The sequence below is a fragment of the Pinus tabuliformis genome, chromosome 3_2 (assembly GCF_031772625.1).
Source record: "Pinus tabuliformis cultivar Carrire ecotype Pingquan chromosome 3_2, CPIR1, whole genome shotgun sequence".
In the NCBI taxonomy this organism is placed as follows: domain Eukaryota; kingdom Viridiplantae; phylum Streptophyta; class Pinopsida; order Pinales; family Pinaceae; genus Pinus; species Pinus tabuliformis.
The window spans coordinates 606,257,059-606,401,237 of NC_142302.1; positions in this window are offsets into that span (position 1 = coordinate 606,257,059).

Here is a 144,179-nt window from a genome sequence, read left to right on the forward strand (position 1 = left end):
AAAAACAAAATCTTCATTTTTGATTCCTAATAAGTTTATTTGGGTGTCATCCTCTCCTTCATGGCTCTGTGAACCCTCAGCATAGTTTTCCTGGAATGGTGGCCTAATTTTCTGATCTGGTATAGCATTCTTTCTAGTATTAGAATTCTTCTTGAAGTTGGGGTTTCTTATTGGGGGTGGCTGTTGATTCTCCCACTGAGTTTTTCTTTCCATGTTTTCTAGTCTATCCATTATTCTCTCTACACTCTTTGCCAAAATATCTAATTTACCATCAGAAGTGGAAGTTTCCTCTTTAATGAAAACTCTCATTTCATTTCTCTTTCTAGCTTTCTTGGTTAATATGTTGGCCTCTACACTAACATCATTACTTTGCATTTGTTCCAATGTTTCAAGCTTTCTTTCCCTTAATTGGTATGACATGTCAGTGTCAAAACCATCATGGAATTTGATTAATGCTAGGTCAGGTGGAGGCTTAATATTAGGAAGGATTTCATTATAGATGCTATTGAACCTAGTACAATAATCCTGAACTGACTCATTAGGAGCTATTCTAATGTTATCATATTCAAAAAGTATTTGCAGAGGGCTTTTCTTTCTCTCCCATCTATCAATGAATAATCTATAAAAAGTAGCTAAATATGCAATATGATTAGCTAGTAAAGCTTTGAACCATTTCCTAACATCCCCAGTTAATGTTTGAGCAAACAACCTCATTTGGACATCAGATTCATCTATCTCATGCAATTCAAAATAGTCAGTCATTTTGTTCACATGTTGTTGGGCAATTTACTGACCAGTAGCATCAACAAAAGTATTTTTCTTTGATAATATTGCGACATATCATGGAGTTGTGTAGGTAAAACTAGAGGTGCATATCGGTTTTCCATGGTTGAGATTCTAGTTTGAATAGGAGGTAAAGTAGTGGTGCTTGAGGAAGGGCTTGAAAAGGATGGAGATGAACAAGATGAGGATGAGGTGTTTGGCTGATGAATAACTGGTTTAGGGGAATGGACTGTGGTGGATAGAAAGGGGGAGGTGGTGGTAAATGAAGGTGTATTTATAGTGTTTGAAGATTGTGCAAAAACTTCAGAGGCAGCAGCAGTAAGGGCAGCTAGTTCAACTGATTGTTGAAGGTAAGCATCATCTATATGGCTTATCAATGTAGAGGTTAAAGCTTCTAACTTGTGAAAAATATGCAACACAAATTTATCTAAATTTGGATGTGTAGGCACCTTTTTTGACTCAATGAATTGAATAAAATTAGGGTCTAACACATTTTAATGAATTGAATTCTCTTTATTAGTTTTAAATAGTGAGAGATAAAATGACAAATCAAATGGAATTTCCTCTAAAGTTGATAATTCTTCGGGGAGTGAATTTGCTTTAACTAACTGGCTACTACTTGCTTGAGTTTCTACCTTTTTTGGTTTTCTTAAAATCTTGTCTGCGTCATCAACTATATTAGCAGGGTTTGGATTTGGATTTTCCCTGGTATAGTTAGTCTTTTTGGGAGCCAAAATTTTAAATTTTAAATTTCTTTTATGAAACTTTTTAAGAAAAACTTATAAAAATGACTTTAAGGGGCTCAAGATGAAATTTTAAGGTTTCCTTAAAGTTTTATTTGACTGAGGATCAAAGTTCCCCGATATGGTTGCCAATTATGTTATCACTCCAAAATTTCTTCTAAGTTGTCAGAAAAAGAAATGATAGAGGTAACCACAAACCAACTTTGGAGATCAGGATCTAGCCTTCCTAATCTTAGAGAGGACTCTCTCTTTTTTATTTAACTTTGTTTAGCTATTTAATTTTAGGCTAGTTATGATTGCGCTTGGGTTTTTTATTTGGATTTTGGTGGTGGGATCACTTACTTAGATGAACAGAGGGTTGCTTTTACCATTGGGTTATGGGGTCAAAATGCCAGACAAACAAGATTGGATCAAGTTCTAAAAACAGTGTCTACAGGGCAAGATAAAGGAGTTACTACAAATCTCAAAGGCTTGATGGTGAAATGGTTTCCAATCAGATCCAGAGAGAAACTAAGGGTTCCTTAGGCCGGATTATGAAGAGAAATGAAAGAGTTCAAATGAGATGGGAGAACAATTAAGGGTTCTCAAATTCGGATATCAGAGGAAAACATATAAATGTTTAACTGTGAAAAACAGAGTGTACTTAAACAAATTCTAAGTTAAATTTACAGTTAATTCGTTCAAATTTAGATAACATTTAAGTTTATGAAACACATAAGAAAGTAACAAAATCAGACAAAGAAGATACTTCGCTGCAATAGCTCATCTCATGAATCTTGTAATGAAATATTTTTATTACTTGCTCCAGTCTGTTGACTTGAAAATTGGTACAATAACCCTTAGGTTTAAGATTAAAATAACTCTACAAATATATAGCAATCCATAGTCACTACTTCGAATTATGAAGTATTTATAGAAAAAGAATTTACAAAATATCCGAAACTGTCTTGGGAACTAATCTAGGAGAAATAAATATCTTCATGCAAGAAGATAGAGATAGCTATTGAACTGCTACTTGTTGTCCCCGTTATTTAGGTTCTATTGGCTTTGATATTTTGCCCTTTAATCTGGTTTGTTGTTTGGTCTTCACGCTGGATGTTCTATTTACTTTGACCTTTCATTAGATACACTTTGATCTGGCTAACATGTCAATATCCTTTACTGTGCCATTTTACTTTTACTATACATTTTACATTTTTACTGTGTATTTCTACAGTAAATCATTTAGTTTTTCCCATGTCTCAACATCTGGTAATTGGATATTGAGCATCTTCCTGTAGATCTCATTTGCCTCTGTATATTTGGCAAAAGTAGGCTTATTGACAAAAAGGTGTTTTACCTCATGCTGGAGGTAAAACAAATTCTCAAAAGTTTGATATAATACTTTGCCAGTAGGTATGCCCTTCATGGATGAAGTATTCACTTGATCTCTAGCTACTTCCCTAATCTTTTTATTATAGTCCTCCTATGTCATCAACTTGTCATTTATAACCAAGGGATTTGGTAAACCCTTTTGCCTCAAAATTTCGAACTTCACCATGAATCTGTCAATGGCCAATTGCATGGTTTGGCACTTATCCTCCAGGTTCAACATCAAATTCCTCTTGGTGAGGACCCTTTTAACATCCAAAATTGTACATGTTCTGTCAGGTATCTCTAATTCCTGCAGCTCATACTTGTTCTTGGAGTTGAGGAAGTGAATGATCCTTGCAGCTTCCTCTGGCATGTCTCCAAGTTTTTCTTTGACTCTTTGTATGGCTTCTGTAGTCTGCTTTATTAAATCAACCTGTTCAAAAATAACCTGGATGGATGGAAAAATATCATTGACTAAGTCAATGATATTGGCCCATAGTTTCTCCTTAGCCTAACCTAAAGGTTCATTCAGTGTCAGTTCCTTCTCCAGGCTTTTGATTCTTTCGGTCATCCTTGTAGACTTCTATTGTTCTTCTTTGTGCATGATTTGGGCAAGTTTGTAATCTGTTTCTAGGCTAGTCACTTTCTCCTTAAGCCTGTTCATCTCAGTGGTCTGAATGGACATTTCTTCCATTGCTTTGACCAACATGTTTGCCTCATCACCTGTAGACCCTGTTGCTGATGTAGTTGGTGTAGATGTTGGTAGTGTTGTGGCCATTGGATCTATGTCAGCCAAGGATGCTCCCAAAGTAAAAGTTACAGCAGCGGTAACTATTGGGATAACAGTTACAGGGGTATCATCAAGACTAACTTTCTTTAGCTGAATGAAGCTATTGAATTCTTTCTCCATCTCCTTTAACGGATCATTCAATTGTAGCACTAGGTCCATCATCTCTTCATGATTGGTTTGGCTCTCTAGGACCTCCTTTTTTTGTTGGTGTTGTAAATGAGGCAGCTTAACTTGTTTCTTATGAGCTTCTATATCCTCATTTTTCTTTGTGATCAAATTTTTAGTTGCCTTAATGTCACTTGGATCATGGCCCAGCTCAATGACCAATTCCTCCAATGACTTGATCCTGTTGTCTTTGGCCTGTGAAGAGGCCTTCTCCAATTTATACCGGGTTGTTACATTATCTAGTGAATCCGACAACCTATGTGTAGCCATGGCTTTTTCTGTAAGGGTGGAGTAAATCATTTCTCCAGCCTTCTTGTGGAACTCTATCTGGTCAATGGGCTGAACATCCCTAGCCAACATCTCAAAATCAATCTTCTTATAGTCAGCCGAGGTCTTTGGTTGTTGAACAATGGGCTGCAAAAATGATACCTTCATCTTTCCTGCGTTGATGTCAAAGGCTGACATCAACCTACTTTGGTTGGCTAGTGTATGTTTGAAGTATTGGGCATATGTCTCTACCTTCAACTTCTCATTCCTCATCTTTATTTATTTGTACTTGTCTTTGATGTCCTTTTCTCTGTCAGCTGGCCTGACAAAGGAAGAAACCTCAACACTTTGTTGTCTCTCAATCATTTGAGTGTTGGAGGTTGATAGCTACTGTGTTTCACCTGATGCAGCTATGTCTTTGCTTCTCTGCCCCATTGTTTCGATGTCAGTTATTTCCACTGATTCAATGTTCTCCTCTTGTTCAGACACATGATTCAATTTGGGCCTTTTTCTAAGTTCAAACAACTCATATATAGTTTCCATGGTAGAATTGGATGCCTCTTCCATATTCCTCTTTGGATTCTTCTGCTCATTGGCTGGGGTCTGTAACACAGGAGGATTACTCGTTGGTTCCCCTAAATCTGGAACCTGCAGGAAAGAACTCTGGTCAAATTGCTTTTCTAGATTAATGAGTGTGTTCTCTACATCCACAACTGTGCTATCCATATCAATCAATGTATTTTCCAACCACTCAGATTGGTTGGAAAACTGTTCAATGTCAAGTCTTGGGTGGTGGATGTAAGGTCCCAATTTGACCCTGAGTCTTAGCTTGTTTATGACCCCATGAGGGTCATACTGCCACATGAAGCTTTTGCTGAATTTCATCTGTTTTAGTATCTTGTCAGCCTCTGGTCCGGCCTCCCTGTTATTACAATTGAATGGGCCCAATTGGTTTTTCATATTAAACTGGGTCTTATTCTTATTAGAGTTGATGATTTGTGTAAAATACTCAAGTGCAAATATCCTCAAAGGGAGGTATTTGGGGAACTTGTAAGGGGCTAATTGGTAGCCATAAACCCTGATTTCAGTGTGATTCTGGTACACGTACCAGTCTCCCACCTTGTTGTTTTTAGCCAACTATAGCACCCTCTTGATTTCTTCGCCGATTCTAGATTGAGTGTTATAGGTTAGAATGTTCATGACTGGGTATACAAATGAATCTATGAAATCTTTATATGCAAATGCTATGGAGTATTTTTGGATCAAGGGTGTCCAGTAGAGTACTGATCCTTCTTTCCCTTGGTATCCAACTTCTGGATTCTTACAGGGAACTTATCTACTTGGTAATACAAAAACATGTGAAATAACACTAAAGAGTATTTGAAAACTCTTTCATTGGGTAGTCTTGTGAATTGTTCATGCATCCTGTCTGTAATGAACTGAGCATAATTATACATGATAGCAGGAGGTTTTCCTGGGGTAAAAATGGACAGGAAGGCCAGGATGACCTCATCCACATGCTCATCTATGGTGTATCCTAGGATGCAAGAGAGCATGGTGATTATATGTCTACCTGTTTCTGAAAAAATAGTGGCAACATAAGGTGGAGTATTTGTGGGAGTATGTTAGTCTTCAATGATGAAAGTCTGTAAGATTTTCCTTATCTTAACTAGGTCTAGGGTGATATACAGGTCCAATAGGTCTCCAATGGATAGAGGGGTCTGATTAGGGCTAGGTTGGACTTGAAGCATTTGGTTGATGGACTCTGGTGTAATGGTGAATAAGAGCTGCTGGTTTGGGGCAACAATAGCTCTTTGGCTAGGGATATAGCAGGCATGACCAAAATGTATGATATGAGTGAATAGGTGAACTTCTGGGAATAGATATTTAGGTAAATTATATTCCCAAAGGTGGATGTCATCGGCATGGTTTAGGAATCTATCCTTACTCCAGCAGTGGAGCTTCAGGAGGTAAGCTGCAATAGCAGTGTCCTTTATTTGGAAATCCTTGTCTGCTAGTGCCAAATGGTCGATGTCCAGGTGAGGGGTTGGCACAGGTCTCACATCTAGAGATGTTTGGGAAGCCATTTTTAGGTGGAAAGGTGTGAATTAGGCTTGTATAGGCTGTAGTAGTGAGGCTTTGAAAACTATGGTGCGGTGAGAGGGTAATTTGTACTTTGCAAAAGAGTGGTTTGGGTATTCAAGTGGAAACACTCTTCAATTTATGGAAAAATTAATTAAATTAAATTAATTAATATTTGAATTAACTATACGGTTTCAAATTGAGAGGGCCGTTTTGGTTTTTCTTCAAAATACTTGGAAATTGGTGGTTCAGGCTGCAAACAAGTTTTAATGGTGACTGTAGATGGTACAGTGGCTTTAGATGTGCACTGGATGCTTGAATTGGGCGTCTGGATCTTGTTTGGAAGGTAAACGATGGTCAATTTCAATTGCAAAGGCTCGAGGTTGTGCAAGAATGCTTGAGCAGTGTTCACAGTGCAAACGAGCAAAAAGAGGCAAAATGGGCTTCTCCAGCCTTTTAACCAGCAACAATTAGAATTGGCGCAAAATTCATAAATGAACAATGGATCATTTTGTCTTTTGGCGGGTAGGCGGTTTCAGGGGCCATCGCACTGCTTTTGGCAGGTAGGTGGTAGTTCCTTGAGAGCACGTGATTTCACTTGGAGTTGCCCCATAGCAAAATAGGGCCCCGAAAAAACCACGAATCTCGCGTGTTCTCGGGCTGGTAAAGGTCAGAGAGGGAATGAGCACGGTATGGATGCGTGATATTAGATCTAGGGGTGGCAGATCTAACAACTGTCCCATAGTCAAGATGCACAGAGGGGAATCGGGGTCAGGATTTGCAGGGCTTGGGGGGTTAATTATAATTAATTGTAATTAATTAACGAATAATATGGGGATTAAAAATATAATGAGAGGGTTAATGGAGTGGGACCAATGTTTAATGTGGCGGAGTTTTCTTAACCGCACCAAAGTTGGTGGGTTAAAAAATTTACTTTGGGGAAATATAAATCGAGGAGTTAATTAAAAAATGTGGGGGGGGGGATTCAACTTGGGATAAGGGGGTTTTATGGGTTTTTGAGGTGAAATAAGGAAATTAATTAGGGAGAAGGTGATTTTTGCAATGAAGAATGCGTTTCATACTGGGGAAAAGGGGTTTTGGGTAGGGGGATGACCTTTGAAGGGTAATTTACTAGGGAAATGTATGAAACCAAGGGGTAAGGGTCAAAATGAAGGGAAAAGGGTATTTTTATAAGAAATGGTGGGATAATTGGGAAATTAGTAAGTATGTAGTGGGGGTGAAATGAAATGAGGGGAAGTTAACCAAATAAGCTTGTGAACATCCTTTCACTCTCATAAATGCTCTTGCACACTGAAGCATAGGATTAAGCATGATAAATGTGCTTATGATTTAACAACCTTGTACATCTGCAACCTTTCTTCGACCTACCCTTTACTTATCCTAACATTTTTTCTTCATTTTATTGGGTTCATTTAAGCTAGCAGACCCTTTCTTTCCTTTTCTTTTGAAAAGAAAACTATCTAATTCTAACCTTATAACTTCCAATGGCTTAGATTAAGCTGATGACAACATTTTTATTTCTCTACCTAACTACTGATCTGCCAAGGTTAAACAGTTTGGCTAGATCTTTATTTTCTATCTATAAACATGAAATTTAAAGCATGAATTAGTCAAGGTTAAGCTATTTGACTACCATGGGCTGTGACATTTATGACAAGCTGCACACAACCATTATTTTGCACATAAAAGTAAAAGTAGTGGCATTTGAATTTGCACACTTCCATGATCTATTTTTGTTTGGGGTTCATATTTGTTCACTTTTTTTATCTTTTCTTTTTCTTTTTGTCCTTTGATATTTCTTTAGGACGTACCCTTTTTTGCTTTTTTAATTTTTAATATGGAAAACATTTTTTAGAAAGAAAAAGTATGTACAATATTACAAGACTAACCATAGCCAATTCAAAATTATGAATCCTATTATTATAGGACCCTAACAGGAGGATCAGAGGATTGGGATATCGAAGAATTTTGAGTGATGCTTATATGAAAAGTTATGATTTTTAGAGCATCCGATAATTCTACATGGAAATCTTGTGGTGTTAGGCCTTTTATTATTATATTCGCAAAGAAGCACTTTATTACTTTTAAACTTAAAATATTTGAAAAATTTAATCGGGGAGTAATTTATCGCAACTTATCCTATGGGATATTTTACAATATTTAAAATATTCTGATAAATTTCTTCCGACAATACAATTTAAACAAAAGCTTATGGGTACTTTATTTATGAATATGCCTTATGGACCTAAGCTCTGAAATGAAAGTGCCGATAAGGGAATTTCTCATACAGTCAAGTTTTTTGGTGATAAAAACTAATATTGTCTTATTTTATTAAAACTAAGGGATTTTATCATTAATTTAAAGGGTTCCCATTATTTATTATTTATACTATTACAACACCAAACCAACAACCATGAAGATGAAGTGGAAGAGTATCGTGTTCAAGAGAAACTCGCCGCCATTAACAAATGGAGTACCCTATTTTCCCAATTTCCCAAGCCATATTGGTCAGTACCTCTTTATTGTTTAACAAGCTTGAGGAGGATAACATATGCTTGACTTCTAATTCCATCCTTCAGATGAATCCCTCTGTTTATATTTAATAAACTCTAAAAAGGAGTGGTTTGACCCCATCATGATCGATGAGTCCATCATCATTTGATGGTTTAACGAGTGCAACAAAGGTAAAAATCAACTTCCTTTTCATGTTTAAAGAGTTTGAAAAATAGGCGAAAAAGAAAACTCCTGTGTCCCTTTTCGTAGGTAGTCCCTTAGATCCGAAAAGGTAGAAAATAATACCCTAGAGAACCTCTTAGCCATGTTCGACTAAGGTATTCCTTTTTCATAGTTAGTCTATCGCAGTTTGAAAAAGGGTTAAACTTATATTGAGTAGACATATTTTAGTTTACTTTTACGAGTTTGAAAAGACAAGTACGTAGAAATCTTTTGTCCCAAAAGAGCTGAAAGAGGACTCCAAGGGGTTCATTGTTTGTAGGTTCAAAGAGCCTAAAAAAGAGATAAAAGTGTACTCTTTGGTCAAAATAACTTGTTTAAAGCACAAAAAAGTCTGTTAACAGCCATTGACATGCTCAGAACAAAACAGAAAGGATTAAACATACCTATTTCATAATAAAAATGAATCATCACTAGGTCAAAACATTAGGTATGAATAAAATAATGAAACATATGACCATATATACTCAAAATGACTGTTCATCTTTACCATTTCACATTTACCTCTAACAATGAGAGTTATGAGTACTTTCATCTTCGATCTTCTGCAACTGATTATGGTAATCCAGCGGACAATTTCAAGTACTATCACTTCCAGGTAGGAGCTAAAACCCTTCTGTTTATTTCAGTGGTTCCATTTTGTGATTTCAAGCAAAATTTTGTAGTTTTTGAGGGCCTTCAGTTTCCAAAATTTTTTCCCTAGGACGAACACAAATCCAGAGGGTCAGAAAGTGCGTTACATCTAAGGAGTCATACACTACATATAGAGGTGCAATGATCTAGTTTTCTCTTATGGGGTGCATTGGGCACAAATATAAAACCTTTTTTTTTTTTTTTTTTTTCAGTTTTCCCTCAAAATTTAACAAGTGTTTTGTGTGAAAAAAATCATAATGAATCTCTTGTTGATGTTTCACAGGTTCATCAACACAAATGGCTTTCGTATGGAGAGAAAGAGAACATGAGGAACAAGATTTAAATGCAGCAAATGATCCTACTACCATCCAAGCATTAAATAACTGTGAATTACTAAAGTTCTTCTGGCTTCCTAGTGTGAGGCAATAGATGGAGTTGTTGAAATACCTTATTCTTTCAGGGATGTCCAAGCACAAGCGTTTAGTTTTGGGGAACATCTGTTCGAGATAAAGGTAGAGAATATATACTTTCTGAAAGGTTTGTTTATAAGGGGTGGTGGGAGAAGTGGTGGGGAGACAGTGAAAGATTATATCACCACCTATTGTAGACCTTGAGCCCAACCAACAAAGGATGGAAATATCAATATAAAAGATGTGACCCATTTACCTTTGAGAATGATTTTTTTCATTATCACAAGATTTGCAGGTAGCTCCACATTGCCACTAGAAAGAATATCAAATATGTAATATGGATTGGAGTTTCTAGAGCCAACACTCTTCAACTGGAGTGAGGGAGTTCTAGTCAATATGAAAGAACAATTGACTACAGAAAAAGAAAGAAAACTAAATAAATTTGGATATAGTGCAATCTTAGTTTCCTTTGCATTAAAGTAAGTTCCATTACTTCATCCTCAACATATTATACTCGAGCCTATCGATTTGAGGGTGCCATGGATGAGGAGGTGGATAGGTTACATGTCTTGACATGTAGGGCCATTGATAATCAACTTCTCACCAGCCTTCTTTGGATGGCTATACAAATAATTTATCATGATCAATGATTATCCTTACGTAGGCATGGATTTCCGTGATGACCCAGATCTCGTGCTTCTTGAGGGTGAGGAATGGGGTGCTTCAAGTAAGAAGTTTAAACCTCTTAAGTTTTGAAAGTATTACGTTTTTTGTGGTTTTTTATGTTTCTGAGACTAAACTATTGATGTGTCAAGCAGATGTGGGACCATTTCGACCTATTGGTGCTTCATATCTCTATCGTTCAGAGCAATGACAATAGGAGGAGGCAGTAGAACCAACATGGGTCACTACGGTGAGATAATATATGCTACGGGATCCAGATGTAGCAGAGGTCCTATCAGAGATAGAGTGCCACATGGAAGGGTTGACACACAAAATTGATGATATCGAGGTCGAACAGCTTCCATTGCGACTTCCTAGATATGCCATAGGAGTGCCTAGTGGTATCGATCGACTAATGCACAAGATGGCTCATGCAGTGTCATTCTATCATGGGAACCTTTGATTTGTCTACTTAGATCTTTGCATGTAGTTTTTTATATGGGTGATGTAAGCCATATGTGTCTCAAGAATAAATTTAGTAAAACCAAACTTATATATATATATATATATATATATATATATATATATATATATAGATATATATAGATATATTCAGTTTTTTTGGGTTTCTATTGTATTTTCAATATCATGTGATGTGAATTGAAAATTAATTACATTTGTTGCAAATGTCTATCTAAAAAATGATTATCTAGGGCATTTGTCAATGTTTAGATTTATAGAAATGTGTTCATATTGTACGAAATTAAAATGTATTTCTAGAAGACATACTCTTAAAACCATGCATAAGGTGGTGGGACTTCTAACTGAATAAACAACGGAAAGTTGTAGTACTACAAGTTGTGACTCAAGTCTAACAACTAAATGATGGATACCATGTGAAATAGCATCAGATAGTAGCTCAACCACTACGCCATACTCAACTATGTTCTTGGTGGAGTGACCAATACAAATACCTTTCATACTCACTAACTTGGAATTTGGAGCAAATATAACCCAAGCTATGGAAGATAGGTTTTGATTACTACGACTGGCACCATCAGCATAACTGATAAAACTTTCAAGAGATATCGACATCGGCAAACCAAAGGTAAAAGGGAATCAATAGAAACCATGTAAGACTATGAAAAGACACACTACAACTACACTCAACACTTATAGATAGTATTTACACAATGAAAACTACACTTGAGATCAAGCATAGTATTTTTTGAGGTACAACCCATTTCTAGGTTGCGCCAGGGGAATTCCATCAAAATATACTAACTTGTGGACCCATTTTGCAAGGACACGCTTGAAAAAGTATGGACCTAACCACATAGGTCGAAACTTCCCTAGACCTAACTTATCAAACTCCTAGTCATATAACAAGACACGGTCTCCTTTTGAGAAGACACGAGGCTTGACATGCTTGTCATATTTCACCTTGATGTGTCTTTTATGAGCTTCATTAGTTATAACAACATCACGTTGGGTTTCATCTAAACAAGTCAGATGTAAAAGATGCTCCTTCTCTATGGAAGTGGTAGGAAGAATTTCGATGGCTAGTTTCAATGATGGAATTTCACATTCAATTGGGAGGATAGCTTCTAGACCATACACCAACTGAAAGGGTGTGAATCTGGTAGCCGTCCTAACTGAGTTTCGGTATGCCCACAAAATAACATAAATGAGAAAATTCTAGTCCGATTTGTGGAACCCTACCATGCGTTGAAGCATCACCTTAAGAACTTTGTTGAAGGCCTCAACCTGTCCATTAGCCTGAGGATAGTAGGGAGTGGAATTTTCATGGGAAAGTCCCAACTTAGTAGTTATTTCAGTCATCATATGATTCTAGAAATATTTTCCGTGATCCGTAATTATTGCTTGTGGAAAAACAAACCTGCAATGACGTGATTGAAAATTAAGTATGCAGTCATTTCGCTAGTGTTGTTAAATGTAGGAACCATCTCGACCCACTTAGTAAAGAAGTCAACTGCAACAATAATATAACCATGCCCTTCAGCCGAATGAGGGTTACATGTCATGATGTCGATACCCCATTTCACAAAGGGAACAACATCGATAACGGGATGTAATGAAGCAGTCAGAGCATGGGTCTTATGATCATATATCTAGCACACATGACAATTCTAGATGATGAGGATGTAGCCTCGAAAGATTGTAGGAAAAAAGTAACCAACACATAAAATTTTCTGGGCGGTAGCACAACCAGATAAATGTCTTCCACATTCCCCTGAGTGTCATTCATTTAAGAATTTCTCGGCCTCCTCAAGTGTGAGGCACCTTCATAAGATCATATCGATGCCACGATGGTAAAGGGTGTCACTGATAATATCGTAATTTCGGGTTTGGTAACGAATATGTTGCTACTCCAAGTGAGAGGCATTAGAAAAAAAAAGTCTTGGTTTGGAGATAAATCAGGAAATATCCATACCACAGGCTAGATGATGAGATCAGAAACAATGTCTTGTCAGGAATAGAATCTTTAGATGTAGATTCTAAATCAGGGGAATGGATATCGCATATCAGTTCTGCGAAAACTAAGGATTTCTTCGACTTGGATTTGATTAACTCCAGGTCAAATTATTGTAATATGACAATCCATTTTGAGTGCTTTCCCCCAAAATTTGATGTGAAAAAATGTATGTCATAAGGTTTCAATTCGAAATGACCATAGTTTTTTGAAGCAAGATATAATGGCATAATCTTTGGACGACTTGAACAACCACCAAAGCCAAATTTTCTATGTGGGAATATCTAATTTTGGTATCGTTAATAATCTGACTTGTATAGTAAATGGGATGTTTAGTCCCTAAATCATCTTCTTAGATAATTACCATTGATATAGTAGAAGTGGCAACAACAATATACAAGAAGTTATCATGCTGATAGTCAAGGGGGTATAGAAAAGATTCTCGAACCAGTACATCTTTTAGGGAATCAAAAGCTTTATGAGTTGCATCATCCCAATGAAAGTGAATCCATTTTTTTAGGAAGTAAGTGAATCCTTTGGTCAATTCAGCGTAATTAGGGATGAATCTTCGTAGGAAGTTATATTTCCCTTGAAGTCATTGAATTTGAACCAGTGAAGAAGGTGTAAGCAAATCAAAAATTGCTTGTAATTTCAATGGATCGATATGTATTCCTTGTTTTGATATGAAAAAACCTAGAAGTCAACCTAAACTGACATAAAAAACACATTTTTTTGGGTTAAGTTGAATATTATAATGTCTAAAACAAAGGAAAATAGCCTGAAGATGCATCAAGTGATCAGTCCGATGTTTTGAGTGAGCAGGGAAGTCACCCAAATATGGTTGAACAATGTGTTTGATATCATGAAAAGCATAATCTATGGCACATTGAAACATGGCCCAATCATTCTTTAAACCAAACATGAGTTTCCTATAGGAAAAAGTGCCCCAGGGATAGATAAAAGCAATTTTAGTTGGTCTTCCGAGAGAATTTTAATTTGATTATAGCTCGAAAATCCATCCATGAACGAATACATTTCACAACCAGCAAAATCATCAACAATATGGTCAATCAACAGGGTAGAATAATTTTCCTTCGAACATGTACAATTCACATCTTGATAATCGATGCACACTCGAATGGTGCCCTATTTCTTCATGATAGGAACTACATTCGACACCCAATCAATTAAAGGAACTGAGTATATCAAACCATCTCAAAGAAGATTTTCAACTTCAACCTTAATACCAGTAGCCTTCTTGGGATGGCCCGAACGGAGGCAATGTCAGACTGGTTTAGCATTAAGATCCATCTTAATTTCATGTACAACTATGTTTAGATCGATACCTCGAATCTTCTCATAGGTCTAGGAAAAGACATTTCAGAACTCATGTAAAAGGGCTCGACAAGTCTCAATCTTAGATGGAGAATAAGATGCTCCGATGTGTATATTTTTAACAACACCTGCTTTGTTGGAAATGTAAAGAGGTATCATATCTTTGATATTCAAAAGCTTATTTTCCGAATCGTCCTCATGAATGGAAAAAAATTTCATAAAAAATTCAACAAAATTGGGCGAGTATACATCACTGAGATTATCCTTAATGGAATCAGGTAAGAAGGAACGATGGTGATGTTTGTCCCATGATGCATCGTATGAAATCACGATTTCCATGATGCTTTCATCATTAGGGAATACACATGAGAAAGTATCAGAAGACGAAACATAATCCAACAATTTGTCTACTCAATTAAGCAAAACAAAAGAGGAAATTGCACAATCTGAATAAATTGCTTCATAATCTAGCTCAATGGGGCTTAGCAGCATTTGGTTGCCAAAAATTTGGATGTCAGTTCCATTCATCACAATCCATGGATCAGTCGGGATAGTAGAATATGATATCATGTTGATATAGGCTACCGAAGATGAGTTGTCGGGAAGGAGAGGAGGAGAGAGTGAAAAGGTCCCCATGAGTGAAGAATCCTTCAACAATCCAACTTCGGCATGTTGATATGACTATAGGGTTTCCCCCACAATAGGGATACTTCCAGTAACATGTGAATCAGAGGTGAAAAAGGTAAGTTGGTCTATGGCTACAATCCTTCCTTTATGAGGAAAGACGACCATATGGAAGTAAGTTGAGACGATTGCAACCATGGAATAAAACCATGTACATCCTAATAGAAGATTGTAAATGAGAGGTCCATTAATAACTTTGAATTCCATGGACACAACTTTTCCCCCTAATTCAACTTGTAGGGAGTTAAAAATCCCACAAGGTTTTATGTTCTCCCATCAAAGGATTTTAATGTAGTAGGTGACTGACTCAGTTGAGGAGAACCAATCACCTTCCAACAAGACATGGACATAATGCAATCTGAGGCTGCCTCATCCATGATAGGACAATTAATATTCTTACCACAAACGACGACTTGAATTATAAAAGCTAATTGAGCTGGAATTTGAGGGGTATAATTTTCATGAGAGAAAACAACAAGGTTAGAATTCAATGGATTCACACATCCAATCGCTGGTAGTAAAGCCCTCATTTGGGTAGGGTTGTTTGGAAATAGTTGAAGAGTTGACATAGCCGATGGAGAATAAGCCAAGTCTTCAACAACATTATAATTCTGAGTGGCTCTTGTATGAGGGACTTATGAATAACGCCCTTTGGAGTTTTAATAGTGAATTCAGTAGGAATAAAAGGTCGAGTGGGATATAACAAGAATGGTGTCGAACTGGTAGGTTGATCAGTAACATGACCATTCAGTAGATTTACATTACCATAATCCTTGTTTCGAGTAGTTACCAACACATCATATCTCGGCTTTGAAGAGGAAATAATCGAAACCATGTTAGAGGAAGATGTGTCCTGAGCAACCATATGAATCTCTTGATTAGGAAACAGGTTGGTCAACACTACTGATGACATGGAGGACTTAAGAAATTGATTCACTTCAGCGCAATGAGGAAAATCACGTGTAAAGTGCTCCTCATTACAAATCAAGAAAAGATATCGAGGCTTTCATTTCTCATCAGAAGACTAATTTGTTTGTTTATCCTGTGGAGAGGGATATTTCTTATTACTAACTTTTCCTTTCTTATTGATTCCAGGTTTCTAGTTAGACTTGCCTTTATGAGATGAAATGACATTTATTTCAGAAGTAGAAACCTTAGGAGGGTGGGATTAAGGGTTTTGAGCAGATGTGGGTGGAGTAATACTATATGGTTTACTCATCGTTTGCATGCTGGTAGAACCAATAGTGTCATCAATAGAATGAGATTCTTTACCAATCATAGGAGGAGGAAAAATATTTGAAGGTCTTGCAGCATTTGGTATCTTATCGTAGAGCGCATCAGATTGGGTATAAACCAAATCCAAATATTGCGCATGAGTAATTACTTTCTCTTCAGTCACGACTCCACCTTTATCCACATCTTCTGTTATGTGTGCCAGCAGATATTTGGTAAACCATTTCGTGAGAAATTTATCAGGAACATAAGTTTTGTCTAACCAGCAACAACGCCTCCACTCATGAATGTGATCCGAAATGTGAGTGGAATCTGACTATTTGAAGTTGGTTAATAGTTTCGTTCCAATTTTGTATCTAATGGGAAATTGGAAATGCATGAGGAAGGTTATGGCTAAGGTACTGAAATATTGGAATGAAGCTTTAGGTAACTCAATATACCATTTAGCTGCGGTACTCATAAGCGTTCTTTAGAAAAGACAAAGTTGAATAGAATCATCATTAAGATAGTCTGATGAAAATCTTAGATGATATGTCATGATATGCATCGACGAGTATTCTCCTAGATTCCCATTGAATTTAGGGATATCAAAAGGAAATTTAGTAGGAATAATTGGCCACTAAGGAAAATGAGTGATGGCGTCATTGGTGAGCTGAGTTAAATTTGGAAACTCGAGAGTGGCTACAAAATGAAACTACGGATTAAAATTTGGTGGAGGATTACTTGGATATGAAGGAATAGCCTAGGAAATAGGACATTTCATTCCTGGATAAGGAGGGTTCTGGTAATCAGGAACCTAGGCACCAGAATAAGGAGTATCCTGATAACCAGTATACAAGTGGCCTTGTTGACCATCCCCAGGGTAACTGTGAATTTGTTGTTCTTGAAAAGGCACCTAAGTAATACCCTGATAAGGTCTATATTGGTGCCTGATGGGATTTTTCATCATCCCATGATAAATAGAGTTCAATTTATGTTGTGTCATGTTGTACACAGTCTGTCCTACTAGAATTTGAAGAACACCTTGTGCAAGTGATTAATATTGTAAAGGAAATTGTAAAGGATGAGTAAGTGGGACCTGGGAGGTATAAGATATTGAAGGAATGGATTGAGATGTGATCGCAGCTTGTACAGATTGAGTTACATGGCTTTGAGATTTTTGAGGTACAAATTTTGAAGTGGAAACTTGAGATGATGGCACAGGTTGGGAAACAAAAAATGAACCCAACATTGAACTAGGTTGAATGGGAAAAGTAGGCTGCCAAACACTAGCATCCATCCTAGGATATGGAGGATTATAATAAGGCTAGTTATTAATTTTAGGTATACCAACAAGAGGTTCCTCCCTACCAGAGGAGGAGGGGATGATGGAGGCAACTGCCCCCCTTGCGGAGGGTACCCAACAAAAGGATAGTTAGGTTATTGAAGAGGACCTTTCCCACTAACATCGAGGCCAACTTATTGTTCAACTATCAATGTCGAAGGAGGTTAAGGAGTAGGCTTAGCATCACTCATAAGAGCAACACTAGATGTAATTCCCAAAGTGGAAGACATGGGGGATGTTCATAAACTAGAAGATGCACTAGAGAAGGTAACAGATAAGGATTGATAACCGGGTGGGATGGACGGGCTGCATACATATGTGCCTCTGGCGATGTCAAAAACATAGATGTGAAAGTGACATTTGGTGTCTCAACCATAGTGGTAGACACGGTCTAGGAAGCCATATCATTTCCAGTCATGGTTAATAATACCAATGTGGATTTCGACGTGAAATTCGCGAGTAATTCAAAAGAATCAGGAAAAGGAGTTTGTAGAGGAGGTGGATGAGGAAGAGGAGGATGAGTTTGATAAAGGAAAAGTCCCTCCAAGTGAGTAAAGTATGAGCCCTTCTTGTGGGATATACTCAATACTCACAAGTTTGGGTGGAAGCGGTTCATTGTCGGGGTTGAGATATATAGTAGGCAGATATGTCTAAGACAAAATAAGAGAATATGGAATACCTAAAGTAACATCCAAGGATGACTAAGGCTCCTCAAGCTCAATGACCTCAAGAAATAAAGTTTTTGACTTAGGAAGGTCAAATTGTATAACCTCATGTAACAAAGTCTGAGGTAATTCAATATTGGTTGTGTCAGTTTAAATGACAAGAGTAGATGTAACCTTGGGTTCAATACTCAAGGGGACAGATGATTCTGGTTGATCAGATTCAGGAGGAGGACTAGACGTACTTCTTGAGTTTCCTGATTCGGTAGTTTGCATTCTTTTATGGTGCTAATGATGACCATGAGTAGCCTCTGGTGGAAGAGGAGGATTATTTTTCATTCTACACAAACGAAAGAGTGGAGGATCTTGTTTTCCCATTTTGGATAGTAAATTTTATTAACAAAAAAGAAATAAATAAAAAAGAGGGTAAGCTAGGCATAAAGGATTACCAAGCAACTGTGAACTGCAATATACACCTTGGTGAACAAAGGACTTAACATATGACAACCAATCTCCCTGAATGTTCTATTTGGTGTATCACAATTTACAATGCAGAAGAATCAGTTAGCTATGGATGGATAACAACCTATTGGGGACTCCCAAAATATACACAACGGTACGTGGGAGTGTAGTTTGTAGTAGTGTTGTCTAATGCATAACCATTCGATGAGAGCATTCCCATATACTTGACGTGCGTGGAGTGCCACCAATATATATGAAGGTATGTGGAGTATGATCCTATACACTCACATATATGGAATGGGATTTCACCTCCAGGATGAAATGTTGGAAAACAATGATAGAGCCTATGTTTAATGACATTGAAACATGTCTCTAGCCTAGACCTATATGCGTTTGTGTTAATGTTACAAATGCTCCTTAGGTTGATTCAATAAATTTTAAGTTGATCTTGATTTAAGTTTCAATTTTGTGGCTCACAATGAATTCACATAAATTACCTAAAATGAAAATATGGCATGAGAAAATGGAATCTTTCTCTTCAATAAAAATCTAGCTAAGGAAGGGAAGAAACAAATAATATGCAGCATAGAAAATGCAGCAAACAAGATACTCAATATAATTCCCTTTTCATGCAATTGTTCCTAAATCAATATAGGTGCAAAATCATAAATGCCAATGCAAAATATTTTCTTTTCACCACACTTAATTTTCTAAATGAGGAAAAATAAGATGTGAAGTCTAATCACTGATTCAAATGCACTTTTTAAAATGAGAACTAAAATAATAATTCACCCAAGAGATCAACGATCAAACAAAACAAGTTTGCAAGCGACCTAATAATAAGAATAAAGAAAAATCGAAATCAATTCTTTTGAAAGGAAATAAAACAAAAATGAAAACCAAATGGAGGCTTCAGAGAGACCACAAGACACTCAAGACTCATGGAACGTTAGCTGGAAGTAGGCTGATCAAATCAGCACTGAGCAAACAAGGCAAATTTTGTGCAAAAAAAGGGTTCAACGTAGGTGCAGAAGAGGCATTAGTGCTTTGCAACACAGTCACATAGAGGGCCCAGGTGGGGTGAAACATAGGCATAGAGAGGGCCTAGGTGGGGTGCAACACCATGTCAACAGACTAGAGGGTGCGTTGGTCGTGGTAAAGAGGATTCCAACACAAAAATTGCAAACACGACTTAATGCAATCACTTCCTAGGTTTGTTCTTGGTTGGTTAAAGAAACAAAGGCCAATGATAGAGGTAAATCAAACACAATGGATAAAGAAACCACCAAGGGAATACACCATTCCCTAGTATGGTCACCAATTTGTTATGCAAGATTTATGATTGCGGACAAAAATATCTCCCCTAGGTTTGGTGGCTAACTAAAAAAAAATGACAAAAGACCCAATGTTTTCCTTAAAGTAAGTAGATGAGGGGGAGAAAACTACTTGGAATCTGTCTTATGTTTCACTCCTTATTTGGCTTAAATGCTCCAATCCTAGCTCTAGCTACACAACGAGACAATTTAAGCCAAGAAACTACGAGATCTATGTAGCATCATCTATCTACTTCATTTAATAGATTGACATGGTATTGAAATATATGAAATAACGACATCAAATATAGAAAAATAAAAGAACTCTCTGTATTGATATAAATGGACTGATTGGCAGCCATAAATAAGTGTCAAAATTATAGAAGAGCTCCTCCAAGTTGTTGACTTGTCCTTCCTTTGTCACAAAGTGTAACTCCAATCACCCTACATGCATGAAAGGAAAACTCTCACAACAGCAACCTAAGGTAGAATCACTCTCCAAAATCCAACCCGTTGCATATGGAAGGTTGTAAATATATATATGGGTGAGGTAAGTTGATAATTCTTATCCTTTTACCAATCATAGGATTGAGATCCACTCTTGATGGGATGATGAGATCTAAGGATAATGGATGGAAAATTCAATGTAGGATAAGATAAGATTTGAAAGTTTTATCTGAGGTAAATGGTTACAAAATATCTTGGAAGTTTCTGGAAATGGAGGCTTCAGGATTCTCTCTCTTTTTCCTGAATTTCTAGAACCAATGCAGGTGCAAGAAGAGAAACCTGTAGGTGATCAACACAGACCACAATGGAGCAACCTGTAGGTGATCATTGTCCATCAAGAGGCTAGGGTGTGTTGGTCCTAAAAATGGCTCAGATGATGTAGTTCAGGGAAATAACTGTGGGGAATGAGAGAGTCATGCATAGAGATGTGTGCAATGATAATGTAAAGGGGGAATATGATGTGAATGATCCCATTAGGAGGCTCATTAATTAGATGAGACAAAAAAGCCTATAACATTCATGTTTTATGTTTTGGTAATTTTATGATGAAGAGAATATAATAAAAGAAGTAATACGCTATGAATATTCACAAGAAATTATCAAGTAAGATAATTCAACTCTAATTTGCTAGCCTATTGGTTTCTCAACTTTGACTATGGGATAGATTTGCAATGGTCATGTTTGGAAAGAATTGATACTCTACACAAATAGGACAAATTTTTTATACAATACTAAGGATATTTAGACAAATATTTTTTCATAATCACCATTGTCGTATTTATGCTTTGGAATTATTTCAAAATATCTAATAAAAACACTAACATTTGCAATAAGTTTTGCCTCATGTTATTCGATAAATTATGTCGACACAAGAAATGTTATTGTCATTTCATATTTCTTATATGTTAAATCTACATAGAGTATTAATTCTTTCTTATTTTCTTTGTCCAAAAAAGTTTGATATGTAACTAAGACAATGCCATGAAAAATGTTCCTTGTTATATTGTTACTAATATATTTGATCAATAATGGATTACGATCAATCTCTTTTTTTCTACTCATGACCATTGGATTGAAATTAATTCAAAAAAGAAAAAAGAAATTTGATATATAGTTAACTAAACCTGGACAGAACTACCTATTTTCTTTTCTTTCTTCGTTGTTTTTTGTTGCTTTTGTTTTTCATTTTGTCGCTATTTGTTTTTTGTGATAGTGCTCATTATTATATCTACTCTCTCATTCATCTTTACTGTCACATCATTCGAATCAGATATCTTTTGTCTATTTACAAATAATACATTGAAATTAATTCTTAAAAGGATATTCTAATAGCAGGTTCATAGTTACAAGATAGAATCTGATTTCTATGCACATAGGAAAAATTATAAACGAACTTTAGTTTCAATAGATAAAAATATTTTATAGAAATGTTCAAAGTGATTTTTTCCTTTTAATTTTTATCCTCAATCCAAATTTCTAAGTGTTATATGTTTCCTAGAAATTGAAAAGGCCTTATTTTTAATTATAGTACATAAAATATATAGCCAAACAAAAGAAAGAAAGAGGAAAACAAATGATTGTATAATGTAAAACTAATAAAATGACAATAAATAGAACATAAACACACTTCTTAGCAAAGATATCATTCTCTTTAATGGTATCTATTATTCTTGTGTTCATTTTCCCTGTTTCAACGATATGAATTAGACCAAATATATAGAAATAAGAAAAATAAGAAGTTCTAATTCCATAGCACAAAATTAATTCAGATGTAACAACTATACAAAAAGATCATATTTTGTAAAAATGTGTTTAGCACTATCACATTATCCACTTTTTTGAACTTCGCACCTCATTGCTACAAGACTATAACGTATATTGTATAAACATTCTAAGTACTCACATATAGAACAAAGAATGTAGTGTTTACAACCTTCACAAGAAATATACTTGTAACTAGCTCCCCTGAGAAGTGATCGAACATGCATTTGTAATGTGTATGCTGAAAAAACTACACGATGAACACCTGTTGAATACTCTTACATAAAACATAACTAAAATAAGTGGTCACAATTGTCATGCTACCTTATAAATATTCAACATACATACTAGATACTAGGTAAAGAGAATCCTCGTTTGGAAAATGCAAAATTAGAAATAATATTTCCAGAAATTAGAAAATTATTTTTGAATATACAAAAGAATAATGATAATTAGCATTTTTCTGAAACTATTGTTAACATGTGGATATAAATAATCAATAATCAACAGAATTTGATGTGCATATAGAAAAAATTGTAGTAAAAAATAATCAATGGCCATCGAGCTTTGACCATGAGGTGAGTGTTATAGCCCCTAGCAATATAGAGAATGATAGTGAGGAAATGATTAAAAATAATAATAAATAGCAAGGAAGGGACTAATAATAATAATAATAATAAAACTACACAAAATAATGAACAGTGAACATATTTCGTTCATGAAGCAAGTGATGCTAATAAAAAATTATCATTAAATAAATTTGATTTTCTCATAAAGTTAAAGTTAAATTTGATTTTTCCATAGTCAATATTTCATTGTATAGGCTAAAAATACACTTATTCCAAACTATTATTGTCATATACAAAAAAAAATTATAAATGATCTTATGGGATTTGATTATCATAACTTTTGTTTTGTCAGTGTCATATCCATACTAAAGAGAAAGTGCTTGAGGATTTTTTGATAATTATTAAGGTCATAGGAATTGCTTTCTATAAGAACAAATCATTAGCACAAATAAAGAAAAGGATGATGAAAGTTCTGCACAAGGAAATTCTTGCATAATGAAAGCTCTGCATAATAAAAACTTCGCACAATGAAAACTCTTCAGAATGAAAGCTTTGAACAGGGGATGCTTTGGAAAATGAATAGGTCACTATAATTAGGATTTGGTTATTTATTGGGAAAGTTGTAAGAACATTAGTTGAAAGTATACGTTAAAAGTGACTAAGAAGCTGATGGTTATTTCTAAAGAGATTACATTGTGTGGAATGCTTAAAGATAATATGGAGCATTAATACTTGTGTAACATGAAAAAATTAGAGTTACTAATGTTACATTTCTATTTTGTTTAATTAGGCTAGTTTTATGATATAGAAACAAAAGATAAATGTTGTGGGAAAACTAGGCTAGAAAGGAATTACAAGAAAAATTGGGAATAAGTATGCAAAAGTATCCTTGAAATTTTAATTTAATATGAAATATGGAAAAATGAAGAGGAGTTTCAAAAATATAGTTAGAAACAATATTAGACAATTATAACTTTTGGTAATCAGACTTTCAGTTTGCACTTTTCATTTAGAATCTAAAATATAATCAAACACATGATTTTAATATTAATTGGGTCCTCAATTTTAACTTTGTGTATCAAATGCATTGAGATATAAAAAATTTCACACGATTTATTGGGTAAAACTATATTATCCTATTAGCGTCATTTTGCATTTATAATCTTTTAATATAAATTTACAATTGCTTCCCTGCATGCATTCATAAATGAGACTGGATTTGCTTTCATAATAATATTAATTATTTTTAGCAATTGATAAAAATTATTTATTAAATAAATTTGATTTAGCCATAAGTTAAATTAAATTAATTTATATTTATGATTTTTAGGCTTATGGTTTTTAAATGAAAATTTTCATTATGCAGAGAAATCTTCCTGCGCATAATGAACATAGTCAAATTTAAACAAAGATAAGCTTCCCCTACCCAATGAAACATGTTTCTACAATAAAACTCATAGTTTAATGTATTATGACATAGCTTCCTACGCACAACGAAAGTTTTGATTGTAAGCTCCGAACATAGCTCCCCACATAGTGAAAGTCATCCACACAAAGTTCTCTGTAGAAGCATTTGTTAATAACAAATACAAGTGTGCTGCAACGTTCTACACTTTTGTATTCCTCCTTTCTTCGCACAATTCTTCCACATCATTATTATTATATATTATTGGTAATACTTGAATACTAAATAATCCATATCTTTGTATTTTGAATACTACTAATTAATTGACTAAAGGTTTTGTGGAGTGTGGATAAAAGTCTGCACAATTTTATCTCTCTACACAATGAAATCTCTCTAGACAAGAATTTTTTAATAACAAATACAAGTGTGTCGCAATGTTTCACACTTCTGCATGCATTTTCTCTCTGCATAGTTCTTCTGCATCATTATTATTATATATTATTAGTAATATTTTAATAATAAATAATTCATATCTCTGTATTTCAAATACTGCTAATTAATTGATTAAAGTTTGTGCAGAGTGTGGAGAAAACTCTGCACAGTGTAATCACTTTGCACAAAAATTTCTGCATTATGAAAGATCTCCATGCTGTTGGGTGTGGAACTTGAGTATCTTCTGTATTCAAACGTATCGCCACATTGGACCCCAGTTTGAAATGGGGTGGCAACGCCACCCAAAAAATATTCGCTGTAGGGGGGGTCCAGGGGGGCAGTTGTGACCTTTGGGGAGCCCCCCCTTGGCAGGGGGTTTCAGGGGCAGTGCCCCCGAAGCTAAGAATAGATGTAAAATTGCCTTGTAAAAGCATAGTAATTTCTAGTCAATTTGGGCCATTCATTAGGCAGAGATCTAACGGTAGAAGTTATGTTTAATTTAGCGTTTTTTGCCCTAGAAGGCAACCCCTCACTATATATGATGGAATTGTATTGCGTCTATGTAGATTTGTATTCTGAGTGAGAAAGAGAGAGGAGATTGAGAGCAAAGAGGGTGTTATAGCGGATCTTACGTAGGTTGTATCTCTTCAGTTTGCTGGATAATACAAAAGGAAGGACTGATTGTTTCTCCGTGGACGTATCCCAAACTGGGTGAACCACGTATATCTGTGTCTCTCTTGTTTTATGCGTTTTCTGTGTTTATATTTCTACAATATTTTATGTGTTCCATTGCTCCGTAATATATAATTTTCTAACAACTGGTATCAGAGTCGAAGGTCTTCTTGGCTGACAAACTCGCAGGAGAGAATAATTTCTGGTTCGAGTGGGAGAAATGGCGGAAGATGGTAAGTTTAGGGTTGAAAAATTTAACGGCCAAAACTTGTCACTGTGGAAGATTATCTGTATCAGAAAGTTCTGTACCTACCATTGGGCGGAAAAACAAAGATGCCAACAGCTATGACAGATGAAGAATGGAACCTTCTTGATAGAAAGGCACTCGGAATAGTACGGTTGTGCCTCGTAGCGTCGGTCACCTTCAACATTTCGAAGGAAAAAATGACGGAGGGTTTGATTAAGGCGTTGGCAAAAATATATGAAAAACCCTCGGCCTCAAATAAGGTATTTATTATGAAGCATTTATTTAATATGAAGATGTCAGAAGGTGGATCTGTTGCAGACCATTTAAATGATTTTAATATTGTTACAAGTCAATTAAGTTCTGTAGGGGTAAACTTCGATGATGAAGTTAGAGCTCTGTTATTCTTGTGCTCATTGCTAGAAAGTTGGAATGGTTTAGTAATGACCATTAGTAACTCTGTTTCTGGATCTAGTACTTTAAAGTTTGATGATGTTGTCGATGCAATCCTTAGCGAGGAAATGCGACGGAAAAGCTCCGATGAGACATCGGGTAATGCTTTGAGTGCATAGTCTAGGGGAAGAAAAATGGAAAGAGGAAAGATCTCAGGATATTGCAGTAAATCAAGGAAAGGCAGATCCAAGTCCAGATTTGGGATAGTGTTGTGGGGAAAAGTATCCAACACGGAATGACCCTATCCCACTCTAAGGGTGATAGTTCCTTAGCAACAGCTGAAGCAAAGCTATCTAAAGTTACTTCTTTATGACATGCAAGAGATGAAAGGAAGAGATCCACTTACCGATGTCTTGCGCAAATGGTCGATCCAATCTCCTCTATTTGCCGCTCGCTCCCAGCTCCAAGTCTTCTCACGGGCCCAGCTACACGAGATCCTGCGAACAAGACAAGAAAAGGAGACTACAAGAAGCATGCATTCATAATTGATTCAAGGATTAGCATAAATCAAATACGCAAGTAAAACAATACACCATTGAAACACATGCGGATAGAATAACCTCAAATTCTTTATTAATATAAGGAAGTAAGGTTCAGGCGGTGATACAACCGTGAGAGGTCCAATCCAGCATCACCTTCCCGACGGAAAGAAATCTCCTCTTCACCTCCCTCGAGCAATCACCCAATACTCTCAACTGTAAACCAACAGCAATTCTTTGCACCAAATTCCGGCCTCCTCGATCCCATGGGATGAGATCCTTATATAGAGTTTTGGAGTGAAGATAAGTCAGCTCGATGTGTGACTTGTTGTCCTCTTCAACTCTAGTTGTTCTTCAGTCCTTGAGTCCACTCGGAGTTTTAGAAGCTCTTAACTCATCATTAGGCGAATCTTTTGATCCAAGTGTCATTTTGGAAGCTTCCTGGGTACTGGCACATTGAGAAAAGATTCCTCCACATGTCAAAGTACGCCCAGCGCAGGTAGCCTTTGTTGCACTTGCTATGCAGCGTAGGTACACCATAGAGCTTTTGACATTCAGCGCAGATGCTTAGTGGAGCAGCTGCTTTGATCCAAAATTGACCTGTTTTTGAGTGTTTTTCAGTGGAGAACTGATCTGAAGTGATGTGGTTTGCTGACCTTGTTCCTCTAGGGGTAGGAACAACATGTTTAGGGACTTTGGATCCCTTAGATTATTGACATTTCATGCTCTATGCTGTAAGGCACAAAAATGTCTATAACAGTTTCCCCCTAAAGTATGAGGTCGTTTATCGGGTGAAATGCTTTATTAGGAGGATCCGAAGTTCATTCAATCGTCGGGAGGTGACCTGTAACAAAATACAATACAATACATTATCTTTTCATACTTTCTTTTCATGATCTAGATGATGCGGGCATTTCCCATGCTCAGCTTTATAAATACATTTGATGTACATAAACAGATGATCGTCTGATAATAGACTGATAATTCTCTGCTTTTAACTATCATCCTTTTAGTAGGATGATCATCTGCTGCACATGTCTATGTTTTTATCTCCTGAATATATATCGCAGCCCGGATGGATGAAACTAGATCCGGGGTCTTCAAACTTGTCCGATCTTCACTCTAGTACAAGTCGATCCATGTGAGAATTTCTTGAAGTCAAACATGGAAAGACATCGCTTGATTACCAGTCAATAATGTAAACTGTTAACAAGCGCGAGAGGAATCACCGATAATGATGATGACCCTCAAGGTACTGCAGCACAATTCACGTGGTGTGAATATAGGATCTGACGTCGAACACCACGCAAAGTCTCCTGGTCGAAGGTCATTAATGTATACCTATCGCCGGAAGTGAGAAACTTGCCATTGAGGCATGCAAGCTTCAAAGTAATGAGGGGGTGTTCCTAGATCAACTTCTTGGATAATGAGCTGATGTCGACAAGAAGTGATCCGTCAAAGGAGGGCCTTAATGAATCCCACATCAGTGACACGGAACGGAGCTAGTGATGATGGTGAAAACGATCTGTGAAATATGATTCAGGGTGGCGGTCATGGAAGGATGAAAGATGATGTATGGTAGTGGATGGGACCCGGTTGACACTTTCTGAATGACATCTCTTGAACATATAACGACACTGATGTGATGGATTGGTAGCATTACCCCATGTATGGATGGTATGGCGAGACCATGGTGAAGGGACCGGTGAAGGATAATAACCCAACCCGATATTTACGGAGGCAAAAGTGTCATGTTCAAGAGCGACTTGCTACCATTAAGCTTTGAGGTTCTCCCAATTTTTCCCCAGTCATTTCTGACCAGTACCTCTTTATTTTTTTCAAGCTTGAGGAGGATAACATATGCTTGTTCTATAACCTGCCCTTCGGGCAAGCCCATCGCTATGTTTTAACGAGCCTAGCGATAGGGAAACTCGTTCTCGTCTAAAGACAAGTTTGTCGCTATTTTAATGTTTTTAACGAGTCTAGCGACAAAGACAACTCGGTCCTTTTCATTTTTAGAGAGTCTAAAAAGGTACATAAAGTTAACTCCAAAGGCCCTTTTTCGTCATCTAATCCCTTAAGTCCGAGAAAGTATAAAACAACACAGAAGGGATGAATGTTCGATAGCTTTATCGAGCCGAACTAGACAAGCGCTCGATCTTTTTGTGCAATAATCCCTCAGGTCCAAAAAAATTAAAATCTAGAGGAGGGATAGCTCTTCCGGTCTTTTTAACGAGCTGGAAGGCCAAAACTCGGCAAACTTTTCATATTTTACGAGTCAGTGAAAAGAGCTCAAAGAAGACTCGTATTTTGAGGAACGAGTGATAAACAGGGATAGCAGTAGATTCCAGGTACAGGTTGGAATTTTCCAATCACGGCAGTATTACAAGGATGGCTAGGTGGGATCACTCTTCGCAGTTGTTCCTCAAAATAGGTAAACAATCAAGTGGATGTGAATGATCGGCCAAATGAAAAGTGGAGGTGACGGTGCACAAACACAACCAAGGCTTTTATGGCTGATGAATTTACGGTCTCAAATGGTTATTTACCCGTTCATTTTTTCTGAATGAGCTTGAAATCTGGGGGGAAGCTTGCTCACATGCTTATGTTTATTTTTTAACGAGCATGAAGTCCGCGTTAAAACTGCTCGGTTTTGCGTTTATTTTTTAACGAGCATGAACTATGCCAAAACTGCTCGTTTTTACCAGTCATAAAGTAGGAAGGTCTCTTGGAAGATTGCTATTTTTTAAGGAGCTTCATCTCCCTACGCTTTGCTCCATATCCTCTCTTTATGCAAGCTGGGTATCGGCTAATCCTACGAGTTTAACGGGTTAGACCTACAGGTTTAAAGGGGGGGGCCTAAAAAACTAAAAAACAAAATAGCCGCCCGTGCTTGCATTCCAAGAGGTTTGCATGCCCCCGGGTGTAGGTCTAATTTCAAGGTCGCCCCTACTTGTCCGTCAAAAACCCTTGTTTTCAACGGGTGAGGCTTACCTCTTTCTGGTTACCCAAAGAATGGTTTTGTTTGCTACCGCAAATGAAACTCTTTCTTCGGCGATGTCTATCATTAGGTTACACAAAGATGGTTACAATTTGTTGCAGCAATAGAATCTCTTTCTTTGGAGGCTGCCCCTACTTATCCTTTAAAACATTTGTTTTAATGGGTGAGCCTTGCCTTTTACCCAAAGATGGTTACTACTTGCTGTTGGCATTATGATTCAAGTGTTGTCCTTGATGGCAACTCACTCAGAGGATGGTACAGGTGCTCAGAGGTTGGTACAGGTGATGGCAACTTAATCAGAAGACAGATCTCAGTACAGCATACCAAGGAAGCTCATACACGCCGTTTCGTTAAGCCCAAGTCGCGTGTACACGCAAGTTCGATTCATAAAAAGCGCGTGTATGTGGAAAGGTTCCTTTGGTCCATGGTGGTTAGTCCTTGGAAGTTGTGCCTATGATTTCGGACCACTGTGTCTCGACGGGCGTGTCGATCCCTAGTTTTGAAGTTGATGGTATTGTGTTACTATGGTTTTGGCTCTTGGTATTGAGTTAGGCCTAAGACTATATAAGGAGAAGAAGATCATTAGGCAAGATCATCTTTCGACAAGGCTTGAATATCTAAGAGAGAAAGAGATCTGATATGCAGGTTCTGGGTTGCTTGATCTAAGCCAAGGAGAGATCACATCGGTTGATGGAAGACTAGATCTAAGGATAGATCGGGATCTAATGATCTGTACGCAGGTTGGCTTCGGTAAAAGAGCGTGTATACGCGGGTTTTGCTCATTGAAGTAGCGTATATCTTTTGAAGCTTGATTTTGGGTTTACAGTGGGGTCTGACTGTTATTGCAGAGTTCTGTAGTCTGCTCTGTGTTCTGGTAACTGGTGATTGACAGGGTTCAGTGGTTCAGTGATTCAAAGTTTGGTTGTTTTATGCTTCAATGATCTGTTGTGGAAATTGAATGATTTGTGGTCTTCAGATTGTAATGTTGTGCTTCAGGAATATCCAAGTCTGAAAATGTATGAAAAGTGATATCTGAAAGAAGGAAGATTGTAGGTCAGCACCTACGTACTAGTATCTTGGCTAGTACAAGAGCAAAGGGGGTTGGAGCTCCCTTCCAAGGAAGTTTGGAGAACGAGAGAAGGTTGAAGCCTTCTGCAGGTTGTAGCCTGCGTACTGGTATAAGGCTGCACCAGTACAAAAGATTGTAAACTGAAGTTTCATATTAAAGAAAGATAGAGACAACTTGCAGCAGGTGGTTTTCACCCACATTGGGTTTCCACCTTATATCTTGGTGTTCATGTGTGTGGCTTTTTATCTGTTCTGTTTTACTGCACATGTTTACTGTTAATGTGATGAATAATGTCCTGATGCACTTAATTGAAGAAAAAGCTAACTAAATTGTGAGTTTTCTTCCTATACGCTGTTTTACTTCGTCACAGTAGCGTGTACACGCTGGTTCACTTAACTGAAGTAGCGTATATGTTTCTGAGCATTTAAAAAGTTTGATTAATCAGATAATACTGATTCACCCCCCCTCTCAGTATTATTTCCAACAATTGGTATCAGAGCAGGTCCTTCAGAGAAGCTTGATCGCTTGAAGGAAGATCATTCATCATGAGCAACTACGAGAAAGAAGCATCAATCAGGCCACCGGTTTTTGATGGAACAAATTTCAATTATTGGAAGGTAAGAGTTACTGCATATCTTCAATCTCTTGGTACAGAAGTTTGGGACATTGTAGAAACAGGCTATGCTTTTCCTTCAGCTACTCCTATAGATCCAGCTGAGAAAAAGGCATATGAAACAAATGCAAAAGCAGTCAGTACTCTATTAGGAAGTATATCTCAAACATAATTCATGAAGGTCATGCACTTCAAATCAGCAAAAGAGATATGGGACAAAATGATCACTAGCTATGAAGGAGATGAACAGGTAAAGCAAGCTAAACTTCAAACTCTCAGGATTCAATATGAGACCCTCAAGATGTATAATGATGAAAGTGTGGCTAATTATTTTCTTCGGGTAGATGAGATTGTTAATTGTATGAAAAATCTGGGTGAAGAAATAAAAGAGACTATAGTAGTTCAAAAGATTCTAAGATCATTATCCCCCAAGTTTGAATCTAAAGTATCTGCAATAGAAGAAAAGGAAAATCTCAAAGTTCTCACTATGTCTCAGCTACATGGAATTCTAACTGCTTATGAAATGAGAAAGGGAGGTCCATCAGACAGAAGGGAAGCTGCTTTTAAGGCATCAAGAAAAGAAGATTACTATGAAGCAGGCCATGTTCCAGAAGAAGAGGAAGAAGAATCAAACTTTGTCAGAAATCTTCAAAGGGGTGCTGGAAGGTTCAGAGGTAAGCTACCTTTCAAATGCTTTGCTTGTGGAAGAGTAGGTCATTATGCTGCAAAATGTCCTAATAAGGATAAAGGAAAAGAACCTGCTAGATGGAATAAGAAACAAAGTGCAAATAAGAAAAGCTACTACACCCATGAAGATAGTGATGGCTTCTCAAACAGTGATGAAGATGAACAAGGTAATAAATATAAGCTATTAATGGCATTTGAAGATGATGATTATGAGGATGCTGTAGATGTGGATAATCTCTATAATGAAATTACTGGACTCAAGAGATGCATAGAAGAAAAGAGTGTGATCATTGATACTTTGCAATTTCAAATTGATGAAAAGGAAAAACATCTTGAAAAACTAGAAGGTGAAATTGTTGGTCTCAGAAAAGAAATTGAGAAAACAAAAACTATTAATCTTAAGTTTGTCAAAGGATCTGAAACTTTGGATGAGATTATCAATGTGCAGCGGTCTCCTCTAAACAAGACAGGTTTGGGCTATAATGGAGAAACCTCTCAAGCATCCACCTCAAAAAGTTATCTTGATGCAGCAAGAAGAAATGAGCAGAAGAACAATGAAGATAATCAGGTAAAGCAGGGACGAATTACAAACAGAAACTATCAGGGACAATCCTTCTTAAGGGTGAACAAAAGCTACAACCAACCACAGGTAAAATCTTCTCAGTTTGGCACAAGAATAGATGAAAATAGAGATTACAATCAGTTGGCTAGTAGATTCAATAACCGCAGAAGCTTCTTCAATGGACAATGCTTTTCTTGCCATAACTTTGGTCACAAAGCAGCTCAATGTGTTGCATATAAAACAATCATGACTAGGGAAGCTCAAAAACAAAGAAGTATGACAGGGATTACAAAGAGGACCTATAACAACTTTTCAGTTCTTGAAAATGAAGTTGAATGTTCTATTTGCAATAATTTTGGTCATAAAGAGTCTGAATGCAGGAGAAGGTTTCAGGAGAAAAAGGAACAAGCCACGAGCACCAAAAAATGGAGAATAAAAGAACCTCAGACAGAAAGATGTGGGATAGCGTTTTATGCAGAAGGACAGGAAAATCTATGGTACATTGACAGTGGATGTTCGAAACATATGACAGGTGATAAAGAAAAACTCGAATCTTATTCTACTTTAGAAAAGGGAAAGAAAGTTTCTTTTGGAAATGATACTCCTGCAACTATAAAAGGAAAAGGTATTGCTCCTTTGAAAGAAAAGGTTAAGGCTGGAAATGTTTTGTATGTTGATGGATTGAAGCATAATCTTCTAAGTGTCAGCCAGATGTGTGATCAAAAAACCGAGGTTATTTTCAGATCGAATGGATGTCTTGTTCGTGATCTTGATACAGGTAAAACAGTTCTCAAAGGCAAAAGAACTCCAAATAATCTGTACATATTTGAAGAAGGACAACAACAATGCTATCTTAGCAAGGATGAAGAGCACTGGTTATGGCATCGAAGGTTGGGACATCTAAGCTTCTCACAAATAAGGAAAGCATGCAAATATCAGGCAGTTCGCGATCTTCCAGATATCAAAATTCCAGACAACACCATATGCAAATCTTGTCAGTTTGGAAAGCAAACCAGAACTAACTTTCCAGAGAAGGAAGGATCAGCTAGCTTGCCTCTTGAGCTAGTCCATACAGATGTATGTGGTCCATTTAGGAAAAGGACACCTCGAGGAGAAGAATATCTGATATTATTCATTGATGATTTCTCAAGGTTTGTTTGGTTAGGGCTTATGAAGCACAAAGATGAAGCATTCGAAAAATTCAAATCCTTCAAAGCATTGGCTGAAAATGAATCAGGACACAAAATTAAGTGCCTCAGATCTGACAGAGGTGGGGAGTTCACATCAAATGAATTTTTCGATTTCTGCGATGAACATGGGATAAGAAGAGAATTCTCTACAGCTAGAACTCCTCAGCAAAATGGGGTTGTGGAAAGAATGAACAGAACTATCCAACAAATGGCTCGTGCTATGCTCGATGAATCAGGTACTCCTGCAACCTTCTGGGGTGAAGCTGCACATGCTGCTGTTATCATTCTTAACAAAACAAATGTCCGAGTAAACAGCACTCAAACACCTCATGAGCTTTGGAGTGGTAAAACTCCTTCCGTGAAGCATTTCAAAATCTTTGGGAGCAAATGTTATATTAAGAACACTGATGAGCAACTTGGCAAACTTGAACCTAGAGCAGATGAGGGCATTCTTCTTGGTTATTCTCCACATAGCAAAGCATACAAGTGCTACAATAAAAGACTTGGCAGAATTGTTGACAGTATTGATATAGTGGTTGATGAGAAGGGATATATTCCTAGGCAAGTTCATCATGAAGACATTGAAGAAGATGAAGGTTACTCTCAAAGGCGAAATGATGAAGAAGAAGAACCTCAAGAAGAAGAAGAATCTCAAGAAGAACCAGTGGAGCAGACAAGAATAGAAGAGAAGACTCCATCCAGATATGTCCAAAAGAATCATCCAGAAACTCAGATTGTGGGGCAGAAAGAAGCAGGAGTACAAACAAGAAGGACACTTGCAGAAGCTTCAAGCTACTTGGCTCTACTCTCCTCCATTGAACCACAAAATGTGAAAGAAGCATGCAAAGATGAATGTTGGGTCAAAGCAATGGATGAAGAACTTGAGCAAATCGAAAGGAACAACACTTGGGAATTAGTTCCTAGACCAAAAGATAAGAATGTAATAGGAACAAAATGGGTCTTCAAGAATAAGTTAAATGAAAATGGAGAAGTAATTAGAAACAAGGCCAGACTTGTTTGTAAAGGGTATGCACAGCAAGAAGGAATAGATTTTGAAGAGACCTTTGCTCCTGTGGCAAGACTAGAGGCCATCCGAATGTTCCTTGCTCTCTCAAGCTTTCAAAACTTCAAGGTATTTCAAATGGACGTGAAATCAGCCTTCCTGAATGGAGACTTAGAAGAAGAAGTATATATTGAGCAGCCAGATGGGTTCATTCTTGGAAATGATCCAAACCTTGTATGCAGATTGAAAAAGGCACTCTATGGGCTCAAACAAGCTCCAAGGGCTTGGTACTATCGGTTGGACAAATATCTTCACCAACAAGGCTTTTCAAAAGGATCAGCAGATAGCAATCTCTATATAAAAGTTGAAAATAACAAATTGCTAATTCTTGTTGTTTATGTAGATGATATTATTTTTGGCAGCAATGAAGAGACCATGAGTCAAAACTTTGCCTTGGTTATGCAGAAAGAATTCGAAATGTCACTTCTTGGAGAATTGACATATTTTCTTGGATTGCAAATCCAACAAAGTGAAGGAGGTATCTTCTTGTCTCAAACCAAATACCTCAAGCAGATCTTGAAGAAGTATGGCATGGAAGAGTCAAAGCCAGTATGTACACCCATGGTTACAGGATGCAGCCTCAGTGCAAATGATGAATCAGCAGCAGTCCACCAACCCACTTATAGATCCATGATTGGGAGTTTGCTTTATTTGACAGGTACTCGACCAGATATTACACATGCAGTAGGAATGGTTGGAAGATTTCAAGCCAACCCAAAGGAAACTCATCTTCAGGCAGTCAAAAGAATCTTCAAATATCTTCAAGGGACCCAAAACTATGGCTTATGGTATCCTAGAAATACTGATCTCACTCTTCATGCTTACACAGATGCAGATTGGGCTGGAAGTGTGGATGATAGGAAAAGCACAAGTGGAGGTGCTTTCTTCATGGGTTCCAGATTAGTATCTTGGTTCAGCAAGAAACAAAGTTCGATTGCCTTATCTACAGCTGAAGCAGAATATGTGGCTGCAGCATCTTGTTGCACACAACTTCTTTGGATGATGCAGACCTTGCAGGACTTTCAAATCACTTGCACTCCACCTGTCTCTATCTTATGTGATAATACAAGTGCAATCAGCATTTCAAAGAATCCTGTCATGCACTCAAAGACCAAGCACATACCAATCAAGTACCATTTTCTTCGGGAACAAGTGCTTGAGCAGAAGGTCAAGTTGGAGTATGTTCCTTCTAAAGAGCAAGTTGCTGATATTCTCACAAAACCACTGCCCAGGGAAACTTTTGAATATCTCAGACAAAAGCTGGGAGTAGTTGATGCTTCATCCTGTTGTTGAAGTTTGTTTGTTCTACAGAAAAGTTGGTATACGCAGGTTACGGAAGGGATATGAGCGTATACACGCGGATTCATGGTGGGTAAGTCGCGTGTATGCTGGACGCTTGTTGCAGAAAGAATATCCGCGTACATACGCTGTTTTGTACAGGATAAAATGCGTATATGAAGTTCTGAACAGCAAGGGAAAACTCTGAAGTTCTGAACAGCAATAGGAATGTCAGAATTCTTCAGGCACAGTTTCAGGGAGTGCAACAGGCACAGGTTCAGGGGGAGCAGCTCAAAAGTCTCATAAAGCATTGTTGGCATTCAGATGTTTTGGTTGTTGGTTTCAGGAGAAGGAGCTCAGAAAGAAATTCTGGTTGCTGATCTAACAAGATGTTTATCAGATGCTGCTGGTGTCTTTCCTAAGTCTTGGTCTAGATCTGTTGTCTCTATGTCATGTATCTCTCTTGTCATATCTCTTTTATGGTATCAAGGTCATGTAACGGCCTTTGTTGGTTTCCCCACTATGCCTGGGATGAATACTGTAATATAATTGGTTGTTTCTGTTATGTCCCCTCTTGGTAGGGAGTATGGATGTATGTATTGAGTCTTTTGGTGATAGGAAGGTCCCTTATGGTGTATAAGTCTTGGTTCTTGTTGAAGAACATCTTTTGCAGATCTGGCCTTCGGTCAGGGGGAGCACAAGTCAGCACAGCCAAACAGAGATATCAGCATGTCCTCAGGGGGAGCACAACCCTTTGCCCTTGATGTCAAAGGGGGAGAGTGACTTGGTGTGATGGTTGCCATCAAGTCCAAAGGGGGAGATTGTTGGCATTATGATTCAAGTGTTGTCCTTGATGGCAACTCACTCAGAGGATGGTACAGGTGCTCAGAGGTTGGTACAGGTGATGGCAACTTAATCAGAAGACAGATCTCAGTACAGCATACCAAGGAAGCTCATACACGCCGTTTCGTTAAGCCCAAGTCGCGTGTACACGCAAGTTCGATTCATAAAAAGCGCGTGTATGTGGAAAGGTTCCTTTGGTCCATGGTGGTTAGTCCTTGGAAGTTGTGCCTATGATTTCGGACCACTGTGTCTCGACGGGCGTGTCGATCCCTAGTTTTGAAGTTGATGGTATTGTGTTACTATGGTTTTGGCTCTTGGTATTGAGTTAGGCCTAAGACTATATAAGGAGAAGAAGATCATTAGGCAAGATCATCTTTCAACAAGGCTTGAATATCTAAGAGAGAAAGAGATCTGATATGCAGGTTCTGGGTTGCTTGATCTAAGCCAAGGAGAGATCACATCGGTTGATGGAAGACTAGATCTAAGGATAGATCGGGATCTAATGATCTGTACGCAGGTTGGCTTCGGTAAAAGAGCGTGTATACGCGGGTTTTGCTCATTGAAGTAGCGTATATCTTTTGAAGCTTGATTTTGGGTTTACAGTGGGGTCTGACTGTTATTGCAGAGTTCTGTAGTCTGCTCTGTGTTCTGGTAACTGGTGATTGACAGGGTTCAGTGGTTCAGTGATTCAAAGTTTGGTTGTTTTATGCTTCAATGATCTGTTGTGGAAATTGAATGATTTGTGGTCTTCAGATTGTAATGTTGTGCTTCAGGAATATCCAAGTCTGAAAATGTATGAAAAGTGATATCTGAAAGAAGGAAGATTGTAGGTCAGCACCTACGTACTAGTATCTTGGCTAGTACAAGAGCAAAGGGGGTTGGAGCTCCCTTCCAAGGAAGTTTGGAGAACGAGAGAAGGTTGAAGCCTTCTGCAGGTTGTAGCCTGCGTACTGGTATAAGGCTGCACCAGTACAAAAGATTGTAAACTGAAGGTTCATATTAAAGAAAGATAGAGACAACTTGCAGCAGGTGGTTTTCACCCACATTGGGTTTCCACCTTATATCTTGGTGTTCATGTGTGTGGCTTTTTATCTGTTCTGTTTTACTGCACATGTTTACTGTTAATGTGATGAATAATGTCCTGATGCACTTAATTGAAGAAAAAGCTAACTAAATTGTGAGTTTTCTTCCTATACGCTGTTTTACTTCGTCACAGTAGCGTGTACACGCTGGTTCACTTAACTGAAGTAGCGTATATGTTTCTGAGCATTTAAAAAGTTTGATTAATCAGATAATACTGATTCACCCCCCCTCTCAGTATTATTTCCAACACTTGCTGCCGCAAACGAATCCCCTTCTTTGGCAGAGCCTACTTATTTAGACAAAGGTGAATGACCTTTGTCAAACAAGTAACCTTGACAAAATAATCCTTTTCCAGAACAACCCCATTCCTAACTGCCCCTTCTTCTGCATGAGAGCTCTTGCCGGCTCTTCTATTTTACGAAGATGAAGGAGGGGACGGGGTACGGACTAGTCATATTCTCCCGTGGAAATTCTACTTTACACCCAAGGTTTTCTCTGACCCCAGCAGACCAGGATGCATGCCCCCTGGGTTCTGGCCCTACTTTCCCGAATCACTCGCACTCATCAGGAAGAAGAACCGGAGGTAGAGACCTTTCTTGATCAAATAGACCATTCAGGATAGGTATGTGACTATTTGCGATGCGTGATCCCGGAAATGAAAGTTGGTCTACGAGCTTGACCATTCTTCCTTCGTATGGAAAACACATTATTCGAAAGAGTGAGGAGACTATTGCTTCCATGCAATATATGTAGTCTCGTCCAAGGAGTAGGTTATAATCCAAGGGTCCTTGGACGACCATCAAGTTCATCTTGACAGCCTTCCCTTTCAAGGTAATAGGCACATTAGGTAGAATCCCTAATGGTCGACTGGTTCCTTTGTCAAAACCCGAGAGATTCCTTATCTCGGGCAAAAGCGCCGGGCAACCCAGTGCTTTCCAAGCAATAGAGGACAGGATACTCACAGATGCCCCTTCATCAATGATAGTTCCAGCCATCACCATTTTGTATATTTGGACTATAATTCTAAATGGTATACTGGCTGGTAACCGGGGTCTGCCTAGTTGGTTCCAATCAAAGGACACAACCAGGTTGCTTGGTGGTGGGACCGAATATACGGCCGGGTATGACCCTGACGATGCTCCTTCCTGCGATAAAGGAGTGGGCACATTGCCCTGATGTTCATCAGAATCGGTGTTGATGAAAAGAATCTGGACGGTGTCATCCTTACTCTCTTCAGTAGGGATGTCAGCTGAAGATGAATCCTCAGTGACTGTGGTATTTGAAGATGAAACTTCTGAAGGGAGAACCGGGTCAACTGCCGTTTCGACCTTTGGACTTTCGTCCGGTCCGGATTCAGTAGGTTCACTTTCAGCGATTGACACTTCAGCTGGCCCTATGAGCGGGGCAGCTGTATTTTCAACCAACGAAGGACTTGGCACGAGTTTTTGATATCCAGGAGGAAGTAGCAACGGTGCAACCGGTTGATCTTCCAAAACTCTCTTTGCTTCGTCTAAAAAGGGACAACGGTGGAGGGTGTGATTGCCTTCACACAGTTCGTAGGGGAATCTCATTCCCCTTCGTCGTCTAGAACCTTCACTTTCGTTGGTCGACGGTAAGCATTCAACCTGGTTGTCAGAGGTTGACGCTTCTGAACTGTGCAAACGAGGGGACCAGTCCCTTAGTATCCGGGGAATACTGGGACAATCACGGTGGATGTGGTTCCCTCTACATATGACACATGGCGATTTGGGCCCGGTCCGTGTTGTAGGGAAAAGTATCCGACTCGGATGACCCTATCCCACTCTAAGGGTGACAGTTCCTTAGCAACAACTGTAAAACAAACTACTAAAGGTTTACTTCTTTATGAAAGCAAAAGAGAATGGAGAAATGCACTAACCGTTGCCTTGCGCTTAATGTCGAATCCAAACTCTTCTCTTTGGCCGCTTGCTCCTAGCTCCTTGTTCTTTTGCTTGCCCAGCTACAATGAGATCCTGCAAAATAACAAAGAAGGAAACTACAAGAGGCATGCAATCATAACTAGTTCATGGATTAGTGTAAACCAAACATGCAATCATCACAATATATTATTGAAACAAGAGCACATAGAAGAACCTCAATAGCTTTTATTAATGAATAAGTAAAGGTTCTGAGAGTATTACAACCATTGAAGGCTCCAACCCAGCAACACCTCCCAGCAGAAAGAATTGCTCTTCTTCACCTCTCTCAAACAATCACCCAATAGCTCAATAGTGAAACCAACAACATATCATTACTTTGCACAAAATTCCAGCCTCCTGAGCTCATAGGAGAGAGCTCAATATATAGATGAATTGAGAAAGGATGAGTCAGCTTGCAACTGATGTGTAGCTGCCTTGTGTCCTCTCTCTCTTCAGTTAATCTTTAGTTGATCTTCAGTTCTTGAGTCCACTTGGAGAACTTTGCTTCCACTTGGAGAAACAGAGCCTCTGACTCATCACAAGGTGAAATACCTGATCCAAGTGTCATTTTTGGAAGATTCCAAAGCAATGACTCATTGTGCCACTTGTCCCATCTCACTCAGCGCAGGTGGCCTTTGTCCCACTTGCTTTGCAACGCAGGTACACCATGGAGCAACTGAGTTTCAGCGCAGAAACCTAGTGGAGCACCTGCTTTGATTTCAGGATTGCTTGTTTTTGAGTGTTTTCAGGTGGAGAACTGATCTGAGAGCTGTTGGCTTGCTGACCTTGTTCCTCTAGGGGTAGGAACATCATGTTTAGGGAACTTTGGATCCCTTGGATTATTGACAATTCATGCTTGTTGCTGTAAGGCACAAAATTGTCTATAACAGTCCGTGCTGTGTGTGGATTTTTGTTAGATTCCTTTTTCTTGCCCCCAGGCGCCTTTGGCTCCTTCTGCTTCTTTTCTTTCTTCTTCTTTTCCTTCTTCTTTTCTATGGGAGCTCCGCTTTCGGCGGCTTGACCTTTCGAAGAAGAAGGATCAGAGGAAGGCTTATAAGAAGCGGAAGGCTAGAGGGCAGCTCTAGACTGGTCTAACTGTTGACTCGACTATTCAGGAACCGTGGTGTTCTGAACTACAGTGGTTGAGAATAGCCAAACTGGCAGGCCAATTGTCAGTCCTGAAAGCGACAATGTGGCCATGTGGGGCGCACCAACTTCTCCCCAAGAGGAGAAAGGGCTAGGGGTCCCATCATGTGGAATCCCTTGGTTGGTGTGTTCCATGTTCTCAACCTAAAGATCAACGTAGGAATAAGGGGTGATTATGTTCCGCTTAGAATGAATTTTTTATGACGACGCTTTAGACACAACTTGATTTTTCACTTTTTAAGAGTCGAGAAAAAGTTAAAGATGACTCTAGTCTCCTTCGATGTATTAACGAGCCCGAAGTGACAAATTCTCGGATGGACTTTCTCAGTTATAGAGTTTGAAAAAGGCCAAAAGAAACTACTCTGGAGTTCTAGGCAGAGGGTGTGCCAAACCTTTCGCGAAACCACAGAATATGTTTTACGGTACGAGTGGTCGATCTTCGTGAATGCTGTGTTCACTGCATCGCGATCAGTAGGGCGGCCGACACGGCTTCCTATGGATAAAGGCTTTGTTCCTATAGGGGTCTCCCAATATACGCGACGGTACGCGGGAGCACAAATTCGTATTAGTGCTATCGTCCCTCAGGAGGAATCACCCACCTTCGTAGAGATCGACAGTCACTATGTTTAACGACGCCGGTTCACGTCTCTACCTAGACCTCTACTGTGTTTCGTTATGTTTCAAAACGTTGTTAGATAAATTCAGTTCTTTTTAGGTTGATCTTGCTTAGCAGTTTGCCTTTATGGATCACCACGTGATGTATGATACAACTCCTAAATGCAGTCTAAGAATGATAAGCAAGCTTTTTCAATTCTTTCAACTTATGAAAATCTTAACTACTGAAGGAAAAGAAAGACATCACCTTTTCAAACAGATCATAGAGCACACACTGATGCACTTTTCCTAAATCGACATGCAAACTGTCAAAATGCACATGCACAATGCAAGTATTTCTTTTCTTCTTCCTTAATGTTGATGTATTACAAAAAGAAAGCTATTGTATAATTTCGAATTCAATTTCAAGCGAAAGCAAACAAGTTTTTGTCCAATAATCAAAAGAACACCTTAAGATTCACTCGTTTCAACACAAGAAATACTGAAATTCGAACCATATAACGAAAGCAAATGCTCAAGCAGCTATGAACAACAATAAACTAGCTCTTAGAATCACAACGACACTTTCTCATAGGTCTAGATCCAAGAGGTCATAGCAAGACTAGTTCACTTTCGCTACGGGAAACTGTGAATGAAAGCAAGAAATACAATAAGAACAATCACGGTTTCTTCATACAACTGAGGCGGAATGAAGGCAAAGAAAAGTAGTTTCAGCTGGGTATACAGGTTGACAACAGGCTGCAAAAACAATACTGAAAACTGGGCAACAGACAGTGGGGAATCCCAGTTGCACAAGGCAAAACTGGATCAGCGCAGGTGCTGCACTGTCAATCTGACATGCAGCGCAGGTAGCCCCTTCGGGACCTGCGTTGCAGCGCAGGTAGCCTTTGCTACAGCTGCACTGAAGAGACAACTCTCATCTCTCTCAGATTTTGGGTCATAGTTTGCTCAAAAATCAATGGTTTTTGGCCAAATCAGAGGCTATCAGTCAAGTATACACTAGAGGATGATTAAAGGAAGATGAACACTATCACAAAGAGCTAAAAAGAGTCCTTGTGGACCAGCTCTTCAAATCATAAACATGCCCAGCACTGGGCTAGAGTAGTTGCCCTCTACTTTGCATTCGAAGGACTCGAATGCAGTTCGATTCGGTACTCCCTTTGTTTAAGAAATGAATATCAAGAAACACAAGCTACCAACAAGACACGATCCCCAGTGGAGTCGCCAGTCTGTTGTGGGGAAAAGTATCCAACACGGAATGACCCTATCCCACTCTAAGGGTGATAGTTCCTTAGCAACAGCTGAAGCAAAGCTATCTAAAGTTACTTCTTTATGACATGCAAGAGATGAAAGGAAGAGATCCACTTACCGATGTCTTGCGCAATTGGTCGATCCAATCTCCTCTATTTGCCGCTCGCTCCCAGCTCCAAGTCTTCTCACGGGCCCAGCTACATGAGATCCTGCGAACAAGACAAGAAAAGGAGACTACAAGAAGCATGCATTCATAATTGATTCAAGGATTAGCATAAATCAAATACGCAAGTAAAACAATACACCATTGAAACACATGCGGATAGAAGAACCTCAAATGCTTTATTAATATAAGGAAGTAAGGTTCAGGCGGTGATACAACCGTGAGAGGTCCAATCCAGCATCACCTTCCCGGCGGAAAGAAATCTCCTCTTCACCTCCCTCGAGCAATCACCCAATACTCTCAACTGTAAACCAACAACAATTCTTTGCACCAAATTCCGGCCTCCTCGATCCCATGGGATGAGATCCTTATATAGAGTTTTGGAGTGAAGATAAGTCAACTCGATGTGTGACTTGTTGTCCTCTTCAACTCCAGTTGTTCTTCAGTCCTTGAGTCCACTCGGAGTTTCTACCTTCCACTCGGAGTTTTAGAAGCTCTTAACTCATCATTAGGCGAATCTTTTGATCCAAGTGTCATTTTGGAAGCTTCCTGGGTACTGGCACATTGAGAAAAGATTCCTCCACATGTCAAAGTACGCCCAGCGCAGGTAGCCTTTGTTGCACTTGCTATGCAGCGCAGGTACACCATAGAGCTTTTGACATTCAGCGCAGATGCTTAGTGGAGCAGCTGCTTTGATCCAAAATTGACCTGTTTTTGAGTGTTTTTCAGTGGAGAACTGATCTGAAGTGCTGTGGTTTGCTGACCTTGTTCCTCTAGGGGTAGGAACAACATGTTTAGGGACTTTGGATCCCTTAGATTATTGACATTTCATGCTCTATGCTGTAAGGCACAAAAATGTCTATAACAAATAGTCTGCTGGAAATGCGGAAAGAAAGGACACCTAAAGAAAGTCTTTAGATCTCAGAAGGGAAAAGAAGGATATGCACAACAAGAAAACAATCATGAAGCAAATGTGATAGGTAAGGTGTTACAAGATGCTTTGATTCTTTCTTTCAAAAATATTAATGATTCCTGGGTGGTAGATTCAGCGGCCTCATTCCATGCCACACCTGATAAGAAATACTTTCATGACTATGTTCAAGCATATTTTGGACAAGTCCGTTTGGGTGATGATAAACCCTGTAAAATTGTTGGAATGGGTAGGGTTCTTGTAAAACAGCAGAATGGAAACCAATGGCTACTAAAGGAGGTAAGGCATGTTCCAGATCTAAATAAAAATCTGATTTCAACAGCGCAGTTAAGCGCTGAAGTTTGTGTGAAAACTTTCACAAATAAAGCTTGGAAGGTCACCAAAGGAGCCCTGGTAATAGCAAAAGTCGAAAAGGTTGGTACATTGTATTTATGCAATGGTATTTCTAACTCTGTTAATGCTTTAACTTCTAAAGGAGCAGATGCAGCATTATGGCATCATAGGCTCGGACACATGAGTGAGAAGGGGATGAAGATCCTTCACTCAAGGAACTTGTTGCCGGGTTTGAAGAATGTTGATTTGGACTTCTGCAAGAATTGCATTTATGGAAAAGAGAAGAGAGTCAGATTTCTCAGAGTTGGGAAAGAAAAGAAGAGCAAAAAATTAGAGCTTATGCATACAGATGTATGGGGACCTACTTAGGTATCATCTCTTGGTGGCTCTCATTATTATGTTACTTTTAGTGATTATGCAACTAGAAAAACTTGGATTTATTGTATTAAGAATAAATCTAATGTATTTGATACTTTCAAGAAATGGAAAGCTTTGGTTGAGATTGAGACAGGAAAGAAATTGAAGTGTCTCAGATCAAACAATGGAGGTGAATATTGTAGCAACGAGTTTGATAGGTATTGTTCAGAGCATGGAATTCGCAGAGAGAAGACAGTTCGAAGAACACCACAAGAAAATGGTGTGTCAGAAAGGATGAACAAAACAATCATGGAGCGTGCAAGGTGCATGAGATTGCATGCAGGATTGCCTTTACAATTTTGGGAGATGTCGTAGATACCGCTGTTTATCTAATAAATGGAGGGCCTTCAAGTTCCTTGGATGGTGGTGTTCGAGAGGAAGCATGGACAGGTAAAAAGGTAAGCTACTCTTTTTCAAAGCCTTTTGGTTGTGAGGCCTTTGTCCATATTAATAAAGAAAATAGAACAAAGCTTGAGGAAAAATCAAAGAAATGTACCTTTATTGGATATGGTGTTAATGATTTTGGTTATCGCTTATATGATTATGAAAATCACAAAATCATTAGGAGCAGAGATGTAATATTCAATGAAAAGGTCTTGTATAAGAATCAGTTGCAGGAAAAGAAACAGGAAAAAGAAAACAAGGAATACATAGTTCTTGATGAGATCACTGAAAAAGTAAAGGTGCCTGAAAATAATAATAATCAACAACCACAACAACAACAACCACCACAACAGCAACAGGCACCCCAAACACCTAAAAGTGGTGTTATAAGATCTACCAGGATAAGTATACCCCTTGAATGATACTCTCCTTCATTATATTATTTATTGTTGACTGATTCTGGTGAACCCGAATGTTATGAAGAAACAATGCAGGTTGAAAGCAGGAAGAAGTGGGAGCTAGCCATGGAAGAAGAGATGGACTCCTTAATGCATAACCAGCCTTGGGGCTTAGTTAGGTTGCCTGCAGGTAAAACTATATTGCAGAATAAATGGGTTTACAGGCTGAAGGAAGAAGATGGAGGAAAACAGAGGTACAAAGCTAGACTTGTGGTGAAGGGGTTTGCATAGAAGAAAGGTATTGATTTTGATGAAATATTGTCTCCTGTTGTTAAAATGACTTCAATCAGAACTATTCTAAGTCTAGTAGCAGCTGAGATTTGCATCTTGAGCAGTTATATGTAAAGACAACCTTTCTCCATGGGGATTTGGAGGAAGAGATATATATGAAGCAACCACAAGGATATGAGGTAAAAGGGAAGGAGAAACTAGTGTGCAGGTTGAAGAAGAGCTTGTATGGCTTAAAAAACAGGCTCTAAGGCAGTGGTATCTAAAATTTGACAAGTTTATGTCTAAACAAGGTTATACTAGATGTCACTCTGATCATTGTGTTTATCTGAAAAATCAAAATGATGGCAGCTATATTATATTGTTATTGTATGTAGATGACATGCTTGTTGCAGGGTCTAACATGTAGGAAATAAATGTGCTCAAAATAAAATTGGCAAATTCATTTGCAATGAAGGATTTGGGAGTTGAAAAACAAATCCTTGGTATGAGAATAACTAGAGACAGGAAAAATCGCAAACTAACATTGCCTCAGAATGAGTACATACAAAAGGTGTTGAAAAGATTTAATAAGCACAATGCAAAACCAGTTAGCACACCTTTTGCTAGCCATTTTAAACTTAGTAAGGAAATGTGCCCAAAGACCCAAGAAGACATGGATTATATGTCAAAACTTCCATATGCATCAACAGTTGGAAGCTTAATGTATGCAATGGTCTGCACAAGGTCTGATATTGCACTTGTAGTGGGATTTGTAAGCAGGTACATGAACAATCCAGGAAAGGAACATTGGATGGCAGTGAAATGGATTCTCAGATATTTGAAAGGTACCAAAAATCAAACATTATGCTTTTGTGGTTCAAACATTTCTCTACATGGATATGTTGATGTAGATATGGCAGGTGATAGAGATAATAGGAGGAGAACTACAGGATATGTATTTGCTGTAGGTGGAACAACTGTCAGTTGGGTTTCAATAATCCAAAGTGTTGTTGCAATTTCAACAACAGAAGCAAAGTATGTTGCTGCTACAAAGGCTAGTAAAGAAATGATTTGGTTACAAAGGTTTATGGGTGAATTGGGTAAGGTGCATGATATGGGCATGTTATACAGTGATAAACAAAGTGCCATTCATCTTGAAAAGAACCCAGCATTTCATTCTAGGACTGAAACACATACAACTCAAGTACCATTTCATATGATCAGTGTTGGAAGATGGAGAGTTGAAGCTGGAAAAGATACACACTAGCCAGAATCCTACAGATATGCTAACAAAAGTTGTAACCAGGGAGAAAATAAGAATATGCTCAGTTTCAATTGGTCTTCAAGTATCATGAAGAAGATGAGAAACAGTTAGGTCCAAAGAGGATTCACTGTCCAGCAAATGAAGTAGCGGTGGAGTTGCTATAATCAGTCTCCAAGTGGGAGATTGTTGGGTGTGGACCCTGATTATCTTCTGTATTCAAAGGTATCACCACATTGGACCCCAGTTCAAAATTCCGCCTGAAAAATATTCGCTATAAGGGGTTCCAGGGGGAGTGGCTGTGACCTTTGGGGAGCCCCCCCTGGCGAGGGGTTTCGGGGGCAGTGCCCCCGAAGCTAAGAATAGATGTAAAATTGCCTTGTAAAAGTATAGTAATTGCTAGTCAATCTGGGTCGTTCATTAGGCGGAGATCAAACGGTAGAAGTTATGTTTAATTTATGGTTTTTTGCACTAGAAGGCAACCCCTCACTAGATATGAGGGAATTGTATTGCGTCTATGTAGATCGGTATGCTAAGTGAGAAAGAGAGAGGAGATTGAGAGTGAAGAGGGTATTACAGCGGATCTGTTGTAGGTTGTATCTCTTCAGTTTGCTGGATAATATAAAAGGAAGGACTGGTTGTTTCTCCGTGGATGTAGCCCAAACTGGGTGAACCACATATATCTGTGTCTCTCTTGTTTTATGCATTTTCTGTGTTTATATTTCTGTAATATTTTATGTGTTCCACTGCTCCGTAATATATAATTTTCTAACACACGCAAATCTCTCCGCATAGTGAAAGTTCTCCACACAATGAAAGATATCTGAACAAAATTCTTTGCACAATGAATTTGCCAACATTAGATGAAATTTGTTAATTAAAAATACAAGTGTGGGGTGATGTTCTCTAGTTTCTCATGCATTCTTTGTCTTTGCAATTATCCTAATTCTAAATAACTTGTATCTTTGTATTCTGAATTGTTCTATCCCAATAGTGCATACTTCTGCATGTACAAACTCCGTATCAATATTATTTATAATATTTTAATAGTAAATAATCCATATCTCCATATTCAAAATACCGCAAATTAATTTACTAAAGGTTATGTGAAGTGCAGAGGAAACTTCACACAACGAAATCTCTGTGCATAAACATTTGTTAATAAGAAATACAAGGGTGTCACGATGTTCTGCACTTCCATATGCATGTTCTCTGTGCATAGTTCTTCCACATCATTATTATTATATATTATTGATACTATTTTAATTCTAAATAATACATATCTCTTTATTATGAATACTTCTAATTAATTGACTAAAGGTTGTATACATTGTAGAGAAAACTCTCCACAATTAAAGCTCTTTGTAGAATCAAATCTCTCTAAAAAAACGCCCTCCACCAAGGGATTTATGTTCCATCAAGAGCCCTTTATTTTAATTGTACACAATGTCAAAGGACAATGAACATTTTCATTGTGTGGAGTATGAATGCACAATCAAAACCTTTATTTTACAAAATGTAAACCGAAACAATCCTACCTTAATCAATATGTATATTAAGAAAATTTGTATATATGTAACATGAAAATGTGAAATATTATTACATTACGAATTAAAGTTTATGTTCACAATTAAATTAATTATGCATCTATGTAATAAATTTCTCTCTACACCCTCGTTTTCCTGCACATACCTCGTCCTCTACACATCCTTCATTCTACATAGGTTCATAGCTCTATGTGTGACTTCTCTCTCACACTACTAAATATGTAAAAGTTTTAAATAAAAAATAGTTGAAAATTAATTTCATCCATACAAAATAAAGTTTAGTAATAAGGATGCGCAAGCACAACCAACTAAAAAGAGAGGAATATATTCAATTAAGGGTAAATTCAATTGATGTCCCCGTCCTCCATAAAATAAAATATTTGCACAAGGAAAGCTTCACACAAGGAATCTCCACAAAATGAAACATAATAATATTAATTCGATATTTTTTCATAGTTAAATTAATTATGGTGATATAAGGTTCCCTCTGCATGCCCATTCTCCCACACATACTCCATCCTCCGAACATCTTTTGAACAATGAACATTTTCAATGTGCGGAGTACAAAAGAGGAATCAAAACATTTATTGTAAAAAACACAAACCGAAACAACCCTACCTTAATCAATTTGTATATTAAGAAAATTTGTATATATGTAATATGAAAATGTGGATAAGAGACATGCTACATTGGATAAAGGACAAATGGAGAGACAAAGTGGTGGTTAATAAACTCATTCGAATGTAGGGCACCTTTGTTCCTACATTCAAGATGCAATTTGCATGTGTCATAACTTTTCCCTTATTAGAATTTGCTTCAGACTACAATCTTTCCATTATGGCCTCTAATTTTATTGATTGTTTGGTACTTGTGGATTAAGGTACCATTAATGGTGAAGATAGAGGCTTCAAACGAAGGAAAGTTTAATCGATGGTATCTATAGATTGTTGGAGAAACCTTGGAAGCATAGAGCCAAGTTTATCAACAGGTCTGGCACAAGTTAAAGTCTATGGAGTGATTATGGAATTGGAGAAGAAGAGCTCAACATTTATTTAGTTAAAATGGTGGGTGTTATGAAAATTCTCATTTATTTAGTCTCAAAGCATGCAAATATGATTATGTCTTAATCATGGGCCCATTTCGAGTTTTTAAACTAGAAAATGGAAATATTGGAGGTCAAGTTGGAGCGACTACAATCGGAAAATGAAATTTTAATTTTTTGTGTGGATGATTTGTCTTAGTCATAAGATGTCAATGTTGACAAGGACCATAATGGAGAATATGGGGATATCATGGTGCAACATGGGATTTCAGTGCAACATCAGGAGAGTATCTTTGAATCTGATGTTGGCCAGGACTCCCCTCCTTTTCAACTTGAGCTAGAAGTTAATGAATCCCAGGTCACTTTTACTATGGAGGATATGTAGTGATGTAGTGAGTTGTTAGTATTTTTTTTTATGTTATGCAAATATATTATGTTTATAGGTGTGTTTTGGAGAACGTATGAAGAAAATCATTTTAGAATAGCTATCGATAGTCTAGTTGTAAACTCTGTCAATCCTCCTTGGAGTTTTTAGAAATTAGAAGAAGAAATTTTGGCTTATGACGTACAAGGTTGTGGCGCTTCACCTTAGATCATCATCGAATTCAAAAATAACAAAATTAATTTCCATGCATGGCATTGGTCTATATCACTCTATTTAATTCAATAACTATACCCTATGTCAAAGTAAATTGCCACTGATCTAGATGTTGCTTTGCTTTGGTTTAAAATCTTATTTTTCTAATCTTTTCATAAACCAAAAAATATTTCTCTAATTTCAAAATATTTTCCTAACTTAATTTGAAGACTTGTTTATATCCCTTTCCAGTTAACATAAGCATTTATTTGAAAAATAGACATTGTATAATGATTATTGCTTTTGAACAAATCGAACAATATTATAAAATACATTTTTCATTGTTTATTAAACAAATGCATGCATAAACATTGTTCCACAACTAAGTTATGTTATGACAGAGTAAAGAGATGTGTGGAATGCAATATGTGTGGAAAAATATTCGTTCATTTTTTTACACTTTTGTATACATTACCCATCCGCACCTACCAACTTTTTGGAGTATAGATTACTGAATATTAAAAAGTTGATTAAGGCTAATAATGAAATCATTATGCCTCACATTAATGAATTGCACAATTTTCATTCTATCAATAATAGAAAAAATAGTAAACAATAACTAGAATACATGCAATAAGAATAAAGTCCATAATTCATGCAATTTGGAAAATTAATAGTAGATGCTTTCTTATATTCATTGTCATTTTGTCTAGGCATGGTTATATTATCTAGCTATGTGATTTTTATTAGAGGTATCCATTGCAATTTCTTCCTACTCTCGACTTGAATTCACTTAAGCTCTAGACATAGAATGATTTTACGATTACTCTGCTACAAATGCTTATGAGCTTAATTATACCTGCCATTAATATTTGAAAGTTTATATGTTATCATAGAATTAAATCTTAATTAGTTTTTTACAATGTCTTGACTATGTATCGATTCACTAAATACATGACAAAAAAATTCTTTTATAATATCAATAAATACATTCTTCTTGATATGTTTACGACCAACAATCAGTATACATGTGCAGACTATGAATATGTAAAGTAAGCTTTCATTGTGCAAAAGAAATATGCAAATAGAAGTGTATGAAGGAGATTCACACATCATTTGAATTTGCTTGAGGCACATTGGTTGTGGAAACCTGTGCATATACTTGAATTCGCTGAATAACTTTTGAAAATATTATTTTATAACATCAATAGATACTATTTTATTGACATCAGAGTAAATGTTATTAAGAATTTGAGTGATAACATTATTGTGTATGGATTTTCTAAATAGATATTAAAAGCACTACTAAGCATTAATTAATTCTTCAATGCTAAGTGTGAATTTGTCTGCAGTGTAATAAATATCTATCACTCCAAGTTTCCATATCTTCGCAAAATTTTCCATCTCGACACAATTTTTTCATATATGGTTGTGCTACATAGTTTTCTTTTCTCACATGCTCTAGTACTAGATGCTTTCAACACTTTGTATGGTATTTTTTTATCATTAGAATGATTATGTAATATAATATGTTATAAACACTAATTTTTACTGGTAATCCTTGATTTTACACTAATTTTTTCATTAGTAAAAAGACATGGTCTTAATAACACACTGTATTTAGTGGATAATGTCAAGAGTCTTAGCTAAAAACTAGTATGGAATATGTGTAGGAAAAATATGTGGAGGGAGAGTTCATGCAAAAGTATGTAAAATTATGGCAAAACAATTTTGGATACGAAGATATGGATTATTTAGTATTAAAATATTATATAAAAATAATGACATGGGAGAACTGTGTGGACAAAGAATTTTGTGCTGACAGAGAATATTCACAATATGTATATATGGATTATTTAGTATTAAAATATTGTCAATAATATATAATAATAATGGTGCAGAAAAACTGTTCAAAGAGAGAATGCATGCGGAACTGCGGAACATCGTGACACACTTGTATTTGTTAATAACAAATGCTTGTGTGAAGAGATTTCGTTGTGCAGAGAGCTTGACTATGCATTGGCCACTTTGATGAATGATCTATTAAATCTTTTTTGTATGATTATAATGGGCCTTGACCACTATTTTCCCACAAATTCAAAAATAATTTTCTAATTTTCTGGAAATACTACTTCTAATTTTGATTATGCAAAAGGGGAAGCGAACAAATGAAAGACATTCTATCACTTCCGCATTTTGAAAAAATTAAGAAGATTAATACTTACTACATTTTTCAAAATGTGTGAACAAATGTACAAATAGTTTATATTATTATCTTAAATCAATTTAAATAATAGAAATGAGACAAAAACTAAGCAATTTTTTCTTTTAAATAACACTTCGTTTTGCACAAAGTTCTTTAAATTCTACTTAAGGTCAAAAAATGTTATAACAAGAAATTGTATAGTCTAAAATCGAAATTGCACAAAATCAATATATCAACTTCATTTCGAAATACAAAAATAGATCTCACTATGCAGAATAGAGAGATATGGGGAAAGCATAATAAAATCTTTTCACGTATTGTTTCTTGTGCACAAATTTAAAATATTAAAGCAATAAACATTATTCAAGCTTCATAGCAAATAAAACTAGTAAAATTAAAAAACTCTTAACTATATTTCTATTATGTATTCTTGGAACATGTATGAATGACATAATATAGGAGCTCAAAGCATAAGTCTCGAACATTAAGCAACACAATCAAAGTAGCAAGAACTGTATTGATATTCAAATTTCAATCGTCACAACTACGATTAAAACAAGTACAATACACATAACATGTATTTGAAATCTAAAATTGTTCTCGATTATTCATTCTCACTATGATAAGTAACAAAAAAATTAGATATAATTTAAAAATTAAAATCATATCCTTAAAAGCTTATGTTCCATCAATGTTTTTGAGCAATGTCACAAAATTAAAATGCATATAAGATCTTATGCAAAACATTAAGAACTTTGATTTTGAGTGGAAGTCACTTATATTGGTAATGAAAATGGTCAACATCTCAGCTAATTAGCTCATTCACCATGTCATTCTGGAATTTTATCTTTAATGATCTGCTAATACATTCTGGGAAAATAAATGTGTTTGTCCTAATGGGTACTAGGATTAGGCTCTCATAAATTGTAATATGCAAAAGGAAAATACAAAAGAAAACTAGGGACTGCATTGAGAAATTAGGCAAGGTGACATTAAGACAATTTAAAAATCCCAATAACTAAATGTTAGTAAACAGAGAAAAAAAAAAAAAAAAAAAAAAAAAAGTTGTGATGGTTCAAGGACACTTATAGTATGTGAAAGCATATATGCTAATTGTGTGACTATCAACTATGTTCTAGATCCATGAAGTCTTGAACGAATCTTTTCAACATAGATTTAATGAAATATTTCATTCAACCAATTGTAATCTCTATATTAACATGATGATTGAATATTTATTTCTAGATCTCCATAGCCTATTTCAGTGATTGAACAACTAATACAAACTTCTCTTCATTAATACTGGCAAAGGAAATTAGCCATTTCCTAAGTTATTCTACAGTAAAATCAATTATATCATCAAAATTTATTTCCATTGACTCTTTTAGCTCTTTCAATTCAACTATCAATGTATATTTGGTGATCAACTCAAAATTATGTATGATGCGTGAATCGTTTATGTCCTGAAAAATTTGTACCACCTCTAGAAACACATTACTCTTCTATTCTTTATGCTTTCACATTCAGAAATAATGTTTTCTAGTGTGCTAATTCTTTTAGACCATCCAACTTTGATTTACTTCATTCCATTAGTATTTGGCAGTTCTCAGTTTTTTTTGTCCATATCAGACAACAATTCAAGCCTTCGACTAAAAGTAAGTAAGTCATTGTTAATGAAATGTTTGTCTTCATTAACATTACTTTTAACCAAATTAGAAAATGAGTTGATTTCCTATGTTAAACATAGCACATCAAAAGTTGCTTGCCATGCATGTTCAATGATTTCTAGTCTTTGACATATATTAGTGATAGTATGATTTTTGACTACATTAAGAATTTTTTGATCTTTATTAGATATGTGGGATGTGCTAGTGGTGGAAATTATAAATGGAAGAGTCTGTATTGCAGGTGGAGTCATTAAAAAAGGACCTGGATTTAGAGCATTTTCCAACTCTTCTATTCTTTCTTTGAGTATTAGGTTCTCTACTTCCTATTGCTCAATAGGCACTGCAATTGCATTACCAATAGCTTGATGGAATCTCATGAGTCTTTTGATTGAAATTATAGACACATCAACATTCATTTCTACTTTATCAATAGATTTTTTACTATGCACCTTTATTTTTTCAATTTTCAATATTTTACCATCCTTGCTATTGTTTGCATCTTGGAAAGTGACATGGGGATCATCGAAAGTAGAATCTTCTTTGTAAATTTTCTCCCTTATTTTTATTTATTTTCATTTAAACACAAATTGACCCAATTATGTAGCATAACGCTTTCAATCTCCATGTTCATAGCTTGTTCAATGCTTTCGATTTTTAGAGGACCTTTGGACTTGGCCAATTTAGCGATGTGCTTTTTTCTAGAATAAATGTCAGATGAGGCTCTTCATCATCCCTATCAGGTGATAACTAACCATGAACCAGCTTTGGAATTTCAATATATTTTCACTTTCTTTGTCTTAAATATGAAGTCGGACTAGTTCCTGCAAGCTGAAGATTGTTGCAGAGGTTTTGCACCTCTTTGTTTGTACTTTATTTTAGTGTTGATGCTCGCTTATTTAGAGATTTATCTAGTACTCATTTTCGGTTCTTGACTATTTCTTGGAGTACTTTGACTCTCTTCTCTTTCCTCTACAACTCTTATGAATAATCTCTTATATTTAACAACACCTATATATAGGATAAATAGGTCTTTTGGATCAAAGCCTCATTTGGCTTCATCTTCTTTTAAATTAAAACAATGCAAACTTCACAAGTTTTGCAAGGTGGCTTGCATTCTTCACAGTCACTTGTCCAATAATACATGGCAAATAAATAATTATTTTTTTCTTTTTTGTTGAAATATAACAAGCCATTCATAATATTGTTTGCAAACTTCGACAACAAAATACATGTCTATAACAAGTCTTGGAAGCAATAGTGGTTTACCTCAAAATCCATAAATTCGAATAATCGTATTATTTTCTCTTTCTTCATGTATCCCTTTCCCCCCAAGAAAAATTGTGCTTCGCCAAATATTTGATTGTGCTCTTTTCCATTTATCATGCAAATGATTTTCTTTACAAAAATATCCTGGATTAGAAAAAAAATGAAGTAGCTTCCTGCTTCCACAATATGTGATACAAAAACTACATTGGTTCTTTGTTAAAATTGAAGTTAGGGTTATGCGACAAGTCATGAAATACATGACTCGAGATGAGGGTTGTTATCAGATACACCATCATGAATAAGCTATTTCTTTTGAACAAATTCACTAATTAAAAAGCTAACTCATTTGAAATAAAATTGGTGTAATTGAATACATAATTTTTTATATGAATAATAGAGAAGATAAAGAATGGATCTTAGGACATTGGTCATAGTTTCTTGGCCCTACTAGATCAACACAAATCCAAGAAAAGTATCTAAATGGTTTTCTAAACAAAGTAATATCTAGAACGGAAAGATCAGAAGGAACCTCAGAATTTGGAAATCAAATGAACTCTTGAATTATGTTCATATGTCACCTACTTGTGACTCTTAAAAACTATTTTCTTTTGAAAATTTTAAGCATATATCCAAGTTTGGTAGCTTGAATATGCATCTGAATTCCTCTGGATTCAAAGGAATAAGAGTCTTCTTGGTTGATAGCATAATTATTCTCATCTTTGAATCAAAATTATATGCGCACAAATAAACAATTTCTCTGAAATCAAACACTTTAGGGACGCATGCAATATTTGCTAATCTACTATACCAAATCTTATCACTACTATTCTCTTATGTGGATAGATTCACATATCATTGATTCGCAACCAACCACTAAAATATTTGATCGATAAGCAAAAGTGGGTTAGTTGTATCAATGCAAATATATTCTTTCCTTCCTCTAATAGTCGTTTCTGCTTTGTATTTTTTAAATATTTTGTCAAGCAGTAACGTTTTCAATGCCCTTTAAGTATAGATTTATTGATACACTAAAAATTACCACATGTTACTATTCTATGTGTGAAATCAGTTTTATAGGACACTCTACATGACTAGAAATTTAAAATACCAAAGCCTAACATTTACGTGAAATAGTGGAAATAATTTGCATAGTCTAAATAAGTAATAATATCACCTAGAAAATAATAGAAATTTTGGCTTGATTTTTAAAAAACATGGAATAAATTTATGGAAAAAAAGGATTACAATTGGCAAGCTTCAGGATTTTTAGAGTTTTAGTGATTTTTGATGGTACTGAATCCATTTTTTCCACAAAAAAATATAAAGGAAAGAAAAAACAATTTTAACACTCCGACAGTTAAACATTTTGGAAAACAAATTGCTAGTTTATGGCAAGAAATTTGTTATCTGAGCGAAATTGTGGTCGTGGTAGACAACACCGAAACAAACCTTGAAATTATAACACTGGTTTGTAATTTTTTTCTTTTTTTGTTTGTGTTATCTGTTACTATTTTGCATGTGAAATTTGTTTGAAGGAACACTCTCAAAAAATAGCAATTAGAAAAAAGAAAATTTGACGTTTACATGAAGTAGTGGAAATAATTTAAAAACAAATCTCTAAACTTGAAAACCATCTAATCTGTGTACTTCAAACTTTGTTTTTGCTTTAATATCATCAATATATGAACCAAATTAAATGTGAATTTTCTCTAATAATTATAGCTAGCCTATATGATGTCAATAATCTCTATTATGAAAAGATTTCATAGTTTAGTTCACACCCACCACTATATCGATGCCAATTTATAGGTGGTAGCATTTACCATTCCCAATTTCATTTTGATTCATTAATTCACCAAAAGAATACCAAAATTCTTAGTATATAGTTAATGTCATTTTTGGGTCAATTTACTAAGTAAACTAACACAGGTGTTTTACTTGTCAATTCGGGTTTGTAGACTTGGAAGCATGTCCAAAATATATGGATTTCAGGTAAAATCAATTTCAGAAGGCAAGGCTCAAAGGTTAAAGGAATTGAATATTACAAATAAGTTCGAAATATAAAGAAACTAAAAAGTCTCTAATTCAAGATGTAGTAAGCAAAGCAAGAGGCTCATAACTTAGGAAGTCCTAGTTGTCCTTCCTCACAATATTGTCCCCAAGAAGAGAAACTAAAGATAAAAAATTTGTGATTTGTAGATAGCAATAGAAGAGGCTCCTAACTTAGGAGGTCCTAGTTTTCCTTCCTCACAGTTCTACTCCAACAACATTACCATTGCATCAAATCATAAATTGGAATTCGTGAAACAATTCAAGAAATGTAAAAGGATGATTTTTAGTTGTGATTCATAATTTAATAGAAAGATAATTTAAATTAAATCCTTGGTTTTCCTTTCCTATACAAATTATATCTTGAACTAAAATCATCCATAAATTATACAGAAATAATAACACATCTAAGCAACTAAATCATAAAACTGAAACAAGAAATATTGAATCAAAACTATGCTAATTTATACAAAATTTAACCAAAGTGTACTTAGCTTGGTATGAGGGCCCTCCAACCTTGCCTTATACACCTGAAGAAATTTTCAGCGGCAAATAACTTGATAAAATCACTCATAGCATGAAAATCAATAGAACAATAGAACTGATTCTTCAAATTATCTCAAAAGTCTCAAATAGTCTTAATACAAAATTACACACTTTGAATGGTTCATGAACTGTGTTTAAATAGGAAAATCATAAACAAAATTTTCTATAATGGCTCTAACAGGCTTATCTATCCTAATCCATCCATACAGGTTGAACTCATCAATTATGGTTCAAAAAATTAGGAAAATACCACAAAATAAGAAATCTTCCCCTTTTTACTAGGGATTCCTGAATGACAGGTCAAGTTTGGCTAGCGTTGACCGGGCATGTGTTTGTTGAGTTTGACCGAACCAATAGGTGTTCCTTCATCTGTGGTTCCCAAGCTTTCCAAATATTTTCTAATATCTCATCCAGTTGTCCTACATATATGGCTTTAATGGAGTTATTATGGAAATTTTTAATGTAGTCCAAATTTACTCTTAAAACCCAAATTTTAAAAAAAATTCTAAAAATTGAAAAACTTAATTTAGTTACATGAATATACAAAATAAGAATAAAATGAAGCATATGTAAGTGAAAAAAGATGGAATATGGTGGTAAATGAAAGTATTTAGGATAGGTAAAAATGACAAAAATTGAGGGCCAACATCTCCCCCTTGCTGATGTTCAAGCATGTCCTCATGCTTTCTTTCTCCATTTGGATATCCTGAGTGATGATGCCCCTACTGTTCCTAAACCTGTAACTTATTCTTATGTATCTCGAAGGAGAATATCAATACCTTCATGTTCCTCTGCTTTGTAGATGCCAATTTTTACTTTTTTTTTTTCATATTTGTACTACCATAACTTTTTCTCCTTTAGCCATCTATAGGCTTGGTTGGAGATGAGCATATTCTAAGTCTCAAGCTTTTTAATCTTCTTGCTCAATTTCTTATTCTCCCTGAGTATGTTGTGTTGTTTTCTTTGTAAATTTTGTTTTCCTTTTTCAAGTGTCTTTCCATGATCTTGCTTTCTTCTAACTCATTTTTAAATTTTGTTATTTTCTTAAGATATTCTTCATTGTACAATTCTTTAGATTCTTCCCTTACCTCTTTGGCATATGAATGAGAGGAGGTGGCTCCTACCCAATCATCCTCAAAATAGGAATCTTTATCTATGGGATCTTCTTGAACTTCTTCCTCTAATCTCTATATAATCTCATCAATTTGCTTTTATGTTTGTGGAGGTTCAGTTTCAATAATTTCAATTTCTGGATCTTTCCCTTTATTTCTTGATTATTCTTGTTATTTTCTTCTAGATCTCTAGGAATGGAAAAAAAGGATTTTCTTTCTCTATCATAGTATCATCTTTATTTTTCTTCAATCTTGTCCTAGGATAAAAAGGAGAATGCATGATACTTCTTGTGACATGTAATTGTTCAAACATCTCCTCATTTCCTATTTTTTTTTCTTCAAAATGATGTGCAACCAAAAAATCCTTCCAAAGAAACCCCTTATTTCTCATTTGATACTCAACAAGTATCTTGATTAACCCACAATGATAGATATTAGCTTCTTTAGCTTCTGTTTTTTTTTTTTGACATTCTCTATTATTTTAGTTAAGGTCTTTGAAAAATAGGTAAATTGATTTTACAATCTCCTTTTATATGTTGAAGCAATTTAATATGAAAGAGATATACCACATTGTACCGATTATCACAAGTGAAATACTTCTCAATAATAAAAACTAATTCTGACCATGGTTCTCTAAGTCAATCTCTTTGAATTCGTTTTGTCCTGTCAAAGGATCCCTTCCTTGGTTTCTCCAGGAAAAATGTCCATCCCTTCTCCTTAAAATGCAGACCCTTATGATACTCTTCTCCTATCAAAGGAAGGTCCAACTCCCGAGAAAGAAAGGTTGGGTTCAATGGTACAGAAAGTTCACCAACTCTAGTTTGTCCATGTTCAAAATGATCTATGCTCCTGTGTGATTTTATCATTGTGACCATTAAACTTCTTAAGAAACTCCATTAGCCCTACTTGGTATAATTTCTCCATTGTATCCTTACTCCAGTTTTCTACCTTGAAGTCCTTAGGTTCAATTTTGGTTTCCATTTGCATCTGCTATGTGTACCAATTAATATGGTATTGTCCAGTAAATAACCTCATCATGAATATATCAAGCAAAATATATAAATTTGACCTTATTATTCATGCAATCTTTGGATAAAAATCATGGTAGATGTACTAAGCAGACCTCTGTAGCTTTGAAAAAAAATGAGATTACTTCCTCTGCCTATAAATCTTTAATTTCCATGTCTTTTACTACAAATGGTATCCAAACAAAATCCTCTATTTGTAAACTGAATAAAAAAAGTCTTGTTGCGTGAAAGACCCCAAAAAAAAATCTCCACTGTAAGAAAAATCTCTCATTGTTTTGTAAATCATGTTTAAATCTCTATTTGTTTGTAAAATTTTCTCATAAAATTAATGAAAATCCCTCTCTGTTTCAAAAACCATGTATTATGTATTTAAAGTAATTCTCACTATATTTTTATGTGCAAAACTTTTGACAAAAATTGCATGAGGAAATCGTTGTTTTGATACCTGAACTATAAGTGACTTGTAGAAAACTTGTAGAAATTTTCTTGTTAATGGTTGTGTCCTCCCTGTATAAACATACAGTTTTAACTCTTCTCCAACATCTTGAAAAATCGTGGATTCTACAAGTGGCAGAGTATGTTTATGGTGATAGAGCATTGCAAATCAATAACTAGAGTCTTGTTTCTCTCACATTATGACACTTCTAAGCAAAATCTTAAGTTAAAACCTTTTTCGAAATCTTTTAGTTGTTGAGGAGACCCCGGAATTGACTCTTACCTGATCACTATGTGATTTTCAGAATTTTTTGGATAGAAATGTTAGATCAGCGTAGAGGAAATTTCAGTCACTCTCTCCTCCTTTAAAAATGCTTCTCCTTATTATTCATAGAGTTCCTCCAATACCTCCTTGAAATTCCACGCAAATTTTCACACAATTCCTCTATTCCGCAGGGTTCTTCTCTCTCACATAATTCCCTTCACTTTCTGTGTTTTTCTCTCCGCGTATCTCTCTTTCAGTTAGGGCTCTTTTCATGTTTTTTTAGGCTGTGGATGAATACATAGTGTTGCCTTTGATTTTGAGCTAGGTTTAGCTATGATGATGGAGAAAAACACATGTAGACGGTGTTCAATCCTTTGAAACGTTTTTGACCATTTGCTTGCTTCTTGATTTGACTAGCTAACCTTTCATTTTTCGATTTTGGATGCCACTTCTGTTACTTAATATATCATGGTTCATTTACTTATGATCATGCTATCCTGTGTACACTCCTTTGACACTTGTTTTATGTTGCATCATAGTTTGTGACTGTTTGTATATTATAGTTTTTAATACTCATTACCATTAGGACTTAGCTTATGATTTTTTCATTGCATGCACTATGTTTTCTTATATCCACCATACTTGTTTGCATGTTGCATATTCATGCCTTTATCATTGCATATTTGTCCCTTTTCATCATATACTTATGTATTGATATTTGTTTTGAAATGACCATAATCTTGGGTCATTTCAAATCAAATTATTTTTGAAAGATTAAGTATATTTGTAATGATACTAACCCTCTCTATTCTTGTTTTTTAGGCACATAAACTAATCCTTCTTGTTGTGTAGACAATTTTTCCATGAGCAACAATTTAATAAAATAAAAAAAGGAGATGTGGCCAAAAAGTTTGGTTCAAAATTGCAAATGATGTGGTTGAGTGATGAGATGAATGAATGTATACAATGTAGGGTGATGTAGGATAATGTAAGATGATATATACATGAATAGGGGTATTGCATAATCAAGTTTAAACTAGGTTATCAATCAATTTTCAAAATTGAAGGTATTAATAATACTTTAAACTTATAGTACTTTCCTTTTACTTGATAGCTTATTTTCAATGATTTTCTTTTGTTGATGATGACCTTAGCTCTTCTGTCAATACTTGACCTTGTGCTAATGATGACAATACTTTGACTTCAAAATGAATTATGTTGAATGATTTTTGCTAGATTGTAGATGCTTGTAGTTGTTTCTCAGGTACCTCTGATGTTGATTTAAGATGAATAATCAAGTCCCTTTTGCAATAATATATGACATTAATCTTGTTTAGGTCCCTTAATGATAAATATTGATTATGATATCTCAAGTCCCTTCTGTAAACTAGTTGCATAGTTTGTTGGTTTATTATGAACCTTCCCCCTTGCTGATCATGAGACTTGTCCTCAAGTCTTTGAATTTTGGAAGTTGATTCTACAAAATGAAATTGAAAAACATAAAAGAGAATTCATATTGGCCAAACAAGTTGGTTTTCCGATATGAATTCAAGTTTGTATTGTGCCAGTATCCTGGATTTTCACAACCAAACTCCTTTATTATTTTTTGTTCTGGAAGTAGGGAAGGCATATCACTATGTTGTTCCAATACTTCCATATTGTTTTATTTTGGGACTCTATTTAGAAAGTCTTCTTTATTGATAGGTTTGTTATAAACTTTGAGTCTATGACCATTAACTAGAAATGAAATAGTTGCTTCGTCAATTGTCTTAATCTTAACTGCTCCATTGTCAAAGATTTCTTCTATTTCATATGGCCCAAGCCAATGAGTAGTAAACCTAGCTTTAGAATATTTATAATTGAAGTTGAAAAGAGGTTCTTAGTCTCCCTTATGAATTTTTTTTTTTTTGATAAATCTATCATGCCATTTGATTCTCTGCTGATGTACTGGTGATGTATGTTCAACTGCTTGTTGTCTGAACTCGTCTAGTTCATTCAGCTTCATAAGTCTCTATTGTTGAGCTTCTGACAAGTCCAATACCAATTCTGTTGGAAGTTTGAATGTATGAATTTGAAATTCGTTTGGTAACAAATTTTTTTTACCATATACCACTTGATATGGACTGAATCCAGTAGTATATTTCCATGTAATTTTATATGCCCATAATGCATATTTTAATTTTTCTGGCCAATATTTTATGTTCATTTTCATTGTGTTTATCATGATGTTTTCTAGAACCTTATTAGTAGATTCTACTTATCCATTTACTTGTGGATGATACAGAGTATACTTTCTATGCTTGATTTTGTATTTTTATATAAGATATCAGACAAGTTTAGAAGTGAACTGTGATCATTGGTTTATAGCAATTTGTCTTGGAACTCCAAATCTTACAAATATTTCTTCAAAGAGGAATGAAACCACTGTTTCTTTTGTTTCTCATGCCACTGCTTTTTCTTCTACCCATTTTGTAACATATTTTGTACACATTAAGATTTACTTCTTTCCATTTGAAGGCGAGTTAATAGGTCCCACAAAATCAAGAGCCTATTGTTCAAATGGTTCTGTAAGTACTTGTGGTTTCAATGGCATCTCATCTGATACTAAGGTCTTCCAGTTCTTTGACAACTATCACACCTTCTGACATAGTTCTTTGAGTCCTTAAAGATTGTTGACCAGTAGTAGCCAAGCTTGAGCACCTTGTATGTTGTTCTTTTATCTAAAAAACGGCCACCACATAGTTCATCATGACATGCTTTTATAATATCAAGAATTTCATCTTCTATTACACATTTTCTTATTAAAAGATTAGGACAAGTACAAAAGAGGTCACCACTGACCAAATTATATCTCGCACTCTCTCTGATTATTTTTCTTTTTTGCTTGCCAGTGAAATGGGATGGTAATATTCCAAATGATAAATAATTTGCTACCTCTGCAAACCATGAGGTTTTAGGTGTTATAGAAAATAGATTCTCACTAGGAAAGTTGTCTGAAATAAGGATAAGATCATCAGGAGAATTAAGTATTGATAGAAAATCCGCCACTTGATTATCTTTTCTTGGTTGATCTAGAAGACTGATATTGAATTCTTGCATTAGTAACAACCATCTAGTAATTCTGCCATTGGTAAATTTTTTTCATTAAATATTTAATGGCTCATTGATATGTATGAATAAATAGTGTATAGCATATTATATAATGCCTAAATTTATTCACTACATGCACAACAATTGGAATTTCTTTTTCAGTTACTGTATAGTTTAATTCTGTGGAGTTAAGATTTTGCTTATGAAATAAATGACATAGTTAAATTGATTTTATTTTTTCTCCTAGAGATGCTCCTATAGTTGTGTCTGGTGCATCAGTAGATATGTGGAATGGAAATTGACCAATTGGTCCTCTGAGAATGGGTGCTATAGACAATTTTTCTTCAATTTTTCAAATGCATTCTAACAATTTGTAGTCCATTGAAACTCAATGTATTTTGAAAGTAATTTGAATAAGGGTAAAGCTATTTTGTTAAAGTTTTCAATGAATATTCTATAGTAGCATGCATATCCCAAGAAACTTCTTACTTCTTTCTGTGTTTTTGGTGGCATTAAGTTTACAATGACTTGTATCTTTGCTAGATCTAACTTAATTCCAGAAGAGGAAATGTGGTGTCCCAACACTATCCCTTCAGTTAACATAATAAAACATTTTTCATTACTGAGGGATAAGTTTGCCTTTATGCATCTCTTTAGAACTTTTTCAAGGTTGTTTAGACAATCATCAAATGTACTTCCATAAATAGTAAAATCATCCATGTAGGCTTCAACACATTCATGTATGAGATCTGCAAAGATATCTAGGACTACTCTTTGAAATGTAGAAGGTGCATTACATAATCCAAAAGGTAAAACATTGTAAGAATATGTACCCCATGGAAAAGTAAATGTAGTTTTATCCTGATCCCCTAATGTTATCTTGACCTGATTGTATCCATTAAATCCATTGAAAAGAAAATAAATTTTTCCCTTCCAATGAGTCTAATACTTGATCAATGAATGGTAGTGGGAAATGATCTTTCAATTTTGCCTTGTTCAGTTCCCTATAGTCTACACATATTCTCCATTTTCCATTTTTATTTGGTACCACAACTAAGGGAGAAACCCATTGACTATCAGAGGTAGGGTAGATAAATCCTACCTGTAATAGTTTCTACAATTCCTCTTTCACTATCTCCTTCATCATTGGATTCATTCTTCTTTGTGGTTGTCTTACTGGTTTGATTGTTTCATCTATGTAAATGTGATGGATACATGTTTTTGGATGGATTCCTTGCATATCTGTATAGTCCCAAGGAAAATATTTTGAATATTTCTGTAACAATGTAATTACCTATTGTTCTTGTGATGATTGTAGATTATTACCAATATTTAAATTCTTTCTAGGATTGATTTCAATGATTTTGATTTGAGAATTGGTAATTGAGTTTGAAGGAAAAATGTTTTCAAATGAATTTTGCAATGATTGAATAGTACAGTTTTCCTGAAAACATTGATTTAAAAGATGATTTTCAGCTTCATATTGTGTTATTCATAGCTACTCAGAAATATCAAGTTCTGAGATAAAAAGGTCTATTAAATCCTCATTTTCTTCTTCTTCTCTAAAATTAAAGGCTTGATTAATACTTAAAACATGTAGAGTTTCTTCCTGTTGGTCGAGGATAGAGTGTAATATGTTTCCTTTCATCTCCATGTGTTATGATCATGCTTCCTGATCTGCATCCAATGAAGGCATCTCTTGTGGATAACCATGGTCTTCCAAGATGTAAAGGATGGCCTCCTAGATTAGTTTTTGGTTGCAAGATTAGAAATTCTACAGGGTATTCCCATGAATCCAAAGAGACAATGATGTCCTCAAGTATTCCTTCCAGTTAACTTTAGATCTATCTGCTAGTTCTAAAATTGTAGTAGTATGTCAGATATTTGGCAGTTTTAAATACTTCATAGTTTCTATTGTCATGACATTTATAACAGCTCCTAGATCAATTAAAGTTTTAGGAACTGAAAAATTATTGATTGAAATGGTAACCATAGGTATCCCAGGATCAATATATTTTTCAATTGTTGTTTTTGTAGACATGAGACTAGCTAATTTACCAATGACTTGGACTGTGGGTGGATCTCTTTTATTTCTGCCATTTTTCTTCATACGTGATTCCTTTATTGTTTTTGTATAGATTGGAATATCTTTGATAGCTTACAACAAAGGAATTTTGACATAAGAATTCTTTAATTCATCTATGATATCAAATTCAGGAAGAGAAATTGAAGTTTTCTGATCCACTAACCTTTCTGGGAAAGGTGGTGTTTGAGTCATAAAAGAATAGTTTTACTTTTCTGAATTTCATTCCTTAGATTCAATTTTCTAGATTGTTCTCCTTCTTCAATTTGTTCTTCTATGATTGGTGGAGAATCCTTTTGTAGAAATTTTCCATACCTCAAGTGGATGTCTTGAATAGGAATAATAGAATATGTAGTAAATAATGTTGTTTCTTTCACATTATAGGCTGGCCTTTCCACTCTATTACTCGAATTTTCTACTTGATGAGCTAATAATTGAGTCGATATGGGTGATGGTTTGTTAGAAGATAGTTGAAGCTGTTGAGGTTGAGTTAGTGCACACATTGATTGTTGTGTGAATGGATTTGATTGAGGGGATTGCTGGAAATGCTGATATGGAAATGATTGTTAAGGATATGGTTGTTGATATTGTTGTTGATATGGTTGTTGAGGGTAAAATTGTTGGGGAGGTTGGGCTCCATAAGCATATCCTTGCCAACTTTGTGAAGGTTCGTTCTGGTTTTGTTGAGGAGGCCAAATCTGCCATGGCATAGGAGTATTCCATGAATTTTGATACTAAAAATTTTGGGGAATTTGTTGAGGAAACTGTTGGGATGTACCTTCAAAACATGGTTTCCAAGCTCTTCTTGGTTCCCTATAATAAAATCATTGATTTTCTTGTAATTGGAATTTTTGCAACTCTTTTAATGTTGGACAATCATCTGTAACATGATTTTTTGTACAAAGTCCACAAACATGTATATTATTCAAAGGACATTCTCATAAAGGATGCTTCTTCCTACACTTAGGACACAAGATTGACAATATTTTTTCTTCTTGTTGTTGTTTCTTCTTTTCTTTCAATACATCAACCAGTGTTTCTAAGGTGCTCAAAAGATCAGTTTTAAAGTTTTATAATAAAATCCCTATTTATGCTCTTGTTACTCCGCATGTTGTTGATTTAGAAGCTCTTGAAGTTATATCTCTTTTTCCTATTTTAGCTCTATCTCTAGAGTACTTCTGACATAATTCAACAATTTTATCGAATGGTAAGTATGAAATATCTCCTTTACCCATCACATTGAGAATATCAATATACTCATCTTGTATTCCTTTGAGAAAAAATGTTCTAATGGTATCAAGATTTAGAGAATGTTGATTGGATTTTTGCAAGTTGTAAACAAATCATTCAAGTATTCTTCCAAACTCTCATTTCCTTTTTGAGACATCCTAAAAATATCTTATTTTCAATCTCTAGGCCTATAATAGGCTTGATATTTCTTGAGAAAAATTTTCTTCATTTCTTCCCAAGAAGTAATAGAGTGTTCTCGTAAGCCCATAAACCATTTTAATGCATCTACTTTAAGAGTAGCAGGAAAAAGACAAAGCTTATGTGTATTATCAGTATAACCATAAGTTCGACATAAGATATCAAATTCAAACATGAATGAATCAGGATCTTCAGAAGACATTTCATAGAAATTTGGTAAAACCGAAGGTGGAATATTCTTCATTTTTACCTCTTCTCCTAGAATTTCTCTAATATCTACATTTGGAAATCCAAAAGTAGCTTCTTCGTCATTTTCTATTTCTACATATTGTATTCTCTTATGATCATATTCTCTTTTGACATCTTCTTCTCTTTTCCTTTCTTTTTCTCTTCTTACCTCTTCTTCCCTTCTTCTTTGCCATTCTTTTTGTTTCTTTTCATATTGTAACCTTTGTTCTGGAGTGAGGATGTTCGATCCTTCCCCTTCTTCTGCCATATCTTTTTCAATAGTTTTAAATGTTTTAGTAATAAGTTGAGATTGTGTAGTTTCAACTTGTTTTATTTGTTCATAAATAGTTTCAAAGATAGGCCGATCAATTGATTTTCTTGTCTTTCTTTGTCTTCCTATGGAAGATGTTCCTATGTGTTTTTGTTTTCTCTTCACTTCATAAGGTAACAAATTTTTTCTTTCAAAAAGAGTTAACCTTTGTCCTAAATGCTGTTTTTCCTCCAACTCTTCCAAAGTTGGTTTTCTAGCAATTGGTGTAGTTAATTCAAATGGAGGTAGTCTTTCTTCTACCAATGGTTTAGTAGTTGGGGGCTCTTGTTTTGTGTATCTACCCATTTCATTTCTTTGTCTAGGAATAAATGACCATAATGAAAAATCCTAATAAAATTTTGTGTTTTTGTTTCTTTTTATGTTTTCTAAACGATCTTCCTATTTTCATTAAATTTGAATATGCTTCCACGGCAACAATGCCAAAAATGTTGCGTCAAATTACTAAGTAAACTAACACAGGTGTTTTACTTGTCATTTCGAGTTTGTAGGCTTGGAAGCATGTCCAAAATATATTGATTTCAGGTAAAATCAATTTCAAAAGGCATGACTCAAAGGTTAAAGGAAGTGAATATTACAAATAAGTTCTAAATTTAAAGAAACTAAAAATTCCTTGATTCAAGATGCAATAAGAAAAGGGAGAGGCTCCTAACTTAGGAAGTCCTAGTTGTCCTTCCTCACAGTTCTACTCCAACAACATTACCATTGCATGTAATCATAAATAGGAATTCAAGAAACAATTTAAGAAATGTAAAAGGATGATGTTTAGTTGCGATTCATTATTTAATAGAAAGAGAATTTCACTTAAATCATTGTTTGTCCTTTCGCATACAAATTAGATATTAAACCAAAATCATCCAGAAATCATATAGAAATTATAACACATCTAAGCAACTGAATCATAACAATTAAACAAGAAATACTGAATCAAAACTATGCTAATTTATACAAAATTTAACCAAAGTGTACTTAGCTTGGTATGGGGGCCCTCCAACCTTGCCTTGTACAACTGAAGAACTCTTCAGCTACAACTAACTTGTTAAAAACACTCATAAGAATGGGAGATGGTAAGTACGAACCTAGCCAGCTCTAGCGAGCACCAACACCTTACGAATGGGAGGATGGTAGGTACGAAGCTATGGAGCTCTATCGAGCAACTACCAAACCCCCCTTAAAATGAAAGTGGTCCCCCCCCCAACATGAACATCAATAGAACAATAGAACCGATTCTTCAAATTATCTCAAAAGTCTCCAATAGTCTCAATACAAAATTACACACTTTGAATGGTTCATGAACTGTGTTTAAATAGGAAAATCATAAACAAAATTTGTTATAATGGATCTAACAACCTTATCTATCCTAATCCATCCATACAGGTCGAACTCATCAATTCTGGTTCAAAAAATTAGGAAAATCCCACAAAATAAGAAATTTGCCCCTTTTACTAGGGATTCCTGAATGTCAGATCAAGTTTGACCAGCGTTGACCGGGCCTGTGTTTGCTCAGTTTGACCGAACCAATAGGTGTTCCTTCATCCGTGGTTCCCAAGCTTTAAAAATATGCGCTCAGATCTCGCCCAGGTGTCCTGCACATATGACTTTAATTGATCTATTACGATAATTTTTAATGTAGTCCAAATTTACTCTTAAAGACCAATTTTTTAAAAAATTTCTAAAAATTAAAAAACCTAATTTAGTTACCTGAATATGAAAAATAGGACTAAAACAAATCATATGTAAGTGAAATAAGATGGAATATGGTGATAAATGAATCGATTTAGGATAGGCAAAAATGACCAAAATTGAGGGCCAACATTCATTATGTCGAAGACAAAAATGTGGAAAGTGCACTTCACTTAATGAAAACTTTTTTACGTTGTATATAATGCTAGTTTTTAATTTTGTGCCTTTTTTATTCGGTGTCTGTCACTTTTGGATTCATTACAAGAAATATTGTAATTTTTCTAGCTTGTTTTTCCTTATTATATGCTTAACATGAATTTCTAGGCTTCACACAATGGATGAATTTGATATATAATATTGCTCAGTATTTGCTCTATGAATTTCTAACCTTCGCACAATGTATGAATTCAAACCTCCATATTTCAAACAATGTATCAGAAATTCTAAGATATTGTTGATCTTACATGTGCAAAATGAGAAGATTCTAAGAAAATTGAGTGGAATTTCCTACCATTGTGCCCAATGGCAATGTGTGAACATGACAATAATAAAAAATAGCCAAAGAAATTAGTGAAACAAAGGATATTTGAATTACAATAAAATGCAAATCTAACATGCACAATGCCGAGGTGTGAATACTGTCATTTTCCATTAAATATTTATTATTATCATGCAATATTAAATTAAGTGTCTTTTTAATAATGTCAAACAATGTTGTGGAGGGAACTTTATTACGTACATATGAAATTATTAAAAATTTAAGCACAAACTTAGTATCAAATTGAAATAGAGATAAGCTTCTTCCAGATAATAAAAACTCCACACAATGAAACATATTGGTACAATCATGGTTCTTAGTTTTCTATATGAAAGATTCCCGACATGCATCCAAAAATAACTGAATTTTTCTTTCATAATAATATAAGTAATTATTTTTTGAAATTGATAAAATTTATTATTAAATAAATTTGGTTTTGTCACAAAGTTAAATTAATTTAATTTCTATTTATGATTTTTAGGTTTATAGGTGTTTAATGAAATCTTTCATTGTGTGGAGGAAGCTTTGTCCATGAAAAGTAATCTTTAATATGAGCTCCGCAAAATGAAACAGGGGTTAGGTAGCTTCAGGAGGGTCAATCTTGCTCTGGGGCAGACTGCCGGGTCTGGCTCAAACCAACTCATCTAGGGTGGAGAATCACGTAGACTCAGTGACTCGAGAGTCTGCGAAGAGTCATGTAACTATATAGGTTTTGTTCCAAACAGGAGGATGAGGAGGACGAGGTTTTTGTGGAAAGGAGAACCAAAACAGTGAGCTTCTCTCCCTTCTGGCAGTGGGTTAGATTACCGCTATGACCCCATTCTGCGGATGCAGTGGCAATTTCAACAGCCGGTGCTGCCATGATCGTATTGAGTGGCATTTCAGTTAGATCTGCCACAGCTGCCGGCGAGAAAATTGTAGGTTCCAGGGGGCATGCTTTTTCCATTAATGAATCGTTTAATGGTGCTGAAACAGAGAAAATGGATCTGGGTTTCTCTGTTTCTCCAACCTCCGATGCCTCATCGCCGTCAACATCGACTTCTTCAGCCACCAGTAATAACTATATTGAGCACACAGTCTCAAAGATGGATACCTTGGCAAGGATAGCCATCAAGTATGGGGTCGAGGTACAAGTGAAACACTCATTGTTTTCCCCTTTACTAGACTGCATTTAGTCATGTCATCTCGAATCCCAAAAATGTGTCAAATTATTAGCTGGAAAATTGTCATAGGAAGAATTCTACGTTACAGGTTAGCTGCTCAGTATCAGATAAAATAATTATCTCCCATTGTACAAGAGAGAAATCAGATCTCTTTTTCAGGGAGGATGAATTTTCTAATGCACTTGAGAATTGTGTGCTTTGTGGGTCTCCTTGCTTGTGGTTATTGTCTTTGTGATGTCTTCCATGTGAAATACCCATGGCATATCCCTTATTTGGTAGTTTGTTCCATGTTAAGAAGACTGCTTCTCTTTCTACATGCTTTACAGGGTGAACTTAAGGTCTATGATTCGAGCACGCGCATAAACATAAATGGGGATATAAGTGAACGTTCAATATGGAATTTGAATGCATACTATAATGATCCCATACTCCTGGATGAAAAATATAGGATGCAATTGTCTAACATTCTTAACTGTGGACACCATAAAATGCGCATGTAACTTCTTTTTATCACTGCATGAAAATTGGGAAAGTTCTTACCATTTTAGATCTAGAATCTTTAACAAATAATAAAAACAATTTATAAATTTAAATGCTTCAGAAATGTAATGTTTTTATAGCAGGAAGCGACCAAATTTATTAGAGGATGTTCTTTCTATAATATAGAAGTCCTTGTAGGTGCAAGAAAAGGTACTTATGTCTGATTTAACACGAAGAATCTTAGTTAAAGTAGACAGGTAAGAGACAATTGTGATTAAGACATAAAATTGAAGAAATAATCTGGTTCGTAGTGTTGAAAATCATTTATACGGTTTCATATTTCCCAAAGACTTAGCTATCAGGTAACTTCAGAAAATTAATTACTTTTAACTCCTTTATGGTAAATTATACTGGCCACATTGCAAGATGGATTTGTGGCAAACAGACAGTCGTGTTTTGGCATGCTTCTGTTATAGAATTCTTCAACCTGGCAATGGTTTTTTTTTTTTTTTTGTCTCTAACTGTTATCTGTGAATCGATATTTTATCATGAAAATATCTTCATCTTTTTCATCTGCAAATGAAAATGAAATCTGTATGTAATTGGAAAAGCTATTTACTATTTATTGTTATTTATCGAGTCTATATGCTGGAAAGGTGCTCGTTCGTCATTGTATTTGGAGTCGGATAATTAGAAGAGGTGGGGTTCTTCTCACCTGCTTCTGGGAAAATTTGTAATGAGTAGAGGTTATTGACCTGTGATCGAAACTTGGCATCGTCGGATTGCAACTCTGTTGCCCTCAATCTGTTGCACTTCCGCTCTTGTTTTCCTCAAAATTATGTACGTTTCTTGCATTAATTCAAATTTCTAAGAGTCTCTCTTGTTCTTCAGTATGCATAGTTGTGGCTTCACGCCATTATATGATGCGTAAATTCCCTTTATGAAAGAAATTATAAGTGAATTCTGGTTTTTCTTTTGGCGTTCAGAGCTGCCTTTCGATTAAGCTTATTGAAGGTACTGCAGTCGTAACTATTTTGGAATATGAAGATAGGACGGGATATAATCTAGATGAATATTAACTATTTTGCAAGTAAATTTACTTTCTAGTAACATTTCGTCGAGTATTGGGTCTCTCAAACAGCTTACAGAGCTTAACTTGAAAGGAAATGATATTTCTAGTGAAATACCTATGCAAATGGGTGATCTCCAAAACCTCAGATACCTTGATCTATCCAGCAGTCAACTCAAGGGGAAAGTCCCTGCATCTTTAGCCAACCTTATGTTTAGTTTCCTAGACCAACAGCCCTGAGGCTAAGCAACAATAGCAACAACCAGTACAATATCGGCAGCTAGGCGTCGGATCATCATTGCAGCAGAGCTACAATAAATACTACACATAGCTATCCATCAGGCAGGGGGAGCGAGGAAACTGGAATTTGAACCTGGTTCATCCTCACGACAACCGCTCGAAGTTGCCTCTTGGCCACAGCTTGGTGCATGAACACATACATGTTTGCGTGTGTTTGACTGGAACAGAGAAATAGGTATAACTGTTTGAGATGGGTTCTGGTTCGTGATTTACTGTGTTGAGAATTACTAGATCTGCAAATTCTGCTTAATTCTGTTTAGAATCCTCCATATTTTAGGCAGGTCATTTACATTGTGGCAGAGGATTATCTCTGCAGTCCATTCATCGAGAGATATGATAGGAGATCCCTGGTTGCAACATTCTACTTAATTTTAACCAAAAGATTTGAAGATAATGATTAAATAAGCAGATTTGGCATGAATTGCGGCTCGAGCGAATGCTAGGTCTCATTGCAAATACAGTGGAGGGGTGGATTTGAGGATTTTTATTTATCATATGACTATTATGCATTTGTATAATATCATCCTGGGGTTTGTGAAAAGGAAGAGCCTGCCCTTGATCAGGTTTTCTTGCTAGAGCAATGGAACAATAACGGAGGGCACCGCGTTGCTCAGTTGTAAAGAAGAAATGGGATTGAAAAAACCAAGAGGCGTATATACACACATTGGGTTGAATAATTTAGTGCACATTGAGGCAATGACACGGCTTAGAGCCGCTGTAATGATCAATAAATAGTCAGGCAAGATGCATCATTGCCTCAATTATTTGTAGGATCAAGCTGTATTTAGTGTTTGACAGGTCTTTCCATTTTTTGTAGTTCTGGGTTAGAATTGTTTTGCTTCCAGGAATGTCAATATTCCCAAGACCTTGATTTCAAGTTTTTTCAAACAGAAGAGTTTTTGGGTGTTACAAATGGTGGAGTTTGCAGATTGAAGCTGTGTTTTATGAAGGGTATCTGCGAGAGATGTTATCATAGTTTTTAATTTTGAGGAAACCCAAACCTGTAATAGCGTTTTTCTGGGTTACCCTTTAAGGTGTCACAAGGGTTCCCAAACTGAGGGTTTTAAGCTGCTTTTAGAGGGTTTTCTGAACCAGGATCTGGGTATTTTGAGAAATGTCAGGGGAAGAGTATTTGAGGTCAAGTTCAGGCTCCATGATGGTACAGACGTTGGTCCCAGAAGATATTTATCTGCCACCACTGTTGCCACCTTGAAGGAAAGCATCCTTGCACACTGGCCCAAAGGTAAGGATTTCATTTCTATCATTTTTTTAATAATTTTACGTCTATTTAGTTAGTCTGGAATCTCAGGCCTCGTTACGTTATGATTATAGATCAGTTTTTGGTTGAAGGTGCATTTTTCGGATACTCTTCCGCTTGCAGGGCTTTGCCATCTATAACTAAATTACTTACAAATATTGGTTTTCCATTGACTATTGCAAAATGAAATATGGATTTTTTGCACAATGCTTTGAAAAATACAACCCATAGTTTAATGTATTATTATTATTATGAGATCTTGCTTTAAAATTGAGCAAAATATCTATTGTGTCATAAGTCCCTCATGGTTTTTAGAAAGTGTTAAAATTTATTATTAAACAAATATGATTTAGTCATAGTGAATGTTACATTCTATGGAGCTTTCACTCATGGCAAGAAGCTTACTCTACACAATGAAAACTGTCATTCTAATCCACACACAATCAAAACTATGCACAAGGAAGCTCTGCACAGTGAAACATTGATCCTTGCAACCCTCACTTTCATACATGCATTCATAAATAACGAGAACTAGAACTGAATAATCAATATTTCTGCTTGAGAAGCCCTGAACAATAATCAAAATAGTTACATCAACTATAATTGTATTAAGATTCAAATTTTAATCACTATACCTATGATTAAAATAAACATTACAAATGAAATAGATATTTTTTAACCAAAACTCTTACCGCAACGTCCATTTTTATTATAAAGAGAATTGGAATAGAGTAATAGGCCTTTGTGCTTGAGAAGCGTTGAACAGTAAGAACCACAGTTACAATAACAACATTTGTACTCAAATTAAATGTTAATCCTTATAGCTATGATTAAAATAAACATTACAAATGAATAGATATCCGAGAACCAAAACTTCTCCTAAAATTTCATTTTCGTTGTCATCAATTACAAACCATTACATAGAATACAAAAGATCAAAGTCATAGTCTCATGAACTTATGTTCAGTCAATGTTCTTGCAAAACGACACAAAATCCAGATTTATACAAGTTCATATGCAAAACATTATCTAATAATTCTTGATATAATTGGTAAACAATTTCAGTATTAGGATAGAGTAAACATAAATCCATTTCAACTATCATGAATTATAGAACATTAGCTAATATATAAAATCTCAAACCAAATATTGGAAAACACATGTCTAATTAGTGTTTCTTGCACAATGTCCCAGAATTCAAGGCTATACAACATCCCTTGCAAAACATCATCTCAAAATTCTTGACATAGTTGGTAAATATACTAAGAATTAGAAGACACAGTAATCATAATTGAAATAAGGATTGACTACAACTTCATGGTCAATAAAATAGTCTTTGTTGCGTAAAGAATTTATCAAAATTCTAATACTTAAATTGAAAAAATAAATGCATTCATCCCAATGGGGACTGGGATTGGGCTTTTTTCAACTGTAATCTCTAAAAGGCACTTGCAATGGGAAACAAGAAATTGCATTCAAGAATTAGATTATTCCATGATAATGTACCTAGAAAAATTCAATAAATAAAATACTATGAATATTAAAAATAATTTTTCCAAGGTATTAAAACACTTACAATATGCAAAAGCATAGCCTGACATTTCTTTGGTATGAGTTGTCTCCCAGAATCATGATTTCTCCAATGAATTTCTTCACTTTAGCTTTAATGAATTCTTTCATGGTAGTGACAATAATGTATTGTTTAACACATTCATTAAATATCTCCTCTTCAATATCTCTACCTTCTTCTTGCAATTGTGAAGCCAAGGTAGAGTACCCTCGGTTAACATTAACAAAAGCAATTATCCATTTGCTAATTTCCTCTTCAGTAAAATTAGTTATATCGTCAAACTCTATTTCATATGATTGTTTTAGCTTCTCCAATTAAGCCATCAACCTATTTTTCAACATTAATATCTGCTAATAGGTATCACATGGACCATTTAAATCTTGACCAACCACTACCACCTTGATATATTCATAAGCTCTTCTATTTTCTATTCTTCCACACTTAGAATGTTTTCTATTGTTCTAATTATTTTAGACCATGCAACTTTGATTTGCTTCATCTGATCAGTATCCAAGAGTCCTTGTTTCTCTTTCTCTAGACTAGATGGTAAATCTATCTTGTGACTAAAAATTAGTATTTCATTATCTACGAATTCCCTATCTCCCTCAATCTCACTTTTGCCCAACTTGACAAATGACTTAGTTCTCTACTTTAAATGCTACAAATTGAAAGTTGCTTTCCATGCAGATTCAATAAGTTTCAATATTTTAGATATATTACCAATAATATAGGATTTCACCACAATAAGAAGATTGACAAGTTCATCAAATCTACGAGAAGTTTCAGGAGTAGAAATTGCCAATGGTGGTTCGTGTATTTCCAGTGGAGTATTAAGTAAAGGACATAGGTTTATAGCATATTTTAGCGCTTTTAATTTTTCCTTCAGCATCATATTTTCTGCTTCATGTCAGCTAATAGAATATGCAAGCACATCACTAGTATCCTGATGCAATTTCATGAGCCATGACGTTGCAACCTGAGACATCATTTCTACTCGATCAATAATCCTTTTGTTGCAAACTTGTACCCTTTAAATCCTTAATATTTTACTTCCCCTATCATTACTTGCATATTGCAATGTTATAGGGCATTCATCGAAAGTAATGACCTCTTCGACAATTTTCTCCATCATTTTATGATTTTCTTGCAAACAAGTACTAACCCAATCAGGTAGTACAACACTATCAAATTCCATGTTCATAGCCCCTTCAATGCTCCTTGTTTTAGGTAGACGCTTGGATCTAGTTAACTTAGTCGTGTGTGCTCTTTTTTGAGTTACTGTATGAAGATGATCTTTGTCATCCCCACATCTAATAACCCACTGCAAACTAATTTTTCAATTGCATTTTTTCCCTTTTTTGACTGGTAGATGAAGTTGAGCCAGTACTTTGTGTTTAAGATTGAGATTACTCTGTAGGATTTGTGTCTCTTTGCTTGTAACTTTCTCCCATGTTGATGGTCTCTCTTTCAATGATTTCTTCAGTGTCTATTAGCAATTCTTGATTTTTTGTTGGTGCACTATGACTTTCCTCACTATGCTATTGGAAACACGTTTTTGCACTTAATAGACTCTAGGTGTTTCATGAATTTTTTTCTATATCAAAGCCTTGAATAACTTTAGCTTCACCTAGGTTAAAAGGATATAAAGACTTTGCAAGATCAATAGTGTGAGTCTCCTTCTTCACATTTACTTTTTCAACAATAAACATAAAATAAATAAATTATTTTTTCTCTTTTCGTTCAAATGTAACTAGCCAATGATGATATTGTATGCATACTTGAGCAACAAAATACCTATCTAGAATAAAATTTGGCAACAACAATGACCTGTCTTCAAAACCATAAGTTCGAATTACCATATTCCTTTCTCTTTCCTCATGCTACCCTTTTCCAGATAGGAAAACTTGAGCCTCTGCAGATATTTGAGGAGGCTCTTGTCCAGTTACCATGTAATAGAGTTGCTTTATAAACACATATCATAATTAAACAAAAAATTAAATAAGTTGTATGCTTCCACAATATAGGATACCAGAACTACATTCGTTCCTCGCAAAAATTGAATTTAGGATTATAGGCTAAATTGCCAAACACATGGCTTGACATAAGGGTTGTTATCAGATATGCATTGATAAATCAAGATGCTTACTGATTAGGGTTGATTTCTCTTACTTGATAACTACATGTGAATGTTTGTTGGCTTGTTATTTATTTTATTATGCTTTTCTTCATCAAGAAATTATCAAAATATAAAACATGAGGATCACAAGAGACAAAGAACATAAAGATGTAGGCTCCAAGCCAAGACAAAACCCCATAAGATGGAAAACCCAACAAAGTCGTCTTCATATAGAATTAGATCAAAGTGAGATATCCAAGACCCAAGACTAAGATGAAGACTGCCACAAAGGCCCATGTCAACCCTCCATCAGGGCCATATCCAACAAATCATAGTCAACAAAAGTCAACACTAGTCAAATCTTTGAATTTTGGTTAATACCTGAATTTTAAAATCCTGAAATTTCAGGCCACGTGACAGCCTCAAAAAAGTTCATAAGAACTCGCACACGTGAACAAAATTAGGGCATAAATCAAATCATTTTCTCTCTCCTTTGACCTCCTTCTCTCTCCTTTGGCTTCACTGATTTTCCTTTGTATTCTTGCACAAAAATCATGTGATTGGTTGAGTGACCAAATGAACACATATTTCATTAAAATTGGAATTATAACATGGATCTGGAATTTTTTTACTTCAACTAAATTGAGTTTTTCCAAAAGTAGGAACTACTAAATCACTTAATTCGGTACTTTGAATGGATATGTTCACTATTTTTGTGATAAAATTATCATAATAAACTATTCAACACAAAATTATATAAACTTGTAGAAGAAAATATTTCAAGTATACATATCTAAATAATAATAAGTTATTGTTAATTATTATTATTCCTTTTTTTTATTTTTATTTTATTTGACCCACAGGGGATTTCAACCTTGAAATTCATCATTTTCGTAATACATCATAACACAATTATTGCCAATTGAGCTGCCCCTAGCGGGTTTATTATTCCTTTTTTAACCAATTAGTAATATTTGTAATTTCTAATAAGTATTATGGTTAATAATAATAATTCTTAGCTATTAATAATAATATACTAATTATTATTAAGAAAATTATAAATTAATAAACTATTATTAAATAACTAAAAAGTTAATTAATTCATTTAATTTAATTTAATTTAATTATTTAATAATTAAAATAACCAAGGGGCTTGATTTTTCACCCCATTGATCAACTAGAAATCCAATTTTTTTGGGTGGGGGTGGGGGGGATTTGGACAAAACAACTAATAATCAAGCAAATGCATAGTATGGCCTTCTACAAGGTATTTCCCTGAAAACTAGAGCATATTCAAGATCAGCTCATTCTTGCGGACTCCACTATTATTATCCATCATTTGATCCACAATATGGGTCAGACTATATGGGTCTGCCCAAGGTCTAGGTCAGGACTTCGAAGAAGGTCGGGGGTCATTCTAAATCATATTCACAAAAGAATGAAAAAAGGGGGTTGATTGCTTGCCCCCCAACTGAAAGTGGGGCCTAATTGACTAACCTGAGGTTTTGGTCTGCTTGGCCTGAAAATTGGTAGGATGTCCCCGATCCTCGACTAGTAGTTAGTCGGGCTAGATAAATTTGGGAGTAGCTAGGCCCTAGCCCATGCCAGGATTAGGACTTTGAACAAGGTTGGGGGTCGATTTGAATCATACTCGCAGAAAAAAGAAAAGAGGGGGCCAACTTCTTAACCCTCGACAAGAAGTGGGGCCCAATCGCCTGGTCGACTTCTTGGTTTTCTTGGCATGGAAATTAGTAGTACATCCACGACCCCCAACTAGTAGTTAATCAGGCCAAAGAGACTTGGTAGCTGCTGGGCACATGGCCTAGTCTTATAGACACTCGCAAATCTTGAAGGAAGGGCCTTCTCCACTATAGCATTTGGGATTATGTAGTGATTTTGGCTAGCACTGAGGATTAATTCTGCATAGATTGGATTGGCCTGTGTGTAGAGAAAGGGGAAAATGGGGAGATCCTTCCTTATGAGCAAGGAATAATTCCATTGTGCCATCGTACTAGTCTATAGTGGAATAATAAAAGAATGGGCCACCTTCACAAATTTATAGAATCCTAGGCCAATTAAGTGGGCCCCTGGTTGGCCTTCATCAAGTGGTATCAGATCTATCTCATCTAGTTCCCTCAAGATCTACTTAACTTGGACTGTACACTATCATTTTAAAGTTCCCATAGGTTGGGAAAATGTCCTAACAGAAACATAATATGAGACATCTGTCTCAACAACCTAAAACTAACTCACAACTCAACTATACACTTGTCATTATTTACAAAATCTCAAATGGTCAAAACACAAACTCATCCAAATATCCTAACATCCCAATGATCCAAACTATTTCTAGAATCAGGACACATGGATCTACATAAAAATCCACCAAATCCCTTATTTATGCATACTAAAAGTGAGGGAAAACGAAATTATCTTCAGAATTTACATGACCCCTTTTGAGTTGTAAGAAAAATGGTACGCCTAGTGTTGATGCTCTTGTATCAATGGATGTTAATCATCATCATCGTTGTCATCATCATTATATATTATTAAGGAAATTTACACCACTTTATATTTGACAAGGTAAAAATAAATTATCATTTGATATAGTAATATAATTCATTTTTACTATTTATGTTTGATTGCGGCTTACTTCATGAATAATAGATTAATGTATTAGAAATATCTTACTAATAAAATTATTTAATAACAATAACATTAGTAATGTTGAATATCTCTTATAAATTATTTTAACAATCATAATCCAATATGAATAAGAATAACAATAGAGTAGTATAGATTGATTATTTTCAAATACAAGAGGAAGGACACTAAATTGACTGTTGGGTAATTTAATTGTTCGTTAAGTTACATATCATTAATTATCAATCCAGGGTTGTACACATGTGAAGTACACTTTCACAATATATTGTAGGAATAAAATTTCGATTTAAGAATGAATTAACCTATTGAAATGATGGTAAAGCTATTCATGAAAAATGTCTAGGATGAGTATGCACACACTTTATTTTTCAAAAGTATCAAATTCGAAACTTGGAAAACATTCTTTTAATCTATGAAATTGAAATGATAATTGACATGAAAATAAACTTACTCTATTGACATGAGAATAAGTCTATTCTAGTGACAAGAAAGTAAATCTATCTTATCAACAAGAAAGTAAATCTATTCTAATGACTTGAAATTAAAATTAATATAAAAAGGAGCAATTCCTATACTAAGAAAACATTGAATTCTTAAACTATGAAATTTAAAGGAAACTTATTCCGAAAGCAGCGAGAGATCAATTGAAATTACTAATGTGTTCATTTTCAAATTAGAATCATTCATGGCTATCTATGATTCTAAAAACAAACAAATTAAAAAGCAATGAATCTAATAAATGAAAGTAATAATGTTTGACCTGCAAAAGAACATAAATGGAATGAGAAACAAAGAATCTAATCAAAGGACTTGAAATAAACATTGTAGAAAAAAAACTAATCTATCTTGTAAAAATGAAACACTAAAATGCACTCATACTCATCAAGTAGCCATCATGAAGTGCATGAGAGGTGCAAAGTTGAGAAAACTATTGATCAAACACTGTTTCATCATGAAGGCACAACCATTCCAAATTGAATTACAATGGTATGCATTACATCAATCATAAGCATAGTGTCAATCCTTATCATCCAAAACTCTACACTGAAGCATGAACAGAGCTATCAAATTTTTCACACATTTTGAGAGGAGAAGGAACTCCTATTTATACAAAAACTAAGATAACTAATTGATAAATGTAGATCCACAAATCTCTCCTAGATCCAAAAATATCTCATGTGGTTACAACCATGTGTTGACATCTAACAATTAGCATCTCTTCATATCCTCTCACAAATATCTCCTAGCTTTGATAGGAGACACTTATGAAAACTTCCATGTAATGTCATTCACCATTGATTTCAAATCTTCCTAAAATCTTCAATAGTTTGAAGAGGAAATTCGAATTTGAGTCTTGGAGGACAAATATGACTATCTTGAAATCTTCAAATATGCCTACACACATCACAAAACTCATTCAACTTTTATATATAAGTGAATACATGCTATTTTTCTAATATTTAACCATAAATTCACTCAAAGCACCAAAATAAATGTATTGGGCAATAATGTGTCTAAACCCATATTTAGTTATGAAGATGGTCTTAGTGCATGGTTATGGAACTGCAGAATATGGTAAATTTTGAAGCAAAGTGAAAGAAAATAGGGTGAAATGAATGACATTTTGGAGACCCAACACTGACTAAATTAGTTATTACATGTTTTCAATATTTATTTTTGAATTGGTTGGAATATATTATATTGAAAAGAACATAGAATTGATATTCCTTTAAAACATAGATTTCTTACATTATTGCTATTATAATTAATTGTTATGCAACCAGCTCACAAAATAGAAGAAAAGATAGATAAACGACTTCAAAATCAGCCTCTTTGAGGGGGAAACCTCCTTTACATTATGCAAATGAACAATTCTTGGATGATGCGAGTGACAAGACATCATTTCTATATATAGGAGTCTAATGGGTCATAATATAATCAAATTCGACATAACAATAATAACGTAAGGGCACACCAATAACAATAATGGGCTACTATGGGGTACAATAATAACAACACGGGGACAACATGGGCACAACAATAACAATAAGGGGCTACAATGACAATATTAATAAGGGAATACACTAGTATTACAGGAACCTAACATGCCCCTCTCCTTCAAAAAAGTGTTGTCCTCAACACTTGAGTAGTTCTTGATGCTTGTGTATAAAATTCTCATCCTCCTATGTGGAATCTTCAGCAGGTAAGTTCTTCCACTTGATGAGATATTATGAAATTGATCGATTTCGTAGCTATCGAGTTCTTGTTTCAGTGACTGCTTTAGGTTCCAATATGATTTTTCCTTCCTCATCAAGTTCTCGCAATATTGTTTGAACTGGGAGCTTTTCATTTATAACCTTCTTTAAGAATGAAATATGGAAAATCAGGTGCACTCGGGAAGATGCAGGAAGTTCCAATTTGTATGCCGTAGTACCAATCTTTTGCAACACCTTTTACAGACCATAATACTTTGGTGATAAATTATTATCCTTCTTAGCTTGCTTGAGGGACATTTGTTTGTATGGTTGTAGTTGAAGAAATACCCAGTCACCTACATCAGAACTTCTTTTGGTGCAAGGTTGATATGCCTATTATTTCATTCTATTCTGCGCCAAATTTAGGTTATCCTTTAAGAGTTGGAGAACATTTTTTCGATGCTAGATGTGATATTCCACTTCTTGAACCTTATAATTTTCTCTTCAATATGATGTGATGGATGGTGGATGATATCCATAAAGTTCCATAAATGGGATCATTTTTGTTGCAGTATGGAAGGAAGTGTTATACCACCATTCAACCAGATGCAACCGTTTGACCCATTGTGTCTGTTTGTTAGATACAAAGCAAAAAAAATCCTTCCAAACATTTTTTCACTATCTCAATTTTCCCATTAAATTGAGGATGATAATATGAGCTATGAGCTAACTGAGTACCGCGAAAATAAAACAATTCTGTCCAAAAATTTCCAGTGAAAATAGGATCTTTGTCGTTTACAATAATCTTCGGGTTTCCATGTAGCTTTTGAATTGTTTACATAAATGAAATAGCAACTGTATTGGCTTTAAATGGATGAGATAATGCACAAAAGTGTGCATACTTGGTAAGTTTATCAACTACCACCATGATGACACTCTTTCCTTCGGACTTGGGTAAAGCTGTGATAAAATCCATTGAAACCTCCTCCCAATGTTGACTTGGAATGGATAAAGGTTGTAATAGACTTGGGGTCTTAATTGTCTCAACTTTATTTTGTTGGCAAACCAAACATTCTGCTACAAACTTTTGAAGATAAAATTTAAGGCCATCCCAAAAAAATTCCTTCTTAACCCCGTGGTAAGTTTTTAAAAATCTTGAATGCCCTCCTAAGGGACAAGTGTGCAATTCCAGAAGAATCTTTTTCTTGAGTTGGGAATTCTTAAAAAGGTATAATCGATATTTATACCATAATGAATCATTTCTCCAGCTAAATGTATAAGATACATACTAGGATCTTGCTGCAAATTTTGAATAAGTTCCCATACTTCTTCATCATTCTTCCATTCATCCCTTGCTTCATTTATCCAATCTGGTTGGATAATAGAAATGGCACAAAGAAATGCTTCCACATCCTCATCCTTTCTTGAGAGTGCATATGCAACAACATTTTTCTTCCCTTTTTTGTAGATGATTTCAAAGTCATAACCCAACATCTTCGTGGCCCATTTTTGCTACTCTTCTGAAGATAATATTTTTTATAAAAGGTATTTATGACTATCATGATCTATTTTTACCTTGAAGTGTCTTCTCATTAGGTAAGGTCACCATTTCTTAAGTGCATGTAGTATTTCCAACATTTCCTTCTCATAAATAGCTTTGTGTAAATAATTTCCTTTGGTTGGACGACTTTCAAAAGTAATGGGTCTTTATTCTTGCATTAAAACAACACCAATTCCATTTCTTGAGGCATCACATTCCATAATAAAGGTTTTTGTGAAGTCTGGCATAGATAAGGCTGGTGCTTGGCACATTTCCTCTTTAAGATGTTCAAAGTATTTTGTTGCTTCTATAGTCCAAGAAAATGCATCTTTCTTTAGTAATGTTGTTAGGGGTGCTGCTATTCTCCCATAATTCTTAAAAAACTTGTGATAATACCCTGTCAACCCGAGAAATCCTCAAAGATGCTTTATGGATGTGGGGATTTTCCATTCCTTAATGGCTTTAATTTTGCTAGGGTCTACCTTAACACCTTCATGAGATACAATATGACCCAAATATTCCACCTCTTGTACTCGAAAGAAACATTTGGAGGTTTTTGCATATAATTGTTTCTCCTCCAATAGTTTGAGCACTCTATCAACATGTTGAACATTATCCTTCCAAGACTTGCTATAGATTAGTATATCATCAAAAAATACTAACACTAATTTTATAATGAAGGGATTGAAAATGGAATTCATCAAACCTTGAAATGTAGAAGGTGCAATGGTAAGGCTAAAAGGCATGACCAAAATTCATAATAACCCTCATGAGTTCTAAATGTTGTTTTCAGATTGTCTTCAGTCCTCATTCTAATTTGATGATATCCTAAATGAGGGTCCAACTTGGTGAAGTAAATTTCTCCATGCAATTCATCCAATAATTCATCAATGACAGGAATGGGAAATTTATCTTTAATAGTGAGCTTCTTGAGCTCCCTATAATCTGGACACATGTGCCATGATCCATGCTTATTATGCACCAATAATACTGGAGTATCGAAAGAACTTTGACTAGGTTGAATTATACCAGCCTCTAGCATTTCTACAACCATACGTTCAATTTTTCTCTTTTGGGCATAGGGATATATGTAAGGCCTGAAGTTTGGAGGAACACTTCATGGAATCAAATGAATATCATGATCATGATCACGAATAGGTGGGAGGTATTTGGGAGTCTCAAATACCTTGGAATTATTAATAATACTTTTTAGAGATTTGGAGAAATAGATGATTTTGATGTGGGAACCTCTAGCGAACATAATTGTGCAATTATGCCACTTTATTATTTCTTTATAAGATTTTTCATGCCATTAGAGTTGATTATATTTCCTGGTTTCCCTGTGATACCCCTTAATTCAACTTCCTATCCTTCTGGAAAAAATTCAAGAAAAGTTCTTGAAAATTAAAAGCTATCGTACCTAAAGATTGTAGCCATTGGATTCCTAGTAGAACATCAGCACCACCCATTGGAATGGAAAACATTAGAATATTCAACAAATATTATCCCATGGATAGCTTGATATTATAGCACTTTCTAGAGCAATTTATGGTTCCTCCATTTGCAACCATCACTTGACACTCCGGTGGTGGATATAGGAAGAAATTCAATTCCTTCGCTCTCTTACAATGAATAAAATTATGGGCATTGCCCTAATCAATAAACACTATTACCTTTTTCTTCATGATTTGTCCTTCTATCTTGATGGTTTGAGTGGCAATTCCAGCCAATGAATTACAATATATGGTCGAAGTCATGTATTATTTCTCTACGATCTGTTCCTAGTGTGTATCCTCTTCTTTTTATGTTTCTTGTTCCTTTTCTTCGTCCTCTTCACAATCTATGTAAAAAAAAATTCTCAACACACTTATGACCTTTAGTGTATTTTATATCACAACTGTAACAAATCCATTTTGCTCATTTTTTTTCCAATTGTTGTGGTGTCAACCTTGTAGGTTGTGGAAGGCTAGGGGAAAAAACACTTCCATCTTTATAGTTGTGATTTGTAGGCTTCCTTGTTGCCATAATTTTGCTTTCAATTTTTCTTACCAACCTGAATGTCGTCTCCAATGAATTAGGTTCCCAAAGGTGCACCTCATGTTGGATGCTATCCTTTAAAGTATTTATGAACACATCAATCATATGCTCCTCTAGAATATCTTTTACCCTTATATTCAATTTTTGGAAGTCCTCAATGTGCTCCACCATTGAAACCTTTTGTTTGAGATTTATCAATTGGCTAAAAAAGGTGTTGCTTTTTGTATCCTCATAATGTGCTTTCATTTCTTCTGTAAAAATTGCCCAAGTGACAATTTTTTTAGGAGATAAAAGCCATCGATACCATACAAACTAATTGGGTTATAAATATAAAGCCATAATGTGTACCTTTTGTGTGTTTTTCACATTATGGAGATCAAAATATTGCTCCATTTGTAGAATCCATGTTATGGGATCCTTTCCATCAAACTTCTTTATATCGATCTTTGGAACATGGTGGATCTTCAATCCAACATTAGATTCTATGAAATCATGACTAACATTTCTTTTGTTCTCATTATGAGTTTCCTTTACTACCTTTTCGCCATTAGGAAGAATTTCTTATAGCAACTTTTCCAAACCTCATTTCAAACCTTCCATGTCTTTCTTAAAATCTTCAATGTTTACTTCTAAACCATCCATCTTAGCTTCTACATCATTCATCTTAGATTCCACACCTTTCCTTAAACCATCCATCATGCCATCCATCTTAGCTTCCACGCCTTTCTTTAAACAATCCATCTTAGCTTCTATTACTTTTTGTGAGAGTGAAATTTGTTGCACTTGGTCTCGTAATTTTGATATATCATGTCACATTTCTTCCTCTTCTTCATGAGTCATGCTAGAGCTTTCAGGTTTCTTACTAGGTGTTTCCATTTCTTTCCTCGGGGCATCAATCATTGATAATTATGCTTCACTATGCCCTTTGAATTCCTTCAAACTAATTTTTCAAACCAAGCTTATGAAAACTTTTAAAAAGACTACACACATTTTCTCGCTTTGTAGGAGCTCAATATTGAATCTGTTTTATCTCTATAATTTTGGATCTCCAAGGTCTAAAATGTCATCTCGATGTATCCCTCCCAGTCCTCTTTCCAACCTCACAAGTCTGATTAGTATTGGATTCTGCAAGAAAGAGTTATTCCAAATCTCCCATGATGACCTGATTATAGGCTAGTTCATTAGAGCGAACTTGTATGAAGTTCCACATGTCATTGTTTCAACCTTCAGACCTAGAAATGATATAAAGAAAACTACAGTCTGTCTTCTTTCTATACTATTTTACAGAATTTCAATCCGATTCTCAAAGAGAAAGTAACGACGATTTTCCCTAAGTCACATGTTTGAGATATAATTTAGGAGCTTGCAAAAACCCTAACTTCCTTGGATCATATATACGAATATATAGTGAGATAATATCTTAAATTCGTACTCGACGTTCATAAATATTTCTTCTCAGATGGGTTTTAATTTTAGCTTTTTAAACTTTGTAGAAAAATGTTATAGTGAAAATTCCACGATGACCTATTTAAAGCAACGAAACCCTAGAATCCAAAGCTCTGATACCAAATGTTATGCTACCAGCTCACAAAATAGAAGAAAAGATAGATAAACGATTTCAAAATTAGCCTCTTTAAGGGGGAACCTCCTTTATATTACACAAATGAACAATTCTTGGATGATACAAATGACAAGATCTCATTTCTATATATAGGAGTCTAAGGGGTCACAATATAATCAGAGCCGACATAACAATAATGGGCTTCTATGGGGCAAAATAATAACAATATGGGGACAACATGGACAAAACAATAACAATAGGGGGCTACAATTACAATAATAATAAGGGAATCCAATAGTATTACATGGACCTAACATTAATATTTATTTTCTATATTAAAACCAACCTCATCAAGAATGAACTCATGAGTAATAGACTGTGAAAGAATTTTCTTACTTATAAAGCTATTTAATGGCATATAAATATTGTCTTTGTTACTATTATTAATTATTTTAATGTTGTTACTAAATAACTACTTTTTCTATGTTTAGTATAAGTTATTGTACTACTACAATGTTGGCACACCTTCAAAGTCTAAAAAACAAAATATTTTATAAGTCTACTTATGTCATTTGATGATCATTGTTTTTTTATTAGAATGAAATATAGTATAACTATTTGATCTATATCAAATATAACAAGAAATATGAATAAAATATTGCTTCAAAATTTATTTCAATTATCAAGCATTAATTCATTAAGTGTTAAAATGGTTTAAATTGAAATTGTCTACTCCAATACTATTTTAATATACAAAGTCTAAAAGATATTGTTTTTAAGTGCATTATTGAACTTGAATATGAGAAGTTGATATATGGATAAGTTATGTTTGTTAAAAAAATATTTGAACTTAAAAATTGAATGTAAGTGTCATGTATTTCACATAAAGTATCATCACATGATTACACTGAAGTTGAAGCAAGTTGTGCATATATGTACTAAATAATATAAAACTCTTAAAAAAATAGTATGAATGGAATGTTTGATATAGAAAAAACATTGAAAATTGTTTTTGAAGTATATTAATATATCCTTCAAAAGATAAAATTACATTCATGAATCATCTCCACCCAATCTCAAGATATTATCTCAAGTAGATTAAGAGTAGCTTCCACACCGCATTTATTTATCTTTGTCTTTTGGCAATGTTCTTTCTTTGACATCCATGGCCAAACTATGGTATTTATTGGAATAGAACTAGGTTCTATGTCATCCGGATTTGGTACCTAATATTGTTCTAGAAAATTTCCATTGTATTTCCTTGAAATAGGCTTCCATCAATCAACCTTTACATGAACAATGTCACTGTCATTTTCCTTGAAGATATCCAAGGTGGATTTTTCCATCCAAATAATCTCTCCTTCATCCTCATTTCCTGATCTAACTAGAAGCATCTTTCTTTTCTAAAAATCAATCACAGGATTGAATGTTGGCTTTTGATTGTTGAATTTGGGTCCAAGATATAATGGTTCATTTACCACATTATCAAAATCTCCATCCAGAAAACTAGAGAGATGATGGACTTTATTGTGGTCATCATATATCTATTTCCTTGTCTTCGGCCAAAAATATTCATAAGATGAATCATTCAGGTCCAATATTACATGATCATTATAGATTCCATCTAATGTATCAAGATCTATTTCCCAATAATCTACTCTATGTTTCCATTCCTCTGTAACAATTGCAGAATCCTAATTATTGACAGTTTCCATCCACATTTTTATGTATGATGTTATTCCTTCCTTTAGTTATTTTAAGTGTACATCATTATCTTTGGGATGTAAGAAAGATGGACTACCTCTAGGAAATTTGGGCCGACCTTCATCATCTATATTCCACAACTCAATTGATTCTGATCACTCATCATATCTGATGGATTCTTTGTATGTTAGTATTGGAACATCATTGAGTACAAGAAATTGAAAGTATTTGACATTAATATGTCCAACTAATGTAGGTTTCCTCTCCTGAATGTGTCCTTTAAGGAAATTTTTGAAGTTATACACTTGGTCAATAAGTTTAGGTGGAAACACTCACTTTTATTCAATTGTACAATATGTATCCATAATTTCAGGTAAAGAATATACATCTTTACTTTTCAACTTGGAATACATTCTTCCAAATGTTCCATCTATGTCTTCATGGGTGTGCCCCACATGCAATGTTGAGTCCCTATAATACTAGTGATTACCCCATTACTATTGTAGTTATACCCCTTATTAATATTGCCGTGCCCCTATTGCCCCCATATTATTATTACTATGCCCCATATAACCCCTCTATTGTTATTTTTGTGGCTTTATATTATTATTGTTAGGTCGGCTGGGTTATATTGTGACTCCTTAGACTCCTATATATAGAAAGGAGGTTTTGTCATTTGAATCATCAAAGAATTGTTCATTTATGTAATTAAAGGAGGTTGCCCCCTCGAAGAGGCTAAATTCTAAGGTGTTGATCTATATTTTCTATATTTTCTTGAGCTGGTTTCATAACATTTGGTATCAGAGGTTTGGATTCTAGGGTTTCGCTGCTCCAAACAGGTCATCGTGGAATTTTCGCTATAACTTTTTTTCTGCAATGTTTCAGAAGTTTAAAAAAAAACCCACTTGAGAAGAAATCACGTTGAACCTTGGATCCAAATTGTAGAGCTTTTCGTGCTATATTTGCGGAGATATGATCTGAGGAAGTTGGTCTTTTTGCAGACTCCTGAATTACATTCCAAACAAGTGACCTAGGGAAAATCGTCATAACTTTCTCTCTAGGGATTGGATTGAAATTTTGTAAGAAGGTGCAAAAAGAGGACGGACTGTAGTTTCTTGTATGCATTTTTCAAATCCAAAGGTTGAAACAATGACGCGTGGCAAGTCGTACAAGTTCGCTCTACTGAACTAGTCTATAATCAAGTCACTATGAGAGATTTTACATAACTCTTCCTTGGAGAATCCAATTTGGGTCAGACTTGTGGCATTGGAAAGAGGACATAGAGGGATACTGTAGGTCACAAATTTAGAACTAGATTAGTGGAAAGTACAGAGATACATCAGAGGCAATATCAAGCTCCTACAAAGTGAAAAAAGGTGTGTAGATTTTCTTAAATTTTTGCTTAAGAGTGGTTTGAAAATTTATTTTGAAGGAATTCAAAGGGCTAGTAGAGCATTATTATCGGTAACTGATGCCTCGAGGAAATAAAATGAAAACACCTAGTAAGTAACCTAAAAGCTCTAGCATGACTCATGAAGAAGAAGAAGAAATGCTATATGATATATCAAAATTACAAGAACAAGTGCAACAAGTGTCACTTGCACAAAAAGCAACAGAATCTAAGATGGATGGTTTAAAGAAAGATGTAGAAGCTAAGATGGATGGTTTAAAGAAAGGTCTAGAAGCTAAGATGGATTATTTAAAGAAAGGTGTAGAAGCTAAGATGGATGGCATGGAAGCTAAGGTGAATGGCATGGACACTAAAATTGATGGCATGGATGATAAGATGGAAGAATTGAAGATAAATATGAATACGTTGCTACAAGAAATGGTCACTAATGGTGAAAGGGTACTAAAGGAAACTCATGATGAGAACAAAAGAAATGTTAATCATGATTCCATAGACTCTAATGTTGGATCGAAGACTCACCATATTCCAAAAATCGATATGAGGAAGTTTGATGGCAAGGATCCCGCCACATGGATATTACATATGGAGCAATTCTTCGATCTCAATAATCTGCAAAACACACAAAAGGTACGTATGGAAACTTTATATTTGGAACCAAATCAATTTGTATGGTATTAATGGCTTTGCTCTCGTAAACAATTTATCACTTGGGCAATTTTTACGGAAGAATTGATAGCACATCATGAGGATACAAAAAGAAACACTTTTTTTAGCCAATTGATAAGTCTCAAACAAAAGGGTTCAATAATGGAGCACATTGAGGAGTTCCAAAAATTGAACATAAGGGTAAAATATATTCCAGAGGAGCATAGGATTGATGTGTTCATAGGGTCTTTAAAGGATAATATCCAACATGATGTTCGCTTTTGGGAACTTGATTCATTAGAGAAGGCATTCAGGTTAGCAAGAAAAATGGAAAGCAAAATTATGGCAACCAGGAAGCATACCACCCACAACTATAAAGACGGAAGTGTTGTTGCCCCTAGTTTTCCACAACCTATAAGGTTGACACCACAAAAATTGGAAGAAAAAAGAGCAAAAGGGCTTTGTTACAGTTGTGATAGCAAATACACTAAAGGTCATAAGTGTGCTGAGAAGAAATTATTCTACATAGATTGTGAAGAGGAAGAAGAAAATGAGCAAGAAAGGTCAAAAGAAGAGGATATACTTCAGGAACAAAGCCTTGATGAAGAACAAATAAATCCGACCATATCTTGTAATGCATTGGTGGGAATTACCACTCCTCAAACCATCAAGATAGAAGGACAAATCAAGAAGAAAAAGGTAATAGTGTTGATTGATTCAGGAAGCACCCACAATTTTATTCATTGTAAGGTAGCAAAAGAATTGAATTGCTTCCTATATCCAGCACCAGAGTGTCAAGTGATGATTGCAAATGGAGGAACAACAAATTGCTCTGGAAAGTGCCATAATATCAAGCTATCCATGGGAGAATATGTATTGACTAACTCAATGCTTTCCATTCCAATGGGAGGTGTTGATGTTGTACTAGGAGTCCAATGGCTACAATCCTTGGGTACAATAGCTTTTAATTTTCAAGAACTTTTCATCAAATTTTCTACGGAAGGAAAGGAAGTTGAATTAAGGGGTATTGCAGCGAAACCAGGAAAGATAATCATCTCTAATGGTATGACAAAGCTTCTAAAAAAGGAACAAAGTGGTGTAATTGGACAATCATTCCAAGGTATTTGAGACTCCCAAAGGTCTCCCACCTATGCGTGATCATGATCATGCTATTCATCTGATTCCAGGAAGTGTTCCTCCAAACATCAGGCCGTACAGATATCTGTATGTCCAAAAGAGTGAAATTGAACGTATGGTTGCAGAAATGCTAGAGGCTGGTATAATTCAACCGAGTCAAAGTTCTTTCTCTGCTCCAGTAGTATTGGTGCACAAGAAGGATGGTTCATGGCGCATGTGTCCAGATTATAGGGAGCTCAACAAGCTCACTATTAAAGATAAGTTCCCCATTCCTGTCATTGATGAATTACTGGATGAATTGCATGGATCAATTTACTTCACCAAGTTGGATCTTCGTTGAGGATATCATCAAATCAAAATGAAGATTGAAGACATTCCGAAAATAGCATTTAGAACTCATGAGGGTCATTATGAATTTTTGGTCATGCCTTTTGGAGTTACCAATGCACCTTCAACATTTCAAGGTTTGATGAATTCTATTTTCAAACAATTCCTTAGAAAATTTTTGTTAGTATTTTTTGATGATATACTAATCTACATCAAATCTTGGAAGGATCATGTTGAACATGTTGACAGTGTGCTACAACTATTGGAGGAGAAACAATTATATGAAAAAAGATCCAAATGTTTCTTTGGAGTCCAGGAGGTGGAATATCTGGGTCATATTGTATCTCATGAAGGAGTTAAGGTAGACCCTAGCAAAATTAAATCCATTAAGGAATCGAAAATCCCCACATCCATAAAGCATGTGTGAGATTTCTCGAGTTGACAGGGTATTATCGCAAGTTTTTTAAGAATTATGGGAGAATAGCAACACCTCTAACAACATTATTGAAGAAAGATTCATTTTCATGGACTCCAGAAGCAACAAAGGCCTTTGAACATCTTAAAGAGGCAATGTGCCAAGCACTGGTCTTAGCTACACCAGACTTCACAAAAACCTTTATTGTTGAATGTGATGCTTCAGGAAATGGAATTGGTGCTGTTATAATGCAAGATGAAAGACCCATTACTTTTGAAAGTCATCCAATCAAGGGAAAGTTTTTAAGAAAAGCTATTTATGAGAAGGTAATGTTGGCAATACTCCATGCACTTAAGAAATTTCGACCCTACCTAATGGGAGGACACTTCAAGGTAAAAACAGATCATGATAGCCTTAAATACTTTTTAGAACAAAGATTATCCTCTGAAGAGAAACAAAAGTGGGTCACAAAGATGTTGGGTTATGACTTTGAAATCATCTACAAAAAAGGGAAGCAAAATGTGGTGGCAGATGCACTCTCAAGAAAGGATGAGGATGTGGAAGCATTATTGTGCACCATTTCTATTATCCAACCATATTGGATAAACGAAGCAAGGGAGGTATGGAAGAATGACGAAGAAGTGTGGGCACGTATTCGAAAGTTACAACAAGATTCCAGTACATCTGATACATTTAGTTGGAAAAATGATTCGTTATGGTACAAAGATCGCTTATACCTCTGTAAGAATTCCCAGCTAAAACAAAAGATTCTTATGGAATTGCACACTTCTCCCTTAGGAGGGCACTCTGGATTTTTAAAAACTTACCACAGGGTTAAGAAGGAGCTTTTTTGGGATGGCATTAAATCAAATATTCAAAAGTTTGTGGCGGAATGTTTGGTTTGCCAACAAAATAAAGTTGAAACAATTAAGACACCGGGTCTATTACAACCTTTATCCATTCCAAGCCAATGTTGGGAGGAGGTTTCAATGGATTTTATCACAGGTTTACCCAAGTCTGAGGGAAAGAGTGTCATCATGGTGGTAGTTGACAGACTTACCAAGTATGCACAATTTTGTGCATTATCACATCCATTTAAAGCCAGTACAGTTTCTACTGCATTTATGGAAACAATTCAAAAGCTACATGGAAACCCAAAGATTATTGTAAGTGACAGAGATCCCATTTTCACTGGAAATTTTTGGACATAATTATTTTCTTGTCTTGGTACTTAGTTAGCTCATAGCTCATCTTATCATCCTCAATCTGATGGGAAAACTGAGATAGTAAACAAATGTTTGGAAGGATATCTTCGTTGCTTTGTATCTGATAAACAGAAACAATGGGTCAAATGGTTGCCTCTGGCTGAATGGTGGTATAACACTTCCTTCCATATAGCAACAAAAATGACCCCATTTATGGCACTTTATGGGTGTCAACCACCATCCATCACATCATATTTAAGAGAAAATTCTAAGGTTCAGGCAGTGGAACATCACATCGAACATCAACAAGTCCTCCAACTCTTAAAGGATAACCTCGTGTTGGCACAAAATAGAATGAAGCAACAGGTAGATCAACATCGCAGTGAAAGAAGTTTTGATGTAGGTGATTGAGTATTCCTACGGATGTAGCCATATAAGCAAATGTCCCTCAAGCAAGCTAAGAAGGATAATAAATTATCACCAAAGTATTATGGTCTGTACAAGGTGTTGCAAAATATTGGTACTATGGCATACGAATTGGAGCTTCCTGCAGCTTCTCGATTGCACCCAGTTTTCCATGTTTCATGTTTAAAGAAGGTTATAGGCGACAAGCTCCTAGTTCAAACAATATTGCCTGAACTTAACAAGGAAGGAAAAATTATATTGGAACCGGAAGCAATCAAAGAAACAAGAACTCGACAGCTACGAAATCGATTAATTTCAGAGTATCCTATCAAGTGGAATAACTTATCCACTAAAGATTCCACATGGGAGGATGAGAATTTTATACAGAAGTATCCAGAACTACTCAAGCGTTGAGGACAACCCTTTTTTGATGGAGAGGGGCATGTGGGGTCCCTATAATACTAGTGATTACCCCATTACTATTGTAGTTATACTTCTTATTAATATTGTTGTGCCCTTATTGCCCCCATATTATTATTATTATTAGTGTGCCCCATAGAACCCCTCTATTGTTATTTTTGTGGCTTTATATTATTATTGTTAGGTCGGTTGGGTTATATTGTGACTCCTTAGACTCCTATAGATAGAAAGGAGTTTTTGTCATTTGAATCATCAAAGAATTGTTCATTTCTGTAATGTAAAGGAGGTTTCCCCCTCGAAGAGGCTGAATTCTAAGGCGTTGATCTATCTTTTCTATCTTTTCTTGAGCTGGTTTCATAACATGCAAGAACCCAACCTCAATAGTGTTGAAGACACCAAGAGGAATTAAAAGTGATAGAAACATGAAAAGATAATGATTCTTATTATCACTTTATACATTGTCCAACTGCAACAAAAAATGTGGAGGAAGAGGTTTAAAATCAACATTCTGATTTTTGGATCTTTAGCGACACATATAATTGTCCTTATACAGTTTCCATTTTGAGTAAATACAAGTGTCAAGTAATGTTTTTAAAAGGAGGTTTCTTGAACTTCTAATCTCATAAAGCATATCACCATACATATCAAGGTGTGGGTCTTACAGGACCCTCAAGCATATTGCAAGGGATGAAATAGTAAACTGTGATCCCATATGTATAAATGGTAGGGATAAATGACCAAAACCTCTTGCCTTATGTGCATGTGTTATCATATCTGTCAATGACAAACCTAAATTTTTCATGCAACGGATTTTGGTTTCACATAGCCTTGGGATTGAAGTTTCTATTTTTTTTTCCATTTTATCATGGATAATGCTAAATACACTTTTGGAAATAACCTTGACATAAGTTTATCTGCATAGTAGCAATATGTTCCAAGCATAACTTTCTTGTTATGTTTCTTCAATCTACCTTGTGCCTTTCTTCCAACTCTTTTGTTGTCTCTAGCTTCAGTTGTAATTTCAAGACAATACATTCACTATATTTACTGAAGTTGGTGTTCTTTGAGAATGCCACATCACGAAAAATGAGTATTTCACATCTAGCTCATTGTTAGTTATGATATTTCTGGGTATTTGATATTTTGAAGAGCATTATTTACCTCTTTCAACAAAGAAGTTTTTTTGTAAGTCAAATTGAAACAATCTGAAAGGATAAAATTCTCCATCCTCTTCAAACATGACATTTTTCATTTGGTGAAAAATTAGAATTATCCATTACAATCCTCTACAACATTTCTCTAGGCACCATGGTGTGGGAACTTTATTTTCATGTGTTGGTGTTAATATCTCCACTTTCAAAACAATGTTGGTGGTTATAGAAGGTGCTTTGAGGAATATTATGCATCTTGTACCATGATTTCTTATAAATAATATTTCCATTAAATATCATGTCCTTTACTTTTCTAACAATATGTGGTAGACCATGGCCATGGCTCTATGACATGACTTTATTTGAGAGGAGTGAATTCAATACAAATTCCCTAATACCATTTTTATTTATGTCTTTCAAACCCCTTCTAGCTATTGCAATGGCGTTCCTAGCTGCATGCTGAAGACAATATTTCTTGCAACACTTAGCTTTTGCCAAAAGTTGAATTTCATTCTCTTCATCTATTTGTCATTGGCATTTTCAAATTTTTTTGGTAGCCACAACTTGTTTAAACACTTTATATGGCCTTGTTACATGTAAATCAATTTAATTTATATCTTCTTCATTATAAGTATACCCATCCCAACTATTTAAGGGTATTATGTCCTCTAAAACATCCCATATTTCCATTTCCATAGATGGCTCCTTGAACATTTTCTTGACCATTAACATCTCACCTTTGTTATTAGCTAATTTATTTATTGGCTATCTAACCAAAGAATGTATAAAGTTATACCCAATCCAACACAGTTTCCAATTGTTGTCTATATCTTCCATAAAAACACTGAATTCCATTTCACCCAGTATTTCACCCTGAACAATATCATCCCCATGGACATTAACTATGATTCCTTTGGCAATGGATATGTTTGTTCCTTTAAACTCATGTATAAGAGAAACCTTTACACACACGAAGGTAACCCTATCCTAGGGAAATTTATGACATGATCATGATAGTGAGGTTCCAAATCTAATTCTGGTCAAATCTCAAAAGATTACAATGCAACAAACCCTAGTGTGTGCTCAAATCTCGATGGATGTGGTAAATGAGCATCATATTTTAATGCCTTCTCAATTCTAACCATTATGCATCCTTTCTTTACCATCTTTCCATGGACTTTATGCCCATCGAGCTCTATATTGAATATGGAGCCCTCACCCACTTTCACTCCATCTTGTACAAGATCTACCTTATCTCCAATGGAAAGTGTAGAAGAACCATTTGTACCTATAAAGAAATGTAAACAAGCTTAGTATTCGATCAAACAAAACCATTAGTGTAATATCAATAACACTTAACACATGCTTTAATATTTTGATTTACCTATGTTGAGCCTCAAATCTATGACCCTCCATTGAAGAATCTCTACTTCATCAACATCCTCCGGAGTCAAATGTAATTGAGTGACATCAAATACCAAAACTATAACATAGTCTACATTAACACTTTCTTCAACATAATAAGTTTCGGTCTCTATAGATTCAACCCTTCCAAGCCCAATAACTTTACCATTAATCAGGAGATCAACATAATCCCCTTTTGTCAAAACCATGTTTTCCATTGGAAATTGCACCAATTTTGTAACAATTCAAATGTAATTTCTAGTTAGGGGTAAACCATGTAAAGTGTGATTTTTTTATTTTAGCAAAAAACCAACTTTCAAAATGGTAATATGGATGAAAAAGTTTAGAATTTTATGGTCAGTGTTTTATATTTATGAAACATTATTCCCCAAGGTTCCTTTATAGAATAATAAATAATAGTTCATATAAAACCACCAAGTTCATATTTAACTTTGGAAATGGCACTTGAATGTATGTGTACAAATCATTCTCATAAGAAATTTGTAGAAGTTGGAGAACCAAAACATGGTACTTTTGAAAATTTTCATATGTTCAAAATTAATGCTACATAATATTTTTAGAAGCCCTAAGTGAAGCATAAATTATATTTGTATCTGTATGTTTATTGTTTAAACTTGATGTTTGGAAGTCATTCTAGAGGTTTTTCTTCCAAACAAAAGTTATAGTACTATAAATACTAGATAATTCTCATTTTTATTCTAAAAGTAATTTCAAAATTTTAGTTCCAATGTTAGGACTCACTACCTTACATATATGAGGACATACTATTTAGGATGGATACATAGAGATGTTAAACTCTAGGTCCTCGAAAAGTGTAGATTTGAGTTTTGTTAGATAGTTGTGTTGATGAAGAAAAGTGTGACCCTATGCATCTATAAGTTAGTGAAATTGATTTCTTTTTTTATACCAAGGGAAAAAATATCATTTTCTATTAATAGAAACAAGTGTTTTAGTTCAAGAGTAGTCTGCATATAAAATACATCCCAGGGTAAAACATGCCAGATAATGATCACCAAAGTAGGGATGAAACATCTGATAAATTTGAAATATACATCATGCATAAAGTTATATGAATAACGTGGGGGAAAAGTCCTAATCCGAAAGAGGACACTTATATCCAAGGCGAATACATACCATGATTTTACAAACAAAACTAAAACAAAATATAGGAATAATATCTTCATGTATAGTGCCCAACAGACACAAATTTCAGTAGGCACAAACCATGCATTTACAAACAAAACTAAAACAAAATACAACAATGCTTGTGATTGTGCTAGAAACAAATCAAGCAAGTGTAATATTTGTTTTAACTTCCAGTGCTTGTGTTAGTGTGCTGGAAACAATCCTAGTGCACACTATATTTATTTACCCTACAAATATTATTTGTGCTTTTGGTTTACCTTGCAATGCTATTGTTTGTGTTTTTCCTTACACCAAATTTGATTACCTTACAATGCCAATGTTCGTGTCAGAAACAAAGTGACTGCACACTAGATTTATTTTCCATGCAATGTTTTTGTTGTGCTAGAAAAAAAATCTAATGTGTGTTGGATTTATTTTACCGTCCCATGCTTATGATTGTGCTAGAAACAATTAAAGCATGCAGTAGATTTTTTTTACTTTTTTATGCTTTATTTTGCGCTAAAAAAAAATCTATCATGGGCTATATTTGCTTTTACCATCCAATGCTAATTATTCTGCTAGAAACAAATATAGTGAGCATTAGATTTGTTTTACTTTTTTATGCTTATTATTATGCTAAAAACAAATCTAACATACACTATATTTGTTTTTCCTTGCGATAGTAGAACCCCATCCCTCTTCCTATGCCAAAATGGAATCATACCCTTGCATATAATGGATTTGGCCAAGCAAATAATAGTTGTTCAATGGGAGGGCTGGAAGCGAGAGGTAAAAATGTGATACAGGGACACATCCCTCATCGTATGCCAAACAAGGCCAAACCCTCATGAATACCATCATTTTGGTTTGTCTTAGCAGATAATAGCCATTCAATGGAAGGGGCGGAACTGGGAGGTGGAACTCCGACTGAAGTCATGAGGCCCGCCCCATTATTCAAATATGATCGTCCAATTATCCACCGAAAAACTAATTTTGTTTCTAGTTGTGGATTAGATGAGAACATATAGGGGTGAGGACTCATGTCTACCTATCATATATTCACATTAATTATGCCAGGTGTCTGAAGAGAACTAAGGGGATATACCAATTCACATAGTTTGTATGCTTACAATGTCATATCGGGAGTTGCTTCTCAGAGATTTTTCTGAGAGTCCCATTTCAATTCTTCTGAGATTTGAGTTTTGATGTGACGTGGATTCTTAACCATCAACTCTTGACTATAAGATAAATTCATGAACTATAAAAATAAAATAAAAAATCCATAAACTATCCATATTACATTTTTATAATTATAATATAAATAAATCCATAATTATAAGAATTTTTCTTTATATATATATATATATAAACGACCAATCTGTTGGGTCTTGATTTGTCTTCAAGATTAAGTTAGCATTAGATACAAAGGTGAATTGTCTCCAAGCATCTATTTCAAAAAAACAATCTTTAAAATTTTTATTAGTTTTATGGATGTCCTAGGCATTGGTTCTTTCAACGCAGAATTGTCTGTAAGGAAAAACATAATATAACGAATTTTATAATTATAATTACTGCCATAATATTGAGCCTTAAAATAAAACTTGATGTAGATGTTTTTCCTTGCATACAATTCTGCGTTGAAAGAACCAATGCCTAGGACATCCATAAAACTAATAAATATTTTAAAGATTTTTTTTTTGAAATAGATGCTTGGAGACAATTCACCTTTGTATCTAATGCTAACTTAATCTTGAAGACAAATCAAGACCCAACAGATTGGTCGTTTTCTTGACGGTTATAGGCTTTCAATGATTAAAAATGGAATGGAGAATAAAGAAGATAAACAACTTTTTTACTTAGGCTAATAGGAATCCAATGCTTCAACCATGGCTGAAAAATAGTTAGTGTAATATAGAACACAAGAGAAAATGATAGTGCTAAAAATAATGGAGCACATAATAAGGCCCCTTAAAAGAAGAAACAAATGTTTTTTGCCACAAGATGTAACATTAATAAATTGTCACTTATCTTAGGACAGACATGTTTCATCATACATTAACTTCTTTTGAAGAAATATTTACATACATAATTTTTCTCATAAAGAGAAATTTGACACCTTCTGAAATACTAATTCAAATAAGGACAATTTTGAATATGGCATGCCATTGTCTAGTTCTAGGTTCCACTATTTCTACAACTTGACGTGTGAACATCTTCTCACATATTTCCTATGTTTCTTTGTCTAGTAGTGGATACCCGACCATTTATTGACAAGCTATATGCAAATTGGGATGCTTGGCATAATCTGTTTTGACCATGATTGGGGTTTTTACCAACCATAGGAGCTCAAAGTCTAGATGCAGATAAGTGACAATGGTTTGGCCCTTTAGATATTTTGATGATTCAGGAGTCTTTCCAGCTTGAGTTTTAACATTTTTTAGTGCCTTCTCATAATCCTCCCAAGAAAGTAACTTGTCATTCTGATCCCAATAGTTGGGTAGTCAAAATCTTGTTCTTTGATCATATTTATTGTTAAACATTGAAACTTCCATATGAAATTATTTTAGTCCATTAGAATCTTGGATGCAAAGAAGGTTATTCTTGATAACATTTTTGACTTCTCTAATAAAAATGGCTCTATGAAGTACTTCTAGTGCCCTTTGCTCATTTGGAGATTTTCAAACAAATATTTTATTATTTTCTTAGCTTTTGGGACGTTATCTTTTATTTCAGCTTTAATTCTCTTTATAATTGGTTCTACCTTTTCTATTAGGATATTTTGTTCTGCAGCAATATGAATATAGTCCCAGACTCAGTGTGTTGCGTTTGTAATTTCTTCACAGATTGCCAATCTTTCTTCAAATAAGGAAGTTGTTAAGTCCCTATAGTACTAGTGTAAACCCTTATTGTTATTAGTGCAACCCCCTTATTATATTATTATGCCCATATAGTCCCCATGTTGTTATTATTGTACCTCATAGAATCCCACTATTGTTGTTGTTCTGCTCCTACAATATTATTGTTATGTAGGCTCTGATTGTATTGGGACTGCTTAGACTCCTATATATAGAAAGGAGGTCTTGTCATTTGTTTCATCCAAGCATTGTTCATTTTTGTAATGTAAAGGAGGTTTCCCCCTCGAAGAGGCTTATTTTGAAGTCATTGATCTATCTTTTCTATCTTTTTCTGAGCTGGTTTCATAACATTCAGTATCAGAGCTTTGGATTTTAGGGTTTCGTTGCTCCAAACAAGTCATCGTGGAATTTTTGCTATAACGTTTTTGCTACGAAGTTTCAAAAGCTGGGAAAAAACCCATTTGAGATGAAATCATTCTGAACCTTGGGTCTAAATTTCAGATCTTGTCTCGCTATATTTGTGGAGATATGATCTGAGGAATTTAGGGTTTTTGAAAGCTCCAGAATTTAATCTCAAACAAATTATCGTGGCATTTATGATATACATTTTTTTCTACTAAGTTTAAGACTCTGAAATTAAAACCCATTTGAGCCTAAATCTTGCTATAGCTCAGGTCTGAATTTCAGATCTTGTCTCGCAACATGTTTGGAGATATGATCCAAGGAAGTTAGGGTTTTTGTAGGCTCCCGAATTACGTCCCAAATAGGTGACCTTGGGAAAATTTTCATAACTTTCTCTTTGAGTATCAGATTGAAATTTTGTCAAAATTTATAGAAAGAATACAAACAGTAGTTTTCTGTGCATTGTTTTTAGGTCCAAAGGTTGAAACAGTGACACGTGGAACTTCGTAGAAGTTCGCTCTACTTAAAAAGTGTATAATCAGATCATATTAGGAGATTGGGTATAACGCTTTCTTGGAGAATCCAATTTCAATCAGACTAGTGGAGTTGGAATTAGAACTCAGAGAGATACCAAAGTTCTTAATTTCAGACATTAGAGATCTGTAATTTTAGAGATACCTCAAATTCAATATCGCACTCCTACAAAGTGAAAAAAGGTGTGTAGTTTTTTTTAAATTTTGCACAAGTTTGGTTTGAAAAATTAGTTTGAAGGAATTCAAAGGGAATAGTGAAGAATAATTATCATTAATTGATGCCCTGAAGAAAGAAAATGGAAACACCTAGTAAGCAGTCCCAATACAATGAGAGGCTACATAAAAATAATATTGTAGGGGCACAACAATAACAATAGTGGGCTTAATTTCCCTTCAATGTTTCTTTCAATTTATTAATCGCTTCTTGAGCAACCTTCTTTTGTTCTATGAACTTTTCGTTTCTTTCATTTTCCAAGATAAGATAATTTCTTTAATATTTAACTGTGCTCTTGCTTTTGCTAAAGTACCTTGTGTTTTTCTCAATTCAGCTTCTCAGAGCTTGAGATCAGTTAATATTTTGGATAGTTTCTCTAAAGGATCTTGGGAATCTAAGTCAACTGAAATGTGAGGAACACAAACATGACTTTGAAGGGAGTGCTCCAAATCCTGAATCTTATTTTGCAAGTTGGTGACTTCACTATTCCTTTGTATACATCATTCCATCAACTGTTCTTTCTCCATTTCTACTTGGAAAATCTATGTTGTCTAGACATGTTCATAACCTAGTATATTCAAAATTTTCCTCAAAGACTACACTTCTTCTTTATTATTTTCTAATATAACCTTAATTTCTTCTCTATCATCTAGATCAATCCCCAATTTAATTATCAACTTGTTATATTCATCCAATTCGACTTGTTTTTCTCTAGAATTTTCCTTTTCTTACTTCAACTCATTAATAGCTTTTTAAGCAATTTTTCTGCTTTAGTTATTGTTAAGGAACTTTTGGTAAGATCACTATAAATTAGCTCTCCATCTCTTTTGTACATATTGATTTTGTCTTGCATAAGAATTTAATTTATATCAATAGACAAGTTTATGGATTTGTAATCTAGCCCTATTGGTATTGATTGAACATTGGGATGGACCAATGACAACTTTAGCTAATTTCTTTCCAAGTCCATTTTTTTAAGAAGTCTTGTTTAATAATCTACAGTGGAGTGCGCTGACAACTATGAGGTCATATTTTTTTGTTGTGTTTAGTCTCTTCTCTGTAATATGTTGATAACTCTTTTCCAAAATTTCTATTCGATATAGAATAATCCCAACAGGACATTCTATCATCTCAGAAGAGGTAGAGGGAGGAGTTATCCATTCAAGATTCTCTAGTTGCATTTCAAAATTGGGTTTTTTTTTTTATTTTGTTCCCTCAATGTGATATTTATATTTTAAATATCATTTTCCTCTTGAATCTTAGCCCTCTTTTATGCTTGTTGATCTTCCATCTCAACATCTGATTGCTTTAAGATAAGCCTTTTTAAGCTCTTTTATTTCATTGCAAGAGTTTCAATAACAATTTCTTGCTCCCCTGAGATTTTAGTTGAAGGTTGACCTAATGGATTGTTAACCCAAACTTCTTGATTTTCTAACTTCTCTAGATTTGGTTTATTGTCATGAATATAAGGCCTTGAGCCAACATTCACTCTTCTATCATAGATAATATGATAAGGATCATATTGCCAAGCTTCACCTTTTGCAAAATTCAAGGTTTTCATCATATCTTCTATTTGTTTGACAACCTCTCTAGTATTTACAATAAAGGGTCCCACAAAATTCTCAAGTTTAAACATGTACTCCTTACGTATAGAGACAAAATGTATTTTATTGACATTTAAACTTTGTATTATAAATTATAGAGAGAAAATCCTCATAGGCAAGAATATTGGAAGGTGATAAGGTTGTACTTATGCCCCATATAGATGTATCTCTGTGTAATGTTCAAAAAGGAACTAGTCTCCCACCTTGGTGTCTTGACTGAGTTGTAATTGTTCCTTTGCCTTAGGAAAAATTCTAGGAGGAACTTGATCATTTATAGTAGTAAAAACCATAGACATAAAAGAGAACAAATAATGAGAAAATAATATATTTTTCTCCTTCTTTCTGATTAAACTCGTTCAATCAACCACCAATTTTAGTTGACTTTGTGCATCTTGCATACTTAAATTTAGATGGTTGAACTTGTCAACAAGCATATATATAAATAAACGAACTAGAATTGAAGGATATATAAAACATTTAACATTTGTAAAAAAAATTAAACTGTAAATTGATTGATTGAATCAAGTAGGTGGGTATATCTAGGGCAACACTTGGTTGTGACATCAGACTAAGACCTAAAGCTTTTTCATCCACTACTTCAATATTTTCCTCTCCTAGAATAGAGATAATGACAACTAGGATATGTTGAGAAATATCAAAGCATCATGTTAAATTATAATGAGGGGCTCAATGAGGAACTTGAGATCTTGAGGGTAATATGAGCTTAAAAAAAGTCTTTATTAGTTTCAAGTAGTGTTCTATAAACCTAAACCAGGGTTTCATGAGAGAATGCTTGTAAATCATCAACAGTGGGAAATTAGAAGGCACCAGAAACGAAATTGGGAGTAACTTGAAAAACATTCTCACCATTTTGAGCAAAAAAATAATTTACCAACTAGTTGATGAATTCGGGAAATTCATAAATAGAGGGAACGATTGCATGATACAACCCTGATTGAACAAGACAGAAGAGGTAAGTTAACACATTATGGCGATGTAAATCTTGTTATCGGATGGCCAAGAAGTAAAATAGACAATGTGTGTCATGAATGTTTGATTATCTATTAAATAATGGAGAGGTATCAAGTTTACGATTGACAATTTTTTTTTTTTTTTCATTTTAATCAGTTTGAATACAGAGAGAAAAACTTGAGACTAAGGAAGAGAATTTACAAATACCCGGAAAAATAAAGTATTATGCATAGGTTAGGAAACTAAGGGAGCATCAACAATTATCATCAGATCTAAGAGTTGTGTAATTGAATTCCTTGGTAGCATGCAATAGAATAAATGAATGGTTGGCTCAAAACCTTCTTTTTATGTTTATAACTATGGCGGGAGTGTAGAGTTTTAAGGGTTTTAGAATCATGTCATTTGGCAGGTGTATAATTACGTGGCTAAATTAACCTGGCAGACATAATTGACATAGAATGCACTGATGCTCAGGTGATCATGACATGTCATTTGGTTCAGTGTGGGTTGTTTTGGTGTGTGGTTTTGTTGAAACCACATACAACATATGCAAGGCCCTCCTCGACAATTTTGGATACATAGATGGATGGTGTCACTTTTAACCATGTTCGTAGATCTTCAAGATTGGTGGTATCTCAAAACAATGTAATGCGAGGCATCCTCCCCATTTAAACTTTAAAAAGTTGTGGGCCCTTGCCTTTCGTCCGCTAGTTGTAGACATGCATGTGTCCGATGATCACACCACATACATGTGCACGCTTTAAAGCCTTTAATATTTAGAGGAAAAAAACCTTCTTTTATATAGTTTGAAAGTGCTATGGAATGTGGAAATCTAGGCATGTGACACATGGCATGTGTTTTCGGCATTTTCATATGGCCCATTGGCCAAGTAGGCCAAATCTGTCCGACACATGTAACCACCCTAGGAGGCACCATGTCAAATTGATGATGCAAGCATGATTTCATGTAGACACATAACCCCCGTGGTTATAGCTCAAGAGTTTATGGCGTAATACACATAGAAAGGTCTTGGGTGACTCAATGTTAGGACACAGTGGATCATAGGTGGAAATGACAGCTCAGCCCGGCTGGTATATGATTAGTCCATGAGTGTGGAAAAGTGTTAAATTTGAAATTAGGGCCAAACTTCATGTGGATCATCTTATTCATGGTTGATAATATTTTTATTAGATTCCTCTTATCGAGAGGTGTAGGATTGATATAAATATCATCCGTTTCCGATAAGTATTCATGGGTATATGAATTTATTTTGATTATGGAATTATTATCAAGCCGACCTACAACTCATGTAAGCTCAGAAGCCTAATGGTCACATCTATTCAAACACCAATGTTGTGTATAAATACAGGAGGAATTTTCCTCATTTGGGATCATCTCATCACATCTCTCTTGCACTGGTGCGCAGTGATATCTTGCAGTGGTGCATGGAAAAATCTATCTCTGGTGTGCGGTGATATCTTGCACTGGTGCATGGTGAAATATATCTTTGATATGCGATGATATCTTGCACTGGTGCACGGAAAAATCTATCTCTGGTGTGTGGCGATATCTTGCACTGGTGCACTGTTAAATCTATCTCTAGTGCACGGTGATATCTTGCACTGGTGCATGGTGAAATCTATCTCTAGTGCGCGACGATATCTTGCACTGGTGCACGATGAAATCTATCTCTACTACGCGACGATATCTTGCACTGGTGCACGGTGATATCTATCTCTGGTGTGTGGTGATATCTTGCACTGGTGCGCAGCGAAGTCTTGGACTGGTGCATGGTGTACAACTCACCGGTGGAGACTTGACAAGTTCGATCTATGGTTTGCTGCCCTTGTTTAGGGCTGACCTAGGTTTTGCTGATGTTGTTGATCTAGGGTTTGCTACTGCTGATATAAATCAGATTTATTGTACTATTTCTCTCTGCTGAATTATTGAAGATAAAAAAAGATTTGATCAAAGGGTTTCCCCACACATTGTGGGGTTTTTCCCTGGCTAGCCGCCACATCTTGTGTCTCTTATCTTCGCTTTTTTTCTATCGATTGTTTAATGTTCTATCTGCACTTTACTTTATGTACATGTGATTGCTAATCTGTGGAATATAATAAGAAAAAGAACTAAATTGTTATAAGCATAGAACATACCATAACTTAACATGGTATCGAAGTTGAGGTGAAGACAAAGCCCAAGCAAGAGCAAGAGAAATCACCGAAGAGAAGATTGGCAAGGCTATCTTAAAAGAACTATGGGATCCTCAACACTCTTCCCTGCTGAAGACAAGCTCTGTGAGAAAGTTGACTATCACGGATGGAAGATGTCTATTGATCTAACCTTGGAAGATCAAGGAGTGTTGGACCATGTGAGAGGCAATATTGTTGAGCCTCCATCAAATGCATCCGTTGCTGCCAGGAACAAATGGAAAACGGAGAAGTAAAAAAAAAGAAGATCATCCGAGACTCTATCAACAAGCACTTGGTGGCCTATGTCTCTAACCTGAACACCTCCAAGGAAATCTACAATAGACTGGTGAGTTTATTTAAATTTAATGTTGCAAATCAAGTTTTGTTTCTTAGAAATAAGTTGAGGGAAATCAAGAAGGGTAAAGATGAGAGTATGCAAGCATACTTCTTAAGAATCACTAAGATCAAGAACGATCTCCTATCTATTGGGGAGACTATTACTGATAGGGAAATGGCACTCATGACTCTTGGAGGATTACCATCCGAATGGTACGTGTTTAGGACTACTCTTCTGAACAATCATGTAATTCCTGGTTTCAAGAAATTAATGGCTAGATGCATTCAAGAAGAAACAAGGGTAGAAGAGCAAGAAATGCCCTTGCCTAAAGGTCCTCCTGCTGCCTTTTCTTCTCATGCTAAGAAAAGAAATAATTCCGAGTCTAAATCAAAAAGAAAAGCTGGACCTAAAGGTGGAAGAAAAGGATGCTGTTACATTTGTAATAAAGCAGGTCACTATGCAAGGGAATGCCCTGATAGAAAGGACTCTCACCATGATGATGATCAAAATCCCTCTCACGGTAATCGAAGGGATGAAAAATTCAATAGCAAAGGTAAAAAGGATGTTCGAAATCAAGGAAGAGGACAACCTTTCAAGAAGGCTAGAAATTCCAGGATGTATTAAATGCACCTGACCTCCGAAAGAACCTAGTGTCCATCTCGGCAATGGAAGACAAAGGCTACAAGGTAACCTTCAGTGATGGCAAGGTACGTATATGGAAAAATAATGTTAAAAATGCTTTCACTCTTGGGTTTCAAGTTCATTCTTTATATCAGGTCGGTGGAAGTCCGCTTGGTGTCATGTCTTGTGACACAACTCTTCAGTCCAAACTTTGGCATTGAAGGTTTGCCCACCTTCATTACAAAGATCTACCTGATGTAAGACATATGGTAATAGGGATGCCCGAATTCTGAATAGAAAAAGAAGGTGTATGTTTGGGATGTGCTGAAGGAAAGCTCAAAAGGGGAGCATTCGCCTCAAGCCTAAGTAAGACCTCTGATATATGACAGTTGGTTCACTGAGGCATACCTGAGGTTGGCATTAAGAGGGAGACTACTACACCACATACTTTAGAGTATAATGGTGTGGCACCGTACAATTGTGGAAGATGTCTCTATGGGTAGATGATGTAACAATGCTTGATGTGAAGAACCAATGGATCCTATTTATCCACCTGAGCCTTCCTCTTCCAGGAATAGGCCTTCATGGCTTAGGGGGATACTTAATAATGCTAAAAGACATGCTGCACCCCAAGGAACCTTCTGTGAAAGTAAGAAACCCAATAGGTATCAGGGATACCTGACCAGTATGAGCACAATTATACAAAATGAGCCTTCATCATTCTCAGATGTCGTCAAGCATCAAGTATGGAAGGATGCTATGACCATTATGGAGAATGGTGTCTGGGAAGTAGTTCCCAGACCCCAGGACAAGACAATTGTTACTTCAAAATGGCTTTACAAGATAAAGTTGTAGCAAATGGAAGTACGGAATAGTATAAGGCTTGTTTTGTTGCTCGTGGTTTCTCCCAGAAGGAAGGTATAGACTATGATGTGATATTTGAACTTGTTGCCATATATATGACCATCCACTTGATCATAGCCATTATGGCTTCACAAGGATAGAACCTACATCAGAACCGCGTCCTTGCACGGTTCGATCAAATAAGAGGTCTATGTGGAGCAACCTGAAAGATTTGAGATTTATGATCGAAAATATCATGTCTATAGGTTGAAGAAGGCTCTCTATGGGCTAAAGCAAGCACCCCGAGCATGGTATGAGAGGATCTATAGCTATTTGATAAATCTGTGATTCACTAGGAGTGAAGCCGATCCTAACCTTTACTTTAAGGTTGAAGATGACAAGCCTCTCATACTGGTGTTGTATGTGGATGACTTCTTTCTAAACAGGTGCATAGCCTCTCATTCACAAATGTAAGAGGGGGTTGGATCTTAAATTTGAAATAAAGAACCTAGGACTTGAAGTGTGGCAGAAGCCAAGGGAAATTTTCCTATCTCAAGGAAAATATGTAGTGAAGATTCTAAAAATATTTGGTATGGTGGACTGCAAGCCTATGACTACCTCGAGAATCTTAACTTTCAGAAGTTATATGGTAGTGATGTCGAACCAGATTTGGGAAATGCCTCTGAGTTTCAAAAACTCATTTACATTGATGTTATTGGTGAACCTCCGTCCGAACATATGTTTTGCAGTTAGCATTGTGAGGTCATATTTGGTTGAGCCTCACTAGATTGGTGCCAAGAATCTTCTGAGATGTCTTCAAGACACAATCTCTTATGGATTGAGATACACTGTCGGAAATATGAAACTGCATGATTATTCGAATGCTGATTAGGCAGGTAGTGTGGAGGATCACTGGAGCACTTCTTAGTGTTGTTTCTCTTTGGATTCTACTTCGATATAATGGCTGATTAGGAAGCAGAAGTCGGTTGCCATAAGAATTTCTGAGATCAGATACATATCTACGAGTATGATCTTGTATGAAGCTGCCTGGTAGGGTAAGCTCTTCAGTGAGCTGTTTGAACACTACCAGTGTGATTCTCTGTAACAACCAGAGGTGGGATTCGATTATTGAGGAATCCCATATTCGTTGATTGCTCCAGCAGATAGACATCATCTGGGATATGGTAAGTCGATGAGCAAGGAGGCTCCATCACATTAAGATGATGTACAGGTCAATACACCTTGTCAAAGCCCCGAGGAAAGATCTAATATGTTATTTTCCCAAATGACTTGGAGTCATCAAGAAACCCTTGTACAAGGGTCCTGCATGTTGCATACATTGAGCTCTGAGAGCTCTGAGGGCTTGCAGTTCTTACTGGAGCAACATATGACCATAGGGTGACTCACCCTCCCTTGGTGGTGCACATTGGAACAAGATGATTCGCTCTCTTGTGGGACAAGATGATTTGAGCTCTCTTTTGGAATAGGATTGATGTGTTCTCCTGTGAGGCCTGGATTGATGTGTTCTCCTATGAGTCCTAGATTGATGTTTTCTCCATGGCGATTATAGTAGGATTGATGTGTTCTCCTGTGAGGCTTGGATGTGTTCTCCATGGTAGCCTAGATTGATGTGTTCTCCATGGAGATTATAGTAGGATTGATGTGTTCTCCTATGAGGACGGGATTGATTAAGTTCTCCTATCGAGACATCCTACCCATGCAGTCTGGGACTCATGGGAAGTATCTCTCATCTGATCAATGAGCAGGGAAATGAAGTTAGGGGCCATAGTAGTACCGATGGACGCATTGTTGTATCTACCATACTCCCTATGCTAGGATGACTTCCATTGATCTGGGATCAATGATACTGGTTTGCGACCAGTGGTAGGAGTTGTACCATACTATGACGTTAACTTTGGGTCGGTTGAGACTGGTCTGGGACCAGTGATACACACTTTGAGACTGACTTTGAGTTAGTGGATGATGATACTGGTCAGGGACCAGTGGAGTTGTACTCACTATGACGCTGACTTCGAGTTGGTTGAGAATGGTCTGGGACCAGTGGTACATACTTTGAGACTGACTTTGAGTCAATATGATACATCCTCGATCATTTATTCTTCTTCATAATTTAGACAAAAACAGAGCAGAACAGAACAAAGTTGAGCAAAGTAGAGTAGTACAGATCAGTACAGGATAGAACAAGACAAAGCAGAATAGGTAGAATAGAGCAGAGCAGGATAAGGGTCAGGCTGTACAGGACAGTGCATTTGATGGATAAATAGTAATGACTGACAGACAGATTGTAGATGAAGTTCTCCCTAGTTTAGAGGGAGTGTTAAATTGGAAACTAGGGCCAAAATTCATGTGGGTCATCTTATTCATGGCTGATAATATTTTTATTAGATTCCTCTCGTCGAGAGGTGTAGGATTGATATAAATATCATCTGATTCTGATAAGTATTCATGGTGATATGAATTTATTTTTATTATGGAATTATTATCAAGCCGACCTACAACTCATGTAGGCTCAGAAACCCAACAGTCGCATCTATTCAAACACAAACTTTGTGTATAAATACAAGAGAAATTTTCCTCATTTGGGATCATCTCATCATATCTCTCTTGCACTGGTGCGTGACGATATCTTGCACTAGTGCATGGCGAAATATATCTATGGTGCACGGCGATATCTTGCACCGGTGCACGACGAAATCTATCTATGGTACATGACGATATCTTGCACTGGTGCACGACGAAATCTATCTCTGGTGTGTGGCGATATCATGCACTGGTGCACGGTGAGATCTATCTCTGGTGTGTGGTGATATCTTGCACTAGTGCATGGTGAAATCTATCTCTGGTGCGCAACGATATCTTGCACTGGTGCATGGCGAAATCTATCTCTGGTACGTGTCGATATCTATCTCTGGTGCGCGGTGATATCTTGCATTGGTGCAACGAAGTCTTGGACTGATGCATGGTGTACAACTCATCGGTGGAGACTTGACAAGTTCAATCTATGGTTTGTTGCCCTTGTTTAGGGCTGATATGGGTTTTTCTAATGCTATTGATCTAGGGTTTGCTACTCCTGATATAAATCAGATTTATTGTACTATTTCTCTCTACTAAATTATTGAAGATAAAAGAAGATTTGATCAAAGGGTTTCCCCACACATTGTGGGATTTTTCCCTGGCTAGCCGCCACATCTTGTGCCTCTTGTCTTGTCTTGTTTTCTGTCGATCATTTAATGTTCTATCTGCACTTTACTTTATGTACATGTGATTGCTAATCTGTGGAATATAATAAGAAAAAGAAGTAAATTGTTATAAGCATATAACATACCATAACTTAACAAAAAGGTCCCACTCGTACATATCATTCCATACCAAGGACCCTAGCAGTTTCAAAGTAAGCACAAATGGAGACTATCTGGGTTAACGAGGCTCTGGAACATGACCACATATACAGATGGAGCTAGAAACCAATGGTATAAGAAAACATGGAGAGTGGTAGTCCCACATGACACGTAACCCCTAAGTACAAACCGCAAAGTGTTTGCAAATGCACACAAATAAATAGACAGGGGATAAATACTAAGAACCAAGACATGATTCTGTGTGGAATTGTGACCTGGGCACGAAAATTTTTACAGTGTTAAATAAGCCCTCAGGGCTATAACACAGAAGGGGCCCGCAAAAAGTTATATGTGGTAGTTTTTGGTTACAGTGCTTTGGGCCTATATTAAAGGTTTAACATGAAATGAGTTGGCATCTAGAATGGCAGAATGGACATGTTGGAGGCAAATTTGACAAATTAGCTAGATTTGGTGTTGTGCCAAATTTAGAAAAACCTCTGCTGAATCTTGTAACTTACCAGAATAGAGGAATATAGCAGTTAAAATCAGATTTTCTTATAGAAACATATAAGAAGAGTTATAATAATTAAGTACCAAATTCAGAAGACTTGAAAGAAGTGTGAGATAAGAAAAAATAAAGATTCATGCAAGTAGAAGAGATGAAGTTAAATAAAAGTTCAAGATGAATCACTAAGGTCAAGCAAGTGGTAGCTTACATCTTAGGGGTTGTATCTCCTTCCAGTAGTGGTTGGTAAAATTTAGGTATTGGAGTTCCTTTTAGTTGTAGTTGATAAACTAGGGGTTGTATCTCCTTTCAATTTTAGCTGATAAATTAGGTAGTAGCAACTTCCTTCTCGTTGTAGACAGAGAAATTTGTAACAAGTAGAATATTTCCTTTGTGGAAATAATTGAAGATAAGTTGGTAGAATTTGTGTGTTTTTTTGTGCTTCTAATGATTGATGCTTGTGATGTGTTGGGGCCCCATACTCGCACTACGTTGTGTTGTATTTTAGAGCCTCAGAACATCTAGGTGTGATTAAGATGTAGCTTTATATTAATAAAATATTATGTATTCATATGAAATTCTTTGGTTTGTTATTATAAATTAAATAAGTGTTTTGTTTGTAAAGTGTGCTACAAGAAATAGGTATTCTTGAAAACAAAATCAAAGTTGGAGATAGAAGAAATAGGTATTCTAGATAGGTATTACTGTAACATTTTCCTGTCACAAATTTTTCCAAAAATATTCCAAATAAATTTTATTTTTCTTCGCACTTTGTATAAGTGATGTATAGTCTGTATTCTATAAAGTGTTATATATTAAATAAAGTGTTGGAATAATACACGTGCTTCTTTGCATAGTGTAGATATGTGCACACAGATCAATGGATGAGGATCAAAAGTGTCCCCCAACATGTCCGATGTTTATGGCATGGGGGGAGGGGGTATGATATTAGTTGTATTCTAAAAAAACTTTGGTTTATGTGGCAACTCTATATCAAAATCAGACTTCCCCTCACAAAAAACTACTTACCTCCCTACCCCTGCCCCCCACATTACCAACATGGTTTGGGGACATGTCGAAGGATTTTGTCACCAAATGTATTTTATTACAAGGAAACATGTGGTGATACAAAGGTTTTGTATTGTTCATTCATTGGGTCATTTGTTCTATCTAGAGCAACAAACCACAGTAATGAAGTCCCAACAATTAAAGAACATACTCAACAACTTGCCAATCACTGGGTATTTTTACTAATCACTATCTTATTATTATTCATATGTACTCCAACTATGAATATGAGAAAGGGTTAGACGAGTATAACCCAATCCAAAGCCCCACCTCACTCTCCATCAGTAAAAAATGATGAGATACCTTTAACCAACCAAGTTGCTAAGATTGTGGAAACATAATGTGAATTTGAGCATTATGTATTGAAAAAATTGACATTCCAAAGGTTTCAAGACCATAAGGGCAATTTTTCCCTTTGGGAATCCTTTCTTCCCCAATTTGTGCTTCCACAAAGCCACTACTTTCCTGATTTTTTCACGTGGTGTTTAGATAGATATTTACTTAGTAAGAGAGCCATTGTTACCAAAAATGAAAGTCTCTTATTTTATATCATCTCTGAGTCAATTTTACAAGCCCTATAGGTTGTTGTTCTTGGTTCACGTCATCCATTTTCTAGTGAAGTTTTGGTGGAAAATCATTAGAAATTAACCCCTTAGCAAATAACTCTCATCTTTGAATCCTTTTTACTAGAGGGAGGCAATATTCCCCAACACAACCCGCCTTACCCTTCAAATATCCAAAATATTTCTAGGAAAATCATATCAATATTGTGTTGTTTATTAGGATATGAAAATGATGAGGTTGTAGATGAAGTGGTATTATGTTTTTGTCCACTTTATCTCAAGGAAAGAAGCCTTATTTTTCCTTCAATTTCATTCAGCTTCTCTCAAACATCATTCATGAACAATTTATTAATTTTGGAACTGAGAGATCCTTTAACCATTAAGCATTTTTGGTGTATTTGTTCCTATTTCATCAGTCAAGTAAGTTATCTCAGTTACAACTTCAAAAGAAGGATAAACGGGGGAATTTATGGTCATTCTTCCATTGGACATCTTTGGTTAGGAAACATTATGAAGAGTCTTCTTTTTCAAACTTTGTGGATCAATTTCTATCAGTATGTTATGGTCTCTTGAACAATAGTGAAGTCCCAAGGATTTTACTTGATGTCAAGAGCACTTTACAACCTAGTGAATAGACACAATTACAAGATTGATATCTATATAAAGGATTTATTGAGATAAGGATGTATGGATGTGAACTTCCTCCATATTGTTTACCAGTCTTTCTCCCAGTCATAATTTTTTCACTTGAATTCATTAGAAATTTCTTTAACATAGATCAAATGCACTTTTTGCCAAGAAATAAAGAGCCTCCTTTCAAGCTCAAGGCAGAGATAGGACCTTTTTTTGTGAACATTAGGGCTACTGATAAAGGAGTTGAATTTTTTTTGCAAAAAAGGAAGTTTACAAAGGGATAGAGCTAATCTTATGATCCAATTGCTAATATTTCATGGATTAGAGTTCTATAGGGTTCTACCCCATATATTCATTCACCAAGACCAAACATTGAAAGATATGAAAATAGAGAAATATGGGAAGAGGGTGTTGTGCCCCTATACCAATAGGTGTCATATATCACGATTGACTTGATTTAACTCTGAAATATGTTCATAGATTTTCTTGTTACAAATGTTTTCCATATTTGTGAAAAATCAGAAAATTTAAAAAATGTAAAGAGGTTATACCCTAAAAGAAAAATCAAAGGGTAAAAAAATAAAGAAAAGGTCAAAAAATGAAAGAAAATGAACCCCAACAAAAAGAAAAGACCATGAAAGTGTGCAAGACCAAATGGCACTACTATTTACTTTATGCATAATAAATATTGTGTGCAACTTGTCACCTATGCCACAATCCATGGTAACCAAATAGCTTAATCTTGGTTATTCCATGTTTTCACTTTCATGTTTTTAGATATAGAGAATAAAGAATCAAGATCTGACCAAATAATTTTAATCTTGGCAAATAAGTAGATAGGTAGAGTGAATAAAAGGAGTTCAACAGTTTAATCTGAGCCCTTGGATGTAATAAGGTTAGATTTAGATAGATATCTACATGTAAAAGAAAAGAAAGTGTGATAAGGGTTTGCCAGTTTAAGTGCACCCTAATAAAGAAGTAAAAATGCTAGGTTAATTAGGTAGGGTAAGTAGATGATTGGTTGCAGAACAAAGGTGTGATGAATGGTTAAGTTTAATGCTTTAATTTTTTTGTTTTCATCACTTAGAAAAATCATGGAGCACAGTAAAGACAACATATCAAGAATTCAAAGTCAAATTAATTAACTTCCTCACCCATTTTCCCCTAATGTTTACTGATTTCCCTAAGAACTAAAGGCACCTACAACAAGTTAGAGGGGCTCAGAGCATTTGTCTGACTTTTGGAGGGACCAGACCCTCGGCCCAATAATTTGAAATTCCTAAAGTACTTAAGCCCCCTTCATCAATATTTCCCCTTCAAATATTTATTCATCCCATTTACAATGTTTTTCTAAGTAAAATCCCTACTTTACTTATGAAAATTAAAACATTATGTATATAAAAAATCCCAAATAAATATATATCCTATCCTGCGGTTGCGAAATAACCTTAATAACTTTGATAAATGGGATTAATTAGTCAACCCGTGACTAATTAAGAACCCCGCCCCCCGCCATGACAATAAAGGATTAATTAAATAATTTGGATTAATTAATAACTTTTGACCAATCACATTGCCCCCGATGTAATTTAATCATTTTAATTAACATTGGGCCCCCTCCATTAACCATCAATCACTTGCCAATCCTAGTGAGTTCCAATACTAGTGAGTTTGTTGATGAATTGATGCAAGCTTTCATGACTATTTACACCCTCAGTCAGCCTCCTGTAGCCAAATATGATTTTGCCACCTTCATTGCAGACAAAATCCACGACCAATTCATGAGGCTATAGAATGAGAGAGTGTTTAAGTATTCTTCAGTCCTGTATCATATTTTCCTCTACTACCAGTCTGATAAATTCCCTTTCTCTGTCCAAAAACTTGACACCAAAGGGAATCCTAGGTCTATTCTCTTGTGGACTTAAATTTTCCATTATTCAGCTTCTTCTCCCTATTCCTATATAGATTTCATTGATCAATTTCTCCATCCTATAACTACCATGCTGACAGGAAATTCCCCCTAGAACCAGTGATGACATCAAAAGGATCCTTCAGTTGTCAAAGCAGTATAGGATAGGTGACTTGTACTTGTACCAGAATCATACTTAGATCAGAATCTATGGGTGTGAATTGCCTCCCTACAAATTGCCCAAGTATGTCCCCATGAGATTATTTGCCTTGGAGTACTACAGGCAAATAATTAACTCTGATCAAATCCACTTCATGAAAGCAAAAAAGAAAGCCCAGCTGAGGATCAAAGACCACTTAGGCCCATTTGTGTGCAACAACAGGAAAGCATGGCATAAGTAGAAGAAATTTTAGAGACAAAGATGCATTTAAAGAAAAGTTTTGTTTGGGCTTATGACCCTCACAGTTTCATCTGTGATAGAAGGATGAAACACAAGTTGTCACCCTACCTTGATCACAAAATTCCTGAAATAGAACAATATGCCAATTTAAATGAATGGAGGGAAGGGACATTGATAGAACAAGATAGTGATGAGGTGGAAGTTGAAAATGTGATGAAAGATTTAGAGAAGAGACTTGACCTGGACTCTTTTGTACAGGTACCTGCAGAGTCTTCCCAAAGGCCAACACTGGAACATAGTGCTCCCACAGCAGATCCTTCACAGAGGCAAACTCAGGAAACAAGTGCCCCTACATCAGAACAACCAGAAACAACAGAACAACCAGAGGAATCAGAGCAACCTGAAATCTTGGAAGAATTGACTCCACCACAGCCACCACCAGCTCAAACAAACATGGGTAATCCTCCAGTACTACAGACTCCTCTAAATGAGGAAAGAAACTTGAAATGAGAAAGGGAAGTAGCTACCCCTTCTAGCAGACCCACAGATCAACCCTTTGCTAAGAGGCAAAGGTTGAATCCTTATTCAGAGGAAGAATTCATTGGAGAAACTACAAAGAGCATGAGGAAGGAAGGGATAGATAGTTTACAAACATTCCCAATAGGTGGGACACCCTCAAGTTCACAGAAGAAAGTGCTAGAAAGACAACCCAACACAGAAGTATCATCCATCAAGTCTTCTTCTGAGAATATTATAGATATAAAGGGGATGTTTAAGGAGATCAAGACAAAGAATGAGAAACTTAAAGCACAAGCATATGGTCAGTACTTAAATATGGCCCCTACAAACCAGACGAGATTGATGTCAGCCTTTGACATCAAAGAGGGAAAAATGCAAATGAGTTTCCTGAAGCCCACAGTGGAGTAGCCAAAATCCTTGGCAGATTATCTCAAAACTGATTTTAAGGTTTTGGCTAAAGACATCCACCTTATTGACCAGATTGAACTACATAATAAAACGGGTGAAATGGTCTATTCAACATTAACCAGCAAAGCAATGATGGCTCATAGAATGCAAAATTCATTGAGCAACACTAAAACCCAATTGCAGCTTGAGAAAGCCTCCTCACAGGCAAAAGATAATAGAATAAAATAATTGGAAGAGTTAGTAATTGAGTTGGGTCATGACCCAAAAGATGGTAAAGCAGCAGAAAGCTTAATCAAGAAAAAGAATGAAGACATCGTTGCAGTTAGAAAACAATTGAAGTTGCCACCACTCATTCACCCTCAGACTGTTGAGGTTATAGAGAAGAAAAATGAAGAAGAACTTATGGACTTGGTCCTTAAGTTAAACGAGCAATTGAAGGAAACAGAGTAGGAATTGGAGAAAGCAGTGTAGTCAAGGCAAAGTGAGTCGACCACCCAACCCTAGACTGTAGTGCCTATAGTTTCAACAGCAGTCCCTTCCACTATGGCAACTATTTTAGCACCAAACATTCCTTTAGCAACAACCACACCAGTGGAAGCAACAGGTACAACACAGGCAGGTACATCAACACAGAGCATAGAGGACTTAATTAAGTCAATGGAAGAAATGAAGCTCCAAGTAATAGAGCCGCAAAAGGTAAAAGAGAAATTCATTACCTTGGAGAAAAAGTATGATCTTTCAAAGATCAATTATGCAGAGGAGAAAAGAAAAAACAAAGGCATGGCTAAACAAATCAAGGCATTAGAAAAGGACCTGACATTTGATAGACCTTTAGCAGAGATCAAGAAAATATTGTGGACCAATATCATTGATTCCATCAATGATATTTTGTCATCCATTCAAATTATTTTTGAACAAATTGATTTGGTTAAGCTTGCTCTTGAGGCAATTCAGAAGACTAGAGAAGAACTAGGTAGAAAGCCTGAAGATGCAGTCCAATTAATAAATTTTCTAAACAGTAAAAATAGGCAATAGTTGGAGCAACTGGACATTGAGGATAGGACTGCTACTATCCTCAAACTGAAGAAAGTTCTGAAAAAAAGGAACTTAATGCAAGGCCTGGAGCGAAGATGTCAAAGTATGCAGGAATATATATATATGAGTTCATGAGAAAGTTTGACATCTTAAGGAGTAAAGGATTCCCAAGCCCTTTAGTCATCAATGATAGGCTAATGGTTCAGATAGGCTACATCAACAAGTTTAAAGTCAAGCTAGTTCATCCTCAGCAAAGGCACTACCCACAGGAAAAGTGCTTTACGATGGTTTAGAGAACATATTCTTCATTGAACATGAAGTAAAACATTTATTCACAGTCCAACCTAATTTTGTGAAATATGCCGAGGCTAATGAAATTTACAGGAAATTGACAAGGATGAATATACAAAAGGAAGAGTGGTGGACTAACATGATAGACATCCTTTAAATTACTATGGTAACAACAAGGTAAATAAAAATATTTACCACAGTAAAGTTTGGTAGAAAGGATGAAAGCTGATGGACAGGTAAAGTGTGTCAAAAACAGGTGAAAGAGTATCAATAGGGAAAAGTCAATCAAGATCCAACACATAATTACTAGAGCAACAACGAGAGCTAAAATCGAGTTTCAACCTCCAGCTCCTTCAATAAATCAAGGGACAACCACAATCTGTTTACCATCTCTCTCTATATTGTTGTAAAATATATTTGTATTTCCTAGAATAAATCTCATTTAGCTATGAGATATTTTGATATAATTTTTGTATAAATACTTCTCCATCTGAAGTGTTGAGGGTGGATTCTATAACATTTCTGTAACTCTAAACTATCAAGCGAAGAAAGCTTTTGTACTCAAGTTTGGATTTTTGCTGGAAAAGGAATAAAAGTTGAGGACATTTCATCAGATTCATGTGCAGTCTAATAAAAAATAAGTATTATATCCTTGTGATTTATGTGTTTTCTACATGTTTTAATGTTCCATGCATCTTAAAACTAAATGGTAAAATAGTCAAAGTATATCAAAATTAGCTTCATTGCTCTCTGCTATCAACAGTATGCCATTTACATGTTTTCTTCTAAACTATTTCGGTAAAGGAATTCTTAATTGCTCCTCTATCCCTGTAGTTTTCTTTAATAAGTCCCTGGTATAGGATTCTTAATTGCCTTATGTTGGTTGACCTATCTTCCTTTCTTCTTTCTAATCCTAACTTGAGGATTCTTAATTGCCCTCTTGTTTTGAGAAAAAATATCTTCCATTCAAAGTCCAAAGTTTGTTTTTACTCTGTTATCTTGCCTGTTGAAATCCTACCTCAACAATTTGACTTGATCCAATGAATATTCCCTGATTGACTCCATAGCCCAATGGCCTAAAGCCTAGTTTGCCCATTTGTTTTAGAATTCTACCACTCTCAAACAAAACAACCTGGAACATTAATAACTAGCCTAATATCACACCACAAAAAGCTAAATTATAAATAGAGAGCCCTCTATAAGTACAGATTGGCTAGATTCTGTACTTAAAAGATTGGTTTGTGGTTACCTCAGACCCCTTTCCTTGTTCCCATAACTTCTAAGGAAAATATGAGTGATAACATAGTGGCGACCATACTGGGGAATGAATAATTCCTCAATTGAAATAAACCTTTAAGAAACTGAAAAGTCTGATTTAAAGCATCTTAGAGGATTTTAGAAGTTATTTTGGAAAATTTATATAAGAAAATTCATACAAATTTGAAATCTGGCTTTAGAAAGGACTCGTTACACTAGGGCTAATCCTAATCCCAACCCACTCCCTGTGTTTGAAAATCCTAACCTGATTCCAAGAATCATTAGAAGGCAAGAAAGTTCTGTTAGCCCTCAACCATTGTACAGATCTTGTCATGTCTTGTTGAGTGGCTTTTCCTAGAAGACCTCTCTTTTGATGAACATTTTGAACTCTCTCTATTTGGAACCACGTCTGACAGAGAATTATTCGACCTAGTCCAAGATCCAGTGTTCCTTAGAGAACTTGAGATCCAACGAGCCAATTTGTCAATTGATCAGTATTTGCAGAATTCTTCTCAGTCAGCCCTTACCACTGAAAGCATACCTGAATTTTCTAAAACCACCTCACTTTCTGCTAGTTCATCATTATTCCATCATTCATTTGAAATCCATTCCACTCCTCCTTTCATCCCTTCGCTCCCTCTTCAATTTATCATCACTCAACATCCTACTAATACCTCTAGTTCTTCCTCTACAACCCAAACACCTCCTGTTACCCCAACTCCCGTTCATACTACTACCCAACCAAGAATCATGGCTAATAGATATGCTCCCCTGGTGCTACTTGCTAACCTAGGTGAAATGCCTCAAGACTATTAGAGTAAGATTACCACCTTTGATGGCACTGGAACCTACACTCCTCAGCAACACACTAAGAAGATGATCGATTACTTTGAAATATATGAGATAGACACTGCTGATGTTTAAATGATATTTTTTGTTCAAAGTTTGTCTAGAGAAGTTAGAACCTAGTTTAGAGCCTTAACACCCAATAGTATAGATAACCTAAGAACTCTCTACCAACAATTCTTGAATAGGTGGGAAAAAAGGAAAGACCCCTGTTACCGGGAATAGTGTCTATGCAGAACTGCTAATCCCACTAAGGCTGGTAGCTACCTTAGAAACAAACAAAGTAAAACTACTTTTGTTTTCCTTTATGAAAGATAGAAGAGAGAAGAATAAAAGAGACCAACCTCTGTCTGGCGCTTGGTTCTTTGCTCGATTTCTCTCTCTTCTGATAGTCCTTTGCTACTTGCTTTCTTGTATACCCAGCTTCACAGAGTACCTTTAGAGTCAAAGCAGCATAACACTATACGAGAATATGGATCTATTATCATAATAAATATAGGATCAGATGTATATTAACCACACAAATGCATAAAACACCAATCACACAAGTGTATGGAGGAAAACTAGAATAGTTTTATTGATAATCAAGAAAGAGCCAAGAGAATTACAACCAATTGTTCTGACCCAGCATCATCCTCTCAGCGAGTAAGCCCTCCACCTCATGGAAATCTTAGATCACCCAACACTATGATTTTGCCTCAAGAAACCAACAACAATTCCTTACAAGATGCAAAATTATAGCCTCTGGATCTCTGGGATGAGGGATCCATATATATATGTCTGCAAGGGAGATGAGTTAGCTTGTGATTTGATTAGTGTCTTCCCTCTGATAGTTCTTGATTCCACTTGGAGATTGATGATCTCTTACTCATCCCTGGTCGAATTTAGATAGGCAAGTGTCACTGGAGAAGTTTATGGAAGATTCCATGTTTCTCCACCTTGCGGATTGACCTTGCCATTTGTCCCTTCTCACCCATCGCACCCCATAGAAGGGATTTTTGAAATGCAACACACCTACTATGTGTATTTAGGTGGGATGCAATGCACTTTGCCTATGGAGTAGGTGAAATGGTCCAGTTTTGACCAGTTTTGAGTAGTTTTTCATGGAGAACTTCTGGGAGATGCTGTAATTGGTTGACCTTATTCTTTTAGGGGTTGGAACAACACCTTTAGGGACTTAGGAGCCCTTGGTTTATGGAAATTTTATGCTTGGGGTTGCAGTACCCAAAAATGTCTATAATAGTTGCCCCCTAAAACATGAGGTCGTTAATCTTTTGATGTCGGGTGAAATTCTTTATCATGAGGATCCGAAGTTCTTTCAAGCTGGAAGGAGACCTGTAATAAGATACAATACAATACATTATCTTCATAATTTTTTCATGATCTAGCTAAGGCGAGCATTCCCATGCTCATCTTTATAAATTCATTTTTCATGTACATGAGACAGACAATCGTCTGAGTGTAGACTGATGATTTTGGTAGAGCCATCATCCCTTAGATTGGATGATTATCTGTGCAGCAATGATGTACATTTGATGTCTTTATTTTCCTGAATATATATCGCAGCCCGGATGGATGAAACTAGATTCGAGGTCTTCAATCTCCTTCAATATTCACTCAAAGTACAAGTTGATCCATGTGAGAGATATTCTAGAGTCGAACATGGAAAGACATCGCCTGATTACCAACTAATGATGTAAGTTGTTAACAGGCGCGAGAGGAATCACTGATAATGATAATGATCCTCAAGGTACTGCAGTACAATTCACATGGTGTGAATAAGGGACTTGGCATCGAACACCACGTAAAATCTTTTTGTCGAAGGCCATTGATGTAAACCTGACACCGAAAGTGAGAAACTTGCCTTTGAGGCATGTAAGCTTCAAAGTACTGAAAGGGTGGTTCCTAGATCGCCTTCTTGGATAATGAGCTGATGTCGACAAGAAGCGATCCGTCATAGGAGGGCATTAATGAATCCCACATCAATGACACGGAATGGAGAAAATGATTTAATTGAGGTGAAAACAATCTGGTGATATATGGTTCAGGGTGGCGGTCATGAAAGGATGGAGCGAAAATGTATTATAGTGGGTGAGACACAGGTGAATTCTCTGAATGACTTCTCTTGAACATATCGGCGACATTGACATGATGGATTAGTAGCATTAACCCAAAATTTGGATGGTGTGACAGAACCATGGTGATATGACCAGTGAATGGAACAACCCAACCCGATTAGGATGCGGAGTGAAAGTGTCATGTTCAAGAGCGACTTGCTACCAACAAAGTTTCTTCAAGTTTTCTTCCCAATTTTTCCCCAGTCATTGCTGACCAGTACCTCTTTATTTTTTTCAAGCTTGAGGAGGATAACATATGCTTATTCTATAATTTTCCCTTCGGGGAAACCCATCGCTATGTTTTAACGAGCCTAGTGATAGTGAAACTCGTTCTTGTCTGTTATGGACAAGTTTGTCGCTATTAGGTTTTAACGAGTTTAACGACAAAGATAACTCTGTCCTTTTCAATTTTAGAGAGTCTGAAAAGGGACGTAAAGGAAACTCCAAAAATCTTTTTTCGTCATCTAATCCCTTAAGTCCGAAAAAGTATAAAATAATACGAAAGGGATGAATTTTTGGTACTCTTAACGAACCGAACAAAACAAGCGCTCGATATTTTTGTGTAATAATTCCTCAGGTCCAAAAAGATTAAAATCTAAAGCAGGGATAACACTTCCGGTCACTTTAACGAGGTGGAGCGGCCAATGGCTCAGCAATCTTTTCATATTTTACAAGTCAGTTGAAAAGAGCTTAAAGGAGACTCGCCTTTGAGGAATGAGTGATAAATTCGGGTAGCAGCTGATTCCAGGTAAGGTTTGGAATTTTCCAAACACGGCAGTGTCACAAGGATGGCTAACAAGGCAATCTTTTCATATTTTACGAGTCAGTTGAAAAGAGCTTAAAGGAGACTCGCCTTTGAGGAATGAGTGATAAATTCGGGTAGTAGCTGATTCCAGGTAAGGTTTGGAATTTTCCAAACACGGCAGTGTCACAATGATGGCTAACAAGATCACTCTTTACAGCCGTTCCTCAAAAGGGGGTAAACAATCAAGTGGAGGTGAATGATCAGCCAATACAGAGTGGAGGTGATGATGAGAACACGACCAAGGCTTCAAAGGCTGAAGTAATACATTCACGATGGTTATTTATCGGAAATTAGTTCATTTTTTAATGAGATTAAACGCGGGGGAACACTTGCTCATTGCTTATGTTTATTTTTTAACGAGCTTAAATTCTGCGATAAAACTGCTCGATGCGGGTTTATTTTTTAACGAGCTTGAACCCTGCAGTAACACTACTCGTGGCGGGTTTATTTTTTAACAAGCTTGAACCCTGCAGTAACACTGCTCATGATAAGTTTGCATGCCCCCAGCATAATAACGCAAATTGAGGTGCATGCCCCCCAAGCTTCATTGCATTCAACTCAGTGGTTGGAATGAAGGTTTACCTTTGAGATTTAGAAAGGGGAGTTGTTTCATTTTTTAATGAGGTTGACATAGTAAAAGAAATATCCTCATGACTCCTTGTTTCATTTTTTAACGAGGTCGACACGAGATAAGAACCATCCTCAAAATCCACTCTATTTACAGTATTTTATAGAAAATAAAAAATTGATGGATGATTAAGGTTGTTGGAATAATCTTCGTGGTAATCCGGAAGATGGGAGCGATGGTGGTAATCTTCCCATGGTGCCTCTCCTATCATCATTTATTGAATGATTCCTTCATCTGTAGAATGTGCATGCGACCAAGGATCTGAAGAGGTGCCATATTCCTTAGACCTATCTATCCAAACACTCGATGAGCGTTGATTTGGGTTTGCCCCCCAAGCCAAGAAAATTGATTGCTACAATATTTCTAAAATGGCGATGATCCATGCTGACAAAATGTTTAGGAATCTTCCGAATCCATTAGATATATAAGATTTCATATTGCAGGTTTCCACTGTGGCCACTTTCGCCAAATTACTCGAAGGCGGTAAGGAAAAAGTACCCATTAAGGCAGGGTCTTTTAGGAGGCCTACTCCAATATTTTGGAGTGAATGATTGCTTCCATGGATCATTGGAATGCTTCCTGTAACTTGTGAACTGTTGGGAAGAAATGTTTGTTGGTCAACAATTGTAATTCCTCCTTGGAAGGGAAATGAAATCTTCCTGAAAGGTCGACACAACTGTGGCCATGGCATATATCCAAGGCCTTCCCAGTAGGATGTTGTAATCGAGGTTTCCGTCAATTACTTCAACATCTATTTCTATTGTTTTTCCCCCTAGTTCAACTTGCAAGTTACTTAAAATCCCATATGGGGTGTATGATCGTCCATCAAATGCTTTTAACGTCGTTGACGATCTCGACAAGGGTGGTGAGCCTAAATTTTTCCAGCAACTCATCGACATAATACATGTAGATGCCCCCTCATCAACAATTGTTCGATGAACAGTTTTGTTAAGGGATTTCACTTGAATAAGGAAAGCTAGTTGAGCTGGTAACTGAGGGTCATATCCTTTGTGATTGAAGGATACAAGATTGGAATCTGTTGGGTCAATACCACCTATTACTGATAATAGATCCTGCTTTTGGGAAAGGCAATTTTGTGGTACCTCAAGTGTCGACATAGCAAACGACGATTGGGCCTAGTCCTCTACTATATTATAATTCTGTGCTACTTTTGCACAAGGATTAAATGTCGATTTGTGTACTACTCCCTTTGGCAACTTTATCATTGGTTCAGGAATGATGGGTGGCACAACTTCGGTCAAAGTTGTTGTCGAACTACTAGGTTGTTCATTAGCCTTGTTATTCGACAGTTGTGGATTCCCGTAATCTTTATTCCTTGTCAAAGCATCATTTTGCTGCTTTGAGATACACAACATAAGCACTTGGGATCGGGAAGCATTTTGATTAGCAACCAGTTTGGTTCCCGGGTTTGGAAACGGATCAATCAATACTGCTGAGGTTTTTGAACTCTTAAAGAGTTTCTTAACTTCAGCTTTATGTGGACAATCTCTCGTCCAATGATCCTCATCGCATATATGACACCTCGCAGGGGGTTTCCTTTGCCCAGAAGGGTTTGCAGAAGGTTTTTCAGGAGATGAATCATCCCGCTTCTTTTTTCTCCCTTTCTTTTTCTTCTTGCCCCCTGGTTGCTTCAGTTGTTTGCCCTTGTCAGTCAACACGACATTTACCTCTGAGGCGAGAAGTTCTTCATTTGAATTTTGATTAGAAACCTTATGGGCTTTCTTAGATATAGCCTTTGTCGATTTCTTGCTTGCCGTACCTATCACGCCATCACCAACATGAGATTATTTGTTCGATTTAGGAGGGGGAGGAACGAAAAATTGCGGTCTATGAGCATCAAGTATTCTATCGTAGAGCATGCCAGACTGAGTATAGATTAAGTCTAGATATTGTGCATGAGCAATAACTTGCTCTTCAGTGACGACTCCTCCCTTTGCCACATCTTCTGTGATAGAAGGTAATAATGACTTAATAAACCATTCAGCTAACAGCTAATCAGGAACATACGTTTTTACCATTCTACAACGACATCGCCACTCATGAATATGATCGGATATGTGAGTGGTCGTTGTTTGTTTGAAATTGGTAAGAAGCTTTGTTCCTGTTTCGTACCTTATTGGTAACTAAAAATGGGTTAAAAAGGTTGTGGCTAGGGTGCTGAAGTTATCGAATGAAGCTCTAGGAAATTCGACATACCATTTTGTTGCTGGACCGATTAACGTTCGCTGAAAAAGGCGAAGCCTAATCGAATCATCGTTTAGAGTATTAGATGAACACCACAGATGAAAGGTCATCACATGATTCGACGGGTCTTCACCCAGATTTCCATTAAATTTAGGAATATCTGATGGAAGTTTATGCGGAATCGTCGGCCACCAAGGGGTGTAAGAAATTGGATCATTCGTCAACCAGTTTAGATTTGGTAATTATAGAGTTGCTACAAAGGGCAACTGTTGATTCAGGTTAGGCGAAGCATACCCAGGATAAGATGGAATCGCCTGAGCAGTGGGTCTTTGCATACCAGCATAATGTATTTGATGCTGGTAACTTTGATAAGGTTGATGGGCATAACCATTATAGTATGGTTGCTGATAACCGCTTTGGAAATGTGGTTGCCCATTACTTACAAAGACTTGTTGCTTAGGTCCTTGATATGATTGCTGGAATGGCGGTTGTTGAGATTGAACCAGCCATGGTTGTTGGACCATTTGCTGTTGTCCAATACTGGATGGTTGACAAAGATGAGGAGTCATAGTACATGTTTGAGCCTAAGTCGCTCCAGATAAGGAGGAACTAACCTGAGGTTGTGATTGAGTCGTTGAGACAAGAGGCTGTTGTATTGCAACCTAAGAAACTTGGGGTTGACATATATCAGGTAGCGCTTGTACTTGCGATGCAGTCACTACAGCAGGTATGGTGGGAATATTCAACACAGGGTGGACTGGTTGCATTAAATATACAACCCTTGGTTGGTGAGGCAGTATTGGTACCCAACCGCTGGATGTAATTCCAGTTTGACCTGAACTTTGTTGTAAACTCCCATATGGTTGTTCTCTAGGAGGGAACAATGAAAAGGCATATTGCCCTCCATATGGCGGAAATCCAGTACTTAAAGGGTAGATTGGCCTTTGAAGACACATTGGATAATCTGACCCTAATCTGGATGAAGAAATAGGAACTGACCATGTCGTTGAAACAGTCCCTGATTGGACTCCGGCTTGTTGTTGATAACTTGCCGGGATAGATGGTATACTGGCGAACATCGTTGGAGTAGCAGCAGGAGGCTCTACCACTGCTACGTCAGATGACACAGTCTTGGATGTCGATGGTTGTTCAGACATATCTAGTCTATCCAAAAGATTTCCTAGTGATTCTGCAATAACTTGCGATGAAGGGAGACTAACTTCTAAGACCAACGAGGGAACAATGACGTTATTTCGATTAAAATAAAATTTAGACACCTTGACACAACTTATTTTTTCAATTTTTAAGAGTCGAGAAACAACAAAATATGACTCCAGTCGCCTTCGATTTTTAATGAGCCTGAAGTGACAAGTGCTCAGATCGACCTTTTCCTTTAAGGAGTCTGAAAAGGAACGAAAGAGACTACTCTGGAAATCTAGACAGAGGGATTACCAAACCAATCGCAAAACTGCAGAATATGTTTTATGGTACGGCAGTCAATCTTCCCGAATGTTGTGTTCAGTGCATTGCGATCGATAGGGCGGCAGACACAGCTTCCTATGGATAAAGGATTAAGCCTATTGTGGTCTCCCAAAATATACTCGACAGTATGTGGGAGTGCAAGTCTGTACTAGCACTTATCGTCTCAAAGTGGAGGAGTCACCCAACCAATAGTGAAAACAACAGTTACCAGGCTTTACGACGCCGGAATACGTCTCTAGCCTAGACTTCTGGATGTTATGCGTTAGGCTCCAAAGCGTTTTTAGATTCATTAAATTTATTTTATAGTTGATCTTGCTTAAGAAATTTTCCTTTCAGGTTCACGGCGTGATGTAGACGTACAATTCCTAAAATGCAATCTAAGATGATAAACAGTCATTTAATCTTCTTTTCTGCAATGAAAATCCTAGCTACTAAGGAAAGAGAGATGGCGTTCTTTCAATAGAGAGCAAAGAGCACACACTATATGCACTGTCCTAAATCAAACCAAAAAACAGTCTAAATGCAAATGCACATGCATGTATTTGTTTTCAGCCTTCTTAATGTGTAAATGATAAAAAGAAAGCTATTGCGCAAATCTGAATTATTTTTCAAAGCGACAATTACTAACAAGTTTCTTTTCAAAACAAAATGAGGACAATGACAACACTTTGCGATTTGGAATTGAAAACTTGCTTTCGACACTAGAAAAACTACTAATTCAGATCAAATACAATAGTAACAGGGTAATCGACTATCAAGAGAAATCAGACTCTCTTCTATGACTGAAAACGACACTTGCAACACTTTCAAATCAAGGAATGACAGTACAATTACGTTACTTCTTTGTAAAGGAGAACTGAAAATGACTCAAAAAATACATAAAAACATTTACAGTTCTTTGGACAATGGAGGCGGAACAACAACAAGGAAAGGGGTTTCAAACAAAGGTGTACTGACTACAGGAAGCACAACTCTTGAATAGATCTGAAAAGAGTGAACACAAAAACCAAAATTTAGGAACAATGCCTAGCCTTATCAACGCACCTGTAACACAGTGAAACTGAAATGCAACTCACCTACTACACTCGGGAAGTGCACTGAATTTGAGATTCACAGAACAAATAGTGCGCTGGACTAGGGATGAGACTTTGATTGGGCTCCGGGTCACAGTTTGCAGTTCGGTTTAGGGATTTTGGCCTGGCAAGTGGTAATCAGTAAATCAATCACAGGGGTAGATCTAAGGAGGTTACTAGAGCCACCACAAGGGCAATTAGAGAGCTTGTAAATCAATTGTTTAAATCATAAAAAAAACCTGGAGATTAACTGAAGCAGCGTTGATCTACTTTGAACTTGAATAGAAAATGCAGTTCGAAGGCTAGCTGGCTTGACTTCAGGCTCTGTCTGTAATTTTATAAAGTAAACAAATCTAGATGAACAAACAATCTACTCGCTCCCCAGTGGAGTCACCATTTTTTTACCGGGAATAGTGTCTATGCAGAACTGCTAATCTCACTAAGGCTGGTAGCTACCTTAGAAACAAACAAAGTAAAATTACTTTCGTTTTCCTTTATGAAAGATAGATGAGAGAAGAATAAAAGAGACCAACCTCTGTCTAGCTCTTGGTTCTTTACTCGATCTCTCTCTCTTCCGATAGTCCTTTTCTACTTGCTTTCTTGTATACCCAGCTTCACAGAGTACCTGTAGAGTCAAAGCAGCATAACAGTATATGAGAATACGGATCTATTATCATAAGAAATATAGGATCAGATGTATATTAACCACACAAATGCATAAAACATCAATCACACAAGTGTATGGAGGAAAACTAGAATAGTTTTATTGATAATCAAGAAAGAGCCAAGAGAATTACAACCAATTATTCTGACCCAGCATAATCCTCTCGAGTAAGCCATCCTTCACCTCATGAAAAGCTTAGATCACCCAACACTATGATGTTGCCTCAAGAAACCAACAACAATTCCTTACAAGATGCAAAATTCTAGCCTATGGATCTCTGGGATGAGGGATCCATATATAGATGTCTGCAAGGGAGATGAGTCAGCTTGTGATTTTATTAGTGTCTTCCCTCTGATAGTTCTTGATTCCACTTGGAGATTGATGATCTCTTACTCATCCCTGGTTGAATTCAGATAGGCAAGTGTCACTGGAGAAGTTTCTGGAAGATTCCATGTTTCTCCACCTTGCAGATTGACCCTGCCATTTGTCCCTTCTCACCCATCGCACCCCTTAGAAGGGCTTTTTGAAATGAAACGCACCTACTGTATGTATTTAGGTGGGATGCAATGCACTTTGCCTATGGAGTAGGTGAAATGGTCCAGTTTTGACTAGTTCTGAGTAGTTCTGAGTAGTTTTTCATGGAAAACTTCTGGGAGATGTTGTAATCAGTTGACCTTGTTCTTTTAGGGGTTGGAACAACACGTTTAGGGAGTTAGGAGCCCTTGGTTTATGGAAATTTTATGCTTGGGGTTTCAGTGCCCAAAAATGTCTATAACAACCCCCTTCAGATTTTATCTAAATATAAGAACCTTAGAAGGGGACCCCATGAAACCGTCCAGGATTATTACACTAGATTTAATAGTGTTTATAGTTCCATTCCACTCGACCTTAGACCCCCTCCTGGTTTAGCCCTGATCAAATTTCTTAATTGATTTGATTCAGACATGGCCTTTCAGCTGAGAGAAATAAATCATCCCACCCTGCAAGAAATTCAAAGCATAGCTGTAAGTGTTGAAACCAACTTGCTCTCCAAAAGAGCTAAAGCCAGAAATGAGAGAATAATACCTACAAAAGATGAAATTTCACCCTTTGAATAAAAGCTTGATGCTATTGTTAAAGGAATGGAAAAATTGTTTGACAGAGTTGATACAATTGAAAGGAAATCTCCTTGGGATGGCGAACAGGCCAATTCAAGGAGAAATCTTAATTTTAGGAAAAATCAGAATCAAAACACTGGCAAGAATATTCCTGACCAGAATATCAAACCACCTTTCCAGGAAAACTATGCAGAGGCCTCTCAATCAGAAGACCCTGAGCAAGACACTCAGATAAATTTAATGGGTCTTGAGGGGGAGGAAGACATATTTCTAACTCAAGATGACCAATAATCCCACATACTATAACAATTCAAAACCAAAACAGGAGATTCATTTGATTTCAGACAGGGATATGACTCTACTATTTTTGAGGTACATAAGCAGTATAATTTAAGAAGTAGAAAAAGTGTTGATATCCCAGAAACAAACCAGAAAACAACTCCTAATCAGCCTAAAAAGAGAAAAATAGGTCTAGTTACAAAAACACTTCAAATACTTTCAAGAAATAATCAAAACCCTTCCAACCCCACCATAGAAGATGTGTCTGATAACTAGCCCAACAATAAACAACCTAATCGATTGTAGATTTCTGTGGTTAGGTTTTTTAGAATCTGAACTCAAATATTCCATAGTTTTCATTTTTTCTTTGTTGATGTTTCGAGTCTAGACCAAGGAAACAGTGGAAGAACCTCAAAAGATCACATCAAAAAAATCAGCAAATGATATTTCAAATTCTAATAAAGAAGAAAACATAGAAAAAATTGTTGCCAGAAATCCAAAAGTTCAAACAGACAAAGTAACTTTTCCCTTCAACCTTGGAGCAGAAATAGAAAAGCTTAAAATTTCAGTTCCTTTGACAGAACTGGCAAAACATGATGCTTACAGATCTCAAATAAACAAATCATTAAATATAATTGAAAATGCAGATTTTGTAAATCTCTTTGATGATCAGCCCGAGTTGATTTTTGGCCCTGAAGTAAATGGAAAACCATTGGAAGGAGGGATACCTCCTTTCTATGTTAGTCTCAATATCCATGATAAGATTTTTCATAATGCCATTTTTGACTCTGGTGCTTCGCACAACCTCATGCCCAAGTCTATTATGGAGAAACTCAATATAGACATCACTAGACCCTATAGGGATTTATTTTCTGTTGATTCCAGTCAAGTGAGGTGTTTAGGACTTATTAAGGATTTATGTGTTTCTTTGGTTCAATACCCTGCCAAAATTATACTCATGGACATAGTGGCAACAAACATCCCATCCAAGTATGTCATGATGTTGTCTTGATTCTAGGGCGCCAAACTTCAGGGGTCTCTACAATTAGACATGTCATATGCTACCATATTTGTTTTTGGACAGCCAAAGAGGCTATATAGAGAACCTTTAATGAAATATGTAGTAAGTAGTCAGGAGAAGCCTTAAAACTTTCCCATCTACTCAGTACATTATGATATGGATTCCTTTATTCTCTATAATGCAAAAACTAATCTAGAAGATATTCCAAACGGTATAGTAGCAGAACCAAAAGAAATTGAAAAATCTAAAGACATAGTAGCAAAACCAAAAGAAATTACAAAAGAAAGGTCAACTGTTCAAATTCAAGAGATATCAGATGACAAAGAAAAATTAGATGATGAAGAAAATTCAAAAACCTTAGTTAAGAAAGACTACACTACCCCAGATACAAATTATGAACATGAAATTGCATGGCATTTAGAATTTGATGGTTTAGTAAACAAATTAGGTGCAGGGGCAAGTGTATGGGTCTATAACTTAGAGAATGATCATGCAGAAGGACATGCCTATAGGTTAAACTTCAAATGCACAAACAATATGGCAAAATATGAAGCACTCTTACTAGGCCTCAAGTTAGTCAAAAGATTAGGAGCTATAAGGGTATCAATCATGAGAGATTATGAACTGATAGTTAAACAAATAAAAGGAGTTTACATAACAAGAGATCCTAGATTAGGATGTTACAAAGGTATAGTCATAGAAATCCTCAATACTTTCTTAGAAACCTAGCTTGCAACTATTCCTAGAAAACACAATATGCAAGCTCATAGCCTGGCTATGTTTGCCAGTACCTGCAAATTTCCTTTCTAGCCCAATCACCAGTATACTGCTGAGATTAGGCACAGGCCAACCATCCCTAATAATCTTAAGAACTGGCATGTTTTTGATAGTGATAAGAATATTAATAATTTTCTAACTTTAAAAGAGGAATTTTCTAGCATCAATATAGATATAGACCTAGTTTCAGATTTTGATCACACCAATGAGGTAGGCAATAACAATATGGAACAGAATTCAATAAACATGCTTCACCCTACTCAATTCTCATGAGCAGAAATAAAAGACCTGAAACAAATGGACCTAGATGAGATAATTGAAGAAGAAACAGAGGTTATAAATCTGAAGGATAATCATTTACCCAAAGGATTAACCCTTTTGGAGGATTTGTTTGACTCTAATGACATTATGAAGAAACCTAAAATGGAGCCTTTAAAAGTAGACATTGAAGAGTATAACATAGGAACACAAGATGATCCCAAATTAATAAAATTGTCAAAATCTTTACCTCCTGATTAGAAGCTAAAGTATGTTGAACTTATGAGGGAATTCCAAGATGTCTTTGCTTGGAATTACGAAGATTTGAAATCCTATGACACCTCTATCATTCAGCACACTATCCCTTTGAAAGAAAATCAAAATCGCTTTAAGAAAAAACTCAAAAGAATTAACCTTGTGTTATTACCATCAATTGAGAAAGAAATCAAATGCATGTATGAAGTAGGAATTATAACCCTATTAGATTTTCAGAATGGGTTTCTAACCTAGTACCTACTAGGAAGAAAACAGGGGAAATAAGATTATGTGTTGACCTGAGAAATGTGAACAAGGTCTCCCTTAAAGATAACTATCCTTTACCCAAAATGGAACATATACTACAAAGGGTAGTGGGTTCTTATAGAATTTTACTTTTATATGGGTTTTCAGGTTATAACCAAATCTTAGTTCATCCTAATGACCAAGAGAAAATTGCATTCACTGCACCATGGGGTACCTTCATGTCCATTAAAATGCCTTTTGGAATAAAAAATGTAGGAGAAACTTTTCAAAGAGCAATGGAAATTTCCTTTGCAAAATAGATTCATGATTTTATTGTTATATATCTTGATGATCTCACCGTTTTTCCAAATCAGATCAACAATAGTTGGAGCATCTCAGGCAAGTTTTTCTAAAATGCAGAAAATATGGTATTTCCTTAAATCCAAAGAAATCTTTATTCGGTTTAGAAGAAGGAAATTTCTTAGGTCACATCATTTCTAAATATGGAATCCGAATTGACCTCTCCAGGATTGAAGCTATTTTGCAAATACCTCACCCAAGAAACATTAAAGAACTTCAGGTATTTTTAGGAAAATTAAATTTTTCAAGAAGGTTCATCTCTAACTTGGCTGAACTAATTAAATTATTGAATAACATGTTGAAAAAAGATTCAACCATTAAATGGACAGTAGAGGCTAAACAATCAATTGAAGAAATAAAATTAGCCTTAACTCAAACACCAATCCTCACGAGCCCAAAATTTGATAGAGACTTCATTATCTTTTCCTTTGCATCAGAACACACCATAACTGCAGTTTTACTACAAAAGGATGATCAAGGATGTGAAAAACAAATAGCCTTTTTTAGTAAAGCTCTTAGAGATGCCTCATTAAAGCATAAAATAATGGAGAAACAAGATTTTTCTTTGGTAAAAGCTATTAAGGATTTCAGGGTCTATATTTTGTATTCTCATGTAGTTATTTATGTTCCAAATGTTGTGGTCAAAGATATCCTAACACAGGATGGAGTTGATGGCAAGAGGGTAAATGGATAGCTACTATTCTAGAATATGATATAGAGATAAAACCTACCAAGTTAATTAAAGGTCAGGGGTTGGCAAAACTCATGGCAGAAACAAATTGCCAAGCCCTAGACATCAATCTAATTGCAGAACTGGATAACGAACAAGAGATGGCGACTCCATAGATCATCCAGCCTTTTCTAGATTCCCCCTGGTATGTTGATATAATTTATGTTCTACAAAGCCTGTAGGCTCATCCAGGGTTAAAAGTAGGTTTTTGAAAATGAAAGCATCAAAATTTTGCATTATGGATAATACTCTATTTTGGAAAAATCATGAAGGCATTTTGTTAATTGTTTATTAAAAGAAGAATCTGACAAAGTACTCCAAGAATTTCATGCTGGGGATTGTGGTGGACATCTCTACTGGAAGTCAACTACTGACAAAATTCTAAGAGCTGGATTTTATTGGCCAACCTTGTTTGCAGATGTAAAGAAATTTGTAACTTCCTACCATAAATGCCAAATCTTTGAAGGCAAAAGAAAATTGTTACCTTTACCATTGAAACCTATTTCCATCGAGAAACCTTTTCAACAATGGGGTCTTGACTTCATTGGGGAAATTCATCCACCATCTTCTAGTCAACATAAATGGATACTCACTGCAACTGATTACTTTACTAAATGGATAGAAGCCATTCCTTCTAGATAGACCACTGACACTATGATAATAGGTTTTCTAGAGTCTAATATCCTTTCTAGGTTTGGTTGTCCTAATAAAATTATCACAGATAATGTTGTAGCCTTCAAGTCAAAGAAAATGATTGATTTATGTCATAAGTATCATATCACACTAGGTCATTCCATAGCCTACTACCCTCAAGGGAATGGACTTGCAGAATCTTCCAACAAAATTCTAATAAATATTATCAAAAAACTACTGGAAGATAATAAGAAAACTTGGAACAAGAAATTGACCAATATTTTGTGGGTAAACAAGCTTACTACCAAGAATTCCATTGGAACCAGTCCCTATGAGCTAGTGTATGGAATGGAGGCAGTTTTTCCATCATCTTTAGGGGTTCCTATCATGAAACTACTTCAAGAAGCTCAAGTGGAACCAAATGATATACAGAGAAGAATAAACCAGACCATCCATTTACAACAAACCAGGGAGGAAGTGTACCAAAGATCCCAAGTACTACAAGAAAAACTCAAGAAGATCTTTGACAAAAGGACCAAAGCAAAAGACTTTTATTTGGGAGACAAAGTGTTAAAGTGGAATTCCAGAAGAGAGGACAAAGGAAAGCATGGGAAGTTTGACTTCTTGTGGAAAGGACCATATATAATATATGCTTTCAGAGGAAATAATGCATATTTTCTGAAAGAATTAGATGGTGCAGAAATTGAAGGAGGACTAGTCAAAGGTCAGATGTTGAAGCACTACTTTGATCCTAGCAACTAAACTTACCACATTTCTAATTGTACATATTATATCCCTTATAATGTTCAGTGTTGATTGGATGGTAAAATTATGAAGTTGAAGCTCGAAGAGAAGGCCCTACGCTTCAGAAGTATTACTGTCATACATACAAATAAGGCATTAGGTAAGAGGAAGATTGTAGAGCATAATCAAAGTTTTTTCAAAGGCCACTAATCTACTGTTCTTGACTTTCCACTAGGAAAAACCATCCCCAAGTGGAGCCACTATTATGCCCCTATACCAATAGGTGTCATATATGATGATTGACTTGGTTTAACTCAGACATATGTTCATACCTTTGCTTGTTGCAAATGTTTTCCATATTTGTGAAAAATCAAAAAATTTAAAGATGGTATACCCTAAAAGAAAAATCAAAGGGTAAAAAAATAAAGAAAAGGTCAAAAAATGAAAGAAAATGAACCCCAACAAAAAGAAAAGACCATGAAAGTGTGTAAGCCCAACTGCCACTATTATTGACTTTATGCATAATAAATATTGTGTGCAACTTGTCACCTATGCCACAATCCATGGTAACCAAATAGCTTAATCTTGGTTATTCCATGTTTTCAATTTCATGTTTTTAGATATAGAGAATAAAGATCTGACCAAACAGTTTAATCTTGACAGATAAGTAGATAGGTAGAGTGAATAAAAGGAGCTCAACAGTTTAATCTGAGCCCTTGGATGTAATAAGGTTAGATTTAGATAGATATCTACATGTAAAAGAAAAGAAAGTGTGATAAGGGTTTGCCAATTTAAGTGCACCCTAATAAAGAAGTAAAAATGCTAGGTTAATTAGGTAGGGTAAGTAGATGATTAGTTGTAGAACAAAGGTGTGATGAATGGTTAAGTTTAATGCTTTAATCTTTTTGCTTTCATCACTTAGAAAAAGCATGGAGCACAGTAAAGACAACATATCAAGAATTCAAAGTCAAATTAATTAACTTCCTCACTCATTTTCCCCTAGTCTTTACTAATTTCCCCTAAGAACTAAAGGCACCTACAACAAGTTAGAGGGGCTCAGAGCATTTGTTTGACTTTTGGAGGGACCAGACCCTCAGCCCAATAATTTGAAATGCCTAAAGTACTTAAGCCCCTTTCATCAATATTTCCCCTTCATATATTCATTCATCCCCTTTATAATGTTTTTCTAAGTAAAATCCCTATTTTACTTAGGAAAATTAAAACATTATGTATATAAAAAACTCTCATATTCATTTAGCCTAAGTCATAAATGTTATATGATGAAAATGCTTTTGGAAACATTTAACTTAGCGCATATTCATATCCTTCTAAATCATATTAAACATTAACTTGTATTATTATTTAACTCTCGAAAAATCACCCATTTCTCGTATTATTATTAAAATCCCAAATAAATATATATCCCGCCCTGTGGTTGTGAAATAACCTTAATAACTTTGATAATGAGATTAATTAGTCAACCCATGACTAATTAAGAACCCCGCCCCTCGCCATGACAATAAAAAGGATTAATTAAATCATCTGGATTAATTAATAACTTTTGACCAATCACATCACCTCCGATGTAATTAAATCCTTTTAATTAACATTGGTTCCCCTCCATTAACCATCAGCCACTCCCCAATCCTCAACCACTGTCCGATCAAATCTCTTAGATCTGATGGCTACCACTAGTATCGCACAGGCTCTTTGATCAGACATTAAACGCGCGATATGAGCAGTTTTCCAAAAATCACCGATGCTACGTGTCAATTGATGAATGGAATCGCGCGGCCCTCCCTCAATACCACCAATTTCCCATAAGAGGTGCGATGAAACCCGCTTACCACCTCCCATAAAAGACAAAATGTCACATCATCAAATTGACGTCATCTGTCTTTGTCATTAACCCGCCAAAATATTGACTTTGCATAAAAAACAAGTGTAATCTATTCTTCGTCCTTTATCCAAAACAACTCAATGCATGCACGCAGTATGTCCAAAATCAACCAGTTCGTCCCTAAACTGTCAACTACCTTGAACACTACCTTTCAACTTTGCTCTAGTCCACTGTGTGCATCCTGCAAACATGAACATCATATCCAGTTGCCCAGGAATAGGTATTTACCAGATCTTCTCTCGGAAACCCAATTGTATACTGAAATTCGTCTGAAATTGCTTTAGAACCCAAAATTTTCAGTATAATTGAGTTTCTAAGCTTAGTTCAAAACTTCCCAGGCACCTCTGTTTTAAACAATTTCATTGAAAATCCCAGTTTCGTCCCTGAAAACACAAGAACCAGGGATGGAAACCCCCATGGCCCTCAATGTAGCTCCAATCATCACTCCTCACAGGGACTTGGACTACCTTCCCTTAGCAGATAAATATTTCCAAATAAAATACATTCAACCTGATAAGTGCCCCCTGAAAGTATATTGTCAATGCCGAGATGATTACCTGAACAATTCTGATACCATAGGATTTTGGGAATCAAATATCCCAAATTACCCATTCCCTTCTGTGCACATTTTCCCAAACATTATCCATCAATTTCATGCCAATTATAATCTTAACCTCAGAGCCGTAATGTCCCCCAACTAGTCAGTACTGTTTACAATTACTGCTGATTCAATTAATGAAATGTTGCAGATTCTAGCCAGAACCTCACTCCCATTTCCATTGCATAATTACTAGAAAAATCCACCAAAATGTCTGGTTCCGAACTCAGCCATATTTGCCATACTTTCATGGATAATAATCATATACCCAAAGATCCCCCTCCCTACCTAACATGTTTCTTCACTGAGATGGGCAAAGATATTGTTAATATGGTTGTTGGGATTATGGGTTTCAATACTAGTGAGTTTGTTGATGAATTGACCCTAGCTTTCATGACTATTTACACCCCTGGTCAGCCTCCTGCAGCCAAATATGATTTTACCACCTTCATTGCAGACAAAATCCATGACCAATTCATGAGGCTAGAGAATGAGAGAGTGTTCAAGTATTCTTCAGTCTTGTATCATATTTTCCTCTACTACCAGTCTGATAAATTCCCTTTCTCTGTCCAAAAACTTGACACCAAAGGGAATCCCAGGTCTGTTCTCTTCTGGACTTCATTTTTCCATTATTCAACTTCTTCTCCCTATTCCTATATAGATTTCAATGATCATTTTTTCCATCCTATAACTACCATGCTGACAGGAAATTCTCCCCCTAGAATCAGTGATGACATCAAAAGGATCCTTCAGTTGTCAAAGCAGTATAGGATAGGTGACTAGTACTTGTACCAGAATCATACTCATATCAGAATCTATGGGTGTGAATTTCCTCCCTACAAATTGCCCAAATATGTCCCCATGAGATTATTTGCCCTAGAGTACTATAGGCAAATAATCAACTCTAATCAAATCCACTTCATGAAAGAAAAAAAGAAAGCCCAGTTGAGGATCAAAGACCACTTAGGCCCATTTTTGTGCAACAACAAGAAAGCAGGGCAAGAAGCAGAAGAAATTATAGAGACAAATATGCATTTAAAAAAAAAATTTGTTTGGGCCTATGACCCTCACAGTTTCATCTGTGATAGAAGGATGAAACACAAGTTGTCACCCTACCTTGATCACAAAATTCCTGAAATAGAACAATATGCCAATTTAAATGAATGGAGGGAAGGGACATTGATAGAACAAGATAGTGATGAGGTGGAAGTTGAAAATGTGATGAAAGATTTGTAGAAGAGACTTGACCTGGACTCCTTTGTATAGGTACCTACAAAGTCTTCCCAAAGGCCAACACCAGAACATAGTGCTCCCATAGCAGAGCCTTCACAGAGGCAAACTCAGGAAACAAGTGCCCCTACATCAAAACAACCAGAAACAGTAGAACAACCAGAGGAATCAGAGCAACCTGAAATCTTGGAACAATTGACTCCACCATAGCCACCACCAGCTCAAACAAAAATGGGTAATCCTCCAGTACTACAAACTCCTCTAAATGAGGAAATAAACTTGAAAAGAGAAAGGGAAGTAGCTACCCCTTCTAACAAACCCACATATCAACCCTTTGCTAAGAGGCAAAGGTTGAATCCTTATTCGAAGGAAGAATTCATTGGAGAAACTACAAAGAGCATGAGGAAGGAAGGGACAGATTGTTTACAAACATTCCCAATAGGTGGGACATCCTCAAGTTCACAAAAGCAAGTGCTAGAAAGACAACTCAACACAGAAGTATCATCCTTCAGGTCTTCTTCCGAGAAGATTATAGATATAAAGGGGAAGTTTCAAAAGATCAAGACAAAGAATGAGTAGCTTAAAGCACAAGCATATGCTCAGTACTTAAAGATGGCCCCTACAAACCATACCAGATTTATGTCAGCCTTTGACATCAAAGAGGGAAAAATGCAAATGAGTTTCCTAAAGCCCACAGTGCAGCAGCCAAAATCCTTGGCAGATTATCTCAAAATTGGTTTTGAGGTTTTGGCTAAAGACATCCACCCTATTGACTAGATTGAACTACACAAGAAAATGAGTGAAATGGTCTATTCAACATTGACCAACAAAGCAATGATGGCTCATAGTTTGAAAAATTCATTGAGCAACACTACAACCCAATTGCAGCTGAAAAAAGCCTCCTCACAAGCAAAAGATAAAAGAATAAAATCATTGGAAGAGTTAGTAATTGAGTTGGGTCATGACCAAAAAGATGGTAAAGTAGCAGAAAGCTTAATCAAGATAAAGAATGAAGAAATATCTACAGTTAGAAAACAATTGAAGTTGCCACCACTCATTCACCCTCAGACTGTTGAGGTTATAGAGAAGAAAAATGAAGAAGAACTTATGGACTTGGTCCTTAAGTTAAACTAGCAATTAAAGGAAACAGAGCAGGAATTGGAGAAAGCAATGCAGTCAAGGCAAAGTGAGTCGACCACCCAGCCCGAGATTACAGTGCCTATAGTTTCAATGGCATTCCCTTCCACTATGGCAATTGTTTTAGCACCAAACATTCATTTAGCAACAACCACACCAGTGGAAGCAACAGGTACAACATAGGCAGGTACATCAACACAGAGCATAGAGGAAATAATTAAGTCAATGGAAGAAATGAAGCTCCAAGTAACAGAGCTACAGAAGGTAAAAGAGAAATTCACTACCTTGGAGCAAAAGTATGATCTTTCAAAGATCAATTATGCAGAGGATCAAATAAGAAACAAAGGAATGGCTGAACAAATCAAGGCATTAGAAAATGACCTGACATTTGACATACCTTTAGCAAAGATCAGGAAAGTATTGTCGACCAATATCATTGATTCCAATTTGGTCATCCATTCGAATTATTTTTGAACAACTTGATTTGGTTAAGCTTGCTCTTGAGGCGATTCAGAAGACTAGAGAAAAACTAGGTAGAAACCCTGAAGAGGCAGTCCAGTTAATAAATTTTCTAAAGAGTAAAAATAGGCAACAGTTGGAGCAACTGGACATTGAGCATATGACTGCTACTATCCTCTAACTGAAGAAAGTTCTGACAAAAAGGAACTTAATGCAAGGCGCGGAGCGAAGATGTCAAAGTATGTAGGAATATATATATGAGCTCATGAGAAAGTTTGACATCTTAAGGAGTAAAGGACTCCCAAGCCCTTTAGTCATCAATGATAGGCTAATGGTTCAGATAGACTACATCAGCAAGCTGAAAGTCAAGCTAGTTCATCCTCAGCAAAGGCACTACCCACAGGAAAAGTGTTTTACGATGGTTTAGAGAACCTATTCTTCATTGAACATGAAGTAAAACACTTATTCACAGTCCAACCTAATTTTGTGAAATATACTGAGGCTAAT